Raw genomic sequence first — 144179 nt, 5'->3', positions numbered from 1 at the left:
ATACCGTGACAAAGTTAAAAGTATTTCAAAATTTCAAAGCGTATATTCCAACATATACTTTAGAAATAACTTTTACAAATTTTTACGTAACTGGTCAAACCAGCATCAAATAAAATTAACAAAGATTTGAATATAAATAGCATTCACAAAAAGTTCAATATTACCGATGACAGTAATGACGACACGTGAAAAACCGATACTTATTTTGTGAATGTGCCTCCGGTTGTTTCGTGTGGGTTAAGTAAAACTAGGGACATAGTACGATATGTACTGTCTTACTGATAAACCATTTCTCGGCACTATCTGTAGTTCACCTTCACCTTCATGGACTTGTCGTTTGCTGATTTCAAGCTTTTCATTGGCGGTTATGGGTTTTTGCCTAGTTATTTCGGCAACAACTCTTTTTCTGTGTCCCAAATAATCCAGACTGGTTTATTTAGCATGTTTTATATAACCATATGATATTTATCCCGAACATTAGCCATCCTTTAGTTTTAGAGGATTTACTCTAGGTTCCGTCTATTAACAATTTATATCCGAATTTTAAGAGCACTCCTACATTTCTCGCTTATCTACCCATTGCCATACATAATGTGTAAAAATGTATAGCTTTTTATACAAAGAAAAAAATGCTTTGGTATGTAATTTTTGTTTTATACATCATTGTTACGTTCTATTCTGACATTTTTATAAAAATATAACACTGTGGGATTTGACTTGACAAATTCTTAAGGTTGTACCTAAGACACTAGCACATTTCAATAGAAATTTAGAGTTAGGAACTAAAGTCTGAAACCTGGGGGACTGAGGACAATCATCGAAAGAAGAGTCAAAATTTAGATGAAGTGATGCACCAGACTGATAATCAAATAGAATGTATAATTTTCACATATATCTGACAATTTCAGAATGTCAAGTACAATCATGTCACTACCTGAATGTGTAAAAACGTGGCATGCAAACATGCCTTCATTGCTTTTACTAAGTAATATTAGCATTGATTTAACTATGTCATGAAAATGTACAAATTCAATGCTCGCTGTCAGTAACAAATACAAAAACATTAAATGAAGCAGTCATGTCTGTATACTTTATTTTGGTCGTTTTAAGTTATATATCATACAAGCATCAAATAGGCTTTTGACCTAGGATACTGGACTACCGCCCCGACCTTTAATGTCTCTGTTTCTCCAGTAGAAGTTATAACAATCTTTATTTCACCTATGGATGTTGACGTCTGGGTAATTAACATCGAATTGTTTAAGAAACTAAAATCAAATGACCCTCCGAGGTAATCTATTCCAGTGAGATTGAATGAAGTAGAACTTTGTGGAATGTTGGGATTGAATTGAAGTCGATCCTGGAATATTCTAAACCCGCCATATCCATAAATAAGAGATTGTAAGTATCCACCGATACCGGTCAGATAGTTCCGGCCTCCCTTACTGTCTACTGGGTTGGACCATATCTAAAACAATGATTACGTTATGCATTTGTCATTTATCATATTTCTTTATATTTTTTTTCTTTGTTAATTAATAAAGAAATGATTGATAAACAATTTCGTATGACCATGATACGATATAAATGAAATAAAACTATATATCCAGTGAGGTTCTTTTTAAGCGAATCAGTGATTAATGTTATAAAAATAGGAACAGCGCAACTCGTAAAAATAGCTTCGTGGTGACAGAATCGAATCGGAACAGAATTAAGATATCAAACCCGTTTTTCAAACTCTATTATGTGATACTTACAAGAAAACCAATTCATATATTTGCACACAAACATTTCGAAAAGGACAAAGAATAAGACACAGTTTCGAGAATATGGTCATTGATGACACTTACTATGATACAGTAATTTTAGAACTTATTACATAAATGTCTATATTTTATTACAGATAATCTTGCTCAGCAATGCATATAACCCCCAACCACTCCAACCCCAAAACCACCCACTCACCCACATCCAACCCCCAACTCCCCATTCACCCACCCCTCTTTCCATATTTCGTTAAGATACAAACTCACGTTAAATGGTGGTACAATGTTCTTCATTTGCTTGTTGAATTGTTCCTCTGCTTTAGGTTTGTTGTTTACTTCAAGCCAGCCTATTGCAAACATTGCCCATGTCATAGCGGGGGCCTTAGATGTAACCTGAAAGATACAATACCGCGTTGCTAACTATTTACATACAATTCAAATCGGTAAGAAGATGGTTTATGTATCTAATAACGTTTAAAAGCCTTTGTTGATACTTTGAATTCTTTTCCGTTGTCAATAACGGTCTTTGTTAAGTTCAACTTCATCACCCGAATTGCAGTTCAAGTTTTTTTTATGATCTTTCTGAGACTAAAAACAATTAGGTCGTTAATACAAATAAAACGAATTGTCTGACTTCTGAAGAATTAGAGAATACCAACATCTGAATAGAATCATCATCCAAAATCTAATTCAATGAAACCATGGCAAAATATGAACAAAAGAAAGGTTTACACGGAGAGTCCTGAATAAGTATTCAAGGAGGTGTTCCGGAAGAGTAAGGGTTTTCTGCTTCATGGGCGACACCTTTCTTGTAAATTTTGATAAAACTAACTAAGTTGTGTCGCGTCCTCAAACGAGGACAAGGTATGTAGCAATGGAACAAACAGGCAATCTAACGAGCATTAAACAAATAGAATATTTATCAATGTTATCACTATGACGACCATAATTTTCATTAGATTGCATCCCCCTATAATCATCCTGCATTTCTTGAAACCCTGTCAGAATTATTAGAATTCAAGTCATTTCCCTTTATAAATAGAAGTGGCAGTATTACTAAAATTATATTTTTGAATAACCAGGCAATATAATGACTTTTACCTTCTGGGGTTTTTTTCTAGATATGAAGGCAGACTTTTAATGATGTAACGAACAATGCGTTTTATCATAGTTTTAATTCAAAATGATAAAATTATCCAGGTGTAAGATTAATATATCTATAGTACAAAGTACATCGCAATCATTATTTACAAACTTTATCATAAATTTCCAGATCATTCCTCCTTGTTTCTTCAGAAATGTCAGCCATCAGAGGAAATCCTAAGAGGATGGCGTCTGCTTGTTGTACCATTGTGTCTGTTGGTGATAGTTATTCAGAAGAGAAACTTAAATACCCTTAAGGACATCAATAGACAATGATTCTATCTATTTAAGATATTTAGTTTCGCTCAATTACATCAATAGGAAACACATTTCTACAACTCATTTTCTGTAATTTATAATTGATTTTTTTGTTTAAGCATACCTTAAAACGCTTTGCTGAAATCTTGGTACCAGTAGCGAAAAGAAAAACAGAATTCATTCTTAACTGTGAGAGATACATGCAATGCATTCATCTATATGATTTCGCGGATATCGTGCTAGAAATGCTGTTACATCAATATCAGAAATGTATTATCGCAAACCTAGTTCATAGCCATCAAACTCTGGATGCCATCTCCCTGTATCATTAAATGGTATGTATGTTTGTTTGGCTGTTGTCTCAAATGTCGGATCCGCCGTCTTGTTGACCAGAGAGAGGGCGTACTTTGGCAGAAGGAGGCTGATCTTGGCCACACTGTTAGTGTAGACGGAGTTGTTGACAGGAAAATGGGATTTGTCAGGACCTATCACCTCTACAGCAAATATAGAATGTTTAGTTACACCTACATGGGTATAATTATCGATACTATACAGAATACATGTCCATGTTTGACTGCTGTAAAACTGTTATTTTTATCAGCTGGAACTATTTTTCTTTGTGTTCCTTTATCATAAGGAGCTTATTGGAAAAGAACGCTGTAATTTTTATTGCTTACATACAGAAATCAATCTACTTGAAAGTAACATATGTCAACATTTCTAGTTTGGACATGTTGCATTCAAGGTTTAGACAAAAAAATAGTGAAATACCGAATATCTCGTACTGATTCGTCTCATTGTTAAGACTCATTCTTGACATCCAAAACGAAGCTATATCTGTAATGACGTCAGCTGCTCCTCCACTCTCGATGAAGGTTGTGTCTCGCGTCATCATGACGTATTGTTGGAAAGCCAGTGCAATATCCCCATTAATGTGATGTTCATACTTTAAGCAGCCGGTAGTCGGACAAACGTTGCCACCTGTTGGCATTTATTGACAGATTTATTGGAAAGAACTTTCTGAAGAAAGATTACTCCAAATGGATGTCTAGCATTTCATACAACGTTTTAAGAACATAATATATACAGTTACAAAATATTGAAGTGGACAGGTCCTTCAATTGATGTGGTAATATATGTCATAAAGATTTACCACTGTAAGCGATTTCCCAAGGATACATAGCTCCATCGTAGCCCATCGCTTTGGCGAGTGCTTTGGCCTCAGAATGTTTCCTCACACGACTTTCTATTATTTTCTTGGCTTTATCACTATGTAGAGCTAGGACAGAAGGAAACATCCACGTATCCTGATCCCATGACACGTGGCCTTTGTAATCCTTCAAGCGTTTGAAAAGCATTGTGATAACGAGAGAAATAATGATAATAACTAAAAAAAGAAAAAATGTACAATGATACACAAAAACACAAAAATAGAAACGAAAATCAACAAGAAAGAGCAATAGAAACCCGAAAGAAATTTGACAACAGAGAGATAAAGACAAATGAAAATTCTAAAGGTTCTCTACACTGAATTAAAAAGAACAAACAGCAACTGGAACCTTGATAAAGCATCTTAACATTGAAGATCTTTCTGACGAAGAAAAACTTGGAGTCACCGGTTATGGTTCCTTCTTTCGAACTGCAATTTTCAGTCAATTATGATTATATGGAATACTATTCAAAATTACACCTATTTCATTATTTCTCCATTGTATTAATGCAGGAAAACTGATGGGAGTACGTTTTATAATTAACAAACGAATTTGGCAGAATAGCTTAGAGTGGTATATCTATAAGGTACTACACAGGAACAGACATTTAAAGACTGTATTCACTATTAGGATATCATATCTACAAATTAACAACATGTTAGGTAAACTGTATGTGAATCGGTGCATCTTAATGGTAATAAATGCTTTCTTCACATTAAATTTTTCGCCATGTCCAAGTCCTCCAGGTGAGATGCCAAAGAATGGTCCGTAACTCTCATACTGCGGGATCTCGCTGAGAAGATAATAAAAGGAAGCGTAGTTGAGTTTGCTTAGTTCTTTGTTATCGCCTACATCAATCCTTCCTTTGCGCCACATGCTTTCCCAGTGGTTCACGTGAGACAATTCCAAGGTTCCATTAAGAAAATTGTTGAGTCCTATGCAAATGGTTATGTCTTGTGTAAATATTGTTTTCAATGAGAGATATAACTAGTTATTTTTACCGAATTGAAATTTTGAGAGAATTATAATTAAAGTTCAAATTCAAACGAAAAATTTAGAATACAATTTTTTCTTAATACCAAATTACATACCGAGGCCAAAGAAGTCCATCACTATCATTGGATCCTGACCAATGGATGTGAGGAACAGATAGCGAGAGGATTCACTTGGTTCTACAGTGATAGACCGTGGGACTAGAGACGAGACTGCTAATACTGCCACCGTATCTTCCCCCTCCATCTCAGTCTCTATCGTTACTAATAAGTCTAATCTGTAAGCAAGATAATGATAAACAATTAAGCACTATGATGGTGTTTACTTGTTCGTTTCCTCGTGATTGTTATTGTTTTTGTTTTGTTTATTGATTGATAACACGCATAGACTAAGTAATATATCTTCATCTACCATTACCAGAGACGTATATATCATGTGATTGTGATATATACGTCTCTGCCATTACTTTTTCTGTCTTTCTCTGGACACGTGCATTTATGGTTCCTTACTTTCAATTCCTTCAGGTCATTGTGTTTCCTTATATTTCGTACTTTCCAATTTTATTTATTTTTGTAAATATATAAATATAGGTCAGCTACTATACCTACCGGAAGTCGTTTTTTTGTGTAGTATTCACGTTGACATCATCAATGTCCGGTCCAAGCGTCTGAGACAGGTTTAGAACGACAGGTGGACCGCCATTATTGATAACTGAAATCTCTGTGACCAACAGCCATGACATCCACTGATGGGCGTACATCTTCAGTTCTACCTTGACGTAATCGTTCTGTGTGTATTCCTCTATATACATACCTGTTGGTATAACATAAATTAAGACTTCAATAAATATACCATGTCAGTTATTTTCTAACATCTGTTATAATTCTTTTGGTATTTTGTCCAAAGAAACTTTTCCTTTATCATCCACTGGCGACTTAATTTCCGAGGAGACTTACGAATGTTTCCGCACGTACGTACCAAATTTGTCCGAGTTCTATTTATAACTTATTCCTTGAGGAATAAAATTTCTTTCACTTATAAAGGTTACGGAATAGTTTCAAGGTCAAAGTCACCTTTACCACGAGTGAATTCGTCCTTTGAGAGTTTGATCAAATTTCGAACACTTATGAATATCTCGAGTTTTACTTATTGTAGTTGTAGTGTCAAGGTCAAGATTACCATATCTATTATTAGAAAATAAATGCCATTATATAGCAGCTTCATTCCTTGAAGTACTTCGATCTTTGACTGTATACAGGCATAAAGGAACATAATTTCGGACGAGTTCACTTATTTGGGTCGCAGGGTCCATGTCGTCTTTTTCTGTCATAGTCTTTTTTTAGAAAATCTTTATCAGCGCTTTAACGGTTTTATTCCTTGAGTGGGTCATTGTTTCGTTCTTCGCAAGAACCATTATATCTGGATCGAGTTCAAATTGTAGGCTTCTTGGCCATCACATTTTGTTATTCAGTGAAGATTGGATTTGTAAAACTTCTGTTATCTTGTACAGCTTTTGTCTACGTTTTATCAATGATAAGATAAAAACAGTATTTCCATGTCGTGTAGGTTTTCTCTCGCTGTTTCCAAATTTGTTATTGACTGATTAAATCGATACTAAGTCATCCGATCATAACGTTCGAAATTATATCAATTATCTTAATTCCACACTGGATTATTACCGTCCTTTTTTTTTTTTTTTTTGAAAGGTAGAATTTCATAAAACAAATTAAATGTGCAAGATGATTATCAATACTTTTAAATAACAAAGCTAGAAATAATAGAAAGAAGCGTCGCCCCGACATTATTTCCTATCGATATTCATCCGTATTTAGATAAAAGGTGGTTTGGCATCATTTTTATGAGCGTATTGAAGAAAACTTAAAGTAATGTGTTTATTCACTTGTTATAATATCACTTCTATTCTGCGGTTCGTGTCTACGTATCAATGCAAATTTAAAAATTAAAAAGAACATATTTAAACAGAAAAAAAAACGTGTAATGCAAATATTGCAATAGATATATTAAAGAAAATAACAATAATAAATTCATCGTAGACAGAATCTTAAACTTTAACATACATGCAGTATAACGCCTGGCTTAGTGTCACTACAATGACGAGCCAGTAATCAATATGGTTTTCAATATCATTCCGTGATGTTACCTCTACCAACGTCAAGGGAGAATTTCTGGCTATCTATATCGAAGGAGAAATCGGTGATATTGATAGAAGCAGTTGACCGTATTCTGGCTCTGTGGCTCGTACTGTTTTTCCCGTTATAAACTCCATCTACATATAAGGTGTCGCTATGGACGACAGTGGCAACGTGACCGTTACCAATGGAAGGCATGGCTTTAGCATCCGGTCGTCTAGGAAACACAATAATTCTTATGGAGACAGATATACTTTTGAAAAATAAAATCAAAAGTACACCATTTACTGTTGATCCTCGATATCTGGAATTCACATAACTCGAAGACCCCAATTAATTCGAAGTACTCCGTCACTACTGGTCGGATCTCTTTTGGGAACAATGGAATTTTACTCATGCATTAAAACCAATAAAAGGTGGATGATATTTGCAGTACCTGGAGTGACTACCCGTGAAATGGGATTGAAAAAATTCAAAAGGTACGACCCATTTAGAGTCATAACCATAGGAGTATTAAAACCAAATTACCATTTGATTAACAAGGATCAGTTTAGCAATATGGTGGTAGATATATATCGAAATATTTCAAAATCAAAACAATATTTTCAAAATTAATCACTTTTGTTTAATTTGATGCGTAAACAAAATTCCATTGTCTCTGAAAGATATCCTTATACGCTAAGCAGTCTAACTTAAATCGAATACCCGGATAACTGGAAGTTTTCTCCACAGTCCCCTCTACTTTGTATACAAAGTTCCGTTAGCAATGCAATGCAACACATGCATTCGAACCCCATAAGCATTAGAGACAGGTATCACATGATGGTCATGTTGTCTCAACTCCGAAGCAAGACTTGAATCAATAATTAAATCAGAAGTCCATGTACTTTACGGTAGACGCTAGGATACGATAATTTAGAAATATGTAATTTTAACAATCATATTGGATGTACGTTAACACTTCTCTGGTAGGAAACCTTGTTTACTAAGTTTATCAGTCTCTATAGAAAACCATGAAAAAGCGTATTCCGTCACAGAGTGACATGTTAACATGTACATAATGGAGGATGCAATATTATCTGATGAAAAGGTTACCATCCTGAAAAACTAGTCTCTCTTTTTAAGACACGATGCCATGAAGTTTTCATCGGAACATCGCAAAATCCAACACACCAGTCTTCTTTTTTTAAAATAGGCTTAATCACCATAGCACAGGGTACAAATGAGATGCAATGCAAAAGTACAATCACTTAAATGGAGACTGAGGTAGTGACATTGTAAGATAGATTCAGTAATTTACAAAAACTAATTATTTCTTTGTACTTTTTGAAATAAAGGTGTCAATATATCATTCATTAACTTCAAAAAATAGATATCTTCTCCGTTCAATAGGACATGATCAACTTGAAACTAAAATAAATTTTAGAGGTATGTAAAGTGCAACAATACAAATACAGAAAGCCTCGGCTAAATGATTAAAAGACTATGGGCAGTTTATCTGTTTCTATTCAGAAAATTCCTATAGTAAGCACAAATAAAAGTGGGAATTAAAAAAAAAAAAAAAAAGAAACAAAAATTCTGAAATTAAAAGGTCAAAAACTGTAACTCCTGTTGAGAAGCGCGACTGATAAAGGCTTGCAGCTTTGTGATAGTACTTTTTTGCGAGAGTGTGTGTAAACTAAAAAGCTGTTGGTTATCTCGTGAATAATATTCAATGATCTAGGACAGGTAAAGGTTACACATTTAACGGCCAAACTGCATACACTTTCATATACCGGAATATTAACCCCGCGATTACAGGAAATTAATCCATTATTTTGTTTTAAGAATTCAGAAATTACGAATTTTCAACATCACTGAGTGTAAATTTCACTGGATGGTTATACTATTGTTACATAATATAATATTCTAGTGTTCTGCTTTTTAGTCTGATTTAGCGTCGAAAAGGCTGACTAATTGGAACGATCACATGTTTGAAATTAAGCGAAGCCATTGTGCTTTACAACAGAACCTTGAACTACTTTTAAATCAGTAATTAGGTCAAACTGTCAGTTTTAACTCACGTGCTACTGGACAACACCGTAACTTCTGGGTCGAGAAACTCTGGATAAGGTGTGACCACTTCATTGATTATTTTTCTCGAATTGCCGTGTATTAGATTCACAGTCCTTGGAGCTCTTTTGTCACTGACGTAAGCACCATTGAGCAAGCTTGCCAATGAAATGGTTATGAAGACAGTGCTCCAATTGTATATCGTCATCATGATCTGTTATTGATCAAAATGAATTATTGGGCTTTTTTTTTCATTTTAACGACATATTATTAAGTCGAGTCCATATTTATTACGTTTTAATCAGTTTTAGTATTTTTATTTTTTTAAAGTTTTTTCAGGATATCAAAAACACTTGAAGACATCATGTATTTAAATTGACCTTTAGTGAAATATGGAGACTGGTGCTTCTCTCCTTTTTGGTTTTGACATTTCTATCTTATGATTTTCTTCAGTCGTCCCAAAAATGTTTTCATGTTAGACCATTAGTCCGCGGCGCTATGTGATGGAATTTACTTCCTTGTTAAGCTTTTCTGAATCACATAGAACATTTATAGTACATTGGTCGGGTGGCGCATTGGTAACGCACTCGCCTTTCACCTAGCCGACCGGGGTTTGATTCCCGGAACGGACGCGAAAAAGTAAGGGGTCACCTGCCCGACCACGTGGGTTTTCCCTGGGTACTCCGGTTTCCTCCCACAATAAGACCCCTCGCGCGCTTACATACGGGCCAACAAGAGTGATTAGTATAAGTTGACATAACTTGTTTCGCAATTGTTGTAAAATAAATAAAGTTTATATTTATTTTATAGTACATTTGAAAGATGGTGCTGTCTTGTGGTTTTCACTCAGAACAAGTGTATCCACACTTTTACTTAGGTAACATGTCCTAGAATCTTTCCCCTCAGCTTTATTTTACACATTGCTTTGTCTTGTTATAAAATCACAACATATTTCATTAACTTCCAAATTAATAAGTTAACATCTACTTTAATTCCAAATTCCGAAAGACATACGTGTGGTGATGTTCCGAAGCGAAAAGATTTTTTTATTTATTTTTGTTTTTATTTTGCTTTTGTTTTTATCTTAGAATCTTTGCAAACTTCTATTTTGAAATACGTTAACAGTAAGAAACCATCAAATGAGCTACATTTTAACAGTAATATAAAAAATTATAAAACAAGTGACTAATTTGAATATTAGCATAAGAATAAAACATAAAAAGCATAAGTTATCTATCATTATGAATCATTAGTTAAAAATTATTATAGGTGATAAGTTATTAAGGCGACACGTAAAAACTTCAATACCTATTCCGTGAATGTTTCTCCAGTCTGTTCGTGTAGGTTGTGCACAATTTGGGCGTTGTAAGCTGTTTAACTGACAAACTGTTTGTCCTAACTACCTTCACCTTGGTTGTCTTTGTATTTGTTGATTCCGAGCTACTCAATGGTGGGAAGGATTTAAACCATGTCACCTGGTCACGACTTTTATTTTTGGTTTTTTTTTTAATCAAGATAAGACTTTTTATTTTATTGATAGATAGTTTTTTTCTTTCGCTCTTTATATGTCATACGAACTTTATTCGCATTCGTACCTCCTTATGGCTTTCACTTTCCTAAATAGATCATACGAAGTGCCTTGGTGAAGTACATCTGTACAACTATTACATGTATGTCAAATGTTGTTTTATTGAACTGTTTGACCATTTATTTCAATAGCATTAGATATCTTACATCGTGTAGGTCATTGTCTGGATGATTGCAGGTGACGGCATTCTGTCAACAGTTTATGTCAGTTTGGCAGCGTCCGGGCAGCAGGTATCTCGATAAGTCCAATTTGGTCCAAATTCTATGATTATACAAAATTCAAACTTAGTAGAAACCTTAAATGATTAATGTTTTTCTTCCTTTTACCAAATAATGTCATGGTACTTTGACCATTGATTCTTATGGCGTCAAGTTGAAATCCAGAAATATTTGCTTCTCAGTGAACCAAAATCTTTCGCCTCGGGTAGTAAAGCTGTATATATTTCAATTAATTTTATCTGTGTGTGGTATTAGAATTAGATAAATAAAACGTCCAATACATATGTATTAAAAGGATACAGGATATACCAAATTATAAAATTCGCCATCAAACAGCGGTTCCATTAGTGATGCTTGCAGATACTAGTGTTGAAGTCTAGGAGGCTATTTAGGGAAATCAAAACCGGCCGACCAAAAGTAAAAGGCATAACAAATATCATTCAACTCTTTCTTGTAAAATCAAGGTTAGGTACGGATTTCCTTATAGTGTTCTCGCATAAGTGTTGTCACAAAAAGTCTCAAAAGTACAAGGATAATAAGTCGATGTGTTCCGGAAGAGTAAGCGTCTTATGCTTCATTGACGACACCCGTGATGTAAACCTTTGTCCATCCGTAATTTGGCTTCTGGCACGAAAGTAGTGATAATGGTAACAGACCCGTGAACATTAAAACACCAAAGGTTGTTGATGCAAGGCAGTAAGCTATTCAGAAGTAGAGAGTTTACCCAGAAGACAGTATATCATACAACTTATCCTTGCTTGCAAACGATTTCTGCTCACTAATGGTCTAGACTCGATTTTTATCAAGCTTGTATACATTTCCACATTTTTGCCGGAAAATGGAATACTAGCTGGTCATGTTTTGTATGGCAGTCTTTAGATTAATAAAGGGAAGCTTTCCCTCACATTGAATTCCTTAACTTCACATTCAGATATGGAATTACTGGTTTGATCAATATTGAACACCTCTCGATTGACTTTGTGTTTGATGATATTTTCAGGACAAGTGAAGAAAATAACTTCGCCAAATCTTCCTACCTTCAACATTGATAAACTTAAAAGAAATGCGTTGACTTCATTAATATTTAAACTTAAAATCAAAGTCACAACCCTCTTCAATATCGAGGCCGCCATGCTGACGTTACTTAGCATCTTGATTTTTACGTTCAACTTGACATACGCGACGCGACGGGACGGGACGGACGCGACGGGACGGACAGACATGGGCATCGCTATATGCCCCCGCCATATATAAAAATGAGGACAGTAGGTTCTATTGTTATGCCTTTACCTTGTGAAAGAGGTCACATTATTTTGTCTTCTGAAGATGAGTTCAGTTTCAATCCCAGTGCTACCAGAATCACTTTTACCACCTATCTGACGATTTTTGGGATTAATATCGTCGACTATCGTGCTTCACATAGGTTAGTTCCTCTGTGTTTATTTATAATTGATCACCAACTAGCCATTTTGTTTTTTTATCTGTTCTAAAATAAACAATACACAAATGAAACTTTTCACCATCAAAATCCAAGATGACCACCTCTTGGCCATTTCATTTTTCCACGGGGGAACATATGTATAAAATTAGCTTATGATCTATGAGTGTTTCTCAAGAACTAGTGATAACAAGTTTTGTTAAATTAGGACAGAGGGACAATGAACTGACTATAGATCACAGAAAAATGTTGATCTGAACAGCCTACTGTAGTGATGGTAGGCTACAAAGCCACTGATGTGTAATTTATCTGGGTGTATTATGAGTTACATTAATGAATATGTCAAATCATTATCTATTATGTACAAAGCAACTTACTAACAAAGTTGTTTAGATGTTTTGCATAACAATTAATTATCAAATACCTCTGCATATACACTAGAATAAATGTCTTCAAATAAACAAAGAAAATATAGTTGATTGCAGGTTTAATGAAATACATCTACAGGTATGTCATGAACACAAAAAACAGACATTATCATTATATCTATTTCATAGACGAAATTGTCTTTATCTATGTGATAAAGAGAAGACCTTTCATCATAGAATAAGATCTAGATGATATGGGGGAGGGGGGGGGGGAGTTGTGGGTGAAGTTGTTTCTAGATAGTATAATGTCTTATATCAGAAAGTCATTCACATCATCATTTATCATCATATTGGAATCCATAAGTATTTTAACTTACTGCAACACGAAATCACTTGTGTCTAGATAGTATAATATCTTACATCAAAAAGTCATTCACATCATCATTTATTATCATATTGGAATCCATAAGTATTTTAACTTACTACAACATGAAATCAATTTTGTCCTCTATCTCACACTGGTATGCTAATTTATCATGAGATACACGTACTATTAATAATTTTCATGATTGTAATGACTAAATGTACACTATAACAAACAAGAAAGCCTGTATTTTGATTAGAAAAATCATTTCTAAAGAAGCTTCACTATTTCTTTCTTAATCTGGTTTAGTAAACAGGTCTCTAACTACTGCCCTAGCTTAAAATGTATCCCTGTGGATGCAAATGGAAACAAAAAAAAAAAAAGATAGATAAATGTTTTCCAAAATCTAAGATATCTTTATTCAGGATTTCTTCACATTATTTTACAGTTAATTTTACAATATTAAAAGTTTACTTAAATTTTTTTTCAAATATTTAAAGTCATCCTAAATATGGATTAAATTTTAAATGCAAACAGTATCCAAATATAAGAAATGATACCTCATTTGAAAATGTTTGTACCACTGCTACAACACAGCAACATTGTTCAAAACTATCATCATTCAAAACGTTTAAGACAGGGTGGATAATACAAATACACTACAGTTGCTCACTGTATTAAATGCAAGGATTTCTGATTATCACATATGACCATTAACTGATCACAATCTGATCTATAAATAATTCACAATGAAACCTTTGAAATCTTAAAGTTATACACAGTGAAACCTTTCTAATCCAAAACATTTTTAAACTCTAAAGTCTGAGTCAATAAACCCTGTGTAACTCATCACATCGTGCTGAAACCTTTTCCGTTTGAAAACAATCAGTTAATACTTATGTCAGAGATTTTTTTTTACTTGGGATGGAGAAATTTTGGTTCGTTTTGAGAGTAGAATTGGTGAATTTGGAAGGATAATTTCAGGTGTAAATTGCAAATTTTGAGAATTTGACCAAAATATAAATTAATTTCAACTGGGAATCATACCCAAAATCACTCAAAAAAAACCCCTGTTTGTATAAGCCTAGGGGCACACAGGTAATATTGCTCATAATTATCTCGTCAAAACGTCATCACTACTTCTTATTCATGTTCAGGGAGTGAACTTTAACAGAAAAATGAAATATTATTGGTTTGGTATTTTAGTGAACATCAATACAAATAGATGGGCTTATTATATGGAAAGATAAGACAAGATCATGATCAATCTCACCTGACAGCTCCATTGTGTCAGATGAGACAAAATTCACAGTACAATGTATTTCAAAATGTGTCATAAAGAGACTGATTATTAAAATTTACAAACCAAAAGCATTTGAATAAATCCTTAATAGCCATTTTATGTTATCATGATAGAGCAAACCTCAGACACCACCAACCAGTTTTGATGCTGCGTTCATCACCCCGTGAACAGCTAGGGGTATTTTGAAGATGGGTCTACATGTAGTAGCTGAAGGCTACTTTACTGAACAACATAAACGAGACTTGATAGGAAGCATCAAACCAAACATGTTGCATCGTCACTATGCCAGTGATCTACCAACTGAGCTATTGAGGTTCATTACCATCACCTAGATGCTATATATGTGTTTAATGATTGATTGATTGACAGGTTTTCCATCTCCGTGACTCCTCCCATGTCTGGGTATCGTCTCGCCGACAAACATCAGTGTTCTGGCGACATTCCTGTTTAATATTGCAGTACTATAACATAATACTTTATCACAAGTTAAAAACAGCGTAATACACACATTATTTTCAAGTTAGATGTAAATAGCATCATACAATTGTTATGAAGAAAAGAGTGTAACATCCTTGTTAAAAAGCTCATGTGTAAGATGGAGATAATTGAGGACTTTTTACAGTTAAAAAAAAAAAGAATTTGAATGATCCCCACATTTGTGATATGTGTGTATAGTATTTATCAATTGTTTACTAATTTGATTTTGCCTTGCAATTTTTTTTAACATGTCTGACAGATTCTCTTTCAAATTGCCACTCGAGTTATATCATCTTTGGCGTGTAATTTGTATGTGTATACATCAAAGGAACTAAAACCAGGAAGTGTGGCAAAAAATATTGCATTTCCCAGAAAAGAGAAAAAAGTTCATGGGCATTAATACTTATTACAACAAGACTGCCATGGACACAATATACGCTGCCACAAAATATAAAGATCAAGATAGAATGGCATAAATCTTACAAAAATCAATGAATCGTAAAATCACCCCTTCATGCACATCGAACCATTTGAACTATTGTATTAGCGACATTGAGCAAGTTTCATGAAAATCTGATGATTAGTTTAGGAGGAGTTGCGTTAACAAGAAATGGACACACGGACGTACGGACGGACAGACGAAGATGACGCCAATATACGACCGCCTCCCACGGCGTATCAAAATTATTAAGGATTGATTCTAAATATAAAACAGCAAATCCATTAAAAATAATTAATAGTAATGTATTATATACTTACCATGATAATGTGTATTAGATTTCAATGAATTTATATAAGTAATTTAGTATTTAAGTAAAAAAAATTAATGAAAACAGATAAACACCAGGTTTTAAGTACATATTCCCTTCCACTTCATTGTGAAGAATAAATATCACATTTGCTCACTTATAGCTGCAGCAAAAAACATTGAAAAAAGAAAGCAAAAAACAAACAAGAGGCCCATGGCCTTAACGGTCATCTGACAAAAAGCAAGCCAAACTCTAACAACAGTGAGTCTGCTGTTAAAACAGTGGGCTTTATTCATTTGAATAAACTTGGTAGCCCTTCCTCCCAACACCCTACAGGCCCAATATGAGCACTCTGAGCCTTTTGGTTACTGAGAAGAAGTTGTTTACAGATTTTAACATATTTGAACCTGTGATCTTGAAAGTGGGTCAAGGTCATTCACTTGAACACATTTGGTAACACTTCCTCAAAGCATCCTACAGGCCCAATATCAGCACTCTAATCATTTTGGTTATTGAGAAGTCATTTGCATATTTTAACAATTTTAACCCCTGTGACCTTGAAAGTTGCTTATTGAACACATTTGGTAACACTTCCTCAAAGCAACAGGCCCAATATCAGCACTCTAATCATTTTGGTTATTGAGAAGTCATTTGCATATTTTAACATATTTAACCCCTGTGACCTTGAAAGTCGGTCAAGGTCATTCATTTGAACAAATTTGGTAGCATGTAATCCCAGCATCCTACAGGTCCATTACCAGCACTCTTGGACTTTTGCTTATTGAGAAGAAGTCGTTTGTATATTTTAACATATTTGACCCCTGTGACCTTGGAAGTGGGCCAAGGTCATTCATTTGAACAAACTTGGTAGCCCTTCATCCCAGCATGCTACAGACCCAATATCAGCATTCTGAGCCTTTGGGTTGTTGAGAAGAAGTTGTTTAAAAATTTTAACATATTTGACCCCTGTGACCTTGAAAGTGGGTCGAGGTAATTCATTTGAACAAATTTGGTAGCCTTTCTTCAAAGCATCCTACAGGCCCAATATCAGCACTCATGGACTTTTGCTTACTGAGAAGAAGTTGTTTAAAAATTTTAACATATTTGACCCCTGTGACCTTGAAAGTGGGTCAAGGTCATTCATTTGAACAATCTTTGTAGGGCTCCATGCTAGCATGCTATGGGCCAAGTATTAGCCCCCTAGGCCTTCTAGTATTTGAGAAGAAGTTTTTTAAATGAAAAGTTTACGGACAACCCACAACGCACAGCGGACGACGGACAAAGCACGAAGGCGAAGAATTAAAATGTCTGCAATTGTGTATTAAAATATATTTCATAGAAGAAAAAAGGTTTCAGACATATTCAGATCTATATTTTTTTTCGTACTGATGCACACACGTATTTCATGGAAATAAAAAAACTTGTTTTCATCAAGTGATACCATATAATATATACGATACTAAGTGACCCAGGTCCATATCTCTCATTATCAAAGTCAATGGTGATGTCTAGAATTGTGTTCACTCAACCATAAATTTCATCAAATTCAGTTTCATATGTTAGAATTTAATGTGAAATTTAATAATGAATGCATCAAGGGTTCTGCCATGTGTTTGACAATATGCATGGCTCTCCTCTCTTAATTATGATGGATCTTTTTGTCCGTTTGGAAAAGAACCGAAAAGTAAAGGGGGATCACTCTCACAATACAAACTGAATTTTGCTGTAAATTGCAATAGATGCAATAAGATTTTTTAAATAAAGTTCAAAGGAAAATAAATGACCGAGTTCCAGATGGAGAGAAGGAATGACAAGATGATATTTATAACACAAATCTCATTGAACAGACACAGCTGAAAAGTTGTCACTTTTCTTTGAAAACAAAACAACAATTATTGTAAATAATAAATAAAGCAAGTAAAATCATTCAAACAAGCAACCATATTTGGCACACCATTCAAATAACAAACACTATAATTGGTTACGCTGTAGATCTGTATATAAAGTTAGTTGATCTATATGTACATTTCCAAAGTGTATTCTCTATTTGGCCTAACCAACAAAATTGATATTCACATTTCAGTCAAGTCTGACAATCAGCTGGTCTGCTATTTCATCAATTGTTAGAATGTTTCACTAGTGTGGAAATTCCAAATGAATGTTGTTTATTATTTTTTTAAGTAGGGTAAATAAAATTAGATGTCAAAATGTAAATATATGAAATAATTTTCTTCTTCTTGTTTATGAAATGTAAACTTCATTTTTTTAACAGATATTTCAACATACCGTGCTAACACCTGTAATTCAAAATATTATTTTTTTAAAAAATGCAGTTTACACATCAGCAAACAACAAAAAAGAAAAATCATTTCTTTAAAAACCATAGCAGACTTTAATCAGGAACAAATAATCAGTCATATTGTGCTGCAGAAGACAGCTAGGCACAAAAGAAACATGTTTCCTTGTACTTTTTTTTTCAAGACTCTGTCAATAACTCAGTCAACAAAAGATAATTTTTTAAATATCTCGGTAGACCAAGGCCATGTACCAGTTTCTTTATCTGGCGTGGATTGCCATAGCTCCTGAAATAGTTACGACAGACAGATATGAGACGAGGAGGTTGGCAAGCCTTCTTTTTCAACATTGTCACAATGTTTGCTTGATCTTCTAGCTCAGGAACTTCTCCCCTGTGAAGCCATTCCTCTGCGTTAATGTTGTATCCTGCTGAGAGCAGTAGGTATACAATATCTATGCAGTTCTTGTACACAGCTAGGAACAGAGTAGTCTTTGGAGAATTGAACAGCGGTACTGGGGAATTACTGTGGGAATGCTGGTTAGTGCCAATGCTATTCACCTCCATTCGCACGTTTATTCCGAGAAGTATTTTCACAATCTCCTTGTGGTTTCCATATACAGCATTCCATAAAGGTGAGACATTAATAGAACTTCTAAGGTCAGGATCTGCTCCATATTCCAGAAGTAATTTCACCGTATCTGTCATACCATTGTATGTAGCATACAACAGGGCAGTGTCATTGTCTTTATCCTGGTTATTAACATTGCAACCCAGTGGTAACAACATCTCTACTGCCGCTGGGTGGTCACCGTGACAAGCCAATCCAAGTGGAGAATTTTTGTCACATGTGACCTTGTCGTGTTCAACCCCTTCACATTCTAACAATACTTTCAGCATGGCTGTGTGACGATTCCACGCTGCCATGTGCACTGCATTATATCCCTGAAGAGAGCTCAAATTAACGTCTGCACCACCCTTAGCGAGAACTTCCACCACATGAGTTTCACCTTGATTGGCAGCGACAACTATGGGAGTCATCAGATCACCAGCCAATCGAATGTTTGGATCGGCGTTAGCATCCAATAAAGCTTTTACCACATTAGCATTACCTGAAAAGACATTAATATGTTGTTTACAATCTGATTCTGTATAGCTGGAAATATATCTTATTTCGCTATATTCACAGCCAATATAGATAGCGTAAAATTAGTAAACATTTCTACAGTAAATGAAACTAAATATATGCTATACCTGTATATATGGACACCAGCTCATAGTTGAACATGTGTTTTAACACAACTGTGGACTACTACATTATTATTTACTCTGAACATGATACAGCAAGATACATTGAATGTTTTTATGAATAATTACAAAATTAAACTATCATCCTATATAGAGACTTTGTAAATTCAAAACTTTTAGTGTGGTTACATGTTAAGTTATTTTCAAATCACAAAAATTTTATGTGAGAAAATTAATGAATTGTCAAATCAATATTTAAACAATCTTTTGATTAGTGAGAATTCAAGTCATACAAATAAACCACATCACTTTTAGATCAAGGTCTATCTTTTTTTTTATTCTTACTTTACAGAAAGCTAACTCAAAACAAAAAAACACATCATGAAATAACAATATGTGGAAGTGCCTTGTCATTCTAAGAACAGCTTCTACTGTGTTTTAATATCAGTTGTGTATGAAAACATGAATTAATGTATAATACTCATTTTCACTTATTATTCTCATCGATTTGAATTGGCAACATTTAAATACAAGATGACAAGAATTTCGACTATTGGCTGACTTCCACTCACCAACATACACAGCAAAGTGCAGAGCTGTCTCATTGCGAGGATTTCTATAATCAACATCCACACCCTTTTCAAGCAGTTTGGAAACATAGTCCATTCCTTTAGTGGCAGCGATCATGAGTAGACTAGTTTCACCGTTTCTGCTCGTGCCGTTGACATCTGCTCCAGCATCTATCAGCATGTCATATATCTCTTTACTTTGCCAACGAAGACATAGAGAGGCTGGTGTGTCTCCATTAGCACTCTTTGAATTGACATTCACACCAGGCAGTTTTAAAATGTTTCGTACCAGTGTTATCTTCTTCTGTTGCACTGCCCGCATTAAAGCTGTTATTTTTTCGGTAGTACAAACAGCATTAACATCAATATCCTGTGTGAGGAGGAAATCAGCTGCTTCTGCATTTCTCAGAGTCACAGCTATGTAAAATGGTGAAAGTTTCAACAATGTTGTTTGTTGTTTGAACATACAGCCATGGGATGCAAGCAGTCGCAACAGTTCTACATTATTAGCAGAGGCAGCTATATGAAGAAATGTCAACTTCACAACTGAAACTTTGTGATCACCAGAACCAATATAGGGACATTTACACTCCCCACGGCGTATTACCTCTGAAATGTTGTCAATCATTGGTTTCGACTGGTGAGGCTCCTGTATAAAATGGTGCTCAATTTCTAGTCCACATCTACACCGTGAACCAACACCTGAAACAAGTTTTTAAAATAAGCAACTACATATACATCACTTTATTGGTTCTGCCATAATTTATGATATCCCAATATTTATTTCATTTCTGTGATTGCTGGTAAAAATCACTTGTCATTTCTATCACAAGTATTTGTATAGCAGACAGATTCAACTACATTGATGAGAATTGTGTAGTAAATGTAATTTTTGATAGGTGAGTACTATGACCTTAATTGTGAAGTAGAAATATACTTTTCCTTTATTCAATTTTTTTTATGGAATCTAGGTGACTATTAACTTACAAAACTATAATCACCATGCCCATAATTCAAAGTTATGTTAATTTTTCATTCAATTCAGATTTTAAAATATGAATTTAATAAACTTACTAATTTCAATTTCTTTTTCGATGAGCTCTTCATATTTCTTGACAAGCTCCATACAGTCAGCATCCCTGCTCATTATGCTTTCATACAACTCTGACTGGTACCTCTTGATTTCTATCGGAAGAAAACATGAGTTCCACCTAAATATCATGAGGTATGCATAAAGCAAACAAAATATAAATATGTTATATATGAATGCATAGCTGTGTCATTAATCAGACTATAAATGCCAATGCATGGCAGTTCAATGCTTGTACACAAATTAACTTTTTTTTTCCAAATATACACTTTTTTTCTTTACTGATAGCATAATTCTTTAGAATGAACATGCATTTTGACAAAGTACAGTCATTTTTATTATTATTATCATTATTACATTCTTAATGGCCCGTTAACACATGAAAGGTCATTAGGGCCATCAACGGGTAAAACATATAGCAATCCAAAAAGGGAATAACATTAAACAAACTACAACGTAAAAGAAAACACTAAAAATCTTAAATGGGTATATTATCACAAAAGATTAAAATGATATGTCATAGTCTATGTTATACATGAACATCTTTCAGATAATCTAGAATTTTACAAATCTCAACAGTTTCAAAAATGGTCTATAGACTTGTAATATGGCTATCACTTCATGATGACATGATGAAACAAATGTTGGTAATTCAAGAACATTTCTTTCACTTTATTATCAACAAAAAAGGGGTTTTAACACAAGCACCTGAATGCAAAATATCAACCAGTACCATATATAATATTTATCCCACCATTTTCCAATGTATATCATATCCAAACATATAGATCTACACCAGTTCAAAAGAAATGTTAACCAAATCTATTTTGCTGTTCTGTAATTAGCCAACCATCTAGTTTGAGTTATAGTCTATAGGTTGACCCTGTGTGACTGTTGTAACCCATACATCAATGAACTACTGACCAGAACAAAGTTCAGTGATATTTTACACATTATGGCCTTTCTTTTTCAATTCACTCACCTATCACATTCATTTTCTTTCCTATATTCATCTTTAGTATTCTCCTTAGATGTGATATTGTGTAGCTTTCACTTCAGAAAAAGATCTGTGAAAAAAAAAAGATAATATTTTTGTGACAATTTTTTGATCAACACAAAATGAAATTTACAGAATATGCAATAAAGGCAAAGTAACTGCAAAAGAACTACACTGAGATTCCAACCAGGGACCTCTAAACTCAACAGGGATCCTTCTGCCAATTGAGCTATCCATAAACTGAAAGCATTTAAGGAAATTATACATCAATTCTAAGGCATTTGTTTCTGGCAATATCATAACTGGTTGCCAGAGTAAATCTTGTTAGTAGATTTCAGTTTTAAATTTCAATTTCAACAATTTACTCTTGATATTTATTACCATCAATGACTATATGAAACTGATGTCATTTCTCTCTTCTAATGGAAATATGCTGAAAATAGTTTTTATCAAATTTTATATCATAGGGACAATAGAACATGGTGTCCTGGTAGATGTGATCACTAATGCCTCAGCATGAGTCACCAAATGCAGTCAAGTGTGAGCAGCAGACTGCTCATTTCAGTATGGGGTTTGACTCCAACTCTGCACAATGTCTCTCCTGTTTGCTATCCCTATATTTGCACAATGGGTATCAGGCATTCCTAGAGGACTGGGCGGATATGGAGAATAATTATTTGTATTTCTTTGTATACAGGCTGGTACATATGTATTAAATGTTATAATGCCTTGGACACAAAACCCAGTTATCTGGAATGTATGTGATATTGCTGTACTACTCAAAGAAAGATTTTTCTTCAATCCATGATTGTGACACAGAACAACTTCTCATAACTGTCAGCAAAACCATGACAATATCCAAAATGGATCATGTCCGTTTTTAAGAGAATTACCTTAGTACAATTGTTCCCCAGATTTACAAATGGATGCATTATGTGTAAATCAAGCATACATAGCATACTTAATGTTCATGATCGTGAATCACCATACAGTTTCCTTCACAAAATGTTAGATGGACAAAAGCATTGTGGTGGTTCTTCCACATCAGCCATCTCATGATCTGTCCTCATATCTTATTTATAGTGAAATGTAGGAATCCAGAGGAAACTTGGGCTACTCAATAAAGCGTAGAAGCAGAAATATATATGAAACTTGTAAAGGTTTAATTACTCAAAAATAAAAAAAAGTGTTATTTTGGAGATGTTTGAGGAAAACCATCTTAGGAAAACTAATGTGCCATCAGTGTGAAAACAACTAATCCAACAGACATCATCCCAAACTTGGGGAAAATAGTCTGAAGTGCACACCTGATTGCACACATCATGACAGTCACTGTCTGCTACCAAGTACCCTGTAGCTACATTATATAGATAAATGTCGCATGCAGTTAAATAACACATTTACTACAGTATTTCTACATTATCAAAGTTGAGACTGACACTGAATGATAAAACACATGCGGTTACATATTGTATTTATAAAGTGTAGGATTGAGTTTATACAATTACACGTACTTATAATTGTAAATGGGCTAGGAAAGGGAGAGAACAGGTGATGGTATCAGAGCATAATAAGCTTTCGTAATGATAACCTGAACCTGCTCCAAATAAGAAGAACATGACATCTGTCTTTCTGTCTAGGGGGCACATGTACATGTCCAAGTCTCTTTCAGTGAAAAAAACACATGAATTGGACTTTTTTTACATAAAATTCCTATTATATATATCAAATATTTTCCTAATATCCTACCTACAGCGAAGGATCTGTATTTCACAAATAGAACGTCATCCGATTCATGTGGAAAAAAAACAGTACCAACATCGATATAATTGTTAAATACAACTCCCGTGGCATGACTATCAAGCGAATACTTGATTTTTTTTTAACAATATTATCACTGGAACTTATATCATTGCCCTCTGTCAATCCTGTTGTCCATTGTGCAATAACAAGTGAAGCTATTTTCTAGTGCGACGCAATACATTTCCACTTGTATTTTTGGGCTGCCCCACTTGGCGAGGGAACCCAAATGCTAAGTGCTTAAATACCCAGTAAGGCTATTGTAACTAAAACTAAACTGAAGGAATAATTCATCAACAGCCAAGATGGATATGAAGATTGCGTAACAGTGCCGTGGGTTCTGTTAATGGGCAGTTACTTACAAAATGCATGTTGTCGTTTTGACAAGTCGTGATCGTCGGTCAAATAGGAGAACTTATTCAAGGCGGATAACTCTTTGGCCAATAATGGAAAATATATTATATTGCTTATTTTTTTCGAAATCATACATAAAGACATACAATTAAAATAAATAACTTCTGTGTAATATTTTGTACCAAAATAACATAGAACGGAAATCAAAGAATCTGCACTAATCACTAAAATTATTTCTCTTTTGTAAATCGAAAGTAGCATGCCGCACTTTCGTATTTTTCCTGTAAAATCCTGAAATCAGAGACAGCTTACGCATGTCATACACATGTGAAAGAATCCTGTGTCGTCATCATTGAATGACCTCCCTTTGTAAACTTGGCCAATAGCATTGTTTATTTTTTTGGTCTTTTAAGAGGTTTATCGCAAAACGTGCACAACCTACTGTAGAGGTATTCTCTTATTTTCAAATGAATACTTACACTCAGTTGTGCCTATCCTATACATTGTCATAATAAGAAAAGACACTTATTTTTCTCACTGTCTGGCTATTTATATATCATGAAAGCGTTTGTGCTTAACTGCAATCATTATATATATATATATTAGATATTTTTGACGCAAACAATAGTATTGAGTCTATGTGAATATGATCGAGGAGCGGGTGCGTCAAAATTGGTGAGTTGTCTCCCTGGCGAATCTATAAATATGATTTGCATTTAATCAACGCATATGTAATAAAACCTATCAAAGATCTTCCCTCAGTTTTATTTGTTTAACCGAATCCAAGAGTGTCTTTATTATACACACCTGGCCAAATCAGATGATTTCTTCGTATATTGACTATAGTGATGTGTTCACTCATATAGGACGTTGAGTCAAACAATTTAAAAAATATATATATATATAGCCCATGAAAGAGATGGTTTTGTTCACACCTGTCCAGTAAACCAAAGGGGTTCCCATTTGGGGTTTTACTGGCCCGTCCTTCGAAATAACTGACCATATGCACTCCTATAATAAAATGTGATTTTTTTATTCAACAGATATTGTTGAACTGAATTGTAGCACTCGGATTGTTCCATGTTACCGCTGAATGAAGGCAACATTCAAAACGTGTGGTTTTCAATTATCTTTATATAAATGCATTAATATGGGTACATTTTACCTCGGATTTAAAATGCCAGCGGATACTGGTACACAAAGGCTCTACTCCTCTGTATTAACATGTCACCTGCTTTATCAAGCTACTTACTGCTGATGTTGTATTCATGTGTATAACGTTTAACCCCGAGGAAATATCACTTAGATGACTGGCTACTCATAACATGGTTTGTCTGCTTATCCTTACACACTCCTTGTTATCAGTACTTCCGAAGTACTTTAATCTTTGTCAACTTTCATATGCAAGTTCCACTTGGTCTTAATTATGCATAATAGGACTGATTAAAAAAACAGTATTTCCTACAGGCAGACATCTTGGATTCTGATATATGAGAATATTATTTTTATTCGCTATTTTATGAGTAGCACATTCGTAAATATTCACGTTTCATATCAAAGCTTCCGTCCCTTGCTACTTATAGTTGTACCTGTTTTTATGAAATCAATTGGATAGTAGCAAAATGGCCTACAGATACTTACTGTTAGACAGTGCTCGAAGATTTCGTTTAACGCTTTAACGATCTCCTGACAAAGATGAGTTCATAACCCTGGGATACACTTATCATAAGTTGTGCACGTTTTAATGCAAATTTCATTCATTACCAATCGAAAAATCAACATTCTATGTCATTTTGCTGAGACAATGAACAACTTCAAGTAAGGAGTGTTAAGGGATGTGAAACAGCTACCCTTTAAGGGCACATGCCAGTAACCCCCATCCGGAGGGAACAAAAGACCCATTTTACCATAAGAGAATTACGCTTGCCAAGGTCACATGATGAACCAATCACAAACCATTACATTTCATTTACATGAGAGAAATAGACAATAATGACAATTTACTATACAAAAAATAGTAAAATTTGACCCCCTCCCCGGGTCCAGCGGCTTATCATCCGCTAACAATATTTACCTGTGACATTTCTGTAAGTACAGGCGAATTGTTTTAAAGAACGTGAAAGTTTATCACATTTCAGTGGTTATTAAGGAGGTATTTCAGATGCCTATGTAGGTCATCCTGACCCTAGGGTCAGACGACCTATGGAATGATAGAATATCATCTAGGATCAATTAAGAACAGTCGATCATGTTCATCATAACCCTCCTGAGCTCACTTCTTAGATACTAAGTCATTAATCAAACGTATGTAATCCTGGTAAATACTAGCCGCAATATACCTGGCGACTGAAGAGATCTTCTCTATAGCTCTATCGGTTGAGTGCCATACTAGTAATTCGGGGATACAGGGTTCGATTCATAGCGGAGGCATTGGAATAAATAATGACCTCTGTTTTATTGTTCATGTTGTCACGTGACTAGCTGAAACACTGACACATCGGTCACAAATCTCCGATCCTTTCTACATTGAATATCCATTCATTCAGAAATTATATACAACCTTAGTCTAGCCAAGGACTAGCTGGATATCATAAGTCTATTACTACTTAAATACGTTTACAATTTATACACATATGCAACCTTGAATACAGGCCAAGGTCATGACTTTTAGCAAATATTTAAGCCCTCGTTGCCATCCAATGCAAGCTACTGGCTAAATATTGTGACTTCAAGACAATCTGCAGGAAAAGGCGTTTGACATGTTCTTTTTATTCCATCAACTTGAGCACAATGACTTGGATCAATGCTTTTTTGGCAGGAATACCAGACATTGATGACGTCTTGCAATCTGTTTAGCATCGTATATATTGGAATAATTGTCCTTCAAAAGTAATCCAACGATTGGTTGACAAATTTGACACTTGACTTCCTGTTGGATTCACAGTGCATCATTCTTGTACTTTACTGGTAGAGCCTACTGCTGGTAAAGATATGACTAGCTCGTGGAATATATACGTTTCTTCAGAACACGAGGGCTCGATACAGTTAAAGTAATATTACGTTAATTTTCTCCACAAGAAGTCTAGCATTTAAACATTTAACAGTTACTTCAGTGATCTTGAAAATTAACCAACGTAATATAAATCTTAGCACAATTTCATTTCTCAGCATGTAACGCCGAGGACAACTCACTCTCAAATACCACAAACGTGGTACCAATATCACACGCCAATTCGGCAACTTAGACACGGGGTTACTACTTTTATATAGAAATAATTAATTTTCTCGTACGTGTTTAAAGGGACGATTTTTTAAAAGTAATATCACGTGGTTTCAAACTTTGTGTGTAAGACGGCCTTGTGTTTTAGTGGATGTGCATGGCTACATCGGCATATATCTGCTTGTGTCACGATTCGCACGCACGAATCCTGCGCCTCGACTAAAAGACATATTTGAGCTTTGCGCTACCTGAGATCGAAGGTCATCGCCTGTCTGTGAACGCCCTGTAATGGCGAGTTGGATGAATTTTGATAGGTAAGACATGAATTTATTAAAATTATTTTTAATAATTTATTGATATTTCAATGACTTTTGAAAACGGTTCACGTGTAACGAAAAGCACTGGAGTATAATATTTCATTTTATCTTCAATTTATTGGCGACATGAACATGCATTTATAACGGTAAATGGTGCTCCGCCTCTCAAATATCAATATTTGTACAAACTCTGATCGCTATTGGAACGTTAATTGTTCGGTCTTCCTTCAGTCCGTTCGTCCACGATAACCTTGTATCAGATCAGATCATATTCATTCCATAACATCGCCCTTACCAAGGTCTGCATATGATCATATTAAGGTGATCACTGGTCAAGGTTTAAGGTCAAAGGTCACCATTGACCATCATGAAATAAAAAGCTTGTGTACTAGAATCACTGGAAAGATTTAATTAATATTCACAACATAGCTTCACCCCAACACAATATTACATTTTGGTGGTCATTGGTCAAGGTTAGGGTAAAAGGTCACTGTTGTTTTCTTTTGAAATAATAAAAAAAAACCCGCGTGAAAGATATTTCAAAAGCCTCGTAATATATATATACCTCAATAGATTTATATCAGAAGATGAGGGATAGAGGTACATCTATGTAAGCACATCTTGTTCATTTATTATTTCAGAGATGAACGTCAATGGTATTACAGAACGAGCGTAAAGCTAGAACCAAGAGTACCGCCGATATTACACAGTTCAAAGGTCAATAGTGATGTCAACCAAGTTATCCACAAAGAAACCTTATACGTTAGTTGTGAACCGAAGATCGATGGTTTTTGTCAATCAAGCTTATCATCTGACGGAAAAATTGCCAAAACATCCCAAATTGTATATTATTCCACAAAATACACTTCTTGTAAATATACTTATGTTCAATCCGATGAAGGCAGGCCACCAGTATATAACAACGAAATTAACGTGCGAATTCCATTCTCAGAATTTACAGAAGTTTACCACTCACGGGCAATCCAGATTCCGTCACTGAACAGCCAGTCTGACGTCATAAGTGATGGTGATGTATCTAGTTACAGCGAAAACAATACTTTAACCGACGACACAGTCGATTCTCCACAGTTTTCAGGAAATCCTTTGACCATGTCTACCCCAATTGTCTGCAGACATTTATCGGAGAGAAATCCGAGAATTTTTGAAAATGATTCCATCTCTTACTTGTATGAATTTGATTCCTTAGATTCATTATTTAGCAAGGATTCGACAATATCTGGAGATGACGTCACAGACTACCAAAACCCACAGTATAAAAATGAGGTACTCATCCTAGGGTTAAACAGTAGAAAAAAGAGGTATGCTAAAACTACATCCTTTTTGAAAGGGATCCTTAAAAAGAGATCCCAATAAAATCACAATTTTAAACATGTTCTCTTCTCTTTCTAGTGTCTTGTTAATCAAAGTGACGGCGAAAAATTATTTACCGAATTTACAATTTGACCGTCTTGGTCATACCATGGACTTACAAAGTGACCAAGGGCATTGTTTTGTTATCCCCCCTCCCTCGGGACGAATGTTGGTAAGGAGATATGGAGGTGTGTCTGTACCTTCAACAATTTCGGTCAACCTTCACATTCTTCTGAATGACATACTCTCGCGAATTAATCTTGCTTTTATCCCCCGGAATGTGTTAGGGCCTTATCCGTCGTGCGTCCCTCAGTCCATGTGTCCGTGGGCTTTTCCGGGCTATAACTCCGAAATCGGTCACTTTAACTTCACAAAACTTGCTGTATATATATTAATTTAGTGCCCTAGTTGTGTCTTTTGCTATTGACGACATCTCATTTTTCATATTTTGTGTTACCATGGAAACATTGCCAAAAACACAAAATTAATGCTTACTTTCCTTTCCAGACTACATCATCAAAACCGTTCTAATCAGCACAAGAAAACTTTCTGTATACAAGTGTATATAAGGTTAGTGCCCTGGTTGTGCCTTTTACTATTGTTAACTGTTCTTTTTTATATATATATATTTTGTGTTGCCATGGAAACCATGCTCAAAAATGTATTTTTTCTATGAAAACTACAGTAATGTCTAAAAAATACTTTCTCCCCAGAAAGAAATATGCGGCTCATTTTTTTCAATTCAGCTATGAAATAACTATAACAAATAAATGAGTCGGACAGATTCGAGCAGACAGAAAACCTAATACTCAGTAACACCTAAGATTTTACTGTCTTGTGTACAAGAATTACATGTATATCCGTTCCTACTTGGACTTTCAAAAATATTAGGGGATTGAAACCAAAGGAACATTTTAGAAAAGAATTTTTTGATTGTTCATGCATAAGCAGAAAATCTGTATAACTTGGTAAAACCCATCTGATGGCAGTATGAGAACACTTCAGCAGTATTTGGTTCATCACAATGGTGTGTACTGCCATCCCATCCTTCTGTACACATGTCCCATCCTGTTTCATGCTTAATCAATTTCATATGGTAAGAACAGATCTCAACAGATTTTGTTCATATTTACTCCAAGTATCATAACATCTAGTTCAACACCTTGTCATATCAAGATGTTGGTGGCAATTAGTTAAGATTTTAAGAGGTCACATTTGACAACTTCAAATTCAAATTCATAAAACAATGGTATTTGCATGAATTGAAAGTAGGGACATTCATGTTCTAATTTCAAAATATTACTCATACTTGATGGATTTATAAAAGGTGCTTTTTGGTCTGTCAAATTTTCTTATTATGCATACCTACTTAGACAAATTTAATGAAAAGAAGCTAAAAATGTTATATCGTTATGACGTTTCCATGACTACAGGATCACCTTCATCAGACAAATGACCAGAATGAAGCATACTAATACATAGTCTACAGGATGGTAATGAATCAACAATTTTTTTTGACTGTTCTATAATCCTATGTACACTAAAGTAGAAAACAGTGTGACAATGTAGTAAAAAGGTCATAGAAAAAAAGTCATTGTTGATATCAAAATCCATACTGCAAATGAATAAAATCAAATGATCTAGTCAGCATATAAATATTTTACTTATGATAGATCAATCTATATGAATGTACATGTGAATGTTAATGCCAATATTAAATAAAAAATTCATTCTCATTTACAAGAAACATGACCATTACATAAAACACTTATAGTCATTACAGTCATAACAATGGCATTTTCAAACAGTGTCAAGCAAAATCATATTTCACTAATATAAATTCAAAACAGCATTCATAAGAATAAAAATGGTAGTCTCTGAGTGACAGGTATTGTGATAGTCCCATCATTTCCATTCAACAAGATGTATCCCCAGGTAAGAAGAACATTGTTTATTTTACATCCAGTTGTGTATGTCTCCTATTTTCATTTCAAGCTCTCATTAACACCCCAGGCAGCATGGTCTTGTTGACGAAGAGTCTGCTTCCTAGTCTTGTCCTTTGGTAGCAATTCATCAATATCATAATAAACTGGAAAAAAATAAATAAAAATCACTTACATTTTTCACATTATCATTTCATTTCAGGATTTTAATAATTTTTTTTTATCAATTTTCCTTTATTCAAAACTTCTCATTGATATACAACGATTTCTATCACCATCAGTTCCTTCTGCATTAATAAATACAACAGACTGATAAAGTGATATAATTTCAATCTCATTCCAAAATTCTTGGTATGAAAAATACATCAGTTCTATATCCCAAACAAGAAAACAATGCATCACTGATTCTCTTCAGAGAGAAGCCCTTCTTGGCAAAAATTTAAAAGCATATGAAGAAATACTGAAATACCTTTAATATATCACACATTTGCAATAACAGAGAGCTGGTATTCAGTTTATAATACATTACAAGAATTTTTCCAAAATCAACATTTTCCCCTTTTCAACATACTGTCAGATGCTCTGATCAAAATGTTACTTACGTTTTGAAAACCAAGGCAGCTGTGTGTACACCCTCTTCCTGAAGTCTGGAAAAATTATTCATAGCTATAGCAATTCCTAAAACTATCAGTACCAATATGTAAAAACGCAAAGAAAGTAATTATAATTATACTCATAGCTATAAGGTCTTCATCAGGACCTTGCGATTCCTAAAACTAATGATATAAGCAGTACCATTATAATGTATTTGTCTCTAACTGCCCTGCATACCTCAGGTATCCATACTCAACGCGAACTACCCATCCAAAATACCCTCCGAGATCCACCTGACGTTGGCTCCTCCGCTATAGTTTCTAACGCAAAGAAAGATAATGCAAGCAAAGGTTCAAAAGATAAAGGTATTTTCAGGGATTTATACGACTGACCATGTTGACTTCTAAAAAACAACAGCATCCCTCTAACCGACATCTTTTGGTTAATATCTCTACCATCTGGTGTTTAGATATTCAACTAGAAACTTCCTTAAAAAGAAATTCCCAAGGGCCTGTATCACTCACGATGATATTTCATTAATCCTTTATGACATTTTAATTTACAGTAATTATAAATAATTTCTCCTTTAGTTCTGCTTCTCAGAACTAAGGGTAATCAACATTCCTTCTGCTATAATGTTCCAAGATATTAGTAAAACATAAATATTAACACCATGGCTTTACAATAAGAGATCGTGAGACAAACCCTCTGTTGAATAATGTTCTAGGATATTAGTAAAGGTGATATGCTAAAACCAAGGCTTTACAATAAGAGACAGTGGGACAGACCCCAGTTGAATAATATTCAAGAATAATATAAAACATTATACAATACTTGACATGTACAATCAATAACGTTGACATTTATACTGATATTACATACCTTGATCTCTATTCATCCTCTTGTAACCTATGTATGTGGCTATTACAAACGCTACCTCACTAGCAGCAGCAATGCCGATGACGATCTTTGCTTTGGCAGACAACCCATATTTCCGAGGTTCCTTGATGAGCATCTTGGATCCACTAATCACTAGATACCATTACACGATCTACATAACAAAAACATACATCAATATTGTTGCCAGACATGAATGGATTGATCATAAAATTATGTCATATGACTAGGCTTTGAAATCGTCTGAAGAGAATCTCTTAAGCATAAGACCCAGAGGTATTTTCAAGAACATGTCTGGAGAGTATTGCTTTACAGATTCTCTTAGGATGATTTCAAAGTCAGTTCCACTTTCCAACCCTGAGGATGACTTCTCTCTGCATCCTGATCAAAGTCCCTTCAATCCCAAACTATATTTCTACTAAGTGATCATCATTGCAGTTAGTTTAAAAAATAAACCTAGATGTAAGCAAAAGCATAGGTTTGTCCCAAAAATTTTATTATAGACATAGTATATTACAAGTAGCTAGTAATGTAAACCTAATTAAAAATTGTTTGGCTAGGTTTTTTTTTCTTTGTTTTAGCTAGGTCAATGGTCAAAATGTAGGTTGGAGTGTCCTACTTTTGATGCACAACACCTACCTAAGGTGAATCTGTAACCCTAGTATGGAGTTCTGGTGACAATAAGTGTAAAAGATAAAAAATATTTTCTTTTTTTTTTCCCGATATAGGTCAATGATCACAGTGACCTACTTTTTAAAGCAACACACACTCATGAATGTAAACCTATGTACCAGGTATGAAGTTCCCATGAGTAGTTGTGTATGAGATAGGGCCTAGACAAGATAGTCGCATGACAGAAGGACAGATGGACACAACACAAAACTTTTGTTCCCTACGGCTCCAACAGAAGAATTTAAAAATGCAAATAAAGAGTACCAGGTACACAAAACACACAGCTATTTCTTCCTTGTCAATCAGCAACCACTTAGAGGAATCAATGTCTGTGGATGCCAGTCAACTAAAGATTACCCAAGGACACTAAAAGAAGTTCCCATCACTTCATTATGATAAAGAAAAACAATGCCCAATAAAAATGAAACAGACACTGAACGATGGTATTACTATGCCCATTCAACATTCTATTATGCCCATTCAACATTCAACTGGACTTGCATCTTTGGTACATATATGAGAAATACTCGCAAATAAAATACTTCAAGATTTCTGACTGGTCATCGTTCATTAGTCATCTACCATTGAATTATCTTCACCAGGGGTCTTGCTTTAACTTCCACATCAGGGGCCTCAATTTGGAAGACTTATCTCCCTTGGACTGCTGGCATCAGTCTAACTTTTCAAGGGCATTTTCACATATCCTATATATGTCATAATGAGAAAATGACATCTTTAAAACGACCATCACAATATATTGGGATACAGCTAATCACAGACTAATACAATGCAATGTAATATTTATCTCGTATAAAAAAATAATCAAGTAAGTAACACAGGGACGTATGATAATCATATATACAAATATGTGTGTTACAGATGCTCTTTTCGCAACACATGATTCGCTATCTCAGCTTAACTTTAGGAATATCTTAGACAGTCTAAAAGCAATAATCATACCAGATCTCTGAATTTCATATTCTGTACAGCTGAAGGAAAAACTAAGATTATACAACGACAATGTTATGTAAAGGAGGGATTGTCATATCATCTGATCATGCATGATCGTTATGACGTAACCACTGTCGGATACCGTGCAGCATCCACAACAATGCTCCGTGATCTGGTCAAGAAGATACCCTCAATATCATATAAAACCTTAATGAATGATTCAGACAAAACGATAATCCTGAGCCATAGATGATGACACCGGTGGCGGTGGGTCATCAGATTGATGCTTGTCTATAATTGTCATCGGTGTGCAAGTCAGAAATGTAACAATTTAAACACTGTCCGTTGCACAACAGCCACTACCTCAAAAGCACGATGGTGTTACACTGACATTCATAATGAAATCTGTCACTGAGTTACTCACCTACTCCATTCTTACAATATGCTTACATGTGAGTTACAGTAAGGGAAGTAACTCTATGTTGAAAATAGTGATACTTTGGTTTCACACAACTATCCGCCGAGAGAAACATGCACCAGTGACATGTGGACCAAAGATGTGATGAAACTCAAGCAAATATGTGTGGACAAAGCTAAATGTTAAATAACATAAAGACTATAATTTTGCGAACAGACTTTAGTATGTGAATTACGGAAGTTTAATTTGATAAAATGATAAAAACGGAATCGTACAGTAGAGATAAGGATCGAAGGTAATTTTGATAATCAGCTAGTAAATAAGCGGCAGGGGCGTAGCAAGACCAGCATAAATGTGTGATCCCAGGTGAGGGGTCTAAATTTCATGATTTCAAAGATGTTTTGAATCGTTTTCTGAGACAGTTTTTTAAAATTTATTTAACAACAAACTTCAACCCCTGATATCTATTTTCAACCTTAGTTTTGTAATTTTGTCCGACATACTCTATGCACTGATGCTTTTATATGTACCCAGGCTTTTTCTTTCTATGGAAGCTACGCCCCTGTAAGGGTATGAATACAGTTTCTTAAATTTGCTTTTATTAATCTTTAAAATAAGTAAATAGCATGTTAGGAACGTCATTGTAAATCCATAGGGGACCGTGTGCCGTTTAAGGTATAATCCTGACGTAGTTTTACGTTCGTACAATTGAATTCAATAGTAAAATAAAAATCATGGTTCCCTTTTATCGACAGTCGCATACATGTATGCTCGGGTGATGAACTTGTCTAACGAACATTATCTATTGCTTTGTCGTGTTTTTTCCTAACCTCGTTGATCTATATTCAGGGGCGTATTATGAAGGAATATGAGACTGTCTACATCTCTCTATATATACATGTGTCTTAAACAGTGAAGAAATTAGAGTTACCAGCCTTCCTGTGTTTTTTTCTTTTCAAAGTAAACATTATAAAAATTAATGATTATCAAACCGATTGTGCTACATCTTATGACAAATTGACATTAAAAAACAAAATACAAGTTAAGCTGTTTTATTTTAACAGAAATATCACCCTAATTTTAGACTTCTAGGTATCACATTCTTATTGAATCTGGATGAGATGGATGAAATTTAATTATGAACATACTTTGAATTAGAAGGTTGAAAAAATGTTAAGACTTTTGGTAGTGCGAGATTTAACTATTATTGGCAGAATAACTGTATTGTAAACACATTTTAGCTTTTAGTAAATATATGAAAGTTAGATGGATTAAGATATACTATTCAGATGTAGATAGTGGCTGGAAATCTTTTTTTAAAACACATATTGAACATAGATCCTGAGATGCTCTTTCATTTGGATGCAGTAAAGGAAAGTTGAGGGAGAAAGCAAAAAATGTAAAAAAACAAAATTTGGTGTAATGTGTTATTAACTTTAGCAGACTTAAAATATTCACCATTTTTAGCATTAGATTTAAGCTATCTTGTACCTCTCCAAAAAGTAAACCACTGTATCCTGATCATAGAATATTGTTAAGTGCAGGCTTTTTACATTTAATATGTGTATATTTGCCATGTGATTTACCAACTCTTAAGATTTTGTCGTGGCTGGACTCTTTCCCTAGTGAGTACAAATGTAAGAGGACATATGACATTCAACGTGATGTATGTGTGTGCATGTGAGTTTGAGAATCTGTATGTGTGCATGAGCTGTGAGTGTGTGTAAGATGCAGGTACCAGCTGTACATATGGTTAAACTATAGTATGATTATACAGGCCCAGATTGTATATTCTTTCCCTTAAAGGAGTACATGCACATTATTAATATATAACGTGTGATCAGTGCATATTTTGGTGTGTGAATCTGTGGTTGTGTGAACAAGTGTAGGCCAGTGTATATGTGTGTTAATCCATACCTGTGTTAAGAGAAAATAGCATCAGTGAGTGTGTGTATTCTATACATTGAGTGTTGGTAGTTGTGTGTGCAGTGATAACTAAGTCTGTATATAGTATTTGTATCTATTGTATTTATCAACAGTGATTATAGATGGCAATTATTTATGTAACTACATAGTAAAATATTTGAAGCATGAATGTGTGAAGCGGTGTGTGAGAGCCCCTATGTGAGGGGACACAATTTGTTTATGAAGGCTGACCCAAAGGCCCCAACGGACCTTCGCAGTCTGCAAATATAATCATGAATAAGTGTTTTGTGTTAAAAAAAAGAAATATCACCCTTTATTGAATACCTACCTCGGCCCATAATCATTTCTAAATCACAACCAATTTACTTCTGTCCGGTAACGATGAGCGTGCAATGCAATGCGTATAGACAACGATATCATACATTATAAAAGATTTGACTAGATTATTATATAATTTCACGTTCCAGTTTACACAGCCTCTAATTCCCCCCCCCCCCACCTTTTTTTAACGGCACATGCAACTCTTCTCCCCCTTTTCCTCCGTTTACCGTTTACAGCCTCAATCAAAATTAAGATTCCAGTTCGATGAAATATCAAAATATAAATAAAGGAAGGATTTTCATGGAGACTCATAAAAAGTACAGGGCGAATAGGTCCATGTGTTCTGAAGGAGTAAGCGTATTGTGCTTCTTGGTCAATTCAAATTGGTAATGTCACGTTCTCAAAGTAGAGCAAAATTATCAACGGAAACAAAAGGCGCACTAACGGGCGTCATACACCTCGAACGTTCCGACGGCACAAGGAAATATAAACGTGGTTTCCGAATGAAACCTTTATGACGTCCATGGAACTTTCATAATCGTCGTCAACCTACAACGCTCGAAATCTGCACGATATTAATGCCAGATTAACGACAGGTAAAAACCAGTAGGTTTAGGAAAAGGGAATGTTGCTGTCTAGAAATGGAAAATTCACAGTGGGGAAATTGAAATCACCCTATTCATCATACAAGCTTGGTGGAATGCTGTGTCCGTTGGTTTCGTTGTAGAGAAAGATCGGGGTAAGCAGTTGATGTAGAAGAGTTTGTAGTTTCCTGAATGTCCAGTTTTGAATGAATAAATTATCCTGACTTAAATGTATATATATTGATAGATTATTTTTTATCACTCATCGTCGATGTTCTGATTGCACGAGCATGTTGGTGTGTCAAGGAAATGTTTAAAATGCTTACATGAGATTGTGTAGAACGATGACACTCCTTTATATTGCACCCTACTTGAAACAACTTCAGAATATGCTACCAGGATGTACTTTACAACACACTGAAATATGAAGCACATACGTGCATTGAAATACTAATACAGTGAAGGGTGTAAATTTGCCCTGCTTATTACGCGCTCATAAATCCTGGCCTATTGTCGCATGATACGCACGTGTCCACACATGCCCTTTCTGTGTGTTTGATATTAACATATTGTTTAATGAAATGTTTTTATTTATGACTATTAAATGTTTTGTACATTTTAATATCCATGGATACGTTCTTCTGAGGTTTAAACCTAAGATGACGTCATTCTAATGGCAAAAGACAAAAAAACCTTTCCTGGATACAACATAACTAATGACACAGATCTTCACTTGTTTTTGTTGAAACGAACCTTTCGTTGTTCGTCAATAGCCGCAACGAAAGTAACAACAATATCTATACATTCCAATACTCCGTGTTTACTATGGACAATAAAATTCTGTAAAAAAACGAAGACTTGGTACGAAATATACAGTTTATACAAGTCGTGCTGAATTGGAAAAAATAATTCTCTAAGCTGATTTTTTTAATCCTACTTTGTAGATTTCATATGTTGATATGTACATTTTAATTTGCGGCATATAATGGAACCTGTTATTATCATGTGTAATTAATTTTAACTTTTATTTATGACGTCATAAAAGAGAAAATAGAACATATTGGGGGTATTTTTTAGGATATATAATCACTGTAGTGATTATATATCCTATATATATATATATATCCATAAAAAACGGGTTTGAAATAGTTCCATCCCATAAGGTCTGAAACCTTTTCCATATGTCTAATACCAATGTAAGATCATATAAAGTATTATAAGACTGTTAAAATGGTATCAAGAAAGATAGGTCTGATCACAGTTGCAAAGAGACTGGTCGTATTTATACGCCAGAAAATATATCTACTCGTTTTGAATAAAAGTTGGTGTACACGAGAATGCATTGGACCATTACTAACTTCCATTGAATTAATTATTTATTTTTGATTTATTGGCAAGAAAAAATGCAAGGTCATTTATCACTATATAGGATCTTCAATAAGTTTTCATTTCATGTGAGAGTTTTAGAAGGCTCGCAATAACTGAAACATCGAGACGAGTTTCCATGAAGTGAAAAGAAATCGATGATATCATGCAACAAAGAAAAGTTACATTAACGGGTTTCAAAGTGAAAAATATAGGCGACAAAATCAGCATCGGGAAACCCTTTTATAAGTAATTGTCCAAATTATGACACGTAAATTAACTTTTTGTGTGAACTTTGTTTCATCCGTCTATATATTTATGTATACATAAAAAAATAGAAAGCTAGAGAGTGGTGGTGGTGTAGGGTAGTAGGGGGTGGGAGGGGAGGGAGTATTTGACTCTCGGCAGTGCAATACTTTGAAATCAGTAGGATGTTATGCTGTCAGCTTGATGACAATCCATTTTTGGTTAGCACAGCCAAATTAGAAAAACGCACCCGGTACTGACATATTAGTGCCACATGCGCTAGTACTTGGGCGAATTCACTGGATAAGTGAGGGATTATGTATTAAAACTATTATTGCTCGCAAGTGTGAAACCTAAATAATCGTTTTCTTTAATGGCGTGATTTTATTATGTCATTTTTACGTCCGCATATAGACCTGGCACACCCACCATTTACAACTGTGAGGTCTTGGTACAGCGAGATGAACTTCCTTACATGTAAATATATACATTGTATATGTTTAGAATTAATTATAATCAGGTACCGCGGGCTTCAATTCTAAGTCCGCAAAAGTACTACTAACTTGACGATTTTACCAATAATTGATGAGCAATTTGAAAGACACTGATAATTCAGTGAAATTAAAGATGTGTATGTTCCACTATACGCAATATTGATGTTATGTATTATAAGTCATATTATTTGTTTCCCCATTCAATTAGCTGAAATATCACGAATACCTATTAACACTACATTTTTAAAAAATTTCTTCAAGTGTGATTATTTCATTTCTTTATATACAGCATATTGAAAATTGGCCGATATCTCGAACACCTCAAGTACATGTAGCAGGCACATATGTATACAATGTAGCTTTTATCAGTCGATGTATTGTTTGGGCATTATTTCAGCCTGTGAAATATATATTTACTACTGTAATGATATAGGATTTAATTCCATCATAAAACTAAAAAGACAGAAAACTAGAGAAATTTTAGAAAATATAAACAGAAGGCTTCTGCATATTATCATAATGTGAAAATGACGTCATCACAGACGCCTGCGTATAACCATTTCCCATAATTCTCCATTGATAACTTCGGTCGGCCATGTTGACATCTTCGTAGGAAATTTGCCGATCCATGGGTTAATTAACAGATCCAGAACGGGAAGTAGAAGCTTTATTTCATTATGTATTGACGTCGAAATAACTCCGGAATAATCATTCTGTGCAACTAACTACTTGGATTTGAGCTTGGAACTAAAGGTAGTGCAAACGAGCGTTGACATTGTGAAGGAAGTAGGAGAAAAGAGCATTTTTGGTTGGTTTGCTTTGGAATCTATTACATTGTGATAAAATTAGGGTTGGTGCCCTTCCGCTGCTAAGTACAGTTAAAGCTCTCTGTATTGATTTTGGTTGGTGAACATTTCACAAAGATGAGGAAACGACAAGGGAGGAGGTAGCAGACGACTGACTAATGTGTTGGTTCGTGAGTCAGTCATGATGTCTGCCGAGGAGAGATTGAAGAGGCTCGGACAGCTGTATGTTGGAGGGGTGCAACATAGCAATGGCCAAACCCTCAGCCTTGAGAGTCTCCTCGATGTCCTTATTGTTCTATACGATGAGTGCTGCAGTTCCACTCTTCGAAGAGAGAAAAATATATCGGAGTTTGTCGAATTTGGTGAGTATAATGTAATCACTGTGTACAACAAGCGACTGCCCGTGGCTACAATACACAACCCAATACACAACAGAAGAAAATATGTCAGTCACAAAAACAAACGTCAGAACTTGCTAATTTTCTGTACTTGGATATTTCTGCTGCATACCTTAATTCACTGATTGCAATTACAATCATCAATGCATATGATGGATTTTTTGTGCAAAGTCAATGCACTTCTTGCTTCTAGCCAAGGACGAAGGTTCACATTTGACAGGTGACCTAGTTTGGTAAACCACAATACATTGTCATGGACATATCATGAGTTAAGTTCATTTTGACTGACTTAGTGTTAATTCACGAAATCAATACTTTAAAATGATTGTATGTTTACCTTTTTGATGAAGAATTAGCTGCATAATATATGATTCCAATATTCCTCTGGTCATTTGTTTAAGATTAACATCTAATGCATTTCTTTGTGTTAAAAGAAGATAAAATACGATATAATGTTACATCAGATAACTAGGACAGTAGATCAACAGAACTGACAGTCCATGAAGGTCCTTTTATTTTGAGAAAATATCATAAAATGGCAATCCTCAATGGTTCAGAAATGTTTTTGATCATTTGCTCAGGTCAACTTTGTCAAGCCATTGGTAGTGGAATATCAATATGCAGTACTACTTTTCTATTTCATCATCTACACTACATAGCGATCATAATGAAATATTGTTTATAATCATGATAAAGCTAGAGATTCAGATTTTCCATTCAATTAGCCATGGCTGTTCATGCATTCAGGAACAGAATTGTAAATAACATATATGAAATTCACTTCCTTATAATTATGTGAGCTTGTGGAGTCACCAGCTTTACGTATATCAGCTAACCACCCAAAAATCCAGATAGTTTCAGGTGTAAATACTATAAATATTCAAAGTACTGTGCAATCATAGAGTCAAGTGGATATCATTAAGTACATCAGGAAATTCAAGAATCAGTGAAGTTTACAAGGAAGTCAACAAAAAGTTGATGACCTTCATGTAAAGATCATTCTTCCGCAACTGTGCCTGTCTTGAAATTTTGTTAAGATGTAATGTACTAGATAGAGCTGAAACAAATGCTCATACATTCACAAATGTTGTGAAAAAGTACTTGGATATTCAGTACAATTTACCCCCCCATTTTGCTAACATATAACACTGTTTAAGCGAGGTCTGGGAACACTTTCATTTGAATTCAGAGGGATGTACAGCTGAATGTAAGCTATGATTGGCAGTTATCATAGGTAGTCATCTCCGGAACAAATGTCGATGTAATGAATGTCCAAATGATGGTAATGCTAACATAGCATTACAGAGTGTAACATAGTTCGTTACAAGCGCCCAGCTGACTGATAAAAATTCACCATGTGAACTGTTTCTTTTGTCATTTTATTTCAGCACATATAAGTGCATTTAAAGTACAATATGTAATTGTATGGCACAGATTTACAAATCCAATGCATTGTACATCAAAACTAGATTATTTCCTAAATTTGAAAGCCGAAGTGTTCTTAACTGTTTAATGATGCAACAAAGACGAGCAGGGTAAACTTCAGCCTTGTGTCTTGTTTAACTACTTTTCTGAATTCAGATGTTTCAGTATGTTTCCCATACTTCTTATTGAAGGGATGTTATATTGTTCAATTCAGTGTGAAAGTTCTAACATTTTTTCCAATTTATAAGTTAGATAAAGCAATTTCAATTACTCGGATAAACTGGTATGCAGCATAGTATATGTATGTACATAATTGGCATGACCATCCATATAGTAAAATACATGAAACGAATATATTCAAATACCAAAATCAGCTTTTCCTTTCAGCTCTAGTTCTAGTTGATCCCCTAGTTCTAGATATATGCTTCAATTGAACCAATGTTACTAGAAAAAACTCTACAGCACTCCAGCAGGTGGACCAGAAATGACAAAAAATGTGTTTGTTGCATGATCATCTACTTTTCATCCTGGTGAGATTTAGCATCGTTGAAAATCAAAACTCCGACCATGTAAAGGGTAGTGATATATTGATACATGTACAGCAAGTATATGTAAATGACCATTTGTGTATCCACAATTAGTGTTTGACTGATAACCCAGACACAAACTGCCTCCTCCCCCTCATTAAGAGATTTTTCCTTATGTGTTACTTACCATGAGGTAAAAAAATAAATCTCCATACATGTGCAGTTGAATGTACAATTTTGTAATTACAAAAAACAATTGTCATGGCAATTGCAAAATGAAGGCAATTTCTCTTTACAAAAGTGGAAATGTAAGCTCAAATATTAAGTGTCATGGACTGTCATACTAGCTGCTGTCACTCTCACCTTCATTTTCTGTACAGCTACCCTGAATAACACAGATATCGTTTATATTTGGTGACTGTAGGGACCTATGATTCTGCATTCAACATGGAATGTAATTTAAATGTCTAAATTTAAAACAAAAAAGAAACTTACACAATCATGGTAAAAAATAGAAATTAAGTGAAAGGTAGGGAGGGCTGTAGGGTAGTGTCAAGAAAGTTGTTTGGGTTTTAAAAAAAAATTAGTTTGGTAATCATGTCATATGCTTTTTATCAATATATAATGAACAGGTTGTCTACCTACCTTGCAACATTTGGATGTTTGGCTATGTTTTTTGTTTTTATTGGATTTGGTACCAAGCTTGCTTCTGTTTCGTCCCTGTTGCTGCAGCATGTTTACATTTGTTGTCACTTTCAGTTGAAAAGGACACACTATAATTTTTTTGAACTCTTGACATGGTGTTGATTTGAGAAATTGCATATGTAAATAAATTCTGATGGTATTGATAAATCATTAGAAGTACATGGATGTTAACATTGTTGATTAATTTGACAGTCAGCTTTGTGTCATTTTATATGTATGTAAACAAGTTGTATGCAAGTACATATGATCGTTAATGTTAAATTACAGTTTCTTACATGTTGCAAAGTGTTTGTTGAAATGTTTTATAAGAAACATAAACTCAAAGGAAACCATGCTGTCCGTATAGTCGTAATCTTACATTGTTACTATTTATGTCCATAATGACAAAGTATGAAAATTGTGTGTTCTATTGAATGCCACCTCTGTGGAAAATTTCATGTCCTGGGTGTTTATTACATTAAATGAGGTACCTTTTCTGGTATTCCAATGAAATATCAATTGATTCTCCTCTGCATTAGTGAAGAAAGACCTTGGCCAGACACACATATAAGATGTACTCCATTAGCCTCAAGCATGATGTTTGCTTTCTTTTATATGCGTTCTGAAATTTATTTTCAGGAAGTGTCACCATTTATAAATCATTGTATCCGCTTTTATATACAGTTGCATGGCTGCTAGAGTTTGAAAGTGCAAATGTATGAGCAGATGGCAGCCTAGTTTGTTGGTTTTTTGCCCTGTTTTTAAGTAGAAAAGAGGCTGTTGCACAAGTGGAGATGCTTTACTAAAAAGAAGAAAAATGAAAAGTATTATCTTCCAATTTTTTATGCATATATTGCAACACTTTTCCAATTAATGAAGGCAAAGGTTGTTGTAAAACTCGAGAGTCGGTGAAAAATATTCTTAAAACATTGCAATAAATATATATAGCATATTTTCCAGGTTATAAGCTGCACTGCAAATGTAAGCCGCAGAGTCAATTTTTAATGAGTTTTCTTATTTGATCCATATATAAGCTGCACCGTAATATAAGTCACACACTTTCTTACAATTTGGTAACCGTTATGTTGAGCGAAGTTTGTTGCTTTAACAGACAATGAAAGGCAATTTATCAAGTAACATTTCATAAAGTTTGCTAATGAATTATACACAGATAATCCTTTATTTCATTGATGTGTTTCAAAGACATTGATAGCAAATACGAAAGAGTTTGGCTCTGGAGCATCCAAAGATTGTCTACACACAGATATAGGGCAAGACATTACGTGTGATTTAGTTAACAATGACCTATCAATCCCAGGATGCAACAGGCTGTTGTAAACTGCCACTATGACTTTGAGAGCAACAGTGAAATTTGAGAAGATATTATTGTGATCCAAATTAAAAGGTATGATTAATTAAATCCACATGCATATCTATTTCAATCTTAAAATCATCCTGTATGCAATTGCATATGATGGTTCTAGAAGATCTGTTTCAGTCACAAACATTTTTGCCACTTTAATTAAGCTATGGTAAATGTAAGACTTTATGAAACGTACAATTTAGTCAACCAATGATTTTTTTTAATTCAAAAATTGAAATAGGAAAAATATGTATCCAGGCAAAAAAATCTGTAGGTAATAGTTAAATGCCACATAGCCAGTGTCCAGTGTGGTCAGATTGAATGTTTGGAAAGCCTTCACAGAGACACGGGAAAGGATTACATAATTTATTGTCATTGTGATTCCTCATTTAGGTTATGTCAAGTAAACTGAACACTACTAATTAATTAGAGTGAAAAATATGGAAGCTAAGCAGATTCCTTGAAAATGTAGGATACTATCCTGTATTGCCATTGAAATGGAAATCAGAGTGTTGGGATGCTATTGAAAGTATTCTTAATATCTTCACAGTTGTGTCTACAGATTGTTTTTGAATTTTCAAAATCAGTGAATTACAAAATTGTCAGTGAATTAACTAGCAACCATTTAGGACCAAGACAAGTCACACTGGGTATATTGTGATATGTTGTTCAGTGTGTAGAGACATCATGTAGATAGAAGAAACGAACTACTCTCGCTGATAATAAGATTAGTGTGTGTTACTCGTGTAGCAGTATATATCTTCAGGTGCATCCTGTGTATTAGGTTATGTATGAAGTGTAGTTCTTGTCTAGTTATCTAAATATTGGTAACAGTCATGATTGTCTTGCCTTCTTGTGCAGGAATGTTTGGGGCTAATTGCATATACATATATATAAGCCTGCTTGTTGTATTTCAAAATCATATATGATAAACTGACATTAATTTTCAACATGGAATTAATTAGCCTGTTTCAATATGTGCATTTTCCTTATCCGGCTTAGTGTATTTAGTGCTTTTCATGTAGTATTTATCCTTTCTTCACAGGGACATGTGCAGAATTATTATAATCACTGCCCTGCAGGTAGGGCGTAAGAGTTGTACCTGCTGTCGCCATTGCATGATTGTAAGAGATGACTAAACTTGGGATCTTAATATTTTATCCCATTTCTATAGATCTTTACTTTTGCAAATGTCTCCCTTAACACTGCATCACTTTTGGCCTATAGTTGAGCACTTTAGTTTTTTCCTCTGGCCAAGATATGCTAGTCTTCAGAAATGCTAGTAACTTACTATTCCTTGATTAATACTGAACATTATGGTAGTATAATTGCAGTTTGACCTGGTGTACTTCAGTGTGGTAGCACTTGAAATCTTAGTTCAACACTAATACATGGAGGTTCACCTGAACTTAAAAAAGCAATACACATCGCATGGCAGTCCTTAAATGACTGTTGGTTGGAGGTTAAGGGATTGCAATTTGAACTCAACCTAACTGACCGAATATACAGAAATTAAGTAGGATCAAATGTGACTGTTTTGGATTTTATCATTTGAAGTATGATTATTTTGCTCCAGAACTAGGTTCATTTTCTACTTGTGTTATACAAAAGAAAAGATCAAAACTGATCTTGGATACAGCTGTCCAATACCGTATTCTCTGGATTATGAACCACATCTTATTGCTTTTGAGTCGGGATGTGAGGCTTATATGTGGACAAAAAACATTTGCAGGAATTTACAAGAAACTTAAGACTTTCCTTATTTTGATGTCTTTGATGACTAACTTTATGTTTGATAAAGTGTGAATGACATATGATAACGCTATTAAAAAGTTCAGGTGGACATAGGAAAAAAATACAGTTAGTCTGATATTAAACAGACACGTATATGTTCACTACATGTAATCATGAAAATTTTTTGGATTCTGATGCTGTAAACGTTAAGCTTGAAAATATTTTCAAAATTCATAAATAAAAGTATTTTCTAGCAAAGAATTATTTTTGGAATTCAAGTTATTGCCATGTTTATCATAGTATTTTTTTTTTAATTTGGAATTTTTATTTGGGTCAGTTTATTTGGATTAAGATCTCGGCTAGGACTAAAAGATAATAAAGTTTATTGTATCACAGTCAGATAATGACCAGAACTTTTAATTCTTGCTCACAAGAATAGTTTAATACTTTGTTATCATTAAGTGTTAGTGCAGTTCATAATTGTTATTTATAGTCAAGAACAGCTGGGATAGTGATTCACTAGGAGAAGGAATCTTTCCCCTAGCATATACAGTGTTAGCATCCCAGCTTAGATAGGGTAGCTTGACGCATAACGAGACATTGAAAAATATTTAGTAAATCATATAATGTTTTTTTCAATGATAGTTTTAAAATGGGGTTTAGGAATTACCGAATAGTCCAACATCTGTGTGTATCAGTTGATAATGATAATGATATGTTCAATAAATGTGTATAAGCTGAAGAAAAAGCTGTTGTAGTTGGAAGCTATGTGATACAGGTCTGGCAGAGGTGCCTGTGTGCTAACAGACTTGGGATGTGTGTATGCAGCAAAGAAAGTATGCACTGTATGTCAGATCTGAACTGTTAATCAAGTCTTTTTCACATCGTGGGATCACTATTTAAACACTTAGTTTGCTCTACTACAACTGAACATTTTTATTGCAACAAAAGTTGTCTTGCTGCAAAAGCCTGTAAATTGAAATATTGAATTACATTGTACATTTTAAAGTATCGTGCAAAACAAGTCTCCGAGTTTTGTAATGAGGTCTGCATATATTAATTAAACTTTCTTTTCATTTGATGCTTATTTGTAGATTTTCGGAAACTTTTCCAGTAAAAATTGTTTTAGTAAATTTAAATATTATCAAAGTTACCTATAACACTGTGCTCTTATAGTAAATATTAATTTCTTGATGTGTCTGCTTACATGTAGTTTTCAATTAGGGGTACATCTTCTGCCATTAAAAGTCAATTGGCAATGTCAAGGTCAACAAAACTTTTAAAAGAAATTTTGTTGATCATTGCATTAATATCTTGTAGATGTTCTGTAATTTTTATTCTGAAACTCATATTTGCTCAATCAGCCATTTTAATGCATTTGATAGCACTTGGAAATTAACTGTCAACAACATTGTAACTAAATCAGAATTATATCGGAAGTAATTATAAACTAGTTTGCATTTTTTTTTAGGGCTTCAAAAAAGATAGTATGTGTGAATGATGTGAGGTATGATAGGGCGGAGGTTGTTATCTAGTTTGTGTGTCAGGACAAAGCTATGTTGTTGTTAGGCTACATAGGTCACACAAAGCTGGCTTCCTTCCTCTAGATTACATACCTCCTGTTAAACTTATGAGTGATTGTGTAGCCACACTGCCTCTTCTGTCAGGTTATAGCTAGCAGTGTGCTGACACGATTTTATGTGTGTTCCTCCTGGATATGACACACTACAGCTACAACTATTGAATTTTAACAAAAAGAAAGTGTATGATATGCTTTGAATTTTAATTCATAAGTTCAGAGTTTTGAAATTAGAAATACTTCTAGCTTGGTTTCATGAATTTTACGACACATAACAAAGGTGTTCATGTGTCACTTATGCAGGATGTTTCTTCCCAATTAGACCAATCGATCCCTCGTCTCTTTGATTGGGCAACAAGTTATTTGATATGTTTGTTTCCTTAACATTTCGTTTTGTTCATTATAAGATAGTTGAAGTGTTGAGTTATCTATATGCGTTACTTAAGTGACTCATCTCAAACTGTCCCCCAGGTAACTATTTCCTAATATGTAGACAAGAAGCCAGGAGTCCTTGACCCATATACATTGATCAATCTACAATTTATTTCATGTGTCCTTTTCAACTTTATTGCTAAAAACCATGAGTCCACGATGTAAAATTATGAAAGTATTTCAAGAAATTCGAAGAGTTTCATTAAAATTCATAACTACAGAGCTCAGGACTTGTATGGAGATTTTTATTACTGCATACACCTGCATACAACTAGTATACGATAATCATCTGAAAGATTTATGATCTGAAAATCCTTTTTCAGGTTAAAAACACTTCAACGGTTTCATTTTTGATTATGTATTATGGAAAAAATTAAAAATAAGAACTTAGTGAGTGTGAAAATGCATTATTTTCAGTGTTTAAAGTTCTGATTGTGATGCCATCTAGTTTGAAAGTCTTAATATACAATGCCTTCATTCAAAGGGGTTTTTTTTTGAAGGGGGGGTGGGGTTGGTGCATATGCAATTTGTGACTAAGAATCATGTGGATAAGTGTATTGATTTCACATTTATTTCAAGTTCATTGATCATGTTTCAAACATACAATATAACATGCACAGATTAAATAGTTGAAAAGGTCAGTCTTTCATCTGATCCATGTTGATTTTTATTTTTATGAAAACTGGTACATGTCATATCTTGGGTAAGAAATAGAGAGATAAGTGAAACTGCTTTGGAAAGTTAAATTTTAAGACTTCCTGATAGAACACATGACATGGGAGTAAACACCATCAAGCACTAAGAGCAGTAGTCTTAATCAGTCTGCCTGCAAAACGTCCTTGTTCCTTCTTCAGTGGATGATTAAGTGTTCATAAACTTTCATATTTTACCTGTTAAAAGGGGGAAATTTTACCTGTGTTTTGTACTGATCACCTGTCGTCTTTGAATTGCATATGATTTGCCTGACTGCATACTGGAAATAACTAAAAAATAACTTGTAGGGATTTGATAGGGAAGTAATGTAACATTTAGCTATACAATTTAAACAGTTTAGTTGGTGACCTTGTTATCTGGTTTAGATCTGATGCATGCGAATTATGTACTACAATTTGTAAAAACATTTGTTACATGCCTTGAAATTAATATGGTAGGGGTAGAATGTACACGAGTGTAACATAGCCTGGATATTATTACTGTTGGCAATACAGCCAAAATAGAGGTGTAGGAGTTTTAGCACCCAGTCAATATCACATAACTCTACACAACAAGAATACACTGGGGGAGTTACAAGGTAATATCTTACCGATCAGGTTTGTTTAATGAGCAGGTGTAATGTTTCTTTCTGCAGCTGCTTGGGAGTTTTAGGGGAGAAATAGTGGATGGGTTGGTAGGAGAAGGGGTGCTGCATTGGTTTCCATGACAACTTGCAAACAATTCAAGGTGATCATCATTACACATGGAATAATTTTTCATGCTTCATTTTTGTAGCCCAAAATAGGTTGTTTTCATCCCCTTACTTCAAAGTGTGATACAGCGTCCAAATTATTTAAGAAGACATTACTGCATTTTCCTAATTTATTCTGGCATAGACTGCTATTAAATTTGAGTGGAAAAACACTATGAGAAAATGATTTTAACATGGACAGATCATACAATGTATGTACATGTATGACACATAAATGAACAGAGATCAATGGGACAATGACAAGTGCATTGTAGATCATTATGTACTTAGCATGTAGGTAATTATGGTGTATAACAATTTAGTTGAAGTACTATCTCCTGTAATGTTGGTTTACGTGGGACTGTGTCAATACATTTGTATTGGATCACACCTTGTTTAAGTGTATTGCAAGTGAGATAAGGGGATTTCAAAGACAAAATTTCAATAAACAATTTAAACCTATATATTAACCTCTTCAAATAGTCAGCATACTAAACTGTAAAATGAATCCTTCCTTTTATACAAGTTGATATAATTTGGCCTGTCCATTATTTGTATGATATATACATCAAAGTAAAATAATTTAATAAATTAAGTCCATAGACATTTATTGTTACTAATATACATACAACTTATGTATTTGTTACGGGGAGCTCAGTCATTAGAGTAACAGACTATTTATCCTCAGATCAGGAGGCTGAGGCCATGACTTGTCTGTGATGTTGTGTCCATGACCAAGACAATTTAACATTATTTCTCTGGATGATGTGACAGGCCTCCCTTATATTGTTCAATAATGAGGTAGCCACTGGCTTCTTCAATAAGACACCACCTCAGAAAGATCCTAGTTGTTGACAGAATGGTAAATGCAGCAAAGAAACACTTTGTACATTTCATATTAAAAAATAACACAATTGATTTTTGCTTGTTTTCATAATAGATGTGATCTACCATGTAATTATGACCTACTGGTCAGGATGATTACAAAGTGTATCTTGGACTAGTGTTACAATTTGTTTTGTTTATTTTGTAGCCAAGCCAGTGGTCAATAAGATCAAGCAGTACAGGCTTCACCGGGATGATTTTGAGACCATCAGAATTATTGGCAGAGGTGCTTTTGGCGAGGTAAGTTAAGTCTGTTTTTCATTAATATTATAATTACAGAGAAAGCAGTTTGGTTAAAGATGAAAGGAGTTAAAGATTCATTTTTGTTATAGATGAAAATGAAGTTTTTGAGGTGTTTCACATCAACGTGGAGCTTACAAACATGGAGGTGTCTGTAGTGTGTTGTAATGGTTTTCATAGATCCAATATATCTGTAGTATACTTAATACATATAGAATGAAAGCATTGCCTTGTTGGAAATGAAATGCTGCTATCGATGCAAATTCTCCTGCCTCACAAATCAAATTTTATGGAACTGATCCTGGAACCAGCAAAAATCAATAAGAGTTGCTTCAAATGTAGCTCTAAAATGGTGTGCTGCGTGTGTGGCAGTGCACATGTATGTATTAAACTATTGCGATGATATGCATTATAATGCCAATATTAGAGTGCAACTTCTACTATTTCTGATTCTAAATCCATATGTGACTCATAAAGCTTTATCTTCAGTCACAATCTTACAATATTATGGGATACAGCAGTATTTTCATTGAATCAGTACTAACAGTCAGTTTGATGTAATACTGGATTAAGATAGCAATATGCTGTTCTTTAATCAGATTGCAAAACATCATGTTCTCCAACAAGTGTAATTAACTCCTTGTGCACTTATGATGTCTTGAGATGTCACAAAAAGTGCTTCCATGACATCTTGAGAGGTGGTAGTTACCATGTCTTCTTTCCTTTGCGACATCATGAGTCGTCATGATACACTTTGTGTAACTCGGTAGTGAGACATGATCATACTGTATATTCAACAGATAATAAGAATTCATTTATTAAAATAATTAGATACTTGTAAATTGGCTGGTTTATGCAAAGTTGTTTACAATGACAACAAGATGACAGATTTGGTTTTTTTTTTTGCTGAGGCATTGAGAACAAGAAACAAACTATGAAATATATATAATTGAGTATAGTTTATCCTTAAAATAAAACAGGAATACATATAACTTACAGGGCTCTCACACCCCATTTTGGGACAGGGGCCCAGGCCCTTAGAATTGGGAAAAATAATGGTGTTTTCCTTAGAATTGGGAAAACTAGGGGTCTAAATTGGGGAAAAAAGATACTTTTTTGCATTGGGAATATTTGGCCCCAAATCTGGCAGATCGAGAGCCCTGACTAATGAATGCAATGGAAAAAACGAGGTTAAGAAGGAGTGATAAATTACACACGATACATGATGTTACTTAACAATTGGATCATATTTCCTAGTATATATTCAATAAAAACATTTCAACTCATTTGATACAAAAGATTGCTGCAAACATACTGATATGACCTCAGAGTCGTAATGATTTTCTTTTGAGGTGAGCATTACAGCAATGTGCTTGGATAACTGTCATATGCAAAGGACCAACCCAAAAGTCACTTTCGGTAGGGACCGCGAAATTTGAATTGAGTACTGAAAGAATAAACACTATTTCTTTTATCTCAGGTGGCAGTGGTTAAGTTGAAGTCGACAGACAAGGTTTATGCAATGAAAATCCTCAACAAATGGGAGATGCTGAAACGAGCAGAAGTGAGTAATTTAAAAAAAGGGTCTTCACTTGACCAGTTTTTCATCAGTGTCTATTGATATAGAAATAGAACTAGATATGTATAAATAGCACACATTTTGATGGCATGAAATAGAACTTGAAAGATATTAAGATTTGAAATGCTGCTCAGTTGTGTGAACTTGTACCACTTATATGTACCTTTTGTATCCTGGTGAAACTGACTGAAGCATGTGACTGTTTAAAGATCTTGATGAGCGAGCTATCTAGTGTATGTCTTACAAAATAATTAGTTGACTTTTCCTGTGAAGTTCCTATACAGCTGTCTGACATTCAACTGGGCAGGCTGTCGAGTAGGAAATGAATATTTAAATATACTTCAGAAGTATCTTCCCCAGAACACACAACTTCCATTTTTCGGCTTTCACACATGATTATGCTTGTCAATTTGCTACGGCTGCTGCTGCTACTGCGATGTGCTACAGCAGATGGAACTGACTTGTTAACTTAGTATGAATGATAAGTGTTAAATACTAATGGTGTAAAGTTAATTTCATTAGCATGATATAGCAGTCACATTTCAGATTCATGCTAATCCTGATGTGTGAGTTACAGAAAGGTCTGCTTTAGAATAAAAAAAATCTCAATATTACTTTTGAAGTAGCATTGGAAAAGATAATGAAGAACTTCATATATGAACATTTTATTGAGGGTTTGAAAATAACTTAAAATTTTTCTGTTTGTTAATAAGTTTTTTTTCCACCCCTTGCAAATTTCATCCAAATTATCAGTAATTCATATCCTAAGATATCAGAAAAAATTGTATTCTAATCAAGTTTTTTGTTTGAAATAAAGTCATCAGTTAAATAAAAAATTGAGAGTTTAACTATAAATCAAAATATTTGATTACATATACAAAATAAAAATAAGGTAATTTAATTTAGTATTTTTATTTATTTTTTTTTTCATTTTTTTTTCCTCTTCACTGATACCATTTCTAGTTTGATTAGCTCCCACAAACAATTCAGTTTCTACAGTAACATGTTTTGTTAACTGTGTGGTATTGTTGAAGCTGTATTCATTATTTTATGTGTTATACATATTTCATCTTCAACTTTGAAAATAATCAGTCCAGATGAGAAACAGTAGGATAGAGTATCTTTTGTCACAAGAGTAGCACAATATATTAGGATGTCTCTACCAAAGTCCTTGACTCCGTTTATTTATTCATCAAGCAATCTACAGAATTCTGGGTTTTGTTTTGTGGAATAATTCTAAAGCCCATATACGTAGATTTGGTGTGTAGAGTTATTAGTATCTACAAAATAGGCAAGTTTATTATTTGTCTCCCAATGTTTTTTCTGGGCCTGGTATTTAGTAATACAGGAAACTGAAAGAAAAGTTACAATTGTTGATGAATGTGAACAGACCTATGATAAAGAATGATAAAAAAAAATAATATTTCATGAAAGAAAAGATTTGTAAACCATTCCATATATTAAATCCAAATACATTTCAAAGCCAGTATAATGGGGCATGGAACACCATGTAGATAATGCAATTACAGAATAGAGTTTAGTAATAAATTCATTAAACTAAAAAAGATTTTTTTTGTAAAACTTGCTTTACATGTTTGTTCCTTCTTCTCTCAGACTGCTTGTTTCAAAGAAGAGAGAGATGTTTTGGTCTATGGTGACCGGCATTGGATCACAAATCTCCATTATGCATTTCAAGATGACAACTTTCTGGTAGGTATCATATCAATACTGTAAATAAAGTATTTGAAATTGACACTTTGAAATTGTAATAATGAAAGAAAACTGATTAATATGAAATCTTAACTTAGGACTATAAGCGATGCCTCCTTTCATTCATGAGCCCATAGTAGTAAGATATATATGATATAGTCTTACATTAATTGCTGTCATCATTGATCTTTTTCAGTACCTTGTGATGGACTATTACTGTGGAGGTGATCTTCTAACACTGCTGAGTAAATTTGAGGATCGTCTCCCAGAAGACATGGCAAAGTTCTACATCGCTGAAATGGTGTTAGCTATAAGTTCTATTCATAAGTTATGCTACGTACATAGGGATATAAAACCAGACAATGTTCTCATAGATCAAAGTGGTCATATAGTGCTAGCTGATTTTGGTTCATGTCTTCGGCTTCTGGAAGATGGAACGGTAAGTCATGATTTAAATATTTTAAAATCACATTTCTAACAAACTAAGATTTTAATAAAAATACTAAGTTACTCATACCTTTGGACAATATAATACTTTGATTAGTTTTAGTTTGTGTTTTTTTGTTTTGTTTTTTTTTTATTATAAATTTAAGCTGATTTTTCTGATAATATTATTGGTGAACCAACTGTCAAATGCATTCAACAAATATCACAACGAAATTGAGGTACCTAGTGACGATACTAGAAAATATTTTATAGTATAAATAGAAAGTGTTTTATAATGTAAAATTTGTACTTCCAGGTGCAGTCTTCAGTGGCAGTTGGTACGCCAGATTACATCTCCCCAGAAATTCTTCGAGTAAGTCTTCTTCATAGATAACATTCCCATTCAGCTCATAAGATCTCTACAGCTAAAGTGTTCTCTTAGAGGCATTCCCTTCATTATAATGCTGTTGGTCTGAACTTAAAATACTGCATGTAGAAATACAGAAGTTTGTCTTGGTGAAGAAGAATGCAAAATTTGGTTGATTTAGGGAAAAAATGGAAAAAGTTGGACTCTGTTTTTCATTAAGAAGATATATTGTCCAGTTAAAGAAAATTCTGTCATTGTTGCTTCTTTACAGCTTTAAAATGCCATTTCCATTGGGATTTGTAGGATCTCTTGTCCTCCCAGAACATCACTTCCAGAAATTCTCTGGACTTTCATACTACATCCACACAATTTTGTTTATCAGTGTCCTGTATTGGTTCTGTCCTGCTTTGTAAATACATGTCATAGTCAGTCTTGTTCCTATGGCCTTCTAAGCATACATCTCCTGTTCGTCCAGCTTATCATTTGTATAGTCATATCGATAGTACGCTATTGATAAGAAACCATGGTAACTGTCTTTCACTTTTATTCAATCTGATTTGATAGGTCAAGGTCAGATGATATATCTTTGCATTGCATCTGTTCACTTGTTTATCTCCAATTTCCCTTTGAACTATTTTGCTGAACTGATTAAACTATGTTGTAAAATTTGTCTGAAGTAAACCAGGGTTATCTTAACAATCAAATGGGTGGTATCTTTTACAAGAACTCATAAGCAGTGTGATTTTGTTTCTACTGGTTATATACCATGTATGTCAAACTTTACCAAAATTAAGGATAAATGTAATGGCTGAAAGGTCAAAGTCATTCACTATTAGCTATGATAAACTCTGATGATGTCTGACAGACTCAGCTTTGTTCTAGGTAATCCTTGTTTTATTTGATATTTTTACACTGTTAAACCACCGCTTAGTGTTTCTATTTTTACTTGCATTTTCATTGACACATTTAAATGACAGATTTCGTATATTAATATATCTGTAACTTGTAGGCTATGGAGGATGGACATGGTCGGTACGGCCCGGAGTGTGACTGGTGGTCATTGGGAGTCTGCATGTATGAGATGTTATATGGAGAAACACCTTTTTATGCAGAGTCTCTAGTGGAAACATATGGCAAAATCATGAACCATCAGGTAAGCTCATCAACATTTCTTAAAATGTTCTTTCTTAGATGTGTATTCTTTGTTATGCCGGCAAATGAATGAGGGAGCAAATTTCTCGTAGCTATTGAAGGATTGTAAATCATTTGTTTGTACCTTCAAAGGACCAACTGTAGCAGGAATCATAATTAATTAATTACCATTTCAACATAATCAGCTTAGTCATTATTTCTCTTTTCATTGGTGTGTAATACAATATCAAGTAGTTACTCCTTATTGCATGTCTTTTCTGGTTATGTATAAAATTTTGGTCTATGTATGAGAATATAAAAGTCCTGTTAATAAGTGGATATCAATTCACAAATTTCATAATATATACTGTTCTGAATCCGGTGATAGCCATTGCCTATCCTCATCAGAATTGTGTCAGTCTAATTCACAAATGCTTAGATATGAAATGGAACAGCTGTACTTGCCAATAAAAAAGATATTTGTCTGGTAAAAGAATAGCCCAGTGCTTGTGTCTTTGATGACATAAACACATTTAGCAATCAATAATTGATCAATTATTGACAAAAGACAAGTCAGTTGGGGACAGACTAAACACAATCAATAGTGCCACCATGAAACTGTAGCTGTGTGTATATAAGTTTATACCCAGCCTTGTCTCACAGACATGCAGACATGCAAGTATTACATATTTCTAGGCTGCCCTTTGGTATTTCTACAGGGAGATTTCTACAGGGAGATGTAACACAATGTACATTAGCTCGGGTTAGGTACCATCTCTAAACACTGGAAACATTTCCAACAAAAAACAAAACTATTAATATAGATCTACTTTTAAGTTGTTTTGTGGAGCTTAACAAAATAGAAATTTCTATAATACCCTGAAATAAAATGATATATTACTATGGTTAGACAATGAGGACTCACTGTTACTGTTCTATCAAAATTCATACATATGACTGCCAAATAAAAATGTCTCTTAAGCAGGTAATGAGACCTGTGCAATAAAGCGGGTACTTAGAATTCATTTGTCCTTGCCATTGTCCTTTCATATGTTGGTAAATGTTAAAAAAGTTCATTATTAAGAAAAAGGTCATTTGTTCTCAGCTACATAATGATGGATTGAATGAGGCTCAGTAAGGCATACAAAGGTTCTTTGTTGGTGGGTTTATCAAATGTAAAATAAAATTTCATAATTATGACCATAAAAAATTAAATCCAGTTACTTCATCAATAATTATTGTGATAAAATAAGAAGAGATACCAGAAAGTTATGTATATAAAAGTTGTAATTTCCAAATTTATATTTTATTTCTGTAATATTTGTAAATTTTGAAATATGAATGAAGATTTGTATAGATGGTACTTTAATTCTCCATTATTCTGGTGGGATTTATATACTTGCATACAAACTGTGATACCTGACTCAGCAGCAGATACACACAAACACAGTGGGAGTAGACAGTTCAACAAACCACATGTGACTGGTAGCATGTTAATTGGTAGATTACTGGTGGAGTTACAAGACACATGTACTCACTGCATCTACAAATAGCTATATAGTCGGCACCAGGAACCATCCACACATCTACATGTTGTCAATAATTCAAGATAGTAAAAGGTCAACATTATATATACTTTGATCACTGGTATATCATAGACTTATTTATCTAGTCTAGCTAAGATATGTGTTTCAGAGGACAATGTAAAAAAATGTATACTAATTGATGTCTTCTAATGAAATTTTGAAGCGTATGTATTGAGACGAACCCCATATTTTGAGAAATATGCCATCTGAAATAATGTGAAATACACATAAGGGCCCTTTTTAATCTGGAGTGTTTCCTCGTGAAAAGATATATACATGGCTGTTGGCTACTACATAAGAGGAAGTAAAATTTGAATGCTCTGGATACTGTCAAGATTTCAGTCATACAATATCACTTGTACATTAATGTCTTTAATTTATTCAAACTGTGTGTATAATATTTAAGTCAAAATATAAAATACCCAGATAGAACATTTGACAGAACATACACAGGTCACTGTGCCCATTAAGGACACAATTTACTGTGTTTTCAGCTTACAACTTTTGTTTTAGAAGAGAAAAGAAATGGTTCAGATTAAGTTGTTAAAGGGACATTCCATCATTGATATGACAGGAATGTGCTATGCTATTGTTTCTCAAATTTACAAGAAAAGAGGATCACACTGCCTGTCAGTGATGGAATTAGCATGGAAATGTACTGAAAATACATGTATAATTAATAGACAGTGTCTATATCTACCAGTTATCATTATACTTCGGCTGAATTAAGAATTTCAAATTATTTATAATTTAATAACTTGAAATTATTTTGAGACTTTGACTGCCATATTTATGTAAAGGTGATAACTTTTACTACTTAAAAAAACCATGTTTTCCTTTCAGTTTTATTTTATAAACTGAAGTAGTTTCAATGAAAGAATGTCCTTTTAATGAAGAAAGAATTTCCTGAAAAAATTATTTGTTTTGATTGATTGGTATCCATGTTAATAAGCATGTACTTAAAATTCAGGGTAGACTTTTTAATCGACTAATGTAAGGATTGGGGATTATCATACTATACAACTACCTCACATGCAATATGTTCTGTAATAAAATCAGCCATTGGTCCTGCCCTTTCATTCAGAAACTGATGGTACTTGCATGTACAAAGAGTTGGGCATATCATCAGGTCACCAGGGTTGGATGCATTGGTCATGCTCAACTGGTTACAGTGTAGCATCTTGTACACAAGGTTGTGAAGTTGTTGAAAACCTAAGAAGGATGTTAAAGCAAATTTGATCGATAAAATTTGGTTATCCATGGTCGAGCAGATAAATGGTTTAGATTCGTTATCCATGTTTCATGCGTCATTTCTTTTGTAGCATGTGTAGATGGATATGTTATATCTGTAAAAGATTTAAAGCTTGTATTTTGAGGGGAGGGGGGGACACAAACTCATTTTGTCATTTTGACAAGTATTTCTCTGGGAGCAATAACTAAAGTATAAAAATGAATAAGTAAAAGTAATTTAAAACATCAGTGCTTAAGAATAATAACTAGATATTTCCCTACATTTTTTAACAATTTTTTAAACTTATTATATCACTATAAAGTTTATGAAAAGTGTTTCTCTGTAATAATTGAAATAAGTTTTTATTTAGTTTTTCAAAAACTTACAAAAAAAAAAAAAAGGAAATTTTGAAAAAAAATAAAATATTGACTTAAAAAATTTATTTGAAAAGCCCTATAGAATAAAACGAATTAATTATTGGTATTTAACTGTGGACATTATAAAATGAGGCCATTACCTTCAGTGTGATTGACAGGTCTGTAAAATCATAATAGTGGGATCATTACTAAACCCTGATAAGATACACAGCAGAAAGTCTAGTGCGGGAGAAATGAATGAATGATATTTGTACTGCCATAGTTGAAAGACTGTTAAATATTGATTGATTTCACATCCTCATTATCATATGGTGTCCTCACTGTTCTATTATCGGAACAGGCTGTTGGGCACAGCGGGGTGTCATCGTCCCATAAAGCAAGATTTAATAGCTGCTATCAGCAGTGTTTATAGGATAGTGATAGATTGCTGCACTCAACACAACCCTCTCCAGAATCAGGGACATCTTGGCATCACACACATTCTTGACATGTTAAAGATAAATTGCACCCTATGCAATTTTATCAGCAACATCTTGCAGAAAAAGATTTTTTTTTTTTCTTTTTAAAGTTGTCAAGTCTTTTAAATTGGTATTGGAATTAACATTCCAGAGAGATTGTTCTATCTTGTGGTAGACTGTTGGAATTCTCATTGACATTATTTTGTTCTTTCAGACACGGTTTGAATTCCCAGATGATGTAGATGATATTTCTGATGATGCCAAGGATCTGTTGAAGTTACTCATTTGTGGTGCAGACAAACGCTTAGGGAAGAATGGATTGGATGACTTCAAAAATCATCCCTGGTTTGAAGGCATTGATTGGGAGAATATCCGTACCAGTGAGTACTATAAAAGTTTTCTCAACCCAAAGGATGGGACTCTAGGGGCTTAACACTTTAACAAGCATATAAAGTCTGCTTCTTTCCTGCTTTACATTGACAGTTAAAAGTTTGAAGAAATATGTTAGGCTTAGTGCTGATATGGGATCTTAGGTAAAAGACAGTCAACTTAATTTCTTGCCTACATTGGATATAGATAACTGTGATATTTATACCACAGATGAGAGCTCAACAGCCAAACACTTTTTCACTGGCCTGGTTTCAAATATATATATATTTTGTATTTCTGTCTTTTTTGCAAAAAGAAAAGCACTGAGTCATATTTGATAGTTTGGCATAACCGTAGAATCTAACATTCTTTGGCACAATCAAGGAATTTAAGAACATTTTGTTCAAATGATTAGTATAATATAACAAATACTTAATTATAAAAATAAAGTTTTACAGGGATTGAGTTGAAAATATTAGTGTTTCTTACATTTGGGATTTAGTAGACATGTTAAACCCTGTAAGTTTTAGATAACTTTGTTGATTCACTGTTTTCGTGAATTAGTAGTAAATTAGATTAGGGTTTGGTGGCTAAGGTAGTGAAGTCATGCAATAACATATTAAATTCTTATTACAGTGACGCCACCCTATGTCCCTGAAGTGAGCAGCCCAACAGACACATCCAATTTTGATGTTGATGATGCTGACTTCAGACATACAGTGAGTATATCTCTTCTTAAGAAGTATATGTAAAATTTACTTATTGAATTTAAGCAGTTTTAAAGTTATTCAGACTTAAGCTCTTGCACATAAGTAACAGGTTTTTGGAAAATATGTATTAAATCAAATGCTTGCAGATGAAGAAAAGTTACATGTTCCTTTAATAGCATAATTCCCTTTGCAGTGTTAATTAAATTTGTGTGAATGTTATGACATATTTTACAGAAAATTGTTTCTATTAACAGGATTCTGTACCACCAGTGTCAAATGCTGCTTTCAAAGGTCATCATCTTCCATTCGTAGGATTTTCCTTTACATCAGAGTCGTAAGTGTACTCTTATTTTTGTGTGGAAAAATCAACTTAGTGAATCATTATTGTTTGAATTGTTTTCTCTTTAATTCCATGCTGTCCTTAAGTTACTGATCAAAGTCTATGGTAATATAGTCTTCTTTTTTTTTCTCATTTCCATGTGATGTTTATTTTTTGTTTTTTATTTGTTTTGCAGACAAATTTCAGATCTTGGGACACTTCAGGATGTAAGTGAGATGGACACAGAGAAGTTGGAGTCCTTAGCTGCTGAAGCTTTTGAACGGAAGATTAAGTCTCTAGAAAAAGAAAATAAAGAATTACAACGTAAATTACAAGGTAAAATTTGTGTCCCTCTCCTAAAAAATGTATAACTGTGTGTTTAGATTTTGAATATATATCACAATAATGGCAGATTTACTTTTGCCAGTTTTAAGATGAAATGATGGAACAAAAACAAAGATGATATCTGCACCATTCAATATAATGAATGACATATACCTTTTCTTATAACTCTTGCAAAAAGTATGAAAATCACAAGAGAATATAATGAAAATTATCTTTGAGACTCTTTTTATGTGTTTTAAGCTTAAAGTCTTCATATTGGGGGACTGCCATTCAGAGAAAATTTTGTGATATCCTGTTGCACACCCCTTATGTCATTTATGGACCTTTGTAAGGATGAGACTTTTGTTTGCGGTTGTAGAGACTAGTATGACAATACAGAAACTCAACAGCGGAGAGATGAGTAGTACTGCTGCAGCCGCAGCGGCTGGTGCTGCTGAATCAGAGGTCCGCCAACTCAAAGAGGAGATAGCTGTATTGCATAGAGTGGTCGCAGGTATAGTATCAGTAATTAACATCATAAATAACCACACATCTTGTTGACTGCTTTTGACTAGAAATGAGGATAATGTAAACTGTTCGAAGATTGTTTTACCTATATAATCAAAAAGTGTGTTGTCTACTTGGATTAGATAACTTACAGTCTTGTCAGAACAGTTTATACCAATTTGTGTATGTATGATACTTCTGTTCTAGAATCACAAACTGAGATCAGTACAGTTGAGCAAGAGCTCAAGCGGGCAGTTGATAGTAAACATGATTTGGAGAAACGCATCAGACTTTTAGATGAGGAGAAATCTGCCCTTGAAAAGGTTTGATATGCTTTCTTATGCTTGGTCTCTTTCAAAATAGTGTGTGCAGAAAAATATTGTCAAACTAAAGCCAAGATGACCTGGAAATAATCTGTAGTATCTGCAATTATTTAAACTTAAATGTCAGCAATCAGTAAAAGATGGGCAGGTTTGAGGTTTTGATAAGTGCAAGTGTATATATGTATAGCTATGTATAACTTTGTCACACAGGAAAAGTTTCGGACATTGCACGACTGAATTGAAACTGTTTTATGTATATGAGAAAATGATATTTAAGATTTGTTCTTTTTTTGTAACACAGGAACTTCAAGACTTCCGAGACAAATACAAACAACAAGCGAGAGAACTGAAGGAAGCACTTGCTAAACAAAAGATAGCTATAGAACAATATACTGATTCTAACGACTCGTAAGTAATAAGTAGACATATTGAAGTTTGATAAGAAAGTGTTGTGTTCTATTATTTTCATATACCATTCAGGATTTTTGCCAGTATTTTGTAACTTAGAGTGCTCAAATACTGACATGTAAATATCGTTTTTATCTACGAACAGTTCTAGTATTTGAAACTAGATACATGTGTACCTTAACCACAACATGTACTAACTATATGGAAGAATAAAGGTCTTTTTTCTGATTCAGCTTAATTGGATTGAAAATGTTTGTTAAATTTGTTATGTGGTTGCATTAATTATCAAAAACCATGTGACTTCTATAACCTATAAACTATTTAGTTTACAACAATTGTGAAACAAGTTATTTCAACTTATTCTAATCACTCTAGTTGGCCCGGATGTAAGTGTGCAAGGGGTCTTATTGTGGGAGGAAACCATAGTACCTGGGGAAAACCCAAGTGGTCGCGCAGGTGATCCTTACCTTTTCACGTCCGTTCCAGGAGTCAAACCCGGACAGCTAGGTGAAAGGCGAGTGTGTTGCCACTGGGCCAACCACCTATGACTTCTTTGTTATACACTCCTGGGATTTGACAAAGCTAAAAGTTTCAATTATTTCAGGTTATTGAAATCCCAAGCAAGGGTGAAGGAACTTACACGAGAGTTTCGAAACAAAGATGAGGAGGTGGAAGAGTACAAAAGGAAAGCAGATAGCATGAAGAATGAAAGAAGGAGAGCTGAAAAGTCTATATTAGAGGTAGGCAATGCTGGCTACTTTCTCAAATGGACATGATAAATTGAATTAGGATAAAAATCTAACATGGGTATAAAAATTTGACATGGGTATACTCAAAAACAGCATTAACACTGTCACAGGAGGGATCTAGACTAGATTTTCACCTGTCATTCTGTGTGTTATGTGACAATTTCATATTGCATACACTCTTTTACCTAGATATAATCAGACATTTTTAGTACCTTTTTGAATAGTGTTATTGGGTATTGTTTTCCATTACAAAGAGTTATGAATTTTAGTTCACTATTTTGTCTGGACCGTATTTAAGATGTATGTACCTATAAACGTGAGTACCAGTATAGACTGCCTCCAACACTTAATCTTATTATCATTACATAAGGAGAGGTATGCAGTAATCACTTTGCATATTTATGCATCATAAGCCCCTGTCTGTTCATAATTACCATGTGCACAAGATATCTTGTGTTCTCACCACAGTATTACCCAACCAAGGTCTACATGTAATGAGATTTTGGTGGTTATTGATCAAGGTTAAAGGCCCTTAGTAGATTAATACTTCAGTAGATTTAGATCTGAAGAAGTAGATGAGAGGGTGGGGTTTGGGAAGGAGTATACTAAGCCAGCCCTGTTCGTGTTGTTGTTATTGTATTTTAGTACATGTTTATTTCTTACATATTTTTATCGCATAGTATTTCTAGGCTGCAACAAAATCACAATGCATCTTTGTTGCTGCACTTGAATTGTGACCCTGTATCAAATGTTGTTCTGGTTAATTACTTGCTGAAGCATAAAAGTTGTCCAGAGGAATTCTCTGTTTAAAGTTTATGTCAAAAGATCATAATTGATTACCTGTAAGTATATTTGAAGAGTAAATTTTTATTTTACAGCTACAAAATCAATCAGATGAGTATCGATCTGAGGCGAGTAAGGAAAGGAAGCTGAAAGAGAGAGCAGAGGCTTTTTCAAGGGATTTAGAACAAGAAATAGAAAGTATGAAACGCAAACAACTAGGAAGGGCATCAAACACCTCGACGTTAGAATTAACACAAGAAATCTCAAGGTACAGTGTCATTGATTTGATAAGTGCTGTAGATAGGTTTTGTGAAGTGGATAATACTCTCAGCTGTCTCCAACAGAGGGGATGGCTCCCTTATTGAGTGTGAAAAGTTATCTGCTGCATTCTACTGTATTCCAGCAGCAATATCAATAGTGATCCGAAATTCTTGGATAATTGTTTTGAGGTAAATGAAGTCTTACAATGGAAATGCAAATTATGGGTTTGCATTAGTAATTATTTTGACATGCTTGGAATGGGAGTCTGATGTTTAAATATTAGAAGAGTTTGCATTTACTGTAATGTTTTGTCTTAATATTTAACTTATCATGAACATTAATTTCTTTCTGATAATATATTTTTCTCCTTTGTTGCTGCAGATTAAAAACAGAAATGGAACGAAAGGAAGTAGAAAACGAGGAAAAGACAGCTAGATTATTGTCCAAGCACCAGACTGAACTTAGTGATAGACAGTTTCTTATGTCGGAACTCGAGTTAAAAACCAAAGAAATTACCAAAGAAAATGTGACATTAAAACAAAAACTTAGTAATCAAGCATCTGTGGATGAGTTACAAACAGAATTACAAAGACTTAAGTTACAATCAGATCATTCTGGTCGCGAGCAGTCTGTGATGCAAGAGGAAAATTCCAGATTAAAGGAAGAATTAGCATTCGTAAGTATAGCATGGCTTAGTAGTACAGGATGATTCATTGTCGACTTTGGATGGATTGAAATATTTCTATGAGTGTTTAATGAAATACCAGGGCTGAGATGTTGAACATGTTTCTTGAGTGTTCATAGACTGTTTAATGATTGTTAGTCTTTCAAATTGTAATATTACTGCCTTCAGTTATATCAGCATCCGGGATATTTTGTTCTTGCCTTTTAGCTTTATTTTAATCGCATTTCGAGAAAATGCAGATGTCATTCCTTTTATACTAGTCAGTGATGTTAGTCCTTGATAATCCTTCACAAACATGTTGAGGGAAGCATGTTGGGTTGTTGACAACAAAAAGCATGTCATCTGATACATATTTCATTTGTCAGTAGAAACACCCATTCATTATGAAACTGTAATTATCCTTAGGGTTTCATTTGTCAGTAGAAACACCCATTCATCATGACACTGTAATTATCCTTAAGATATGTGTGTCAATACATTCATGCCAATAAGGAAGTTTGAAAACCAATGTTTTTTAATAATTGATGTGGAAGAAAACCTAAAACATTGATCAGTTTTTAGGAATTTTTTATGCTCCCCGAAGTTAGAGCATATAGTCTTTCCGCTTGTCCGGAGCATAACACAAAAACTATAAGAGGTATCGACATGAAACTTCATAGGTAGATAGATCTCATTGAGAAGGAGGGCGGTGCAGAAGAATCATAACTCTTCCTTATTTTTCATACTTTATTTTGTCCCCTTTGAGCAACATAATCTGTCTCTTGACAGCCCATATGTTCATCAATATGACACAAAAAATAATTGTTTATGATTACCTACATAACTTTTTCCTGTACTTGAATTCTATGATTCCTCTTTACTGGACTCATGCTTAGAATTAAAAATTGTAAGTCTATCACTTCCTAGGAGGGGGTTGTTTATATCTGCTGTGTAATTGTAGTACATTTCCTGGTGTTTCAATAGCTTGTCAAGGTGATTCTTGAAGATGTCTTGATAATGTTTTGGATGTTTAAATGAACTTTTTGCAGTAAGAATTGTTGTGATGCACATTGAGCACTTTTGTATATATCTGGTTTACAGCAAGAATCTGCGCTGAATTCCTTGGTACAAGAGAAGAACTCTCTGGAACAGGAATTACGAGATATCTTTGAAAAGCGAGAGTCTGTTGCGCAATGGGAAGCACAGATTTCAGAAATCATTAAGTGGTAAGTTGATTGAGTTTAACAGTATTAAAGAGTTTTTCACAAAGTTTTCATTAATGTACAGGTTGTTGCATAGAAGTTATTCTGGATTCTTGGCGAACAAAAGTTTGCACACTTAAAAAACAAAATCTGGTAGTCTGTTTGTAAATTTAACAGAATATAACATCAACAAATGAATTGCTTTTTGTGAATGTGTTGTATTGATGCTGTTGGCAATACACAGAAGTGTGTACAGTAGTTGATATTTGTTGCATTCGTTTTTGGCACATCAGTCTTTAAACAAGATCCATAATTTTTTTAAGTGCCATAGTTTTTTAAAGGGGATTATTGATGGATTCTAAAATGAAGCCTGTTTGTTGCTCTGACCTTTCTTATCACTGGATGTACAAGGAGGTGTACTTATGTGTATTTTTTAATATTACATTTCATTACAGAACATATTCGTTACAGAAATATGCTGATGTGTATGTGATTAACACATCATAACGTTAATATCTGGCATAATTTTGTAGATGAAAACAGATAAAAAAAACGAATGATGAAATAAAACCTGATTGTCTTGAAATACCTTGATAAATGCTTTTCTCTGAACTTGTAGGGTGAGCGATGAAAAGGATGCTAGAGGCTACTTACAAGCTCTGGCTAGCAAAATGACCGAGGAGTTGGAAAATCTCAAAGTAATGGGCGTGTCTGATGATTCGGTAGGTTTCATTTTAACAAGCTGGTATACTTTATCCTTCTCACAGGAATAGCATGATTTCTACTTTATATTTTGCTCTGGAAGAGGGGAGAACTGGAATTAATTAGCTGCATCAGAAACACAACTTGATAAATTTCCTTTTCACATTTAATTCCTGCCTTTTCCATGGGTTCCAAATCACATATATCTGGCAAAATAATTTGTCAGTTAGTGATTTGGAAAAAAAAACCAAAAACTTGGATTGCCACATGATAATTTGATGTTACATTCAAATAATACAGTATATTAAAGAGAAAAATCTTTAGAATACTATTCTGTTGAAATTTTATCATCTCAAAAGTTTTTTTGTTTGTTATCATGGAAATAATGACAAAGAATATTTTATTTAAAAGAATCGGCAGCGGTGGCGAAACCGACGTTCCCAGAGACTTGATAAGATGGAACTGCTGAACCTGCAGTCAAGTCTGCAGAGTGAGATCCAAGCCAAACAACAAATCAGTGAGGAACTCAACAAGGTCAAGGCTGCTAATGTGGCTGGAGAGACGTGAGTACAGGGTCATACAAATCTCTTTACATCACACTAGATAAAAAAATTAGGTAATGCTATTGTGATGAAGGGAACAGGTCAGGGAAACACATATATTTACTGTTTGTTTTACTGTACAAAGAGCTATTCCATTATATTACACAATCCATTTATAATACTAAACTCTTGTAATTAATGTGTTTATATTTTGTAAATCTCTTTTCAGTAAGATCCTAGAACTGGAGGCTATAATAGACAAATTAAAGAAGGATCATGAGGATCTCCAGGATGACTTGAACAGAATGTAAGTTTTAAAAACTGGAGCAATTTCTTGATGGACATAAGGCAATTGACAGCAGGAATATACAAAAGACAGGGATTGTAGAGGAAAATGGAAGTCTAGGATAGGTCTATGAATGGACAGAAGCTACAGAGGGACAAGGAATTAAAAAAGGCAGGGAATATTAAGGAACAATAATAGGAAAGGGCCTGAAGAGAGCAGGAGTTATGGAGGGATAAACAGCAGAAACAAACTGAGACTTGAGAGGGCTAAAACAGATAGGGCGGTAGAAGGGGAGGGGGTGAAACGAACACAGGCCATAGAGGAACAGGGAACTGAAGAAAGGGACAGGGCCTATAGAGGGCAAGAGCTAAGGAGATATAGTCAGCCACAAAACACATAGGGGTTAGACCAGGCTATGAAAGGATATGGACTAACACAGACATAGACTACAGAAAGATGGGACCTAAAAGGTTGGGTCTTAGAAGCTGTAGTCAAGAGGGGTAGGGGAGCTAAGATTGCACGACAGCGACAGAGGGTCAGGGGTCTACAGAGACACAGGGGCTAAGAAATCTAGGAGAGTGAAGAGGACAAATATAAAAAGGACGGGACAAACAGGGCTGATTAAGGACAAAATAGTGCACAAACTTGAGATATTTCTTGTTTGATTCAAAATCTTTGTGCTAAAATCTTTAACAGCAAGTAGGTAATTGTGATCACTTTGATCTTAAGAAACATGTCAGAAGTGAGAGTATAACTCTTTGTAACTTCATTTATCACACTACCAAGGTATTAGTGGTTGTTAAAAATTCTTAAATCGTACCTGTTAAATGACGGTGTTTGAAAAAATTTGTTTTTTTTGCAAATGTCTGTGGAAAAATATCTGTAAGGGTTCATTGGTTTTATTTTTCAGAGAGAGACCTGGTGATTCCAGCCTGATGAACTTTTTCAAGGGTCATTTTTCACTTCTGAATGATGTGAGTACCTTTATTAGTGTGAATATAGGAGCATAGATTTAATAAACTGCACCATGAAAAATTTATCATTCCTCTTCATAAAAAATGTGTTTCAATCTTGAGAGTGTAGTCATATCTAAACAATACTAACATTATGCATTCATGTTTTGTTTTCAGTCTGAGAATGAAAGCATGCCTGATGAAGACAGTGTTAGTGAGGATGCTCTATCTAGAACAGACTCGCGTACAGATTCACGGTCAGACTTGCAGTTTAGTTCGGAAACTACTAGTGATAATATACCACATACCAACATATCTGCAAACCAGGTATCAACGTCAGAGCAGGTGTATGACCAGCCTTGGGGTGCTAGTAAGGTGGGGTCAACACCACAGCAGAAAGTTCACAACTTCACCATGAAGACATTCTCCACACCATACAGGTGTAACCAGTGTACATCCCTCATGATCGGCGTCCAGCGACAGGGCACAATGTGTGAAGGTATCAAACAACATTGAACATTTAAAAAAATTCTGAAATATGTGAAATAATTGTTATCTCACATGGTAATTGGTTTTTTTTTGTTTATGGTAATTTTACATGCCAGGCATCTTCAAATCTTTTCTTCAAAAACTTCTGAATATGTGTAAAGTAATAGATCAATCAGATGATTTGTCTTAACCTCTGTCAAAATCATGAAGTTTTCATTTCGATACAATTTTTAAGCCACATAATATTGTAAATATGCTTAGAGTAGTTATATTTTTCTGTTTGTTGGAGTGAAATGAATGCAAATTAAAAACCTTTGCATAATTTCAATGTCATGATATCTTGATATGGAACTCAGTATCTATATGTTTTTTTTGTTTTTTGTTTAGATTGTGGATACACCTGTCATGTACATTGTATAGAGAAGGCACCAAACATTTGTCCTGTTCCACCTGATCAGAGTAAGTCTTCACAAGTCAAGTACAAAATGGAAGGGAGAGGGGAGATAACTTGTAGTAAAACTTTGTAAAATATGAATAAAATGTATTTGTAGTGTGTTAAAGACCAATTAATTTATGTTTTAATTTCAAAACAGATGGCAGGATTATAAAAATAATAATGTTGCTTTCTTTTCATTTTTTTCAGCAAAGCGACGTTTAGGAATAGATGTATATAAGGGCATAGGGACGGCCTATGAAGGTTATGTTCGTGTGAGTATATCAGCTGTAGCTAGAATAAAAAGCATGCTATCATTGGTTTCATTCCCCAGCATAAAGTTATATATACCCAAAATTAATTAACGTTCTTGATGTTATTTTGCAAGTCGTTTGAATCTGTTTCTGAGGCTAAATGATGGTGATTTTTTCTATTCCAGGTGCCAAGGTTTGGAGGAATAAAGAAGGGATGGGTGAAACAGTTTGTTGTAGTCTGTGATTTTAAATTATTTTTATATGACAACATTTATCCTGACCGGAATTCTCCCAGTCATATAGTCCAGCAAATCCTAGATATGAGGTAAGACTCCAGCAGAAACATCCTCCCTTATTTTAGAATCTTTATGGAAATGTTCTTCTTTTGTATATATTGTCAGCATCCTTGTCTTATATATTGCTACCTGTATTATTAAATTGATGCTGTGTTGAATGATGAGCAAAACAGTTTTTTAAGGAAATGATATGAATAGACAAATGTTTATTAAAACAAGAAAATTAAGAGAAGGATTATGGTATTTATTTCATGTGTGTAAACATCAGTTTTTATTCAAAAATAAGTGAAAAGTGGGATGGAAATGATACAGAAATGAGAATTGCATATCTCTGAATTTTTTTGACAGAGATGAGGAGTTTTCCGTCAGTCCAGTGCTACCTTCAGATGTGATACATGCCAACAAAAAAGATATACCTTGCATATTTAGAGTAAGTTTACAGCTTGGCACAGGACAATAAGGTTACAACTTTACAAAAAAGAATAGTGATGAGGAAAAATAATGAGATTGTTTCCTTTAACGATATACATTAATTGTTGAAGGTCGAAGTTCACAGAAGAGCTTGCTAACGTCTTGCTTGGAGAGTTTATATTTTTCATCTCAAAATTAAGTGGACGTTAAAACGTTTATCAATGTTCAGTAAATTCAGAAAAATGGAAATGACATTAATTAATTCTTGATGTATTGTTAATTGTTTCTGTTCAGGTAACAACTTCTGAAATGAATCCACCAGGAAGTAAACACCAAGTATTAATGTTGGCCGAAAGTGAACAGGAACGACATCGCTGGGTTGGTGCTCTCAATGAGCTACACAAACTTCTACGCAAGAACAAATTACCTGACAAAGTTGTGAGTTATCAATATTGTCCTCAGCAACACATGCGTTGTATTACACATTTATCATATGAAATCATGAAGGCAATATAATGGATTTATGTAAAGTAATTTTACTTTGACGTCTTCATCAGGTTGTACCTGTGGTACTGATATCTATAACTCTTGTCAATTATATTTGTGTTTTATGTTCATGATATTGTAAGTGTTTCCTATAACATATCTCATATGGCTTAAACTCAGTTCTGTTCTCTTGTCGGGTATTGTATGACTATTGTCTGTTTACATCTTTGAGTGTTGCTGTCATGACAGTCATCATGTTTGGTACATAATTGTTGTTTCAGGCCTTCCAAGCCCAGGAGGTGTATGACAACTCCCTGTCTTTAGTAAAGAGTTGTTTGTCGGCTGTTATCCTTGGTAAGTCTTTAGGTTCGGAAAGTTGGCTACCTTTCATAGACAAGAGGACAATAAGAGAAATGATGAAGTAAATATGTATGGAATACTTCACTCATTGTTTCAATGAAACAGAAGCAGTATTTGTCCCTTAGTTTTCATGGGTAAAACTACTTAAGATAACATTTCATTGTTTATTTTCAGAACCTGATAGAATCCTGATGGGAACTGAAGAGGGATTGTATGTGGCACAGTTGAACAAAGATGGTAAGTTTCTTGTGAAAAGTCAATTATGAGCAAGTTATGGTTATGTCACATTTCCTAATTGATGTACAAGGCCCACCCTTAGTGTCCTGTCTGAGCGTATATCCTTCTACTGTGTTAGATAACTGTCAACAATGCAGCAGTACATTTCCAGATGTATGTTGTAGATTTTTTCTGTTGTTTTGATTTTGGCAAAACAGTCCATAAGAAAAACAGAAGATTGTACCAAGATTTTTTCCTGCACAATGCCAGAGAGGCCTGTACTAAAGTTACATGCATTTTGTGTTGCAGTGCTGATCCGTATTGGAGACCGTAATGAGAAAAAGACTGTGTATCAGTTAGAGCGAGTCTTGGAAGAACAACTAGTAGTATTCATCAGTGGTGAGTAGAAATAAACAGGGATTTATTTTTAAAGTGGTAAATGTTCCAGTTTTTCTATTATGTTGAATTTCTAAATAAAGACATTTGGTAGATGTGAAAAATTGAATTTTCAATCAAAGTTGGGGGAAGTTATCTTAAAATTGAAATAGAATTATGGAATAACGACTTTGAGACCTAGTATGGGAAAAGATCACTGACGATTTATGAAGAAATGCATATCTTAAGGGTTTGGTGTGATGATTTTACTGTTGTCAGGTATATGCAGGGTTTGATTTACGCACTCTTACAGTGCATAGAATCAACACTTTTGTCATTTGTTCTCTTTTGAAGCTAAAACACTGCATTCCTAATTAAAATCATGTATGTGATCATTACAGGTCGACAGAAGCATATCAAATTACTGCACTTGTCTGCATTGGAAGGACATGAAGGTGATCCAGTCAAGATCCCGGAGAGCAAGGGATGTAGTGTATTCTGTACAGGACTTATCCGGCAGGGCTGCTGCTCGTGTCTATGTGTAGCTAGTAAACGGACTATACAGGTGTATGAACTCAACAAGACACGTCAGAAGTATAGGAAAATGAAAGACATTCAGGTCCCGGGACAAGTGCAGTTTATAGAAATTATGAATGAAAGACTTTGTGTGGGTTATCCATCATACTTTGCAATTTACAGTGTCACAGGTGATGCTGCACCAATGAGTAAGTGTGTTTTATCAATTGTAACTTCTGGGATTAGATATCAATTACAGATAGGAAGGAATTGATCATATTGCTGATGTTTTCATACTTACACACTGTAAACATTCTTATTTTGAAGGAGATTTTACTATTTGAGGATGAAATAAATTGTGGGGAAAAAAAAGAATCCTCGAAAACTAAATGATCAAGAAATCTAGTCTGTTTCATGACTTGCAAAAAATGTCCAATGTCATTTTTACATCAATCTTCTGCTTAAAATGCAAAAAAAACAAACAAACAAAAAACCATCAGAAAAATGCAACATTCACAGTAATATTAGATACAAGTTGTGTATCAAAATATTTTTGTAACCATAACTGGTAAATTTAATACTATAAAGAATTTATTTCAGTTAAAAAAACTTCAGTTGACTAAATAATTATCCAAAGGGAATGTGTTTATTTAACAGCACTTGTAAATTCTGAGGACTCAAGTCTGCAGTTTGTGATACAGTCGCAACAAAACTCCCTGCAGGCAGTGGAGTTGTCTCCAAAAGAGTACCTTTTAGTATTTAGTGGTAAGTACTGGTGTCTCCCAAGTAGTACCTGTTAGTATTTAGTGGTAAGAACTGGTGTCTCCCAAGTAGTACCTGTTAGTATTTAGTGGTAAGTACTGGTGTCTCCCAGGTAGTACCTGTTAGTATATAGAGGTAAGAACTGGTGTCTCCAAAAGAGTACCTTTTAGTATTTAGTGGTAGGTACTGGTGTCTCCCAAGTAGTACCTGTTAGTATATAGTGGTAAGAACTGGTGTCTCCCGAGGAGTATCTGTTAGTATTTAGTGGTAAGTTGTGGTGTCTCCCGAGGAGTATCTGTTAGTATTTAGTGGTGAGTTATGGCGTCTCCCGAGGAGTATCTGTTAGTATTTAGTGGTAAGTTCTGGCATGTCCTGAGGAGTATCTGTTAGTATTTAGTGGTAAGTTCTGGTGTCTCCAAATAGTACCCGTTAGTATTTAGTGGTAAGTTCTGGCATGTCCTGAGGAGTATCTGTTAGTATTTAGTGGTAAGTTCTGGTGTCTCCCAAGTAGTACCCATTAGTATTTAGTGGAAAGTTCTTGCGTCTCCCAAGGAGTACCTGTTAGTATATAGTGGTAAGTTCTGGTGTCTCCCAAGGAGTATCTGTTAGTATTTAGTAAGTGTGGGTGTCTCCCAAGGAGTACCTGTTAGTATTCAGTAAGTGTTGGTGTCTCCCAAGGAGTATCTGTTAGTATTTAGTAAGTGTGGGTGTCTCCCAAGGAGTACCTGTTAGTATTTAGTAGTAATTTCTGGTGTTTCTTAAGGAGTATCTGTTAGTATTCAGTAAGTGAGGGTGTCTCCCAAGGAGTATCTGTTAGTATTTAGTAAGTGAGGGTGTCTCCCAAGTAGTATCTGTTAGTATTTAGTAAGTGTGGGTGTCTCCCAAGGAGTATCTGTTAGTATTTAGTAAGTGAGGGTGTCTCCCAAGGAGTATCTGTTAGTATTCAGTAAGTGTGGGTGTCTCCCAAGGAGTACCTGTTTGTATTTAGTAAGTGTGGGTGTCTCCCAAAGAGTACTTAGAATGAGTATGCATTAATAATTAGTGGTAAATACTGGTATATCCAAAAGAGTGCCTATTAGTATTGATGGTACTTTGTAGATTTTATGAAGTTATGCCTCTTTGAACACACGTTAATACATATTAAAACATTAGTTGAAAATATTTTTTTACCTTAGAAATTCCAGGTTACTTGTAAAGATTTCAGATAACAAGTCACCAGCTGTTGTATCATATTAAATTAAGGCATGCTTTCTTTTTAGTTTCTGGCATATATGTAGACAACAGTGGTAGAAGAAGTAGAGCCCAGGAACTCATGTGGCCTGCTCCTCCAACAGCAGTTGGTAAGTTTTCCTGTATTTATTGAGATTTATCACAAGTTTTGATACTTGTCTGTGGTACCTCCATGATGTTGCCATATTAATTTCGTTTGAGGTTGCCAGGTCATAAGTAATTAATCTTTTTTATCTCTTCTAATTTTGATATTTCATACTTTGTATTTTTTACATAAAACAATGCTGATGTATTTTTGATATCATCTTTCACTTATTTTTCAGCATTCAGTGATCCCTACCTCATGTGCTATTCAGAAAATGCCATTTTTGTGTTCGATGTTCATACGGCTGAGTGGATCCAGACTTTGTGCTTGAAAAAGGTAAGGATAGGAATAACAGGAGACAGTTTTGATTGTAATATGAGAGTTTTTGGGACTGGGACACTAATTTACTCCTTACTTAAAATATTGTGATACTATATAGGAGGTTGATTTGGCTATGTTTGAAGTTTGCCATTTGGTATCAAAACTGGAATATCTGATATTTTCCCCATTTAAAACCAGGAACTAAAATTATATCACTTTATTGTCTGAAATGGGCTATTCATCATGCAGTCATATTGGAGCAAAAATAGTGAAAAAATCAGACTTGCAAAAAACTGCATATTTCCTTGTCACTGTCAACCAAAATGTTGATGTTTATAAAATACCTTCTTTGTAATCAAGTTTATATTAAGGAGTTATGCTATATCATAATTATTTGATGCATGGAAGGTTATTGATAATTATTTACTTTATATATGAAACTGTTTCATTTTATTGTTTCAGACGAAGCCACTGAACAAGGATGGCTCGCTGAACTTGATGAATATGATGGACTCTCAACACATCATCCACTTCAAGAATGTCCATCAGGGTACTGAGAATTACACATTGTAGAAGAGCAATCCTAATAACTTTTTTTTTATATTAAATCAGACTAAGTATATACATTAGGATTGAAATTAACCAAAGGGATAACAGAATCCCTCAGTCAATGAAACCATGTGATTCCAGGGCCCTCACACCCCATTTTGGGACTGGGGCCCGGGGCCCTTAGAATTGGGAAAAATAATGGTGTTTTCCTTAGAATTGGGAGAACTTGGGGTCTAAATTGGGAAAAAAAGATACTATTTTGCATTGGGAATGGGACTGAATATCGGCCCCAAATTAGGCAAATCAAGAGCCCTTGATTCTGTGCATTATCTTCTAAGAATGTTGATGATCGAATATATATGTTTTTTTGTACAGGATGATTTTGTTTTGTGTTATAATCAAATATGAAAGATTTAATGACATTGATTTACAGAAGAAGAAAGGCTTGCCATTAAAGAAATCTTTAAGAACAGGACTGTCAACAGGAATAAAAGAAAATACTCTTTCAGAACCAGAGAGGATCATGACCGAGGCTCCAAGGGGTGAGACGGAATGCTATGCATGCACTATGTCGTGTTCTATTTAGTTGAATGTTAGACGGTTTGTTGATCAAGTAACAGTTATGAAATGAAACTTATTTTGAGAGTTGGAATGATTTTACCAAGGAATGCTTTGGGTTGATATATCATGATGTCCGGAGTTCACAGCTTTTGCCGTCTGTTGTGAATTATTTATGTTCAGTGCTATTTTTGGCTAACTGAATGTTTCAAGTTTTTGTTCTGTTGTAATATGGCAGCAAATTTGACCTACCATGATTAATGACTTTTTATACAATTTCTGTGCAGCATGTTTCTTATATTTATTTGCTTATCATTACTACATATATCTTACAACATATAGACTGACTGTAATATTAAAAGAATTAATGTACACAACAATAAGTACTTCGATCAAGTGTAGAATCAGTCTTCTTTAATAACTCTGCTAATGTCATCAATTTTAAGTTTGTCACATAAATTTACTGATAGATGCAAAAAAGTAGCGGGAAGTGTACAACTTGGTTGCACAGACGTAAAGTCTTAGCATCAGCTTGTCAATACTGCTCTATATTCTTAAATTTTTTTGGGTATCTATGTAGTGATAAAATTGTATTAAAAGTACAAATAGCATGACATTTGCTCTGAAAGCTTCAGAACTTGCTTTTGTGAATGTCTCTTGCACACATGAAAATCTTCTGTTGCTGTCTGTATTATCATATTTTATAAATGACTTCACATTGACAAGCAGATGCAGGTCCTAGTTCTGTTATTGTAGGATTGGCAGTTTGTATACAACATGTACAGAAATAATATACAACATACCCATCATGTAACAATATCACTTCTGACTCATGGTATGCCTATCTTTTTACTAAATCTGACCAGTATACAGTGCAGAAACAAAAACACATGGTTTAGTGTTATTGGCATGGAGCTGTCTACATGGGTTTTCTACTTTACGTTCTAGATTCTTTTATTGTGATGAAATTCTTTAAAAGTTATGATCTGAAGTTATCAGGCAAAACGATACCCTTCACAGGACTTGGTTGGGTTCAATCAAGGATATTTTGATGCAAGTAAAAAGTGTTTTTCGCTTTATTTAATTAAAAAATACCCTTATTTAGATATGAATCTGAAAAGAGGATGAATACAAAATACTTCAAACAAGGAATTATTGAAACCAGTTAGTAACAAAGTTTCTTATCATACAGGTGGATTCTTTCTGTCATTTTTTATTGGCAATCATACATAAAAAATTCTTTGTAATTCAGAAAAAAAAATCCTACTTTGTACTCACAAAACTTATTGGATAAAATATTCCCCTAGATTGAAACTGTTTCCTTGAGACTTAGATTGACCCCATGTCTGTTAATAGTGGTATTCTGACTCAGGTCAGAGCATTTAAGAGACAGGTTCCCATTACAACTGTAGAATATTGACCTAGTTACAAGACAGTTGCTATTTTGTGTTGACTACAGGCCCGAGCGGCGATCTCGTGAAATTTCTGCACCAATATCATTCAGCCATGTAGCCCACATGGGTCCAGATCAGGTCTTTCCTTCAAGCATACCAATACCAGTTACAGTAACCCACGGCCAGTAAGCTGTCTTAAGTATTATTGTACTGTGTAGTGGCTTAGTGCATGCATGACTGCTTCCTATGTAATCTTCCTTGGAATGTATAAACCATGTCTATACCCAGTATATGCTCACAGATCTACCACTGCAGCTGTGCATGTTGCTTTTTATCTCAAACCAATTGCATGCCGTTAACAGTTCAATAGGAATAAAATGTTTGTTCCAGAGAGGTTAATGTTAATTACGGCTAATTAAAAAACTTGAGTTTTTCTCACATAACACTTACATACAGTTTGACTAAATGCTTGTATATTATAAGCCTGATTCCTGCTATGTGTTATCTTGGTGCATGTGGTTACATGTGGCTCTATGGTGACGGGCGATGTCTCGTTCTAAGTTGTTTATTTTACCAGTGAACTTTTGTACAAAGTCGTCAACATTTTGTTCCAGAAGGACACATTTCATATTTCTTACAGCTTTTCCATACATCATTCATTTACTTTCATAATTGAGATGGCTCTATTATTGTTTGATCTCTATATAGTAAATTACATAACAAATCATGTATGGGGTTTAGTGGAGCTGTGGTGTTGGTTGATACATTTAGTTAACTAATGGACAACATTTGATGCCAGTCATTGCTTGCAGGTGTAAACTTTACTCTTTATGCTAAAAGTGATACTTTGAAATACATGTGTTACAAAGATGGAAAAAAGTGAATTCCTGATATATACAGAGGAAGATATGTAGCATTTAAGAAGTATTTATATGTGAACTACAACTGTTCCAGAATTTTATATGAAAATTGTTGATGAAAATAACAACAGTATATATCAAAAGTACTATTCAACAAATCAGAAGTATTGATCAAATTTTCAATCGAGAAATAAATGTGATATAGAAAAATCATTAGTACAGCTAAGAAAACATTTTAAGAGCATCCCACAATTAGGTCTGCTTGCCTTTTACTTGATGGAAAAGTCTTGTGCACAGATTGCACTTATGAAGTAAACACTTATGTATGTCATGTGATCTCTTGCACAGCACAATTTCTCTTGAAATCTGAACCCTTCAGTTTTGATGTTATATCATAATATTGATAACAAACACTATATCATATTAGATTAGGATATATTTTGGCCCTTATTAGAGATATGAATGCTTCACAACAATATTACTGTCCATCTATCTAATCTCTTGAGATTACCTGCTGATACATTGTTTTCATCCAGAAGGAAGATAATGTTTACAATATTCTTAAGGTCAAGGTCACCGTCTCCAAAAATATAAAAAACACATTTTTTAGAATGAGGCTGATGCTGACTAGGGTCTTTGTTATTTCTTGACCTACTTTCTCAGTTATGAATACCATGTTGTTTGAAAACACAAAATAAACAGATACCATATCACACTACATAATGTGTCCGCAAGATCTAGATATAAGCCTCCATTTACAGAGCTTCAGCTTTGTTTGTGTACTTGTATATACGGAAATTGTATTTTATCATTTAGTCTTATTCGATGAAAAAGTTGAAAATTATTAATAATCAGTGTAGTTAAATACTATAATGCTCTTCATACAACAAAAAATACCTTATATCATCAACTTTTAAAATGTGATCTAACTTTTTAATAAAAGCAAAATATTGTAGATACATGCAGTAACAGTAGCAAAAGTTTTAAGTGGTTCCATATTTGTTAGCTATATATGTTTTATTTTTTTAATGCAGGCTCTTAAAATCAGTTTATTGTGTTACTTTTCAGGTCTGAGCGTAAATCCCGAATTATCTCTGGTCCAACAAACTTCACCCATGTGGCTCATATGGGTACGAACATGGACATGAAATCACTCATTGATCTTCCCAAGGTAAGTATTTTTGATTGATTTTAAAGTTCTGCACATAAACAATGGATGATATACTAGTAACAAAAACAGTGATGTAGTGTGAACTTGTCTGTGTAGAATGTTTAGTGAACCCTTCAAATACAGTCGAACTTCGTTAACTCGAACTCGGAAAACTTGAAGACCCCGTTTAACTCGAAGCACTTTGTCGGTCCCGGCAAAATCTTCTCTTTATTCTAGTAATCAAAACTCGGAAAACTCGAATTCGGAAAACTCGAAAAACTCTGTTAATTCGAAGTAAAAATTTGGTCCCAACAACAAAACATATACTGAATATGATCGGAAAACTCGAAGTATAAATTTTGTGCCGGTCAATTACATTGCTGATGCGCTACGCCGTTTTGCAATTTTACCGACAATAGGCTTTACAAGTGAATATTAATGAACAATACTGTAATTAACAATATTCATGTTTTAGAAAAGTGTTTATTGTTATTTAATTGAATGATAAAAGGTAACCGTTAGATCTTATAATTGATAGATATCGGCGATAAAAAGTGAAGTTCTACTCACATTGCGTAATTTCCGTGTCTGTCAGCCATAACAAACACCGACCTGTGTATACACTCAGTGAAGCGGAACTAAGCTATAGAAAACAATCACAACACTGGCCCGGTACTAGGCTTAATGTTTTTACAGGAGTACGCATGAAACGGTCACCTGTGCTCAATTAAACCGACAAATGAGTGAAACAATTATTTAATTAGCGTCGAAGTACTTAGGGCAGAATTAGTGAGGAGATGTCATGAGTGTCACATAGGGATAAAAGCAGGGGCTAATCTAGTTCTCGTTAATTAAAAAGGACTGACAGAACGAAATTGATGGTTTCTAAATAATAAGCAAACTGCACCTAATTTAATTATCAATTCTGGTTTTTCAACGATCAAGAACAAAATATGTTTGCTTATTACCGGAATCTACATCAAGCTCGTATATAGCCAAAAAGTGACAAAAAGTACAAGGAACGTCAGGAACATTAAAAATCTTTGCACCAAAACTCATGAACTCGGCTATCTCGAAGACTCGGATAACTCGAAGTATTTTCGTGGTCCCATCGACTTCGAGTTAACGAGGTTTGACTGTATATCTCAGATTTTGTGATAAGCTTCATGCTTTGGTTATTAAATGTTATTTTGCATAAATTCTCCATTAGATGTACCTGAGCACACTGAGAAACAAGTCAGTTTGACCTGTATACCATTTATTGGATTATGTTTACTCTCTACATTTATTCAAGTTCATTACCAAAGTGGAAGATGGAGCATTTATATGTTTTAGACCTGTTTTCTCTATTTTTTTTTTTTACCCAAATCACAAAGATGGTTAACAACGAAAGGTACAAACTATTATAACAAATGTTTCAGTTTTTCAGTCTAATTTCATGGTTTCACTTCCATTAGTGCCTCAGTTACATATGATATGCATATGAAAAAACATTAATATTAAGATGGATATGGACAACAAACTTGATAAAAGGTTTGTGTATCAATCACAGTTTAAACTGTTAGAATTACTCTTTATATTTACTAGCCGGCTGGATCAGCTAGCACTCCGTCTGCAGAGAGAACGCCACCCGACTCTACCATACAAAGGGTTCGGAACATCTTCCATCCCAGTATGAAGTCTGTACAGGAAGCGCAGATGAGAGGCTCCCGGTCACAACACAACGGTAGGTCAAACGGTGAGGATAATAAGCATAAAATCCTAATATTGCTATTAGATAAAGGCAAATTTTGATAATTAATAAGCTGATAAAAACTAACCACTGGGCTAATTGATATAATCTTATACTATGTTGTCATCAGAAGAAGCCATTAGAGCTTACCTGTACATGTGTGAGATTTTACATGTGTAAGATTTTGTTTCTTGATGTTAGGAAAATCATAAGTTAATCTAAGGCTAATAATGATTCAGGAAGTTAATCTTATCTATTGATTATTGTTTATGACAATACCAGTCCTTTTGTGTAAAAGTTGAATTGATATTTAGGCAAAACTTTATGAAACCAGTTTGTTTTTATTGATCTTGATCTTTTAATTTTATTGCAATGCAGAAAGTAATATTGGAAAAAAATATTGCAAAATTGTTCCTCATTTACTTCTGTTTGAAGTTGAAATTTTTTTTTGCGTTTTCAGCAAAAGTAGAAGTGTTTTTTATTTTAACAGGAAGTGCAAGGCGTGAATCGCCATCCAAAGTTGGAGGTGGGGCACGCCCTATGTCTTCCACCTCCTCCATCTCTGATAGTCCCGAGTTGTCCTCCCATGACCAGTCTGCCTTTGCTGACGTCACCAGCAACATGTTTGAAGTAAGCACTGCTGCAAGTACCTAGCTAGCCTCACATATAGGGCTTCTTAGGACAGTAATTAGGATGGCTTTTTCTTAGGAATATTTTGCAGTGTAATAATGCATTTCTAGAGGCGCATTAATAATTACTCCGATTTTTATGCTTCGGTAGAAAAAGGACAATCAGTTGTAATTATCATTGACTGTAAATTTTATGTAATATGTTATGTTTACAAATGGTTATGGCGGAAAGCAATTATATAATTGTTGAAGAAATATTGGATTAGGTATCACAATACACTCTTCTGTTTCTCTTTTTAATCTGACACAATAGTAGAGCATATAATTATGGTGAATTGGTAATTATTTCTATATTCTATATCCTCCCTGTTACACATGTGATGAAGCCCTTTCTGTTATGTACTGTCACTCAAAGGTTTCTGTTTTCCACATTGTATGATCTGTATTTGTCTATATATTACATCATTTACAAAGTCCTTGCAGTTGTTAGCTTGTGGATGACTGTATTTTACTATACTGGGAACAAACACACTGTTCTGTACTTTACAAAGAGTCGAAATTTTAGGCGTTACAGATGACTTGCATGTATTTTTCAGCAAAATATATTTTTTGAAAGACATAACAATATGTAGAACCTGATGTTTCAGTCTACTTTCATTAAGTTTAACTGGAACATAAGGAGAAATTCACTTATTCAAAATCTGAACAATGACTGAACTGGAAAATGTAAGAGAAGATTGGTTTTGAACTTATATGCAAGTCATGATGCCTAGACTCTACCAAGTTTGCTCAAAGTATAGTAGGCAGATGTACTACAAGTAAAAAGAGGACCTTGTGAAGTAGATATTTTTCTATGTCTGCACACACTGTGTGTTATATCCATTGTATGCACTGAAGGTGTATGTACTGTATTATTTATAATCTTCAACCATCAAAGTTCTCTTCATGTGTGACTTGATTGGCTGGCGTTACTAATGGTGTACTATTACATAATCCATTTTGCTTCCCTTCAGGTATATAAAGGTCCCCCTGGGTCACGCGAGTCTGTTAGTGGCAGTGTTTCCAATCATACATATGAAAGCACATGGCAAAACTACTGAACAAATGAGCACACAGATTATGTAGCTGAGGTTTCTCCACTTTTTTCTTCCATATTTATATATATTGTGCACACCTTGAGCTAACATTCTTTACCCTACCCCCTGCTTTTCAGTCACATCTTCTTTTGTTCTGTTGATGTTCTGGTGGGAATGGCTGACAATTGATTATTTCTCGTTTGAATTATTCAATCTCATTATTTTGAGGTTGTAATTTGATACTGTTTTTTTTTTTTTTAATTCTTAACAAATTCCAATATTTTCATAACCAATACTAATTTATAATGTTAGTGTAACATTAGAAATAAGTCCACTAACAGGAAATTTTCATGAAAGGGGATTACTTTTTTTTCTCAATTTTCATTTGTAATGTTGAAGTCATTCTCACCAAAAGTGACCTGTTGTTTACACTACAGCATTGCATGAATGAAGGCCATTGCCCTCTTGGGTGTGAGTCACTCCCTCTTGGCATGTCCCTTCACAGTTATCTCCCCTACCTAGCTAGTCTGTTGACTGGCAGGTGGACAAGTTTACCATCTCTCAGTGTTGTTGCATGTTTGTTTTCTGTTGAGTTATAAACAGACAAATCAATATACATATACTGTACATACAATACATTCTGAATCCAAATAGACATCTTTTAATTCTGTCCCATTAGGATTTCGAATTTTGACGGATCCAAGACATAGCACAGGTAGTATAATTGAAGTTGTTCATTGGGAATGAAGTAACTAGACAATGTGGCAATTCTATGCAGCAAGCTTACTGGCAATCTCATTTCAGCATGATAGATTAATCTGAAGGTCAATTTGAAAGCTTGGCAAGCTTGGTCAAAGATCTGTAAGTTCTGGAGAAAAATTCGACAAAAATGAGATGTTTAGTACTGTCTGCATTAGTGTTAGCCATTATATTGTTGTTGTGTTGATGTATGGATTACAGATGTAGAATATACAGATTTATTCCAATTTATAAACATTTATAGAAATACTGCATGAATATGTTTACAGTGTATGTTAGAGAAAAAGGAGGGAGGGAAGGGGGGTGGGGATTCATATGTTTACAGTGTATGTTAGAGAAAAAGGAGGGAGGGAAGGGGGTGGGGATTCATATGTTTACAGGGTATGTTAGAGAAAAAGGAGGGAGGGAGGGAAGGGGTATGTGGGGATTCATATGTTTACAGGGTATGTTAGAGAAAAAGGAGGGAGGGAAGGGGGTGGGGATTCATATGTTTACAGTGTATGTTAGAGAAAAAGGAGGGAGGGAAGGGGGTGGGGATTGATATGTTTACAGGGTATGTTAGAGAAAAAGGAGGGAGGGAAGGGGGGTGGGGATTCATATGTTTACAGTGTATGTTAGAGGAAAAGGAGGGAGGGAAGGGGGTGGGGATTGATATATTTACAGTGTATGTTAGAGAAAAAGGAGGGAGGGAAGGGGGGTGGGGAATGACATCGATCAATCAACTGCTATACACTGAAAGTTCAAGCGTAAGTATTTTTTGCTTCAGGTGCCATGCAAGACGTTCAGGAAAAATATCAAGTCATAGTAAAAATATGTGGCTGCCAAAATGCCAGGATGTTCAATGATCTCAAACAAATTTTAAGTCTTTATGAGTACAATCAGAAATAGCATTGGAAAAACATGTCTTTGGAAATAGGGATAAACAAAAGGGCTAACATTGTATAGAATTTTAGTATGACAGAATAATGTAACAGTGATGCATAGACTAGCGGTTAGGTTATTAGTGTAGAAATGGATGGCATTTAAATGTAGTCTGAAAGTTAAGGTGGAGTGCTTGATTGATAAATTTAGACAAATTTAGAGTGCAGTTCTACTGAATCAAGTACTAAAATACATGTGGCATACAGTGTATTGACAGATGTGATGGATGATCTGTAGTGTATTTAGTACTATACAGACGTGATGATCTGTAGTGTGTTTAGTACTATACAGACGTGATGGATGATCTGTAGTGTATTTAGTACTATACAAACGTGATGATCTGTAGTGTATTTAGTACTATACAGACGTGATGGATGACCTGTAGTGTGTTAAGTACTATACAGACGTGATGATCTGTAGTGTATTTAGTACTATACAGACGTGATGGATGATCTGTATTGTATTTAGTACTATACAGACGTGATGATCTGTAGTGTATTTAGTACTATAGAGACGTGATGATCTGTAGTGTATTTAGTACTATACAGACCTGATGATCTGTAGTGTATTTAGTACTATACAGATGTGATGGATGATCTGTAGTGTATTTAGTACTATACAGACGTGATGGATGATCTGTATTGTATTTAGTACTATACAGACGTGATGATCTGTAGTGTATTTAGTACTATACAGACGTGATGGATGATCTGTATTGTATTTAGTACTATACAGACGTGATGATCTGTAGTGTATTTAGTACTATACAGATGTGATGATCTGTAGTGTATTTAGTACTATACAGACGTGATGATCTGTAGTGTATTTAGTACTATACAGACATGATTTGTAGTGTATTTAGTACTATACAGACGTGATGATCTGTAGTGTATTTAGTACTTTACAGACGGGATTGATGATCTGTAGTGTATTAAGTACTATACAGACGTGATGATCTGTAGTGTATTTAGTACTATACAGACGTGATGATCTGTAGTGTATTTAGTACTTTACAGATGTGATGGATGATCTGTAGTGTATTTAGTACTATACAGACGTGATGGATGATCTGTATTGTATTTAGTACTATACAGACGTGATGATCTGTAGTGTATTTAGTACTATACAGACGTGATGATCTGTAGTGTATTTAGTACTATACAGATGTGATGGATGATCTGTAGTGTATTTAGTACTATACAGACGTGATGGATGATCTGTAGTGTATTTAGTACTATACAGACGTGATGGATGATCTGTAGTGTATTTAGTACTCTACAGACATGATGATCTGTAGTGTATTTAGTACTATACAGACGTGATGGATGATCTGTAGTGTATTTAGTACTATACAGACGTGATGATCTGTAGTGTATTTAGTACTATACAGATGTGATGGATGATCTGTAGTGTATTTAGTACTATACAGACGTGATGGATGATCTGTATTGTATTTAGTACTATACAGACGTGATGATCTGTAGTGTATTTAGTACTATACAGACGTGATGTATGATCTGTATTGTATTTAGTACTATACAGACGTGATGATCTGTAGTGTATTTAGTACTATACAGACATGATGATCTGTAGTGTGTTTAGTACTATACAGACGTGATGGATGATCTGTAGTGTATTTAGTACTATACAGACGTGATGATCTGTAGTGTATTTAGTACTATACAGACGTGATGGATGACCTGTAGTGTGTTAAGTACTATACAGACGTGATGATCTGTAGTGTATTTAGTACTATACAGACGTGATGATCTGTAGTGTATTTAGTACTATACAGACGTATTTAGTACTATACATGATCTGTAGTGTATTAAGTACTATACAGACGTGATGATCTGTAGTGTATTTAGTACTATACAGACGTGATGATCTGTAGTGTATTTAGTACTATACAGACGTGATGGATGATCTGTAGTGTATTTAGTACTATACAGACGTGATGATCTGTAGTGTATTTAGTACTATACAGACGTGATGGATGATCTGTAGTGTATTTAGTACTATACAGACGTGATGATCTGTAGTGTATTTAGTACTATACAGACGTGATGATCTGTAGTGTATTTAGTACTATACAGACGTGATGATCTGTAGTGTATTTAGTACTATACAGACGTGATGATCTGTAGTGTATTTAGTACTATACAGATGTGATGGATGATCTGTAGTGTATTTAGTACTATACAGACGTGATGATCTGTAGTGTATTTAGTACTATACAGACGTGATGATCTGTAGTGTATTTAGATATGATCTGTAGTGTATTTAGTACAGACGTGATGATCTGTAGTGTATTTAGTACTATACAGACATGATCTGTAGTGTATTTAGTACTATACAGACCTGATGACATGAGATGTAATGTTTTTACATCCATACATATGTAAAGGATAGTAAGTTGTTTACCATACCAACTTGATCAATATTGCTATGGAATATAATTTTCTGTTTAGGCTTTAAATGTATTAGCTTTGTAATTCGTCTTTTCTTTAGCAATTTGTGATTAATATCTTGTCATTAGCTTTGTTATAATAACAATGTCCTCGTCAACTATTTGCGAAATTTTTTTTTTTTTCTCATGGCAGTGGGCATTGTGTAAATAGTTTGGTACATTGTGAATATATGTAATTCAAAGTAACGAGAAATGGACAAGATTTTCAATAATGGCTTTGTATTTTGATGGGGTCAAGGCCTAACATATTACTAAGATTAATCATATTCAATTCAAACATATAGGAGACTGTCTTCACACTGAGATCAATCACATTCAATTAAAATATTTAAGACAGAGGAAAGTTGCTGAAAAATGACTGCAGATCATACTTATGGAAAGAAATAAGACAGTCAACATATCAGCTTGCCAAGCAGTTTTTGTTTAGCAGACTTGTAGTGGATAAAACTATTGATGAGGATACTTTTCTCAATAAAAAGTTTTAAAATGCTGTATACCTTTTAAAACAAATCTTTAAGTGTATTTAGTACTTTACAGTATGTATGGCACTGCTACAAGAAGGTATAAGTCATTTGATAGGGATTAAACCGTTGTCAAGCTTAAGGATTGCTAAGCATGGTCAGGTAAATGATATCGCTAGGCTAAAATTTGCTGATGCCTAGGTCAGTGTAAGTACTGTTACTGTTGGTCAGTGACTCAGCAGTAGTTGTACTGCTTTTATTTCAATCTATTAACAAAATTTTGCTTGATGATAAGCATTACTTGGTGTCTTTGTACACAGTGTGTTATTGACATCACTTTCAAGCTTTATGCACTTGAGACATTTTGTTTACTTCTGCAGTCATGATCACATAACAATTTACAGACTGTGTGCTTCAAATATTTTTTTTTTTTTATTTTCCAAACATTAAAGTTATATTTTTGAATTTTCTACTTCCATTTCAATGGGTTTCATCTTGGATTTGAGTAATGGTAAAGTAAGGACATACTTTTTTCCCCTTAATGTGCTGTTTGCTTGATTCCATTTCCTACTATGAAATAGAAAATTTATAAAATTGAACACCTGAGTAAAATTCTTTAGATTAATTGCTGTTGAAGTTCCTAACTAGTTGTATATTTGTACTGTTTTCAAGCCCAAATGGATAAGAGAAAATTTTAAATATGTCTTTTTAGTACCTGAACTTTGATGAAATTGGATGGGACTTGTCTTATCGTTGTTGTAAAATGAAATTTATTTACATGTTAATAAAATGATTACTGATACTTTCTGTACTGAAGAAATCAAACCAAAATTCCTGATGCTATTAATAGTTCCTTACCTACTATAATGTTGGCATCTTAGCTTTACATGTTAAAAAAACATTACACAAGTCTTGAAATGAGTCTTGTATATTGAATTGAAGTTGACATGTTAAATCTTATGTACTTAAATGAAAATGTAAAAAAAAAAATTAATGTTTTGTATACATATTTGTAATGGTGTTATATTTTATAACAAATGATTAGCATAATTATATCATGAATGCATGATGTTAATTCTATGTAAAAAAATCACTCAGTTCCTATGCATTTGGACACCAATTGAAATGATCATTTACTGAAGACAAGCAAATAAATGACTTGCTCATCAATTCCACTGATTAATACATTACATGATATAATTTTCAAATATTTAGAGATAAGTTATTTTGATAAAAAGAAGGAAACAATTGAACTTTTATTAACTGTTTTTCATTGCTACAATATCTACATCATAGTTTTATAAGTATACCTTGTAGAATGCCAAACCGTAATTATAAAAGACGTTGACATGATGTCAATTTGAAATTGATCTTGCAATATCTGTGGGTTAAAAAAAAAGATCTATTCATTAAAGATTTCCATTTCTGATATAAAGTTATTGTAGAATTATGATGTTATCTGTTGACATTAGGTGCTTGTGTACTTAAGTAAGCCCTGATTGTGTTGCAGGATGGGGAAGGGTTTGAACAGCCACGTATGCGCCTGTCCCTGGCCTCCACCAACAGTAACTTCAGTAGTCCCCCACACTCCACCAGCGGCAGCATATCTGAGGACCGTGACCCTGGTGACAATGACCAGGAGGTTGACTCTACTCGTCTCTGATCGGCCAGAATGCAACACAAGGATGAGCACACCAGTGCATCCCATTGCAGCCCTGGTGGTTATATCACCATGACGGTGGTGACTTGCTTTAAGTAATGTGTGGTCTCCAGTCCCAAGTGTCAGCTGTACAGAGCCGTCTCAACTAGGTGTATATTCATCTGGACACAACTTGTTGGCTAGTCTGTGGTGATGTATACCACTGCTGTCATATCAAATACAACATCCAGCCCGGTCAGGGAACAAGAATTGCAGCATTTTTATGTCTACAAAATAAAGCAATGGGATGCTTGCTTACTGCTGATAATTAACCTTCTCGGTATTATTCCCGTATATATATTTACTACTACTATAATTACCTATAGCAGGAACACTATGTCTAAAACTCAAAGAAATTTTGTATCTATTATACATTGGAGTCAGCCAGTTTGTCTTTAATACGTTGATAAACCTAAACTCCCAAAATTTAACAGAAGTATGTATGGAAAAATATTTCACGATGTTGAAAACTGAAATATTTGTTTTACCTGATAACAATATTTATCATGGACTTTTTTGAATTCCTAAACCATATTCGTTAAGAATCCATATAAACTTTTGATGTACTTATATAGACTATCATAATTGGATGGCTTTAAATTTACACTGCAAATTCCTTTTCAATGAGTGATTATCTAGTGTTACCCTTTGTAAGGAGTGATTATCTAGTGTTACCCTTTGTAAGGAGTGATTATCTAGTGTTACCCTTTGTAAGGAGTGATTATCTAGTGTTACCCTTTGTAAGGAGTGATCTCGAGTGTTACTTTTGGTTGTTGTACACAGTTTAATTAGCCAACATATTGCCACCATTACAGATGAACCTGTCTCATTCTTATTTGAATATCTTGTAGGAGGTTTGTATTCTGTATGTGGTGTGACACTGTCAGTTTGTATCATCAATGCCCTTATGTGATTGTCATTTCATTGGTGTCAAAACATGACCACCCTTTAATATCCATAGCATGTCAGTGGTCAAGATATGGAAAGCATGAATTTCAGACAAAATCATTTAAATAGGTTTACAAACACACATATTCAATAAGGACTTCTTATCTGTTGAAGATATTCTATAAAATATATTTGTCATTTAATCCAACAAGCTGTTGTACATGAGTCCTTTCATCTTAACTTGGGCATAGATAACACTGAAATCTCTTTGTGTCATTGGAGGAATTCTTCATATGACTAGTACAAGTTTGTTTACATATCTATTACATATTACATAACCTAATGAAAAATATAATCGTTTACTAAATAGCTGTTATAAGAGCAAGTACCTGTATCTTTACGGATTAACATTGTATTTTTCTCAAAGAATCAGAGAACTGACTCCGTCGAATGTACTTCTATCAACCAGAAAATTAATTCCGAAACAACGACTCATAGCTTTAGGGATAATCTAAGTGTTTAGATTAGGTGTGACATGATGGAACAGTCTTTCATTATACCAACACAACATGCCATACCGGTGCTGTAGTAGTATTTTTTTTTCATTCATTAGTAATAGACAATACAGACTAATGTCCTAATTCACTCCCAGTTGTAGGTTCACTATTTCACAGTTTAGAATTTGTTACCTTTACTTCTTCAAGCTACAGATACTTTACATATCTCCAATGTAGGGAGGCTAAAAAGTTGTGGTTTCATTGTTCATTTAAGATTTCCATGCATTGGTAGAAAAGGGATTAACAGTGATCATTAACAAATCTATTAAGAAGAAAAATAGCTTGACAATAAATTGCGACTGTCGTATATTTTCCATTTACAATAAGTAAAGATAGGGCGAATGGTTGAAATCTTCTTTAACCCTGACTGTTAAAGGATAGGTTAGCAACTTATCAATGCATGATATCTTAAAACTACTCTTTAAACAAAATCTCCAATCCAAATTTGTTGGCTGTTATAAAGAGTGTGACTCTTAGTGCTTAGCCTGTGTTTCCAGAAGATTTTAAACACATGATGCTTTATATATATATAAATATATACCGTACGACAAATCCTGTTTGGATATTGTATAGATCATATGGCTTTAGTCCGTCACACTAGCTTGTACATATAGATGTATTTAAAACACGAAACCATGTTAATAGCAATTCAGCCTTAATCATGTACAGTTGTATATTAATGTAGCATCTGTAATGGAGTCTTGCATATATGTAAATGTTTTGTACATAGTAATCAGCTATTGTTGATAAGTGAATTTGCCAAAAAAAACCTTTGTTTTTCTGTTTTAATTGATCAATAAACTTCAGTGAGATATAGGTGAGTGAGGTGACCGCACACCAGGAGTTACAGTGAGAGGCCCCTATCTATTACACACTATTTTCAGTGTACAGTGAAGTATATGTGATAGCCATGTTATTGATGTCAGTGCTGTGATCGCTTTTCTTGCCGAAGGCCACTATTTCCACATTACTTTAAATTAGATTTAGTTATTTACAGAGTTCATTCATTCTGATGGTTCAAGTATCAAATCCTTGAGGTAAGCATGGTATGACAGGCAGTTTTCATTTTACTTGATTTTATTTGTAAAAGGAAAATTATATTTGAATGTATTTGGCACCTGACCTCTTTACCACAGGGCTGGTAAAAGAATTAAGAAGTTCAACAAGTTTTTCAGGACATAGACGTGTTGCTATAGAAACAAACATAGAGTATATGTTGTATAAATGTAGAGAACATGTAGTCTCAATACCAAACATGGTTTGTGTGTCACTTATTGGAATCTGTATTACAAGTTCATATCATGACTTATATATATATATACTGCCAAAATATGGAAGTCTCCATCCAGCGTAACTTGGTTAAGATGGACACTCCATGTAACCTGCCAGTATTGACTTATATTTTTTGACTCTTTCATTGATAGTAGAAGTAGAACACAGGCCAAAATCAGTCTATTTGGACAGATATAATTACATGCTAATTTAGAAAACATTTTGCAAGATGTTACAATTTTTTTAGGTGTAGTCATTCACAACTGATTGTCCCAAATAACATTGCCCATGAAAGTGTCACAATTCTCTCACAGTAACTCCTCGTGTACGGTGACTTGTATAGGTAAAAGGATCCAGTGGTGAACACCAGCTGTGAGAGACAGGGTGACTGTTTGGATGATTTTGCTGGAGGACTAGTGACAACATCTGATGGGAGAGGGAGGGAGAATGTAAGGTGTTTCTACTGGAGATCTACTTGTGATACCTGATGTGAGAGGGAGAGAGAATGTTTGGGTGTTTCTACTGGAGATCTACTTGTGAATACCTGATGTGAGAGGGAGAGAGAATGTTTGGGTGTTTCTACTGGAGATCTACTTGTGATACCTGATGTGAGAGGGAGAGAGAATGTTTGGGTGTTTCTACTGGAGATCTACCTGTGATACCTGATGTGAGAGGGAGAGAGAATGTAAGGTGTTTCTACTGGAGATCTACTTGTGAATACCTGATGTGAGAGGGAGGGAGAATGTAAGGTCTTTCTACTGGAGATCTACTTGTGATACCTGATGTGAGAGGGAGAGAGAATGTAAGGTGTTTGTACTGGAGATCTACTTGTGAATACCTGATGTGAGAGGGAGAGAGAATGTAAGGTGTTTCTACTGGAGATCTACTTGTGATACCTGATGTGAGAGGGAGAGAGAATGTAAGGTGTTTCTACTGGAGATCTACTTGTGATACCTGATGTGAGAGGGAGAAAAGGTGTTTGGTTATCCCACTTGACATGTTAATTACTATTAATCCTTCAAATTTTGATGCATGTCTCATGACGAACAAAGACCATGTTATTTTTGTCTCCCATAATTTTTCTCATAACTTTCGTTAAAGTGATCCAATGTCAGGATTGCTTGCATTTAAAAATGTTTGAATTGTACATGTGAACAATTCCATTTATTTAAGGGCGATTCACAAAGTCCCCAACACAATGTGATTCATTTTATGTTGTATACTGTAGAGAAGAAGAAATGAAGTAACTATAATTATGCAATATGAAATATGATACACACTGCTGTTGAAGAAAGCAAAGCTGTGGTCATTAGTTAAGTTATCCATACTTCCTTATGATGATTTTAGATTTTATTTTCACAGTACTTGAAAACTATGTTTAGAAAGAAAATAGTGTGAGGAACAAAATAGGAAAGATTTAATTGAAAGTTAACTGTAAGATCAATGCTACGAGGATTGATCAGCTAAGCCAATTGATATCATATGAAGAAAATTGTCTTCGGAGTAATCTTGCTATTTTCTGTAATTTTAGAATCAGTTTTGATCTGAGAATATTGAGAGAGGTTGTTTTAATATTTTACTTTTTCAAATTTTTTTTAAACTTTTGAATCCTTCATTTTACTTAAATGTTATGGTGATATTGAGTCAGTATTATGAAATTTAAAGTGATGATTTGTTACTGTTATTTTGTATAGTAAAGCTTGAAGGTCTTTCAAAAACATAATGATTGAAAAACTGTTGGAAGTATCGTAAGTCATTTCTAGTTATGATTTAAAATGGTATATATACCTTAAGATTTTTTTTCTTTCTTTTTTTTCGAGGATAACTTACACACAGCAACACAAGGCATTATATAGATCTTGTGTTCCTATTCCTGACATCGTGATGTGACAGGTATCTAGCACTTGGTGCAAGGGGAAGTAACAGTAGTTGTAGAATACATTCCATTAGACTTGGAAACACACACACTAATCACAATTTTACATCTACATACTGCTTTAGTGAATCTGAACAACAGCAGTGTATTGAGTGACAAGTTCATTCACAAAGAACTGCCTTTTAATTGATTGTTAATTAATAATTGATTAATTGACTTGTGATATGTTTGAGGAAGAGACGAAGTCGCTTGTGCCTTTGGTTTGTTTGCTGAATGTTTTGGTTGATGTCCTGCCCGTAGAAGTCTTGATGATATTAGAAGAGGTGTTTATGTCCATTTTAGCGTTTAAACGAAGTTAAATTCTTAATTTTAATTTTCGTGCTAAACTACTTATCATTCAAGAAATTAAGAATTTACTTCAAGAGCTGTCCTACATTTGGCTGTTGTATAGTTCTGGGTCTACAGTAGGCCGGGGGTGTGACCTCATACAATTTGTGTATCCTTGTCCACATTCCACTATCAAATTTTCAACTTTCCAAACATGTTCAAAATATTCCTTCATGTGATTTAAACAATCTACTATTAGATAAAATAGAAAATGTCACATTGAATAAAAGAACACAAAGATGACCAATCTATTATCCATATCCTTAAATTCAAAGTATGTTTAATCAGTAGTGAATGGAAAATTAAAAAGTAGCTGTCTAGGTTTTGGTAAGGGTCACTTTAATGTAGGCTGTCAGTGGGTATATAAGGTTACAGTACCGTAGGCTCACAGTGGGTATATAAGGTTACAGTACCGTAGGCTCACAGTGGGTATATAAGGTTACAGTACCGTAGGCTCACAGTGGGTATATAAGGTTACAGTACCGTAGGCTGACATTGGGTATATAAGGTTACAGTACCGTAGGCTCACAGTGGGTATATAAGGTTACAGTACCGTAGGCTCACAGTGGGTATATAAGGTTACAGTACCGTAGGCTCACAGTGGGTATATAAGGTTACAGTACCGTAGGCTCACAGTGGGTATATAAGATTACAGTACCGTAGGCTCACAGTGGGTATATAAGATTACAGTACCGTAGGCTCACAGTGGGTATATAAGATTACAGTACCGTAGGCTCACAGTGGGTGTATAGGACTACAGTTCTTTAGGCTGATGGTGGGTAGGAAGGAGTACAGTACTATAGACTGACTCTGGGTAGACCTAACTAGGACACTGTACAATTACAGTGGGTAGAAAGGACTATGGTACTAAATGCTATCAGTGGGTAGGTAGGAGTACAGTACTGTGGGCTGACAGCGGGTGGGCAGATGGGACTTTGGTACTAAGGCTGACAGTGGTACTAAGGCTGACAGTGGGTAGACATAACTCCAATGCTGTAGGCTTACTGTGGGTAGATAGGACTATGGTACTGTAGGCTTACTTTGGGTAGATAGAATTTCGGTACCGTGGGCTGACAAGGGTATATAACTCTTGGTAGATCAAGGACTGCAGTGCATAGATATATCAGCAGAGGACAGGTGGCTCCTAATAATGTGATGGTGAGCTTTACATGGTGCTGTCAAGTGTTGGGTCAAAAGTAGAGAAAAGACATGAATATTTAAATTACTTCATGATTGTAAATTTTTAGCTTGGAAGTTTTTAATTATGCAAGAAAATGAATTGATTGATGAGCACTATTTGCATATCATTTGTATATCTCCACGTTTGCTTTTATTGTCATTGTTTGAATGTTATTATTTTTTCAGGAATCAAAACATTTCTTCCACAGAAATGAAGTATAAAAGTGCAATGATTTTTCTCCCCTTATTATTGTTATTATAGAGAAATGTGTATACCTTCCACACTAGTTGTAGCCTACAGTGTATAGTTCCATTGTATCCTGTGTATAGCGCCTGTTATTTACCCTGTATTACCAATGAGTTTTATAAACTACAATGTATGTGTGAGTGTGGGTGTGCATGTACAGTTTTGTATGCAATGTAGTGTTGTTATTTTTTGGTGAAATCTTATTTGTTTTTGCCGAAATATCTGCGGATTTTAGGTGTGGCAGCCACCTTGTAGATACAGCCAATGGTATTTTGCTTTGGAGTTGTATAACCCAAGGAAGGTTTATTATTGTTCCCACCACTAATACATAGAGATCTGTAAGGAGAGCTTAGCCAATTATTACTATTATTATTGTATAGTTTTATAACACAAATCAGTAACATGTAAGTGCAAGAAATGGTAAAATAAAACCGCAAAAATAATAAAATTACATAAATTCTTCTATTCGTGTGTTTGTCTTTTTGATACACAATGAAAATACAATGTTCAATCCTGTGGTACCATACACTATTTTAAGGAAAGTGTAACTTTCTGTGTATTTTGCAAAATGTTTAAGGTTACTCACTGATCTCCATATTGACAATATTTTGAATTTTTCCCCTTGAATGATATTACATTTGTTTTAGGTAGACAAGATTAGGTATATTGGCAGCCCTGTGGTACCGTACACTATTTTATTATAATATCAACATTATAAAAAGGAATCAATAAACAATGGGGACCTATACTTACAACGTTACCATCAACACAAATTCTCTGACCCTACACAATGACATCTTATTTTTATATCAACAACATGAAGTCCTACTGTCTGTCAGTGGTGCAGTCTTTTTCTATGAAGATCTTTAGGAGTTGATTAAATACCAAAGAAACCTGCATCCAGATTATGTTCAGTACCATATAATGAAGTTTGACTATCTTGTGTAAACTTAGGAAAGAATGGGCTTGACTATTTTCATGAATCATCAGATGTAATTAAAAATTTGGTTTGGGAGGCATTTTTATGCTGTACTTAAGACATTGCAGACTTCTTTCGTTTTGTCTGATCCATGTTGAATAGTCGGTCAATGCATAATACCCGAAAAAAATGGGGGAAAAAAACCACTTGCGCCTCAAGTTGAACCAGTCCCTGAATCTTTTTGTTCTTCTCTCTGCACACGAGTCGGTTTGAAACCAGAAAGAACTAAAGGTTTTCGGAATAACTGAAAATAAGATGCCTAAAACTGCTACCGGACCGTCTTTGATTTAAGTATTACATGTTTCTGAATATGAAACAATTGTCCCCATCTAAAATTTGAGGTTAACTGGGAAGCTGCTTCTACTCGACCTGTATAATAAAACTTTGTATCTTACTTCAAAATTCTTCAGTAATTTATTTTTTAACATTTCATTTCTAAGGCATAAATAAAAGTAGGGAATTGGTGACCTATTTATTGTTAGGAACGAGAAAATCGCAACATACTATCTCGTTCATAGGTAGTTTTATGACATGTTACGCCGATCTACAAGAGTTGTCTCCCTTTACTCCCTGTTATCGAAGTAGATACTTTAATCATTGGCGAGTTCGTTACCAATGCGCCACCTGTCCACCAACTCTGCAAGGGTTAAACATGTCGACCACCAACGAAACATTGTCCCGCCATCTCTTCTTATAATGTTGACATCCACATTGCTGTGTTGCTATTTTAACCTCACACACTCATCACATACTCAGACATTCTGCTTTCGGAACTTAGAATTTTTTATAGGGATCTTCCCCATTCTATCTTACGATTATATTCTTGTAAAACCTTCCAATTATACTTTCAGATATTTTAGAATTTTAGACCCACCAAGTAGCAAGACCGTGAGATATGGAACAGTGTCTGGGATTCCCTACCTGACCACATGCGCAAAATTACTTCTTTTAATGAATTCAAAATGGTGATCAGACAGTGAAATAGAAAGACTTGCAGATGTGCAGCTTGCATATAATTTTATCTATCTACTTGCTTTCGTTTTGTATGATAAGATATGTTTGTTTTAGAGCTTTTAGCCTAATTTTGAAACACCTGCTGTTTAAGTGCTGTTATGTAATAAATTTTGCCGAATTTAATCTACTTTTGCGTGATTTCAATTTATTTTGCTTATTTAAATTCGTGTTGCTTAAAATTATTAATGTTTGCTTAATTTAAATGTTCGCTTATATAATTTACAGTAATTGAGTTATGAATTTGTTTTAATCTAACCCAGCTTTATTTATGTCTTGTGTTTCATATTTTCATCATCTTTTACAGTCTGTGTTGCATTGTGTGTATATATTGATAGAATTGTTTGTAGCATTTTTAGTATAATACTATGCCTTTATGCTTTAATCTTAATAAACCAGTATCGTCATATATTTTTTGTATGTATGCATGCTATTTTGAAATATGTTATTTATGTGTCGGTTTTAAAAGCCTTTGGTTGTGTTTATTGTAATATAGGTGTACCGACTTAAAATAAAAAAGGCAGAAATTAGAATTAGTTCTTTCTTACACATATTAGTCTACAGGAACACGTATACTTACAGTTATGTCCGATACTATTAAATACAGACATTAGTTAGCTTTAATGATAAAAATTGCGACGATTCCAATTAAACATGGGGAATGTTTAAACTGCGGAATAGCTACACGAACTGCGGTAGTTTGTGGGATGAAAGCATACAATGGATGATATGATTGTAAATACATTACCTGTTCATGGATCTGTAGAATTTTTATCTGTAAAGATGTTTAAGATATATTTGTATTTTTGCTAGTTGTTAATAATCCATTTGCAAGGAAAATGAAAAGCCAAGTATGACTGAATTAAATGCCTTACTAAATCCAAATTTATCAAGACTATTTATATGAAATTAAAAAAAATTACCTTGGAAGCGAATAAGTAAGTTAACTTGAGTTAAATGTATGTGTTTTGGAGAGATCGTGCAGATAACTAATGTAGCTTTGTGTTTGAACGATTCTATGTAGATATTTACACTAAATGACAATAATTTGAACTTATGGAGATGTGGGTTACACAGACACTCCAGACTTGTTTATCTGGTTGGCGATAAATGTATTGGGTTGATTTGGTTAAGACATTGCATACAAATGGCTATGTATGGAAGGTTTCGCCGAGGTTTTTGGCTACACATATATGTCTTATATAAACCAGAAATTTCCTATCATTAAAGACACTGCTCTATGCAATATCTTAAATTTTGAAGTACTTTCATGAAATAGCGTTTTCCTTATACACCAAGTACCCCTGAAATTACATAATTTTTGCTATATCGACATTTTCCCCAACATTTAATTCTCACACAATACTGTTGAATTATTGCAGTAAAATGTTACTATATCTCGAAAATAACTCGCACATTTCACCGCATCGTTTAAATATTTTATAGATAAACTAGAAGAGACCGCGTGCTTTAATGATTCTATACACAAGGCCAGGCTAATCAACAGCAACAGAAATCCATTTCTATTAAGACGAATGGATGTTTTTTGTGGGACACGAGTAGTCATCGTTATTAGTTCCAAGGTCAGGGGAATCCATCATGTATTCCCAGGCGAGTACGCGGGCACCTGACCTCGACCTAGAGCCGAAGGGTGCGGCGTGCACTAGAGCGCCAGTTGATCAGCCTCCCGCCGTAGTCTCTGCCTGATAGCGATCGTCAAGGACGCGAATATGCTGTTTATCACGAACAGCACACTTAAAGGTACATGTACCGTACACAGGAACCTGGCATCAATTCCCTAACCCACTACAGACCGATCCCTTTAATACATTGCCCCTCGACTACACTTGTCGCCATAGTATGGAACACCTTAGCTACATCTGCCGTTGGGTTAACGTAAAATTCCATACGAAACAAGCTCTCGGCTTATAGAAGTACGCAAGGGGTCTTACTGTGGGAGAAAACTTGGGGGGGGGGGGGGGAACTCACGTGATCGGGCAGGTGACCATACCTTTTTACATCTGTGTCGGGAATCGAACCCCAGACATCTGTGTGACAGGCGAGTGCGTTACCGCTGCGGCACCGACCACCCATATGTGGTCAGGGTACTGTATGTGGGGTGCCGTTTTACTTTTTAACGCAATTCACGGCGATATCGCATTCATTTTGATGAAATCGATGACATCACTATGATGAAGGGGTTGAATACACGATGTCACTTGATAATAGTGATATCATCTATTCAACGGGTGATTGCACCTGATCGTTTTAAGTAAAACGGCACCCAATAACTGTAAACTTAAATCTGCTGTCAGGTTATCGTACACCTCGGCTTTGTCGCCCGGATACCGTTTGCCTTGTCAATAGCTGTCGTGAGATTACCGTACACACCTGCTCCATGTGTGGTCAAGGTGTGTCGCCAGGGCAGCTCTCTGTCATCAGGATACCATAAACCAGTACAACTGTCGTCATGGTACCGTAAACCACGACTACATCTGTCGTCATGGTATCGTAAACCACGACTATATCTGTCGTCATGGTATCGTAAACCACGACTATATCTGTCGTCATGGTATCGTAAACCACGACTATATCTGTCGCCATCGTATCGTAAACCACGACTACATCTGTCGTCATGGTATCGTAAACCACGACTACATCTGTCGTCATCATATCGTGAACCGCGACTATATCTGTCGTCATGGTACCGTAAACCACAACTACAACTGTCGTATTGGAACCGTAAACCACGACTACATCTGTCGTCATGATACCGTAAACCACGAATATATCTGTCGTCATGGTACCGTGCTACATCTGTCGTCATGGTACCGTAAACCACGACTACATCTGTTGTCATGGTACCGTAAACCACCACTACATCTGTCGTAATGGTACCGTAAACCACGACTACATATGTCGTCATGGTACCGCAAACCACAACTACATTTGTCGTCATGGTACCGTAAACCACGACTACATCTGTCGTTAGGGTACCGTAAACTACGACTACATCTGTTATTAGGGTACGGTAAACAACAACTACATCTATCGTTAGTATACCATAAACCAGTACAACTGTCGTCATGGTACCGTAAACCACGACTACATCTGTCGTTAGGGTACCGTAAATTACGGCTACATCTGTTGCCATGGTACCGTAAACCACGACTACAACTGTCGTTAGGGTACCGTAAACAACGACTATACTGTCGTCATGGTACCGTAAACCACGACTACATCTGTCGTCATGGTATCGTAAACCACGACTAAAACTGTCGTTAGGGTACCGTAAACCACGACTATATATGTCGTCACGGTATCGTAAACCACCACTACATCTGTCGCCATGGTACCGTAAACCACCACTACATCTGTCGTCATGGTACCGTAAACAACATCTACATCTGTCGTCATGGTACCGTTAACCACGACTACATCTGTCGTCATGGTACCGTAAACCACGACTACATCTGTCGTCATGGTACCGTAAACCACGACTACATCTGTCGTAATGGTACCGTTAACCACGACTACATCTGTCGTCATGGTACCGTAAACCACGACTTCATCTGTCGTCATGGTACCGTAAACCACGACTACATCTGTCGTCATGGTACCGTAAACCACGACTACATCTGTCGTCATGGTACCGTAAACCACCACTACATCTGTCGTCATGGTACCGTAAACCACGTCTTCATCTGTCGTCATGGTACCGTAAACCACGTCTTCATCTGTCGTCATGGTACCGTAAACCACGACTACATCTGTCGTCATGGTACCGTAAACCACGACTACATCTGTCGTCATGGTACCGTAAACCACGAATATATCTGTCGTCATGGTACCGTGCTACATCTGTCGTCATAATACCATAAACCACGACTACAATACATCTCTCATCCGGGTACCGTAAACCACGACTACATCTGTTGTCATGGTACCGTAAACCACCACTACATCTATCATAATGGTACCGTAAACCACGACTACATATGTCGTCATGGTACCGTAAACCACAACTACATTTGTCGTCATGGTACCGTAAACCACGACTACATCTGTCGCCATGGTACCGTAAACCACGACTACATCTGTTGTCATGGTACCGTAAACCACGACTACATCTGTCGTAATGGTACCGTAAACCACGACTACATATGTCGTCATGGTACCGTAAACCACGACTACATTTGTCGTCATGGTACCGTAAACCACAACTACATTTGTCGTCATGGTACCGTAAACCACGACTACATCTGTCGTCATGGTACCGTAAACCACGACTATATCTGTCGTCATGGTACCTTGCTACATCTGTCGTCATGGTACCGTAAACCACAACTATATCTGCCGTCATGGTACCGTGCTACATCTGTCGTCATGGTACCGTAAACCACGACTACATCTATCGCCATGGTACCGTAAACCACCACTACATCTCTCGTCAGGGTACCGTACAAGTAGACTATATCTATAGTCTGATAAACAATACACATCATGTGTTTTTTTGTTTTTTGTTTTGCCAGTTTATTTTTAAGGTGTTTTTTTTTTATTAAATTGAAATGGAATTTTAATAAAATCAGGTCAGTGGGCTGTTTTGGTACAGTCACAGTGCATCAGTTACTTCAGACCTGCAACATCCTGATGGTCCTTATGTCGGTATTTTATCTGATACTGTATTCAATGATCAATTAATGATTACTCGATAAGAACTGCAAGGTTTCGCAATTGATTCAAATCCCCTTGCGGTTCTAACTTGACTTTAGGATATGGTCAGGTGTCTGAAGTTTGATAAAATTCCCTAAAGAAACGAAGCAACATGAGTGTTCAAACCTGTCCTTGATATTATGGTACTTAAGATAACCTGAAGTTTCATTGAAATCCTTATGACATGAAGCCGCTTAGGTGTTGACAATGATTTTATAAAAAAAATTGTAGCAGTGGCATTGAGCTTTACCTTATAACCCCGAAATTCAATCTTTCCCCGGATATCAGTCATTCACAAGTGTGTAAAGTTCGATAAAACAGTGACCTTCCTCTTGATCACACTTCCCTAAAACTCGAACATTTCCGACATAGGAGTCCTTTTATCAGTGTGCGAAGTTTGATCGAAATCTTGTTTGAAATTTAGCTACAAGAGAGTCCGATGAGGATTTTCTAAAAAATCGTTACGTCAACTATGATACTGAATTTAAACAAACTATTTTCCGATACAGCTCATGCTTTTATTGATTCTGTATAAAAAAAAACCATCGACACTACAGACATAACCTAAGTGAGGTTGAAGTCACAAGGTATGCGTCCCTATCTGTAAACGTTGTCATTGAATTGTGTCGACATATTGGATATGGCGGGATGAATTTCCTAAACTGGCTCGTTATGAATTACATATTACCACTGGTCCCTGTCATAAGCGGTTCAATGCACGAGCCAATTTCAAGTTTTGAAGAATGTGTCCGTATTTAAACTCATTGTTTACAATGAGATACATTGCCTTCTCTCCTTAAGGTTTAAAGCTAACTGTATACAATCACTTTTTTCGTTGTAAGAGCGTTTCATAATTGGTGGTGGGCCATATTTGTTCATCTTCTCGTTCAAATTGAAGATTTCAAAACTTTCAAATATGGCTGCTATTCTATGCAAACGGCATTATTTGGAACGAACCATAACAGTTTCACGCATGCTCAGCAGGATTGTTTTCCTAACACGTGATTGGTTGCTGACTCAAAATAAAAAAGATTGAATATAGGTGATTTAGGAAAAATGAACAATGGCAAAATTCTTCATACAAGTCGCCTACCTGTTCTCGTCAAGGATCGCCAATTCACACGTTTCCTGGGTAAGATCGCTACATTTTGGACACATAATGAGTAAAATAAAATACATGTCGATAATAGGTCAATTAGTAGATAGGCAGTCATTTTATGAATTGTATGTATAAAGTTTGCTATCAGAATCAAAACCATAACAGAATAACGGCACCCAACAGCAACGCTTTAATAAAACCACACCCTCAGAAACAATAGAAAGATGTATCTGTCCTGTTTTTCAGCAATATTGTCGTTAAAACCAGAGACGTATATACGTCTCTGTTAAAACATAGAAATTTTAATATAAACGTGATCAGCAGACTTTTGTCGGCTGTTCTGAAGGGAATTTGAAAATGTCACATATATATGACATTAAAAAACAAACAGCAGATATCACACATCATTCAAATTATCTATATATATATATGATCTAATATCTGGGTAACTGCATTCCAATCCCCTGTCACGGCGTCAGTTTACGGGGGAACAAGGGAAAAACCAATATCCTGTTAAAGAGTATGAGGGATTTTCCTCCCTCCAATCCTGAAGAGTCATAGAGTCACGGAAGAAACTCGAGAGTTCTGCCGACAAATTTTCTACTGTAATGAAAGGGGGCAAGAATAGGTAAAATGTCGATTGTGCCATCTTTACATAACACATGAATAGACACTGTTATTTAGTTTACGAGTATATTGGACCAGATCCCAGATTTTTTTCTCTATACGACTGACGTGAAGAGAAATCTCAACAAAACTGACCAACAAACGGATGACCAACGGACGATATGTGTCTGAAATGGCACGGTAAAATTTACAATTGATGAAAGACAGCCGTATGCATAAACCAAAACCTTTGATTCATAACACTTTAAAATTGTACTTTTTTTCAAAACAATTTGAAACATTTATACATGTGCTAGAAGTAAATTGATTTATGTTCAATGGAAGTTGGTCAAAGCTATCAAACTTGGTGCCAACTCTTCATCTCAGCCTTTTGCTGGACCGTTATCATGACCTTGTGGCTCTTAATTATCAAGGAAGAGTTGTGCAAAGATTGTGACCAATGATATTTTTTGAAGATTTTAATTAGGGAAAATACGCACGTGACCTTGAAATTGGGTCAAAGTCATGATTAGAACAAACATTGTAGTTTATTACCCCAGCATATTACATGCCTTATACAAGTAATCATGGCCTGTTGGGTATTCAGAAGTCCTTTGAAGATTTAAAGACATTTGACCCATGACCTTTAAAGTGAGTCAAGATCATTCATTTGAACAAATTTGGTAGTAGCCCTTCATCCCAGCATGCTTTAGGTCCAATATCAGTGCCCTGGGTTCTTGACGTATCAGTTGTCTGAAGATGCATTTCCTCTCTGTGACCTTAAAAGTTGGACATGATCATTGAACAATTTCCCATTATGCTACTAGCCCAATATCATTACCCAAGGTCTAATGGTTATTGACAAGGTGTTGTTCAAAGAATTTTTTTTACCAAATTTGACCCATGTGACCTTGAAAGTAGGTCAAGGTAATTCCTTTGAACAGAATCGATAGCCCTTCATCACAGCATGCTACAGGCCCATATCGGTACCCAGGACCTTTTGGTTATCAAAAGAAAAGTTGACACTAGACAGAGGGATGATAAGCGACAGCATAAGTTCAAATACTACTAAGTTTTGTTAACAAGAAAACAAAAATACAGGACTTCTAAGTGTTTTTTACTCTGGTGATAAATCAGAGTTATCATTTCAACTCTTTAGAAGTTGTATGACCACCATGCTCACTTTTTCAAATTTTTAAAGAGGATACGGCAGAATGAGGTCAACTTCCTAGGTGTCTTATCATTATGGCAACATAGTTATCCATGTTGATTCACAGCACAGTTGTAGTAAGAACAGTGGTGCATGGAAATCCATGTTCATTCATTGGTCAATAACATTGATTTCCTAATATTTTCATGGATGGGCTTAGCAACAGAATGTAGTCTTATACTTTTGTTGTAGATTGGCTTTTGGTTTTCGCTAATGTTCAGTGAAGACCTAGTGTATCTTTACTGGTCTTTGATTAAGGTTTGACATCTACTTTTAATAATGCAGCAGACTTTTGAAAATTAGTGTTTATGAAGCTAGTACTGTCCACATAGCATTCCTTTCTTTGGAGGTTAGGCATAACAATTGTACTTGCAGTCTCACTGCATAAACCAATAAAGCAGCTCTATCTGAAATTTCTGTCGCCTGCTACCAACCTTCTAAGTGCCTCACTTGGTAAGGCATGTACCTCACATATCAACTTAGTGTGCCCATACAACAAAACATTTTGATTCGCTCCCCTGACACTCAGTTGAGACAGCAGGTGGGTTGCCTTCATGTCTAAAATACGACGTTCCAGTGTGATGGCACTATAAAAACATGGTTGTGTTGTTTCATCACCCATTGACATTGCCTTCATATGACCTTAGCAGATGCAAGGGAGCAAAACCACAGACAATCATGAAAAACTCCCTGTCTGCCTTGAACAAAGGACTTGGTTTTAAGAGACCTGGGCCCATATTCATGAAACCATTCTCATGCTCAAGAATGAATTTTGTGCTCAAGTCTTATGTCTTGGTTAAGTTAAAATTAATAAATAAAGCTGATTTTGCCAATGATTTAGATAAAAAGAATTTGAAGGGACTTCAAGTCAAAGTTATATTCAATGTTTATATACATTTGTATTATTTTATATGATTTAGGCGAATTATAAAAAAGTTTGCTTCAGCACAAAATCTATGCTTGAGCATGAAAATGGTTTCATGAATACGGGCCCTGGAGTACAGCATGCTCTACATCTTTTTCATGGGCGTGACCTTTATGAGCTTGGAAAGTATTTGAAGTTTTCATTTCCTAAAATTCAAGATACATTTTTATACTGTTCTGGCATTGGAATGTAAAAAGAAGTTGTGCTTTGCCCTGCAAGATTTCTGATTTAAGGACATGTCAAGGTTCTCTCATTGGCTGATCCTTCAGTTTTCTTGGTCTCAGCACGACAATTGTTTTATTTTGTTAAAAGTCAATAAAAGGGTAAGGTTCTTCAGACTGTCTTTTCTCGTCTATCAAACTGGGTCAACAATGTCTTCTCCTCCCACTAGTCTGTCTATAACCTGTGCATGTATATCAAACTGGCACAAAGGTAATACAGACAGTCAGAATGGAAAGTCAAAGATGTCGGTAATCTGTTGAAGTAGACTAAAACAAAATCTGGAGTCTTGTAAACAGTTTCCAACACCACATGCGCTGTTATTGCACAATAACATCCTTTCTTTAACGCAATTGTCATTGTCATATTTTTCAAGTGACAAAATCTATTTTATTCATGGATGATAAACAATTGTAATGGGTTTGGAACGTTTGTATTTATCCTTGAGATAAGTCATCCTGATAATTTTTTTTATCTTCAGTATTGATTCCTGACCTAGACGCTGTATTGTGACTTCAGGGCTTCTGTTGTGTATCTGTTTCTGGTAGTGTAACGGTATCCTCATCATTACAATCATCCTGTAATCAGTCATGTGGCTCTTGGCGCCAGCCTGACAAGGATGGTGTGTCTGCCACCTCCACACTTAACATAATCATCAATTACAATTTTATAAGGTATGTTCAACTATAAGCAATAAACCTACATATAATAAATATCACAATATTTTACCTATTACCTCAAGAAGCTTAATCATTTTTTGTCATCTGAGTTAAGATAATTACATTTGTAATTATATTTGTATTGTTTGTCATCCAAGTTATGATAATTATATTTGTATTGTTTGTCATCCAAGTTATGATAATTATATTTGTATTGTTTGTCATTCGAGTTAAGATAATTATTTTTGTATTATTTGTGATCCAAGTTAAGATAATTATATTTATATTGTTTGTCATGCAAGGTGTGATCATTCAGTTTTAAACATGCAAGAGATTAAGATTGTTAAGGAGCAGTTCATTGCAGCAAATTATATTTTCATATCAACTTCATTGATAAAAACACATGCAATAACAGAATATCTTTAATAGTTATCTACCAGCATACTAACTGGAATAAGTTCTAAAAACTTCCTTTTCATGTTCCACCTTACTCTCTAGTTCAGCTAAAATAATCAGCTATCATAGTTTCATAGGTAATTATAAGGTATTTAGTATTTTTTGTTGGAAAGGTTCATGAAGATTTTGAATAATTGACAAAAATCGGTTTTATCACTACCTAAACATGTTTTCAGATTGATTTCAAAACCATTACATTGTACACAGCATTCTTTTTTCAGATTTTTCTTAAAAATAGCACAGTTGAGGGAATTACCAGTGATTTTTTTATAAACCAAATTAGTTTTAAACTATCAAAATGTCAGACAACTCTCACACCAGAAGTAGCTTTCAGATATTCCCTAATCACTAACAAATTTAAGCTCCTCCAAGCCGTGAGGATCACAATCCTAATGTCTTTGTGAAATTTTAGAATCATTTGCAAAGCATGACACCAGCTACAATCATTAATTCATAATGCAATACATCGGTGCACAATGTATGTACCATATGGGTGTGTTAGACTTAATGACCTGTGCACTGGGGAAACTTGTGGACCAAGGACAAATGTTTATTGGACCTTTGAGTCATCAACAATTAATGGGTCGACTCTGTGGGTCTTCTGTTGAGCACCAAACGTTCTTGCTCACCTCCAAATAAACAGATAACAACACTTCAGCTGACAGATGATTTATTAATTTTTCTGCACAGCAGAATACATTTTATTACCATCTTTCATATTATCATTCCCATTAACCTTCCTATCAAATCAAGCTGTACAAATGATATAATTTGAAAACAGACAAGAATTCCATTCAATTTTGTAACCATTAAATTTACATTTAGGAGGCTAAATTGGGAGATTTAAAAAAAAAAAAAAAAACCTAATGTTAGATCTCTGAGCTTGTAAAGCTTTTAGTATAAAGAACTTGTAGCAATGATTCAGAATTGAAATCATAAACTCCTTAGTTATATTTCTACAGAATGATCTATAAAGTTACAAACAGTTCACCGTATATATTTTCTCATCATGTGTTTTGTCTGGAATTTCCCTCATCTATGAGATAGTTGCCCTCACACTTCAAGTAACTTCACACACTGTCAATCTGTGTGAATATGGTTATATCAGTCTTGACAATAAATCATAATATTTTACCAGTGATGAGTCTATGTATGGTACAAATGTGCCCTCCAACCCCACCCCCCATAAATTCTAGTAAGGCCCCTTCAAATCATTACAGGTATTCTGCAGTCTTGTGTGCATATACCTCTTTCCAAACGTTCAGCTCTAAATAAATGTTGAAATTTTATCCAAAATATTTCTAATGTCACACATATCATCAAAGAATGTGCATAAACATACTAATGAATCATCTGAATCGTTTTAAAGTTTCAGACGTAAAGAAGATAAAAAAATGAATAATAATAAAGATTTGTATCAAACACCATATTTATCCTGCAATAAGCCCAGACAACTATCACCATTACCTCTGAGGTAAGGGGATGGACTTAATTAAATTTCCGGGGAATAACAACCTAGAGGTAGAAGGCAAGTGATAAACACTGTCAGACGCTTGAACCATTCAGTCTCTGCAGCCCCCTGACTGTAAGAGGATGGGCTTATTACCAAGCATGACCAATACGTTTGATGAAAAGAGGATGGGCTCATCACCAAGCATGACCAAATACCTCTGATGAAAGGGGGATGGACTTATCACCAAGCATGACCAATACCTCTGACGAAAAGGGGGTGGGCTTATTACCAAGTATGACCAATACCCTTGATGAAAAGAGGGTGGGCTTATTACCGAGCATTACCAATACCCCCGATGAAAAGAGGGTGGGCTTATTATCAAGCATGACCAATACCCCTGATGAAAAGAGGGTGGGCTTATTACCAAGTATGACCAATACCCTTGATGAAAAGAGGGTGGGCTTATTACCAAGTATGACCAATTCCCTTGATGAAAAGAGGGTGGGCTTATTACCAAGCATGACCAATACCTCTGATGAAAAGAGGGTGGGCTTATTACAGCACAATGAAAAGTACTTGTTTGTTTCTCCATTGAACACAAATAGATTTGGATGGGCTTATTTCCAGATAAATATGGTTCTGTTTAAAACATCACTTTATATTCATGAGATGAATGTTCATGGATGAGACACATTCATTTTATCAGTTTTAAATCTCTTGTAAATATCTTTTAGAGGGATATTTAGTTTTGAAATAATCTATCAATTGTTCTTCATGTTTTATTGATTAAAACCATAGCATAATTCCTGGAATAAAGAAAGATAATGTCATCCATTGTTTTCAGCCATCTGATGATGGTGGGCTAAAAATCAAATTACTAATATGCTGAAAGTGATAAAACCAACACTACAGATATGGGTAATTTGATGTACATTCTACCTGTGATACGAAAAATGTTTCATTTCAGAAACTTGTTATTATTTAAAATGAGATACATGTACTGTCCTGTGAAGTCTTTCTGAGCATACATATATTACATTATTAAACTATTTTATATAAAAATCCTATTATTAAACTGTTTCAAATGAGAAGTAGAAAATAAATAATATCTAACTTTATAAAAAAAAAAGGAAAAAAAAAAAAAAAAAACAAATGTTATGTATTTACAACAGATGAAAATGAAATAACCTTCCTCGTGATATCATTAGGTTATATATACTCATGAAAATTAAAAAGTACAACATACCTATGATGTACATGTTATGAAACAAAAACTCTGAAATAAGGGCTAAAATTGGTAAAATAATTTAAACAAACTTCTTATATTGGAACAAAGTGATACAATATTGGCACCACTTGACAGATTTTATTATATTATATTTCAACTACAATGCATTTGGCTTTCATCAAGAATACATTAAACATTCATATTTTGGCTACTCAAATAAGTTTGTGGTCAATTAAATTGGTGCACGTATGTCAATATTTGCCAATGAAAAATGTTATTACCACAGAAGCAATTATGGCAATTTTGACTATTACTACGCCTCGTGCTCAAAATTTAGATGAATTAAACGGGAACAGTATGTAAGCTGCTCCAAATCATATCTTTAGAAATAAATTCTACTTTCAAGTGACATTTTAAGCTGGAATGCCATTACAATAATCATTTAATCTTGTACAATATTTTCCTCATCCTTACAAATCTTACGCAATATGTTCTGTAAACAAGAAATCTCAAAGGGATTTTGGCACCCACCATTATTTGATCTTTAGTTGTTCTTCATAAGTCAAATCCCTATCCTTTTTTCTCTCTTCTTGCCTCTGCTTTTGCGGTTAATGATGCAAAATTATGAAAAATCACCCCTAAAAACAGTGATAATAATCTTTCACTGTCAAATCTGGGATGGTAACATTTAAACCATTTAATTTTTATGATCAGAACCAAATTCAGAAGAGCACAGCTAATTATTTTTCTGATCTGTCCCAAAATCAAAAGAGCACGACTAGTATTTTTCTGATCTGTCCCAAAATCTGAAGAACACAACTAGAGAGAAACCTACACAATTAATTTGAGAATGACCCAACTAGTACTTCTCAAGAAATAGCGATAACCAAAATTGTTAATGGATGACAGACTACGGATGTACAGCGATTTGATCAGACGATGGGTTAAAAATGTGTAACTCAATTTTTCAGGAAATAAATACTGATATCTACAGACTAATATGATTTTTATTGATGAAAGTTTCTCAAAAAATATCATAGTACATTCTTCACATCAGAATAATCCATTGAACGACGAGATCTGAAATCATATAATACAGTCAGTTATGGATATAGATGTCAAGATATATTGATTCTCTAAATTAACCCCTCTCTCCTCTTCCTGCTGTTTCCATTTTCCTGCTCCCTCAGGAATCGGCACTTCCTATCTTGCTATTCTCAACCTGTCGACTGGCTGGCAGATAAACCTTGAAAGCGTAGTCTGTCCTTGGAAATGATCCCTGAAAATACAAAAACAAACAATTGTGTTACCATGACTACACTATTTCATTACGCAAGTGTTTCTATACATATAATACTTTGCTTTCAATGTGACAATAAAATATAAATAATAGCATGTAATCACCATTACTTTTATCGTACAGAATATCAATTAAAGTTTTTTTTTTTTTTTTTTTTTAAATTTCTTTGAAAACTATGTCTAAAGTGACAATCATATAATAATGTAAATTTTAAACCCGAGAATTAATCTTAGATTTTTATATCATAATTCAGTATTTTTTTTTGTGTATGTATTGTAAATATTTCAAAACTTTATTAGTGCAAAATTCACAGACTTTGAAAGCATCATCCCTGGTAATGTCTTAACTTTTCTGAGAAAGTTAGTGTGGAGAGCATCTCACGGACAACAAAGCACACTATCTTCCCTAACAATATTGCCTGTATTGTCAGTACACCGTAAACAACTGATCTGGTATCTTCATCTACATAAAGAATTAAGTTTTACTCTGTAAAATTAAAGAGAAGCCATTATCTTGGAGCGAGAAGCTGCCTTTCCCATGTGAATAATTAATTGTTTAATCAATGATGTTGAATTTTTACACTTGTGACATAAATGGAAATTCAACACACCAGGAAGCTATTTTATCATTACAGATAATGATTTTTTTCTCTGTCTCTTATTTTCCACCATGTCATGGTAAAATTACTTAAGGCAATAGGAAACATGAAACAGACATAATACAAAGACAGTGGTCTGTACCAGCACAAGAACACCATACATTCAATTACTGTGTAAAATTCTGTATAATTTTAAAATAGCACTTCAAAAACTTCAACAAGAGGCTTCATGGCCTTAATTGCCACCTGAGTTATAATGTTTCTGTTGTTTTTGTAAGATGTCATAGAAATGATATTGTTAACAAAGTATGATATTTTTAAGTACATTGTACAGGTAACGCTGACGTAAAATGAGTATAGCATTAATTGCCATCCCATGCTAAGGCTTCTAACCATGTTTGAATTTTAAAAAAAACCACCCAAAAGTGTCATTTTTCTATATGAGCTCTTCCAACCATGACAAGTATTTAATAGATTCTATCATATCTAAATAATGAAGAGATCTATAAAATTTGAGTCAATTTAATCACTTATGGCCACACCCATCAGCCTCCGAGAGACAACCAAGATCAATATATATACATATCCTGAAACTATCAACTTTTACCAACATTTCAAACAGTTTGAATTATTTTCAACAGAAATCCAATAGAAAATAAACAAATTATGCTCAGAAATTCAATTTTCCTATATAAACTATAGTAAACTTTAACCCCTCTCCAGGAGAAATTTTAGAACCTTCTATCCAAGTAGAGTATTTGATTCTGCTATATTTGGGTATTGAAATTTGAATAAATTTTTTTCCCATTTTGGCCCTACCCATTAGCCCTTAAAAATTAGCATCGTTCAATATGTGCTTTTCAACAAACCATCATCCTATACTTAACATTCCTAATAAAGTTTGAATGACTTCCAATGAAATAAACAAATTATGCTCAAAAATGTAATTTTCCTATATAAACTAAAGTCAATTTCCCAAGGAGGAAATGTGAGACCCTTGGGGTCATAAAATTTACAATTGGTAAAGCCTTTTCAGACTCTTCCATCCCTGAAGAGTATTTAATTCTGCCATATTTTGGTATTCAGAAAGAGTTTTGAAATTTCAAGAATTTGACTCCATTTCAGCCCAACCTCTCAGTGTTGGGGACAACAAACATTTACCATTTTGGTTCACATTTGGCCATAGAGAATTCCAAACAAAGTTGAAAATTCAAAATGTTCACAAAAAGAGAGTCACAGGCAAAAGGGAAACGCAATAGGTCACTTTGAGACTTTGATTCAGGTGACCAAAAAATACAAATATCAAACAAAAAATTTAAAGATGATAAAATCGTAGAAAATACCAAAATTCTACAGTGTTAGCAATACGTCCTTCTCCTTCTCTCCCCTGGATAGTACCCCTCAGTCCCTGGGATAATACACTAGCTCAATCCAACATCCCCAACAGAATAGCTCTAACCCCTTTGTATAATACACCAGTACACTCCCCACTTCCCAAGAATAACCCTATCCCCTTGGGAAAGTACACCAGCACATTTCCCACTTCTCCAGAATAACCCTATCCTCTTGGGAAAGTACACCAGCACACTCCCCACTTCCCCAGAATAACCCTATCCTCTTGGGAAAGTACACCAGTGCACTCCCCACTTCCCCAGAATAACCCTATCCCCTAAAAAAAGTACACCAGCACACTCCCCACTTCCCAAGAATAACCCTATCCCCTTGGGAAAGTACACCAGCACACTCCCCACTTCCCCAGAATAACCCTATCCTCTTGGGAAAGTACACCAGCACACTCCCCACTTCCCCAGAATAACCCTATCCCCTAAAAAAAGTACACCAGCACACTCCCCACTTCCCCAGAATAACCCTATCCTCTTGGAAAAGTACACCAGCGCACTCCCCACTTCCCCAGAATAACCCTATCCCCTTGGGAAAGTACACCAGCACACTCCCCACTTCCCCAGAATAACCCTATCCCCTAAAAAAAGTACAACAGCACACTCCCCACTTCCCCAGAATAACCCTATCCCCTTGGGAAAGTACACCAGCACACTCCCCACTTCCCTAGAATAACCCTATCCCCTTGGGAAAGTACACCAGCACACTTCCCCCATCTCCCATCACAGAATCTTTATCCCCTGGAATAATTCACCAGCTCACCCCCATCTCCTAAGACCGAACCTTTCTCACCCGGAATAATTCACCAGCTCACCCCCATCTCCTAAGACAGAACCTTTCTCACTCGGAATAATTCACCAGCTTATTCCTTGATTTTCTTGGACAGTATTCTTCATCCCCGGGATTGTGTACTTTCACAGTCACCTTGATCTGCTATGATAGTACTCCTCTCCCCCAGGGATAGTACACCAGTTCACTCCTCCATCTCCCTTGGCAGTAACCCCACTTCTTGAATAATACAGTGGCCTATTCCCCATCCCAAAACATTAGGTTAATACCTTGGGAAACTCCTCGTCCCCCAGCACAGTATCCCTGATTGTTGGGATAGTACCAAAAACTCTGGAGATAGAACAACACACTTATCCATCCCAAGGATAGTCAGTGCTGCTGATTGCTGGGATAGAACATTGTCAAATCCCCCAGGAAAGACACCCCCCACCCTCCCCTTGAAGAGTACATCAGCATCTACATCCCATTTCCTAGGAAACAATCATAATCACCCTCCCTCCATCTAACAAGGAAAGAAAAAGAGTACCTTACACATCTCCTCCATACCCCCTACTCCCCCAACCCAAAAGACCTCCCCAAACACCCTTGAAAAGTGGAACCGCACCTTTCCAAATCCCTGGCAGAGTACACCAGCATCCTCTTAGCCCCCCATCCCTTATCAGAGTACAACCACACCCTCTCTCATCCTCCTGGAGAGTACAACAGAGTAACCCTCCCCCATCCCCTGAAAAAAAAAGAAAAAATAAAAAAAAAGTGGAGGGTACAACAGCACCTGTTCTGATCCCTGGGAGAGTATTCCATCACTCTCTCAGCCCCTTACCCCACCCCAGAGTACACAAGCACCCTCCCTCTAACCCCAGGAGAGTACACCAGTACGTTATCAATAAACCAATCTATTCACAAGTTATCATGGTGTCAACAACAACTAGCAGCATGTGCCATCTAAGTCATTGTGATAACATCCAAGGACAAATTCTTCCATTAAAGCCGACATTTTTTATGGTTAATTTACACATTCCACAATACCTTAATGTCCATTAATAACATTTCCTGCTCAGACTCAATGTACGTGCCCGTATTTGCGCCCACTCTGCGACACAGACAGTCTAGATATTCTGATTTTCAGATTTCTTTCAATCCCTTCCATCTTATTACTGTAATAATTTGCTGTCCAATACTGAATGAGTGGTATTTCTGTGCATAAATACATCAATATGTTAGCTTGTAGAGATTATAGCATTGTTGGGATTCACACAACTAATGTTATCAGTACCAATTATAAAAATTGCTAGAATATCTCTGATATCACTACAATCCACGCCAAGGTCAGGACCAGTGAATCTCGGGACAATTTCATCCCAACACTAATATTCCAAATTAACTTTTATCACTACAGAGAAATATATGACGCTGTCTGACAATAAAATTCATTTCAACTCCAGCAACAGTTCTTCCACAATCCAGGAGCCTAGTGTAATATTGATTCACTCGACAGACATTTTTACTCTATCTAGTGTTAAAAGTTCTCACACTATTATTTATTTTGGTACACTTGGCCTTGACCCAGGTAAGCCTTGACCTTGACACATATAATCGTAATGTGCATTGATCTCGTTGGATCACATCACTAATAACTTTGGAATTTTTATCTCCTGGTTAGGATGGATTTAAAGTTACAATCTAGTCTAATAGATCTTCAGGAACACTTCACTAATTGTTATAAGATGTAAAATGATAAACATATTGTCGAAGAACTTGATTGAATGGCTACCAATGGCCGCTGGCAACTTCACTGATTTTTGCATATCTCTAGATTTCACAGGTCCTACGTTCAGATCCCTGTTGACCCTATTATGGTACAGTGTTTAACTACATATATATCAATATACTTAGTAAAAAGGGTTACTTATGCCTATGTCATGAATGGTATTGGAATGTGTTGAGAGATTTGGTCAGGTAACTACTAACAGGCAGGTAGTTCTGAGTTTCAGTGTCGGTCTTAACATCTTAAGAGATCCTGGCCTAGCCCTTCTGCGTTTTCCTTATGTCTCTAAATTTGTTGTTTTACAAGAGAAAACCCAGGAATATTTCTTCTACCTGACATACTCAGAGACTTGACCTTGAATCTAGGTCAACACAATTCACTTCTGTTGTTGTTAAACAGCCAGACACTTTCCTGTAAAGATTTCAGGAAAGGATAAAGAACACATTTTGTTTGTTTAACTACATTTCTCCCAGACCCAAATGCAAAAATAAATTGATTTTTCATTTTAATGTGAAAAGATATAAAATAATCTGTCACATGAAGAGTGCTTTCTCTACATTATTGGTTCAACTTGTTTTACAGACAAATCACGTTAACACAGGATGCCGACACATCATTGTGCATTCTCGCAGAGTCATTACCTTCTAAGCTTCAAACAGTTTTATTAATGCGATAGGCTCTATACTGGGAGCAGATACAGAATTTGTACACCCACCGCCCCTGGCAAGAAATGACCTTGGACACTATTCTTAAGGGAGAAACAACCGGATTCAATTCCATCTGCCAGACAGTACATTGTTTTCAGCGAAAGACCTTCAACAGCACATTTGTAGAAAGTTACTACATTCTGATACAGGACTGTCAATCTATAAGTGGAATCATTTTTCAACAAAATCTACTTGTTTTTTTTTCTGTCTCTTTTGCAATAAAAGCTTTTTGAATATTACAAATCTTTAAAGAAACTGTTTAGAAACAAATACATGCAAACAAATTTTATTTCAAGAAAGGTATGTATGTATCACAGAATCATTTAAAAGTTCCTTACTTCCAATTTATGACCAATTTTTCTCTTTAAGAAATCAGCTCTATAAAATGGAAAGAAATCTGAAGTCCATTTTTCACATTTAGGAGAATCTATTAAGATATTCATAAGAAAATGCATTTTTCCTGACAATATCAATTTTTCAATACTGCCTAAATGATGTCACATCATATGTTTAATGGTACAATGGTTGCTATGGCCTAAGACAATATTCAACAAGAGAGCCAATGGGTCTGAAATGTTCATCTGTCATGTTGTTTACATTTAGTACAGTCTATTTCTATATACTTCAGCATATTCCTAAATCGTTGCTACTACACAAATATCATGACCCAGGACCTAATGATTGCTGAAAAAAAAAAGAAAATTTAAAGTGCCTATGCATCTGACCCCTGTAACTTTGAAAATAGGTCAAGGACATTCATTTGAACAAACATGATAGCCCTTTATCCCGGCATAAAACAGGCCTAATATCACTATTCTTGGCTTTTCGGTTATAGAGAAGTTGCTTGTGGGGAAAATTTGATGCACGACGGAAGACGGATGTAGCATCATGGTGTAAGCTCATCTGAAGGGCACGTGAGCTTGTAACACAACAGACATGGATGAAGTCATTATGTATCATAGACAACAGACGAGTGAAATAATTTGGTTAAATATTTTATGCTATTTTTAGTTAATATACAGTACATTTCTTATAAATCAGACTTCTCTTATCTTTAAATATATTAGGTCTTTGTCTAATACACAATTACACAATTCTACAACTGACTGATCGTCAAGCTGGCTGCATTTCCCCAAAACATTCTGAAAATTGATAGCCGCTGTTAACTGGAAATGGGAAAAAATCAGATCATTGATAGATACTACTGTTGTGTAAGGTTACTATAGATAGTGGTTAAGTGGATTAATGGACATCAGATTTCCAGGGCTCTATTGCAGACATTTTATTACCATCTACAAGTCATTTGTTTTTGCTAACAATGACCTTGGTAAGGTTTAAAGCAGAATAAATTACTTAAGAACCGTAAGATCGCATGTTTTATGTTTGCCTTCAGGGTAGATTATGTGTAATTCCAGACAGATGGAAGCTGTATGATTTCTATGCTGAAGATCAATTATAGCAATTTCCCAGATATTCCCCCATCATACTGCTAAAGGCATTGGTAAAAGGAAAAAAAGTTTTAAAAAGAAAAAAATATTTTAAAACCGTGTAATGCTATGTAAATATATCATTGAAATGTTTCGGGAATTGACTGATAATCTATAACAGCGATCAACGGAATAGGTTTTTAATTCCATGATCTTTATATTTAAGTAAATACAAAACCATTCTCTCTGATGTGATGTATTTATTATAGACTCCACTGTGGAGCTTCACAATTACAGAAGAAATCGTCCTTGATTCTATCTATTTCTTTACACCGATGATTTGTTGATGTTTTGGAAATTACAGATGACACTTCCTTTTAATCTCCTACATTCTGTCATACTTAAAACTTTACAACAGCTTCAGTGTTTGTCAGATTTAGAAACTTTTGTAACTTTACAACAAACTTAGTGTTTGTCAGATTTACAAACTTTGTAACTTTACAACTAAATCAATGTTTGTCAGATTTAGAAACTTTGTAACTTTACAACAAACTTAGTGTTTGTCAGATTTAGAAACTTTGTAACTTTACAACAAACTTAGTGTTTGTCAGATTTACAAACTTTGTAACTTTACAACTAAATCAATGTTTGTCAGATTTAGAAACTTTACAACAAAATTAGTGTTTCTAAGATCGACAAACTTTGTAACTTTACAACAAACTCAGCATTTGTCACAGATTTACAAACTTTACAACAGACTCAGTTTTCATCAGATTTACAAACTTTACAACAGACTCAGCTTTCATCAGATTTACAAACTTTACAACAGACTCAGTGTTTGTCAGATTTACAAACTTTACAACAGACTCAGTGTTTGTCAGATTTACAAACTTTACAACAGACTCAGTGTTTGTCAGATTTACAAACTTTACAACAGACTCAGTGTTTGTCAGATTTACAAACTTTACAACAGACTCAGTGTTTGTCAGATTTACAAACTTTACAACAGACTCAGTTTTCATCAGATTTACAAACTTTACAACAGACTCAGCTTTCATCAGATTTACAAACTCTACAACAGACTCAGTTTTCATCAGATTAACAAACTTTACAACAGACTCTGTGTTTGTCAGATTTACAAACTTTACAACAGACTCAGTTTTCATCAGATTTACAAACTTTACAACAGACTCAGTTTTCATCAGATTTACAAACTTTACAACAGACTCAGTTTTCATCAGATTTACAAACTTTACAACAGACTCAGTTTTCATCAGATTTACAAACTTTACAACTGACTCAATGCATGTCAGACTAACACATTTGTCCCAGTCTCACTTACCGTCAGTCAAAAACTCAGAGAGAGGCTGTTAATTTGGTTTAAGTTTTAGAGAATCCTATACAGTGTTTATGCTTGAAATTCCCTAATCCAATTCAACTTTAAATTCATACCAGCAAGAGCAAATCTTGTTACTGATATTCCAATATGATTTATCAATGTCTTATCCAGATACAATTCTATAATGCTTTAATTCTATTTAACACATCAGAGATAGGTTAAAATCAATGAACTTCCTTCAATATTCTAAATATGTAGGAAAATCTGCGCCATTTCTACCAACACAAGATTACGTTCCAACTTGATTTAATGACTGTCAATCAAGTGAAATTAAATCCCTTTCAAACGCGGCCTTCTATACAGAAGGTCAGTGACCTACTTTGTGATACTGTAATAGATCTTTACATTATGCATGAAAAAGTTTCACAAATGGGCTGTGATATAATGGACACCCTTTTTAAAAAAAAAAAAAGAAGAAAAATTTTGAGGATTTTGAGAAGAAAACAAAAGGAATTTTGGCTTCTACCATTGTTTGATCTTTTTTGTTCTTAAAAGTTGGATTTCTTTCTTCTGTTTTTGCTCTTAATTCCATGAAATTTGAAAGTTTTTCAGAAAAAAAAGAAATAATAATCTTTGTTGTCAAAATCAGAAGGGCACAACTAGGGACCCATACATAAAATTTGAGAAAGATTCATCCAATACTTCTCGAGAAAAAGCAAGGACAAGAATTGTTTACAGGATAACTGGGGACAGATGATGGACCATTGATGCAGGATTTGTTGACGGTGGATTGAAAAAAAATTCACAGAGGCCCATAAGACTTAATTGTCAGCTTGACTCAATCACTACGAAGTGCACAGTCATCATTTACAGTATGGAGCATAATCATGTGATAAAACAGAGTCTGTTATCTAAAATCAGTCCTGAAAACCCACAATCATAGACTTTTTCTGAGTTTAATTATTTTCTTTAATGTACGAAACAAGTGCTTTCAATCCACCAAAGATAAGAAAACCATTTAATATATACACCAATTATCCAAGTTACTTGCTAAATGCAACTAAAACATGTAAACTTGACCTTGAAACAAGGATATTCAGATGTTTTCCTCCGGTGCATAGGATGAAATATCACAGCTTCAGTTAACTGAGTCCAAGGTAAGTCAAGTATGGGTGCTGAATATTTTACAAAAATTTAACCAAGAAAATCATTTGACCTTGACTTTTAGGGCAGGTGAAGGTTGGCAAGCCATTGATACCAGAAAAACAACACTGCTCCTGAGTAGAGCTGAAGATCAGAGGACAAGTATGTGTGTTAATAGCCTCCTTGTCTGAGGCAGGCTTATCAATGTAATTACACATCTACCTACTTCTTGGAAGATGTAGGTGAATGGAGCAAATGTAATGGAATATATTTCTCTCTTCACAACAGGGAACCTTTGATAGCACCAAGTAACCTAGATTTGCTTCCACTTGTGACTTGGGTTGTTTTTTTGTTTTTTTCATAAAACAGCAAATGATAATGGTTGGTCTTTCCATCATGTGTAATGAATACTCAGACTTAGATCTATAAATGCAATATGGCACCAACATCTAACCTTAATTCTCTGTGTCTGCCATTCATATTTGATAATTTGTCTAACCACCATTTTTGGAGCATTGACAATCTTACTGATTTTAGTTAATGAAGAAGACATAATTGAGTGAAAATGTTGTGGTATCTTACACATGGAAGTGCTGGAAAAATATGGAAACACTTTCCCAATATGCAATTTAATACTGAATTGTAATGCTGTCTATCAGAACAACTTGCTAAAAAATGTCTACTCTTAAATTATAGACTATATAAAGAAATTACAAAATACAAAAATTTCCACTTAAATTTGTTTGAATCATCAATCAAACAACATATCTTATTGAAAGTCATGCAGAGATCTCATTACCAAATGATCAGCACAAGTATACTGATTGGTCTTAAATCAACAATAAGGAGGTCTAGAGGTGGTTGACCTTATAAAGGTCATGTTACCTTTCACACAGAGAGGGAATGCCCTCCAATTAGAACCTATTGATTCCTCGTGTGTGTAATTACATACCTCCATCTGACCTTGTCGTAAGTAAACTACAGACCCAGACAGAAACACCCTGTCTAGCAAACAACCACATACTTTATCGTCTCTTCATTAACTCTTCATCAGAACAATATATTAAAAAGTATAAAAGCATTTCTTTAAGATGACAAGTGTTCTCCATATTTAAATTTATTTCATTGAAGCCTTTGATCTGTATCCACACAGGATTCTCGGTTTCAAGTGGCTATTCAGATCCATAAATTAATAACAGGGAAACATTGAGACATTTTTCACATTTAAAAGCTTATTAAGAGTGAAAATGGCTTGCAACCAAATGTTTATTCTTAAGTTTTTAACCAACAAGAATTAAAATAATTTAAGTCATACACATTTACAATATTTATGAGTGTGCAATAAACATGAATTAAGTTATACATTAGAGAAAAGTTTAAAAAAATTTTAAGAAGTTAAATACACCAGGTGTACCATTGTTAAATTAGTTGTAAACAAGAATATCAAATGGATTTGAAATAAAATCATACTTTATTTGGTTTTATTTGTAGAATTTCTGAGTATTGATAATTAGAGTAAGCAATCAACCACTGTATTTCGTCAGAGTTAATCAGATCTTCTCAGACACCAGGTAAAAACCTTGAATTACCTAGAATTTTCAATAAGCATTCTCTAATGATCCTATCCATGACTAATATTTCTAGACCCCATGCGGACTATTCAACCTTCAACAAAACCAAAAATATCCATTTAAATGTAAGATATCTGCTGTTAAATCTTCTGTATTATGGGATAAGCGTAGACCATGCCTTAGTATGCATGTACTTAAGTTTCTTTGCTCCGACTTATTAATATTGATAAGGTCGTTAGCACAATGGAAATTATTGCAGCATTATTCACTTCCAAACTTAGGTCCATTAACAATATGATTCCTATCAAAGTACATTTAAACAAATTGTGTCGCTTCTGCTGTTCAAAATGACCTTCTGAGGAAATTTCTTCCAGACAGTATTCTTCTAAATATTGACTGGCATCAGAGTGTCGTAAAATAGCATGAATATAGTTAATCAAAGCAAAAGACAAGTAAAATCATTGCTTTACTTATTTTGCTGACAAATCAAATGAAAATATATGTCCTATTTACGTAGATGGAAAGCGACAATGTTTATCTAAACTAGACTTGACAACATCAACAACACTGTAAACAGGAAAACAAACATACCTATAGGGCCTGTATCGCCCACCTGGTTTTGTCGGCTGAAACTGACTGATTCAGATAAAGGAAAAGTATTTAAAATATCTATTTTTTTTTGTATTAGCCGCATCCCTCCTCTCAAACAGGGTTAGGTGCACTATTTGTACGAAATATTAGTTTTGGTCACCAAGGATGTCTTCAGATCAAATCTGGATAAAAATTTGGGCCTGGAACCTCAAACCCCTTGGGGGCCAGAACCCACTTTTCAGACAAAATTGATTCCTTTCAACCAAACATGCCAAATTGGAAAAGAATCCTGGCATTCCCACATAGGAAGAATGATTTTGAAGAATTTGTTTTATCTTCCATATTTGGTCTCATATGTCCTATCCCAGGTAGCCGAGACCCACCATTATATACAGAATTAATTTCCCTTGACCTCAGCATGCTTCAGGCCAAATTTAGACAATATTCTACAATTCCTGAAGAACAAGCTAGATTTTAAAGTAATAGATAGATTTCCCCCCTTGGGGCCAGCTCCTCAGGCCCAAGGAGACAGAGACCAATGGTTTATACAATATCAATTCTTCTTATTTCCTATGAGCAGCCCCACCCCCCTTTCGGGCCGAGTTTGGTTAAACTCCACACAGGCGTTGTAGAATAGGAGTAGTAGAGATTTATAGGAAAAGTTGACAAGTCTTCTGGCCAGGTGAGCTAATAAAATGGTTGGGACAAATGCTGTGACTGATCTCAACTCCATTGGAACCTGTGCCATCATTTACACCTGAACTCTGATATTTGTGCCATCGTTTGCCTCAACACAAATTTCTCAACTCTCAACATTTTCCAAAATGTGTGCCATTATATTCCTTGACACAAATACCTCAACTCTGATAGATAAGTTTGCAATCGTGTACCTTGACATAAATAAATCCATATTTAATCGACCACACAGAAGGAATTGTCACTTTATGTCACTTTTTAGCGGAATCAAGAGAATCACCATGACGGATAGTATTGGATGAAACTGACAAATACAAAAGGAAAATTTCTGGTTATCTTATATACAAAACTTAATAAGCATAACAGGACAGACCAGATGGTTCAATAGATTTTATATATCTACCTCATGTTTCCAATTTTCAGTGACACACTCCTGTTCCATTTGTGATGTGAGTCAACGACCTCAGTAATTCCCAAAAGACCTTCATTTCATCAGTAACAATAATTAGTCATTGAGAGTTCAGGATTAACTACCCTTTATTTATTTCTGATCATTATGACCTGTGTTCAAGGTCAGTTTCATCTGTTTTGATGCGTTTGTGCATTCCTCCATTACCAGAGTTTATAACAGCCTGTCTAGCAGATAAGATAGTGAAAATAATGGTGGTACCCTCTGGTGATATGATGGATGCTCGCAGACTGTCTAAGCTCCACAGTGTTATGTTATTTGTGTTATGAGACTGACAATGATCAGGAAAATTAAGATAAAGAACTCTGCGAGTCCACAGTGACATAATGACAGGTCTGCAGAGCTCACCAAGAGTCCATTACACAGCAACTCCCATATAAACACAAGAATGCCTTTAAAAGCATAAGAACTGTTTATTTTATATTCTTTATCATCAAATAAAACATCTGACCTTGACACCTCTGACACTTCAATGACTATTATCTACTGACCTTGGATCAAACGCTTTCCTCCGAAGCAAGCACAGCACTGTCGCAGCATCAAAACAGAGCAGTACTTGAAATAAACTCAAAGTTTGTAATTACAGTGACTTTGTAGTCACTCAATAGTGGGGCCAGAAACCATGGTGACCAAGACGATACTATAGAACTTCAGAATCTTATCTGGAGTTATTGAATCTCTGAGGAACAGCATTACAATACATGTTCAATGAATGGAAATTAAACAAATTCACTAGTCCCTCTACTCTCGTTTGAAAGAGAACTAGAAGAAACATCCCAACAGCAATGAATGAATATAACTTGTGTAACTGGTATACTTGTCCTTAGATCCAAGGTGTTGCGAGGAATACTCTTTGGAAAAGAAGGTAAATTTCATACTAGAATACAGCATTGTATCCCTAATACATTGATTACTACCTCTCAGTGGTCTGGTTGATGGTGATAATTCACTGCATTATGACATTATCAGAAATTTCCTCTTTAAGCAGTAATTTAGTTTTTAATTCATTTTTGACTGATAAAAAAATGCATGTTTCAATTAATTTTCTAAATTTAAAATTCATTTAAACAGGAAAGTTTATTAATCCTGTATCTCAATAATAACTTCTAAAACCTCATTTTCAATTTTTCAATATTTCACTTTCTAAAACAGCTAGATTGATCAGTGCACTTATAATAACATACATTTATCCAACGAAAGACAACTAGTGAAGTCACATTTACAATACATCAAAGCTAGCGTGATTGGACTCAAATTTGCCCTATCAGCATACAATGCCTCCAGTAACGTGCTAGTCCAGACAGTTTATGCTCATTGGATGTTCATTCAGCAATGAATGTCACTCCTTCAATGACCTCCAGCAGTTTGAACAGACAACCTGAACTAAACTTGACTAAAAATACTGCTATATCCCTAATTGAATACTGACCTGTAAACATATTTACTGGTCAAGAAGCTCAGGCTATTTTCTTGACAGTAACTTTAATGTCAGTTTTCAATTAGGAGCATCCACAATATTATCAAGTTTGGCGTCTGCTTCATGACCTACAGATCCTAACAGATCCCAGTGTCACTACAAATAAGTTTATAATAAACAACAGCATCTTTTCAGATACCACAAATATATTCATTAAATACTGCAGATTCCTATCTTATCAAATTTTTCATCTTTTATCCCTTCATATAAAATATTTGTATATATGTCAACAGTGTAATATACATTGGAGTGTTTTTCATTAGGATTGCTAGTCAGAAATTTATTATGGTGTCATAATATGGAACATGGCAATTATGTCCTCAACTAAACATGGTACCACACAAACTTATTTATTATTTTTGTTAAAAGGTATCTAACTCATCTTGAACTTGAAATTCTCTCTCACCAAGGCTCACAAAAAATAACAACAGGCCCAAGGGGCCTGCATCACTGACTTGGCTAATTTTGTTAGCCATTCAGATGTTGAACAGAGAATTCAAATATGACAAATAATTTCTGATTTAATTTCCCTATCCAGTACCAGCCTTGCTATCAAAAAGAAGTCTGATTCACCACTCATAGAAATTGCTTCAGACCAGAGAATATCCTTATACAGAAGAAGGATTTTGAAGAACTTTCGTTTCCCCTATTGTGCCCCACATCACTGCTTTCTGACTCCTGGTTTTGAATAAATTTCATTTCCCTTATTGGGCCCCACATCACAGCTTTCAAACTCCTAGTTGATACAAAACACAGAACTGTCATCAGGATGGCTGACTAATATCCCCCACTCTCCAATCAACAATAGTTTTGAAAGGGTTATCCCAACATGATTCATCCAAGAGATTGTCACCTGGTCACCATGACAACCAAATGGAAACATTTTCTTTTTGAAAATGGTATCATTGTATTTGTCATCCCCTTAACCTTTTTATATGAATTTTCAACATAATCAGATAATATCTTGATTTTGACCAATCAGAAACTTTCAAAAGTGTTTTTAAGGTAACGATTTTGGAACACCTAATATGTCCAATTATAGGCTATAATTAGCTATAAAATTTAATCAAGTTTAAATTGAAAGTGAAAGGGCACAAAGTTATATCATAGGGATGTAATATGCCAAGTTTGAGAAATATTGCTTCAGTACTTTATTAGATACACTAAACACAATATTCCGTACAGAATATCTACAAAAAGGGGCATTCCCTCGCCCCCTGCCTTTTTTTTTTAGGTATTTAAAAGTTTGTTCCACTTCTCCTATTTAGCCCAAACCCTCTGCCCCAGGGGGCTGAGACCCACTGTTTGTGCAATATTGATTCACCTTCACCCAAGAATGCTTCAAACCAAATTTGGGCAAAATACAATCATTTTTACATGCCCTTAGGCCTCTGGGGGCTGAGAACCAATATTTATACAAACTTGGTTCTGCCTCCCTAGAATGCTTCTGACCAAAATTTTGTCAAAATTTGTTCATTAATTCATGACTAGTAGCAATTTTTGTTGAAAAAAAAAACCAGACAGACGCATCACGCTGGATGCTAAATGCCGGATGCTATGCCAAGATATAAGCTCACCAGTCCTTTGGACCAGGTTGTGCTAAAAATTGTAACATTAATGCAAAGACAATTTGAATGTCTATAAATAATACATTTATTATGTAATACTTGTTAACCATTTTTGTTTTGTTTTGTGCTGAGTGTATACAAAATTACCTAGAAATTTGTTACTCAATTATTCATAGACAGGTAACAAAACATCTTACTTTATTCAGAACGGCTCAAGTCATTCTTCATATCATATTTAATATAACATAGCATGTCATGTTCTCTAAATTCAAAGTTTTCTAAAAAATTATTTTATTATCATATTGTATACTGTTTACTATCATCTGATTATGACATTAATATCTTTTAATATCAATTCAGACTTGAATTAACAATAACACCAAAACCCCCTGTTTATTTATTTTTTTCAATTTTCTTTCCTTTATTGTAATGAGAACCTAGGGGCTATATGAAGAGTTCAAACTCTCCTATATAAATGTTTAATAGATCATACTGACCTGACTTTAAGATTAAAGTAGTTTTCACCGAAATCAGTGATTTTTTTTTTTATTATGTAACATTCATTATCTTTAGTCAAATGACACAATGACAATTTGATCAAAAGCACTGTAAATCTACATTGTGTTATGTTGTATTCTTTTTCCTTTTCAACATTTACATTACTTAAAAAAATTATTTAATAAAGTGCTTTCTTTTCATTAAAAATAAACCAAACTATTCCTAAATTTTCTAGATGATGAAAGTTGAGGATGTTGTAAAATTAAAGTAGAAAAAAAACCTGGAACAAAGTTGTATTTTTTTTTTCAAAGATAGTCAGAATTGGATTTAAATTTTTTTTTTTTTTTTTAAAAACTTAACATGATTCATCACTGAAACTGGGCAACAAATAATGAGTATGATAATAAGTATTTGAACAAACCTCAGGTTATCCTCTACCACAAACAGATGTACACAAAAGTGTATACAGATTAAAATTTAAGTATTAGAAATATGAGTTTATCAAAGATATGATGAAATTCTAATAACATCATGACTTTATCATGAATCTATAAATACCCTTGTGATGTCAAAAAGAAATGTAAAATTTTCCATACACACTGAAAAGGCCTTGAATGGGCCCAACCTACACACTCCACTGTTCATTCAAGTGAAAAATGGATCATGTGACATATTGAGGTTAATGTATGCATAATACAAGGTCACTATGCTATATATCTAAGACAGCCAATTATATTAAACCTGTGATCGACAATAGCCAATCAGGCGACAGTGTGCTCTGGTCTGACAATCCATTATGACTGACTGACTTCTTTCATGGTCACTTCAGTAAACTAACACCAGATTGATTCATATACCCAAATTACGGAAATTCCTGTTGTCATAGTAATAAATCATCAAAATAAGTTAAACAAGGTGAATGCCTTTAAAAAAAAATTTAATTTGCTGGACATGGCATTGAACTTAAATGCTGACATGAAAACAAATTTTGCTAATTGAAGACAGCAGTTTGAGTACAATCATGTCAAAATGAAATTACAGGGTACAGACCGACTGACTTCTTTTCTACACCAACTACCTCCCGCACAGACAAATTAAAAAGTACTTTTATTATAAAGGAAAACAGGAAAATATTGTCGTATAATTTTTTTCAATTCTTTTTCCTTTCATGAATTTAAACAATTTAAATCTCTCGGATAATTTTTTTCAATAGAACATCGATCCCATTCTCATATCTCATTTTACCAGGCAAAACATAAACTTGATATTGATTAACTTAACAAAGAATTTAGACATACTGTACTTCTTTTAAAATTTCACATTTCTGAATAAGATGTACTTTTATCATACAATGGAATATTTTTGAATTTAGATATCATGTAAGAAGAACTAGTTCAGAATTATTAATTAAATATTTCAACCAATCAAAACAGTAAACACAACCATAACTACTTACATTCTTCAGCCATTTTTGTATGCCACTCCTTCATTGACTGAGAAATTATTTCTTTAGAAACCAAGACAAAAATCAATAGGAGCTGTTTATATATTTGGTCTTCAGATAAACACTGATAGACACAACATTTCTTGTATTTCAATAAAATCACTGTAAATAATTCTGACCTATACTTTTAATAAAATTTTACAAGCTTATCACCTACATGTCTCCATTCTGCACACCTGGATTTACTTGCAAATACCTGGACTGAACCAGATATAGACATATGTCCACTTCTGTCTTGATAAAATTCTGACTGATGTTTTGCAGAATACTGATCTCAGTTTTCATTCATCATAATACCATTATTGACTGTGTTGTATATTTTTTCTCATAAAAAATTGAATTTTGGCTCCTGTAGATCACACTCGTATCATCTGATCAGTTGGAAATTTCTTCTCATTTCAAAATTTCCCCAATGACCAGGGTCCACCACAAACCTTGCTAAAATATAACTTTCCTCTAATAGAAAAAAAACAACCCTTCCCAATGTTTAGTTTCTATCTAAACCTTTGCAATGTCAGGTTTCTACATCAAACCTTCCCTGTATTAAGTTTCTGTCTAAATCTTTCCATTGTCAAGTTTGTGCCTAAACCTTTCCAATATCAAGTTTCTACCTAAAATGCCTAATGTCAAATTTCTTCCTAAAACGCCCAATGTCAAGTTTCTACACTAAACCTTTTCAATGTCAAGTTTCTACCTAAAACACCCAATGTCAAGTTTCTACACTAAACCTTTCCAATATCAAGTTTCTACCTAAAACGCCCAATGTCAAATTTCTTCCTAAAATACCCAATGTCAAGTCTCTCTCTCTCAAACCTCTCAATGGTAAGTTTCTACCTAAAACTCCCAATGTTAAGTTTCTTCCTAAACCTTTCCAATGTCAAGTCTCTCTCTCAAACCTTTCCAATGTCAAGTTTCTCTCTCTCAAACCTCCCAATGGTAAGTTTCTACTTAAAACCTCCCATTGTCAAGTTTCTATCTCAAACTTCCCAATGTTAAGTTTCTTCCTAAACCTTTCCAATGTCAAGTCTCTCTCTCAAACCTTTCCAATGTCAAGTTTCTCTCTCTCAAACCTCCCAATGGTAAGTTTCTACCTAAAACCTCCCATTGTCAAGTTTCTATCTCAAACTTCCCAATGTTGTTTCTACCTAAAACCTCCCTATGTTATGTTTCTACCTAAAATCTTCTCAATGAGAAGTTTCCTCTGATAAAGAAATCCTGCATTTACACTCATTTTCACAAGCTCCCTCAAGAATTATCTTCCAAATACCAAGCTTTTTTTATAAACAACTCCCATAAAGGAAGCTCCCTCAATGATTTGCTCCCAAATACCAAGCTCCCTCAAGTATTATCTTCCAAATACCAAGCTTTCTTTATAAACAACTTCCATAAAGGAAGCTCCCTCAACGATTTGCTCCCAAATACCAAACTCCCTCAAATATTATCTTCCAAATACCAAGCTTTCTTTATAAACAACTTCCATAAAGGAAGCTCCCTCAATGATTTGCTCCCAAATACCAAGCTCCCTCAAGTATTATCTTCCAAATACCAAGCTTTCTTTAAAAATAAATCCCAAAAAGCAAGCTACCTTAATGATTTGCTCTCAAATACCAAGCTCCCTCATGTATAATCTTCTAACTATCAAGCTTGCTTTATAAACATCTCCCATAAAGCAAGCTTCCTCAATAATTTGTTCCCCAAAACCAAGATCCCTCCACCATTAATTTTCACAGGACAAGCTCTCTAAACCAAAAACTCCTGCATGGCAAGCTCCCACTATCATCAACTCCCAAATAACAATCCCCCACTATCATTAACTTCCAAATGACAATCCCCCACTATCATCAACTTCCAAATGACATGAGCCCTAAGCATCATATCCTAACTGGTAAGCTCCAATTGAGCTCCCTTAACCGACTAGATAATCCCAATTTTCATCCTGTTACACACTGAAGCTTCAAAACCAATGTTTTCAGTGCTGTAAGTGTGCCAGTCATTGACTATCATTATTGGATATTAAGCCTGTCAGTGATGGCGGCTATTAGATGTTTAGCCTGTCAGTGACCATGATTATTGAATATCTAGCCTGTTAGCGATTATGATGATTGAATACTTAGCCTGTTAGCGATTATGATGATTGAATACTTAGCCTGTTAGTGATTATGATGATTGAATATTTAGCCTGTTAGTGATTATGATGATTGACTATTTAGCCTGTTAGTGATTATGATGATTGATTATTAAGCCTGTAAGTGACCATGATTATTGAATATTTAGCCTGTTAGTGATTATGATGATTGAATACTTAGCCTGTTAGCGATTATGATGATTGAATATCTAGCCTGTTAGTGATTATGATGATTGAATACTTAGCCTGTTAGCGATTATGATGATTGACTATTTAGCCTGTTAGTGACCATGATTATTGAATATCTAGCCTGTTAGTGTTATGATTATTGAATATCTAGCCTGTTAGTGATTATGATGATTGAATACTTAGCCTGTTAGCGATTATGATGATTGACTATTTAGCCTGTTAGCGATTATGATGATTGAATATCTAGCCTGTTAGTGATTATGATGATTGAATACTTAGCCTGTTAGCGATTATGAAGATTGACTATTTAGCCTGTTAGTGACCATGATTATTGAATATCTAGCCTGTTAGTGATTATGATGATTGAATACTTAGCCTGTTAGCGATTATGAAGATTGACTATTAAGCCTGTTAGTGATTATGACTATTGAATATTTAGCCTGTTAGTGACTATAATCATTGAATATTTAGCCTGTTACTGACTAGTACTCTGAGTTTAACATCCTTTTATGAACCACTACCTGTGATCAATTAAGACCACTAGACTTATCAGTTGATAAAGCATTGTTTGCTACTGACCATTGTTATCGGGCAGTCACCTTAGTGATCAGTAAACTTACCTCTTAATGACCACTGTATTGTGAGTACTGAGTATGATGGTAGGGCACATTTGAGTAGCAGCATCCATAGTCGGTATAGTCTGAGTACATTTCCTGTTTGATTGGACGGTTTACATACAAGCAGTCGTTTTTGTAGCCTTTACCCATAAGAATCTGATGTAGAAATGTTTCGTGTACCTGCACAGGCCGTGTTGGACAGGGACAGTCAGGCACAAGACCCTGGTCATCCTGGGGGTCATAGTAATGGTTAACATGTTGGGACTGGTCAACGCCCCCAACGTTACCCCCTGAGTGATAGTACTGCTCCATGGGGTTGACATTAGACCTTTGGGAAAGGTGAATCATTTCCTGGGGGTCGGGGTAGTACCCGCCCTGCTGTCCTGTCCCAGAATTGTTCACAAGCATTGTAAAATGACTTAGGATGATATATGTTTCACTAACTCTGATTCCCTCTCCACTTGGAATTGAAGCAAGTCACTTTGAATAAATTTCCACACTTGACTTTGAGTTAAATTTCCGCACTCAATTTTGAGTCAAATTTCTTTTTGTGCTCAAGACAGATTTTTTTTAATACACTTTTATTTTTTTTTTTAAATATTTTGTACAAATATCTTTTCTTTAACAGTTATTTTCACTAAAACTTAATATTTGCTTTTACTATCTATTTTACATGAAAAACAAATATTTAAAAAAATAAAAATTTCCTTTTCAAATAACATTAATAAGTAGCAGTTGTTTCCAATACCATATTAATCCAGCCTTATCCAAGGCAGAAAAATAAATAAAGGCTTTCAGTTAAATGCTTTGTAGTGGTATGATGAGTTATTCATGACTAGAGATATTTATACCGCCAGCCGAGGTTAACTTCCTGCACTACAAACACAGGTCGTGCACACGGCTTGAAAGTAGTGCGTCAGTGAGCCATTTACATAAATACACTCGCATAGCCCGCCTAGTGAGATGCCAGTCAAGGTCTGAACATCTATTTTAAGCGGTTAATAACAATCCCACGTGGAGCAGTCCTTGTGTTAAGGTCACGTTTTACTTGTTGTGTTGATATGAATACCACATGGTGTCAATAACTGTAGCACCTATGTTGTCATCACACCAAAGGTGTAAATTTACAGGTAAGATATATACACTTGTGTACAGGTGAGGTGTGTACAATAAACTTACTGGTGAAGTGTGTACAGTGTACTTACAAGTGTTGGTTATACAGGTATATTATTTATAGATGTAGTGAGTACATGTGTGATGAGTACCAGTGTGGTGTGAACACTTATTTACTTACATGTTTAGTGTGTACAGATATGGTGTATACATATGTTGTGTATACCTGTGTGTTATGTACATGTGTGATGTGCACACTTGAGTGTACAGTTGTGTTGTCTGTAGGTGTACACTCTAAGGTGTGATGTGTTAAATATATATACTTACAGATGTGGTGTGTACAGGTGTGATGTATACAGTTGTGTTGGGTATAGGTGTACACTCTAAGGTGTGATGTGTACAAGTATATATACTTACATGTGTGATTTGTGCAGGTATGATGTGTACAGATGTGTTGTGTACAGGTGTGCTGTGTATAGGTTTACACACTAATGTGTGGTGTGTACAAGTATTGTGTGAACAAGTGTGGTATGTACAGGTGTGGTTTGTACAAGTGTGGTATGCACAGGTGTGGTGTGTACAAGTGTGGTGTGTACAGGTGTGGTTTGTACAAGTTTGGTGTGTACAGGTGTGGTGTGTACAAGTGTGGTGTGTACAGGTGTGATGTGTACAAGTGTGGTGTGTAAAGGTGTGTTGTTTACAAGTGTGGTGTGTACAAGTGTGATGTGTAAAGGTGTGGTGTGTACAGGTGTGATGTGTGCAGGTGTGGTTTGTACAACTGAACACTCTAAGGTGTTATGTGTACAAGTATATATACTTTCAGGTGTGGTGTGTACAGGTGTGGTGTGTGCAAGTGAACACTCTAAGGTATGTGTCCAAGTACATATACTTACAGGTGTGGTGTGTACAGGTGTGTTGTGTACAGGTGTGGTGTGTGCAAGTGAACACTCTAAGGTATGTGTCCAAGTACATATACTTACAGGTGTGGTGTGTACAGGTGTGTTGTGTACAGGTGTGGTGTGTGCAAGTGAACACTCTAAGGTATGTGTGCAAGTACATATACTTACAGGTGTGGTGTGTACAGGTGTGGTGTGTACAGGTATGGTGTGTACAAGTGTGGTGTGTACAGGTGTGATGTGTACAGGTGTGATGTGTGCAGGTGTGGTTTGTACAACTGAACACTCTAAGGTGTTATGTGCACAAGTATATATACTTTCAGGTGTGGTGTGTACAGGTGTGGTGTGTACAGGTGTGGTGTGTACAGGTGTGGTGTGTGCAAGTGAACACTCTAAGGTATGATGTGTGTGCAAGTATATATACTTACAGGTGTGGTGCTTACATGTGTGATGTATATAGGTGTACACTCTAAGTGGGATGTGTTAAATATATATTCTTACAGGTGTTGTGTGTACAGGTGTGGTGTGTACAAGTGAACACTCTAAGGTATGATGTGTGCAAGTACATATACTTACAGGTGTGGTGTGTACAGGTGTGTTGGGTATAGGTGTACACTTTAAGGTGTGATGTGTACAAGTATATATACTTACAGGTGTGGTGTGTACAGGTGTGATGTGTACAGGTGTGTTGTGTATAGGTATATACTCTATGGTGTGATGTGTACAAGTATATATACTTACAGGTGCGATGTTTACAGGTTTGGTGTGTACAGGTGTGATGTATATAGGTGTAGTGTGTACAGGAGTGATGTGTACAGGTGTGATGTGTACAGGTGTGATGTGTACAGGTGTGGTGTGTACAGGTGTGATGTATATAGGTATGGTGTGTACATGTGTGATGTGTACAAGTAAATATACTTACAGGTGTGGTGTGTACAAATATTTTTACTTACAGGTGTGATGTGTACAGGTATGGTGTGTACAGGTGTAATGTGTACAGATGTAGTGTGTATGAGTATATATCCTTACAGGTGTGGTGTGTACAGGTGTGTTGTGTATAGGTGTAGTGTGTACAGGAGTGATGTGTACAGGTGTGATGTGTACAGGTGTGGTTTGATCAGGTGTGATGTGTACGGGTGTGATGTGTACAGGTGTGGTGTGTACAGGTGTGATGTGTATAGGTGTGGTGTGTACAGGTGTGATGTGTACAAGTAAATATACTTACAGGTGTGGTGTGTACAAATATATTTACTTACAGGTGTGATGTGTACAGGTATGGTGTGTACAGGTGTGATGTGTAAAGATGTAGTGTGTGTGAGTATATATCCTTACAGGTGTGGTGTGTACAGGTGTGTTGTGTATAGGTGTAGTGTGTGTGTACAGGTGTGGTTTGACCAGGTGTGATGTGTACAGGTGTGATGTGTACAGGTGTGGTGTGTACAGGTGTGATGTGTATAGGTGTGGTGTGTACAGGTGTGATGTGTACAAGTAAATATACTTATAGGTGTGGTGTGTACAAATATATTTACTTACAGGTGTGATGTGTACAGGTATGGTGTGTACAGGTGTGTTGTGTATAGGTGTAGTTTGTACAGAAGTGATGTGTACAGGTGTGATGTGTACAGGTGTGATGTGTACAGGTGTGGTGTGTACAGGTGTGATGTGTATAGGTGTGGTGTATACAGGTGTGATGTGTACAAGTAAATATACTTACAGGTGTGGTGTGTACAAATATATTTACTTAAAGGTGTGATGTGTACAGGTATGTTGTGTACAGGTGTGATGTGTACAGATGTAGTGTGTATGAGTATATATCCTTACAGGTGTGGTGTGTACAGGTGTGTTGTGTATAGGTATATACTCTAAGATGTGATGTGTACGATTATATATACTTACAGGTGTGGTGTGTACAGATGTGTTGGGTATATCTTTAAAGGTGCCATGTTTACAGGTGAAATTTACAGACATACTTTTTTTGTAGAAGTTTTTAAGATCTGTTGAATTTGGGGATTTTCCAACTATAAATAAAACACAATTAAATGCATTATAAAGAATCATAAAGATAACTGACCCAAAAAGGATTACATTTTTTCATTCTTGTGCACAAATACTACAAGTGTTGTTTTCTTATCAGAGCTACAAGGCAATGAAATGAAAGCAATTAATTGTATTGATAATTTTTTAAAATTTGTTTTATCTATATATCTTTTATAAAGATTTCACAATAAGATACTCCTGGTGCTCTGAGCATAATTTAATTTCCTTTGCAGTGCAGCTGCGACACAATTAAAACCGCCTTTTCTCTTGGTTTATAAAAGAGAAATATTGATGTTTATGCAAGGACACAAGTGAAGAAAACAAATCTTTATCTATTTAAATCAGTTTAGTAACGCTGAGAATCTGAGCTGCACAAGGAAAAATGATAAATCAGAGTTTTCTATACCACATTATGATAAACATGTTTATCAATTTGCTTGCTGCTATTCACAAATGCATTTAAAATACAACAAATTGTTTGGAATAACATCTGTCCCTTTGTTATCTAAATAGTAACTTAGAATGTTTGCCCTCACATCTTCCTGTGTCCTTGTAATAACTAAAAAATCTTAAATGAATAATGATGCAAAAAGATACACATATTAATAATACAATATTTCAAAAGGAGTTATAGAAGTAAAAATTTTTCAAAATATGACCAAAACTTGTAATAAGCCCATGCCTTTTAATAAGCCCCCACCTGGCAATAAGCCCTTCCATGGTAATAAACCTAGGCTTGGGCAATATGTACCTCGTTTGTTCAGTGATCTTGTCCACAGATATTTTTGACGTTTAAAACCTAACAATGCCCTAATTAATTTGTTAAGTTGTGGAATCTAACAACTCTTCTGAACTTAAGTATATATGTAAAGTCAAAAATAATCCCATCAAATCAAATACCAGATTAGATAAAAGTATTCTGATAAATCTTCCATTACATCTTTAAGGGAAGCTTTTCCTGTCTGTGAGTTTTGTACTTGGTCATATTAAAGGAGAATTTGGAAGAAGAAAGAATAATATCTTCACATATCACATACATGTAGTTGTGTTTCAGCTATCTAAGTAGTGGTTTATTTATTAGTCTGATACTTAAAGCTGAAAATGCAAGTTGAAATCTTTCATGTTCAGATGAAAAAAAAAAAAAACATTCTAAAATGCTTTTAAGATGTTCCCCGTAAAGTAACAATATCTTCAGGTCATCAGTCATCGTATCAGATGGCAGAAAGTTTAGTCCAAGCCTTGCTTGGAAATATATACTGGCATCTCCTGGGTATAAAAGGCTTGCAACATGTCAAACCAGTTATTGTTTCAATGACGGCGCAACATGACTCATCTATATACCTGTGTATTAACACCTTGTCACATGACAAGAACATACATATTTTTGCTTTCGTATTTTCTTCCAAGTAACCAAGTACCAGGAAACAGAAGTTGATTATTCATCCCAGACAAAAGGATAAAAAATCAGCCAAATAGCAGAGAAACACATCTATTTACAATACAATTAACAAACCATGAGCTGTGCGTCTTGGAGGAAAAACACACAACATATCAACAAATGTAAAATAGAGATCTTACCCAGACTTAAAAGCTATACTTTTCCTTGTTATTTCCTTTAGAATAAAAAGTTCTGTTCTCTGGTCAAAATTTACAAAGTCTATAACAGATCATTACTTTGCATGTGTTTCGTTAGTCAAGCAATTGTATAACCAAAATTCTGGAAACATAAACAAATACTCACATATCATACAGCATTTTTTCAAGTGCTTCAGTGGTATAGTAAAATTGTAGGCTTCTAGTTTTTAGTATGCATGCACATGTTTCAGGAAATATATGATAGAATGTAGGGTGTTTGCTGTGTTTTTGGGTTTATCATTTCTGTCCTATTTTTTGGACATGTCTTTGGATAGCTGAGAAGTATTGATCATCTTCGTGTCAATTCAAGATCCTCAAGTGAGTGCACTCTTTCACCATCACATATACATTATATTGAGAGTTTTTCTACTGGCAGTCAATGTTGAAGTGATAACTGGTTGACAGGTTGTAGGTTTTTTATAATCTGGAATACCTGTACTCGTTTCCAGTCAAGGCTTAGACTACAACGTCAGCAATTACCTTATATACAATAACTGAAAGATATTGTTATCATAGGTGGGATCTCTGAAGCATTTGGAAACAAATATTTCTTTTTATCTGAAAAAAATTTCTTTTTAACTTGCATAATCATCTTTAATGAACAGTTCAACTATAAGCACTGATTGTTACAAGTGTGTGTAATTCAAAGTTGTAGACTTTGAAACTTTTATTCCCAAAATGTACTTACATAAGTAAGTTTCATTGGCACCAATTCAAAACAGAGTTATATTCCTGACACAAATTGAGAAACTAGAGGCTCATGGGGCCTAATTCTGCTATTCAGTCATTTAAGGATTAGTTTCAAATGTGACAAATATTTCTGAAATAATTGCTTCAGATCAAGTGGGACCATATGCTTGAACTGAAGGAGTTTTAAGAACGTACATTTCACCTATTGGGCCCAACATCACTGGTGACAGATTCCTGGTTGATACAAAATTAGATTCCTTTCAACTAGGTACACTTCATACCAAATCGAGGCAGAATTAAAGGTGTTCAAGGTTTTCCTCTATTTCCACTGTTCAGCCCCTTCAGAGGGCAGAGACCAACCATTTGTACCCAATTTCCTCCTTCATCCTAGTATGCATCATGCCAAATAAGGAGAGAAGGAACGTTACAGAAATTGCTCTATTTCCCTTGTTGGGCTCTGACCCTCCCATCTAAGGGGCCAAGATTCAACATTTACACAAAATTGATTCCCCTTCATCTGAGCATGCTTTCGACCAAATTGAAACATGATTCTGATTTAAATTTTAAAGAATTTTCTCTATTGCACCTATTGAGCCCCGCCCCCTCTGACTCCAGAGGGCTGAGGTCCATCGTTTATACAAAATTCTTTACCATTTACAAAACAAAAATTTCAGACTAAAGTGGGATAATATTCATTCATTCCTGCAGGAGGAGTAGAATTTTAAAGAACTTGCAAAATTTCCCCTTTCTGACCTTGCCTCCAAGGTCCCTTGGGGAAAAGACCCATTATTTATACAAACTTGATTCATCTTCCCTAAGGCTACTTCTGACCAAATTTGGGCAAAATCTATTCTGTTGTTCTAACAAGTAGTGATTTTTAGTAAAAAACTGATGAACGCTGGGCAATCCCTCGCCATGGCATAAGCTCAATAGTCTTTCAGACTGGGAGAGCTAAAAATGGCAATCATTTTGTAGGTAAGGGTATGCAAGCCTTGACTTTACTACACCGTAATGCACATTGTTTTTAATATGAACACTTTATACACCATGCTTCATCATCCTTGTTTAAATGCTCAGGACACCATTGTTTTTACACAGGGCAATAATTCTGTGATTCAGAGATTTCAGGGCCTTGCCTTTGAATTCCTGTAAATAAAGGGTTGTGGTTCTTGAATCTAGTACAAAGCACATAACCTTAGTGTAACTGATGTACACACCAAGTTTCATGATCCTGAGAAGAATTATGCTTCGAGCTCAAAAAAGACAGATGGAAAGACAGACGGACAAAGCCCCAACTATATTTTGAGAGCATAAAAAAGACACTAAAATTATATCAATTTAGAGAATAAAGTTTTCACAGTTGTATCCGTTATAAAAATATTTCTAACATTCTGTTTGCAAATCAATATATGAACAACATGAAGTAACTATTTATAATCATTTTATCATTACTGACTGTGTCATGTTGTTTAAGTTGTAGATTATCTGTTTCAGATTAAATTCGACAAGGTGATTGGATAGCTGCTGCAGCAACAGAACTCTATCGTAATTGGGAATGCTATATTGTAACGCAATCGTAATTAATTCAAGACTAACATTACCAGAGGATGTTACAAATGCCTTCGTTTCCAAGGGCAAACATATTATTCTTTATAGCAATTGCCTCTAACTCTACTTCTGATTTTTGTTTGTTTTGTTTATCATGTGATCAAGCTGGGTTTTATTTACATTTAACATAATATTTCACCTTGCAATTTAAAAAGAAATTCTATCACATTTCTCCTCAATTGAGGTTTACGGCATATTAAAATGGATGTAATCTTGCATTTGGTTGGCTATCACATTGACTGGGGCAACCTCAATAATTGGGTCCCTCCTTGGTATATATCAGTAACTCTAGGTCAACAGCCATTCACATAGGTAAATTAGTGGTATAAATCCTCAAGGCTACTAATCACTATTTATCAAGTCAAAACCAGATCTAAATCTATCTTTTGTCAGTTGTTCCTTGATACTAGTGTCTGCCAGGTGTCTAAATACTGCTAGTGTTTCTAGGTTATGGTATATTGCTAGTTTTAGCTAGGTTTTTAGTGTACTACTAGGGTTAGCTAGATGTTCAGTGTACTGTTTGTGTTAGCTACGTGTTTAGTATACTGTTTGTATTAGCTAGGTGTTTAGTAAACTACTAGTGTAAGATAATATTTAGAATACTGCTAGAGTAGGTCAGGTGTTTAGAATACTGCTAGAGTAGGTCAGGTGTTAAGTATACAGCTTGTGTAAGCTATGTGTCTAATACACTACTAGTGTCAGAAAAGGTGTTCAGTATGCTACTAGCATTAGCTAAGCATTTAGAATACTGCTAGAGGTGGCCAGGTGTTATGTATACTGCTAGTGTTAGCTAGGTGTTTAGAATATTGCTAGAGTAGGTCAGGTGTTTAGAATACTGCTAAAGTAGGTCAGGTGTTAAGTGTACTGCTAGAGTTAGCTAGGTGTTTAATATACTGCTATGTGTCGAATACACTTCTAGTGTTAGCAAGGTGTCCAGTATACTAGTAGTATTAGCTAACTGTTTAGAATACTGCTAGAGTTGGTCAGGTGTTAAGTGTACTGCTAGAGTTAGCTAGGTGTTTAATATACTGCTATGTCTAATACACTTCTAGTGTTAGCAAGGTGTCCAGTATACTACTAGCATTAGCTAACTGTTTAGAATACTGCTAGAGTTGGCCAGGTGTTAAGTGTACTGCTAGAGTTAGGTAGGTGTTTAATATACTATGTGTCTAATACACTACTAGTGTTAGCAAGGTGTCCAGTATACTAGTAGTATTAGCTAACTGTTTAGAATACTGCTAGAGTTGGTCAGGTGTTAAGTATACTGCTAGTGTTAGCTATGTGTCTAATACACTATTAGTGTCACAAAAGGTGTTCAGTATGCTACTAGCATTAGCTAGTGTTTAGTATACTGCTATGTGTCTAATACACTATATGTATTAACAAGGTGTCCAGTATACTACTAGTGTTAGCTAAGTGTTTAGAATACTGCTAGAGTTGGTCAGGTGTTAAGTGTACTGCTAGAGTTAGCCAGAATTCTAATAAACTACTGGTTTGTTAGTTTTCTAATATCATTGCTACCATTAGCTCGGTATCTTTATACTGCTGGCATTGAAAAGATGACAAGCATATTGTTGGAGTCAGCTATGTATCATAATATGCTAGAATTAGCTAGGTGTCTTGCAAATTGCCTGAATCAGCTATGTATCTTTATACAGCTAGCATAAGCTAGGAATCTAACATACTGCTATAGTGTTATATAGAGTAAGGTGTAATTATAATAAATGAAAGTATTTTGATGATCGTTAGAAAATGTCAGGCAATAATTGCTTCTAATCTTTATTTCTTAAAGTAGGCCAGGGTCGCCTCAAAATATACTCACTTCTCAAACCTTCAATCACATTTTTTTCTCTTTCACAAGAACATTATCTATTGTGTTTTGTGTTAAGAGTTTTTGTTTCCATTAGAAAAATACCAAGAGATTTATTTCCACAGGATGCAAATAAAAATGTTTTCAATTTCAAAATGCTATATAGGGAAGGAAATAATTTGTTTTCAGAAATTTTGTTAATCAAAAGTTCATAACAACTTGGACTCCCATGCTCGTTTTATATACGTGAACATGATATATTGATCACGACTCCTTATCTTTATTTTTTCTATCACAGCAACAAGAGGCCCACAGAGCCTATTGCCTCACACAAATATCCAGAGAAGAATGCCAAAAATAATCATGCAATTTATAATCCTTGTTCAAGGTGTCAAATCTGACCTCTGTGAAATTGCAGATAATTTGAGGAAAATCTGCAGCACTCCATCCCAACTACCTGTTTGCAAATCATCTGAACCATTTGTCTTCTAGTGTGTTTTTAACATACATATCTACACCCTGTGACTTTTAAAATAGGTCAAGGTCATTTATATGAGGAGACTTCAAATCACTCCAACCTAGGTATCTACTGACTTACTCTAAGTCTACTTGGTCCTTTAGACCTTGATGAGATTTTGAAATGAATTTAAAATATTGTGACCTTTAAAATTGGTAAAGTGCACTTTTAAGAAGAAACTTTGTACCACTCCATCCAAGGTACCTACTAGCCTAATATCAGTAATCAGAGTGTTCTGCAACTTTGATAATTAGATTTTAATGTTATTTCACTCCTCTGACTTTAAAAGTAGGTCAATGTTATTATTTTTATAGCACTCCATCTCAGGTAATTAATGACCAATACTTAAAGTTTGGGTTTTGTGGAACTAGGGAAGAAGGCTATTCATATCTGGCTCAAATGACCTTAAAAATAAGTCAAGGTCATCCATAAGAGGACATGAGATCCTAGAGGGATCTTAGTGTCCAACATTGTTTGATCTTTATTTGATGAAGTCAACAGTAACATCATAGTAACACACCATTCAAGTCAACAGTAACATCAAAGAAACAAATCCTTAAAGTCAATAGTAACATTATAGTAACACACCCTTAAAGCCAATAGTAACATAGTAAAACCATCATCAAGTCAACAGTGTCATCATAGTAACACACCCTTAAAGTAAATAGTAACATTATAGTAACACACCCTTAAAGTCAATAGTAACATATCCTTCAAGTCACTTTAACGTCATAGTAATACACCCTTCAAGTCAACAGTTACATCATAGTAACACAGGCTTCATGTCAACACTAACATCATAGTAACACAGTCTTCATGTCAACACTAACATCATAGTAACACAGTCTTCATGTCAACACTAACATCATAGTAACACAGGCTTCATGTCAACACTAACATAATAGCAACATAGTCTTCATGTCAACACTAACATCATAGTAACACACCCTTCATGTCAACACTAACATCATAGTAACACACCCTTCATGTCAACAGTAAAATCAAAGTAACACACAGGTCAAGTCACCAGTAACATCATAGTAACAGTCTTCTTGTCAACAGTAACATCAAACTCTTTTGAAGATATGAGTTCTATGCTTGAAAAACATTAATGTTTTATATTATAACTGAAGCCTTCTATTGATAAATGAAGTTCACTGACTCGTACAAGGCATTATAGAATTAGGTTTTGGAATAATCTTTGTAATGTCTCCAAGACAAAAAGAACCATCTAGTGTTTGTAGGGGTATCTTGTAATTGTAGGCATAATTTTGTGTCTAACCTTGAAAAAAACCATAACAGGTACCTAAATGGGTTCCAAATTTAATTTTTGAGAAGTCAGACAATTCTCTGGGGAGTCCATCATAAGAGCGCCACAGCAATTTTACGGTTATAATTAACTTTACATTAA

The 144179-nt window shown here is 34.8% G+C and overlaps 4 protein-coding genes and 1 long non-coding RNA gene across 5 annotated transcripts; 3 read left to right on the top strand and 2 right to left on the bottom strand.

Moving 5' to 3' along the window:
* Window positions 1-1117: 1117 nt before the first annotated feature.
* On the bottom strand, window positions 1118-9781 carry LOC132552643 (protein-glucosylgalactosylhydroxylysine glucosidase-like). The gene is made up of 11 exons (XM_060216831.1): window positions 9585-9781; window positions 7533-7738; window positions 5980-6184; window positions 5470-5648; window positions 5093-5313; window positions 4321-4504; window positions 3939-4148; window positions 3452-3661; window positions 3022-3122; window positions 2034-2159; window positions 1118-1468 (listed from the first exon to the last, which is right to left on the bottom strand). Exons 1-11 carry the CDS (start codon window positions 9779-9781, stop codon window positions 1118-1120), a joined length of 2190 nt encoding a protein of 729 aa, XP_060072814.1.
* Window positions 9782-18368: 8587 nt separating this feature from the next.
* On the bottom strand, window positions 18369-24488 carry LOC132552620 (ankyrin repeat and KH domain-containing protein 1-like). Its single transcript, XM_060216809.1, has 5 exons — window positions 24438-24488; window positions 22261-22345; window positions 21263-21373; window positions 20192-20890; window positions 18369-19483 (listed from the first exon to the last, which is right to left on the bottom strand). The coding sequence occupies exons 2-5, from the start codon at window positions 22289-22291 to the stop codon at window positions 18555-18557; spliced, it is 1770 nt and encodes a 589-aa protein (XP_060072792.1). The 5' UTR covers window positions 22292-22345; window positions 24438-24488; the 3' UTR covers window positions 18369-18554.
* Window positions 24489-27937: 3449 nt separating this feature from the next.
* LOC132552642 (uncharacterized) lies at window positions 27938-29340 on the top strand. The gene is made up of 2 exons (XM_060216830.1): window positions 27938-27963; window positions 28608-29340. Exons 1-2 carry the CDS (start codon window positions 27938-27940, stop codon window positions 29338-29340), a joined length of 759 nt encoding a protein of 252 aa, XP_060072813.1.
* Window positions 29341-40660: 11320 nt separating this feature from the next.
* LOC132552624 (serine/threonine-protein kinase MRCK alpha-like) lies at window positions 40661-96595 on the top strand. The gene is made up of 42 exons (XM_060216813.1): window positions 40661-40916; window positions 51174-51265; window positions 52746-52829; window positions 54459-54554; window positions 54751-54993; window positions 55297-55353; window positions 56357-56500; window positions 60345-60510; window positions 61136-61218; window positions 61464-61543; window positions 61725-61864; window positions 62232-62366; window positions 62567-62682; window positions 62984-63090; window positions 63695-63830; window positions 64718-64890; window positions 65265-65559; window positions 66649-66773; window positions 67369-67471; window positions 67863-68014; window positions 68223-68300; window positions 69190-69253; window positions 69410-69731; window positions 70109-70180; window positions 70365-70429; window positions 70594-70733; window positions 71053-71134; window positions 71410-71553; window positions 71883-71955; window positions 72136-72198; window positions 72487-72576; window positions 72954-73277; window positions 73726-73833; window positions 75090-75170; window positions 75384-75481; window positions 75929-76016; window positions 76449-76557; window positions 78033-78152; window positions 79896-79998; window positions 81565-81703; window positions 82200-82339; window positions 89536-96595. Exons 1-42 carry the CDS (start codon window positions 40736-40738, stop codon window positions 89686-89688), a joined length of 5364 nt encoding a protein of 1787 aa, XP_060072796.1. The 5' UTR covers window positions 40661-40735; the 3' UTR covers window positions 89689-96595.
* A 7913-nt stretch (window positions 96596-104508) lies between these two features.
* On the top strand, window positions 104509-117412 carry LOC132552641 (uncharacterized). The gene is made up of 3 exons (XR_009554338.1): window positions 104509-104560; window positions 107374-107566; window positions 117124-117412. It is a non-coding gene; the product is annotated as an uncharacterized LOC132552641 (long non-coding RNA).
* Window positions 117413-144179: the final 26767 nt, after the last annotated feature.

The sequence above is a fragment of the Ylistrum balloti genome, unplaced genomic scaffold, assembly GCF_031769215.1.
Source record: "Ylistrum balloti isolate Yb309-2 unplaced genomic scaffold, AGI_CSIRO_Ybal_v1 Utg370264, whole genome shotgun sequence".
Classification (NCBI taxonomy): domain Eukaryota; kingdom Metazoa; phylum Mollusca; class Bivalvia; order Pectinida; family Pectinidae; genus Ylistrum; species Ylistrum balloti.
The sequence above is the reverse complement of the archived record's forward strand: the minus strand, read 5'-3'. Positions and strand labels throughout refer to the sequence as shown.

Bases quoted from the DNA above. Each gene is read 5' to 3' on its own strand.
- LOC132552624 (XM_060216813.1), top strand. From the start codon at position 40,736: ATGATGTCTGCCGAGGAGAGATTGAAGAGGCTCGGACAGCTGTATGTT. The intron at 63,831-64,717 runs GTAGGCAATGCT...TTTATTTTACAG, and splicing joins CTGAAAAGTCTATATTAGAG to CTACAAAATCAATCAGATGA. The intron at 72,199-72,486 runs GTAAGTTTCTTG...TTTGTGTTGCAG, and splicing joins GGCACAGTTGAACAAAGATG to TGCTGATCCGTATTGGAGAC.
- LOC132552643 (XM_060216831.1), bottom strand. From the start codon at position 9,781: ATGACGATATACAATTGGAGCACTGTCTTCATAACCATTTCATTGGCA. The intron at 5,649-5,979 runs GTAGGTATAGTA...TCTTGCTTACAG, and splicing joins ACACAAAAAAACGACTTCCG to ATTAGACTTATTAGTAACGA. The intron at 4,505-5,092 runs GTGAAGAAAGCA...AAACGCTTGAAG, and splicing joins GACATGGCGAAAAATTTAAT to GATTACAAAGGCCACGTGTC.
- LOC132552620 (XM_060216809.1), bottom strand. From the start codon at position 22,291: ATGAATATAGGAAAGAAAATGAATGTGATAG. The intron at 21,374-22,260 runs GTGAGTGAATTG...TTCTTCCGATAG, and splicing joins AAAGAAAATGAATGTGATAG to AAATCAAGAGGTACCAGTCA. The intron at 20,891-21,262 runs GTAAGTTTATTA...AACTTGTTTCAG, and splicing joins CGAAAAAGAAATTGAAATTA to GTGTTGGTTCACGGTGTAGA.
- LOC132552642 (XM_060216830.1), top strand. From the start codon at position 27,938: ATGGCGAGTTGGATGAATTTTGATAG. The intron at 27,964-28,607 runs GTAAGACATGAA...TTATTATTTCAG, and splicing joins AGTTGGATGAATTTTGATAG to AGATGAACGTCAATGGTATT.